This window comes from Mesoplodon bidens, assembly GCF_964165515.1.
Source record: "Mesoplodon bidens genome assembly, chromosome: 3".
In the NCBI taxonomy this organism is placed as follows: Eukaryota; Metazoa; Chordata; class Mammalia; order Artiodactyla; family Ziphiidae; genus Mesoplodon; species Mesoplodon bidens.
In genome coordinates, this window is record NC_138178.1 from 165799966 (window position 1) to 165908197 (window position 108232).

The window sequence follows — 108232 nt, forward strand, 5'->3', positions numbered from 1 at the left end:
CAAAAATTAATTACTAAAAAAATTTAAAACATGCATAAAATAAAGGCCTCAATTATTTATTATTAGATTCAATGGGCATAAACTTGCTCTGTAAAATTGCTATGAAAGCTTCTAAATGTTTACTGTTCACTTCTGTACTGATCGTGGGCCCATGACAAGGAACTCAAAGATGGTAACCAGTGTACAGTCCACATTTGAGTCATACTAATCTGTACTGCTCTACTGATATGTTTGTTTATTCCTGCTGTACTATCACTCAATCTTTTTTTATTGTAGTAAAATATACATAATATAAAATTTACCATCTTAACCATGTTTGGGAATACACTTCAGTGGCATTACCTGCATTCACATTATTATATAACCATCACCACCATCCATCTCCAGAACTTTTTCAGCATCCCAAATGGAAACTCTGTCCCTCTTAAATGATAACACCTCATTCCACCCTCCCTCTAGCCCCTGGTAACCACCGTTCTACTTTTGTCTTTATGAATTTGAGTATTCCAGGTACTTCATATAAGTGGAATCACAAAATATTTGTCCTTTTGTGTCTGGCTTATTGCACTTAGCATAATGTCTTCAAGGTTCATTCATATTGCAGCATATATCAGAATTTCATTCCTTTTTAAAGCTAAATAATATTCCATTATATGAGTATACCACATATTTTTTATCCATTCATCCATTGATAGACATTTGGATTGCTTCCACCTTTTGGCTGTTGTGAATAATGCTGCTGTAAACATAGGTACACAAATATCTGTTTGAGTACCCGCTTTTCATTCTTTTTGGGTATGTATTCAGAAGTGGAACTGTAGTTCGATGTTTAATTTTTTGAGAAACTATTATACTGTTTTCACAGAGGTTGCACCATTTTATATTCCCACCAGCAATGAACATGGTATTCCAGTTTCTCCACATCCTTGTCAACATTTGTTATTTTCTGGTGGGTTTTTTTTCCTTTTTTTTTTTTTTTAAATAATAGCCATCCTTATGGGTACAAAGTGTTGTCTCATTGTGGTTTTATTTGCATTTCTGTAATGATCAGTGATGTTGAGTATCTTTTTATGTACTTGTTGGCCATTTGTATGTCTTCTTTGAAGAAACGTCTATTCAAGTCATTTGCCCATTTGTTAATTGGATTTTTTGATGTTGTTGTTGCTGGGTTGTAGGAGTTCTTTCAATCTTAATTACCATGGCGGTATAATACGTTTTGATATCTGGTAAAGAAAATGCCCCCCCCACACACACTCTTTTTGGTTGTTCTTTAAATATGACTTGGCATTTCTTGGCTCTTTGCTCTTCCAAATAATCAGCTTGTTGAGTTCCTTTTAAAAATCTTGTTAGGATTTTGATTGGAATTGCCTAGAATATATACATCAATTTGGAGAGAAATTATATAGTCACAATATCGTCTTCCTGTCATGAACATTTGTTTATGTCATTTTTTTAAAACTTGCAGTAAAGTTTTTCTCTAGAAAGGGCTTTCACATGTTTTGTTAGATTTACTTCTGGATATTTGATATTTATTCATGATATTATAGGTGGTATCTTTAAAATTGTATTTTTTAGCAGTTACCGGTGAATAGAAATACAATTTACTTTTCACATTGATTTTTTTTTTTTTTTTGCGGTACGTGGGCCTCTCACTGTTGTGGCCTCTCCCCGTTGCGGAGCACAGGCTCTGGATGCGCAGGCTCAGCGGCCATGGCTCATGGGCCCAGCCACTCCGTGGCATGTGGGATCTTCCCAGACCGGGGCACGAACCCGTGTCCCCTGCATCAGCAGGCGGACTCCCAACCACTGCGCCACCAGGGAAGCCCTTCACATTGATTTTGTATCTAGAAACCTTCCTGAACTCTCTTACTAATTTTAATAATTTATTTATAAATAATGTTGGGTTTTCCATGCTGACAATCACAAGACCAGCAAGTTTTTTCCTTTCCTTTCCAATCCTTACACATTTCCATTTTCTTTGCTTTTCTCGTTTTACTACAAAGGCTTGTATAATGTGGTGTTAATGGGACTTCTTAGGCCTTGTTTCAGCTCTTAAAGGGAATGTTTTCAACATTTCACCATTAAGTATGATGTAAGTTTTTTGTCCTTTTTTTTTCTTGCTAGATGTTCTTTATCAAGTTCTAGGTCAAACTGAGTTTTTAAATTTTTAATAGGATGTTAAATGCTATTATTTTTTTTCTGATTTTATTGAGGTGGTAAATTTTTTGCCTTTAATCTGGTAATATGAATTCTGCTAACCACTTTTCTAATATTAAACCAACCTTTCATTCCTGGCATAATCCCAACTTGGTTATGACGTACTAACTTTTTTGATACATCACTGGATTTAGTTTGCTAATATTCTGTTTGGGATTTTTGCATCTATATTCATGAGTTAGATTAGCCTGTCACTTTCCTATCTGTTTTGTTCTTGTCTTCTTTTGGTCCTGAGGGTTTCTTTGATCCAGATAAACTTTGTTTCCTGCCTAAATAAGGATAGTAGATCGGTGGTTTTTGCTGACTTGGTAACACATCAACAGCATATGAGAATTTGTGTTTTGATGGAGCATGATTTTGAATTATATTCAGACCATGTGCTGAACAGTCAGCTCCTGAGTTGGCTTTGATGAGGGCTCAACATACTTTTATGCAAAGGACAATAGTAAATATTTTAGGCTTTGTGCAACACTTACATCTCTGTATTAGTCATGGTTCTCCAGAGGAACAGAACGAATAAGATATGCATAGTTATATAGATATATGGAATTGACTCATGGGACTCTGGAGGCTGAGAGGTAGCATAATCTGCTGTCTGTAAGCTGGAGACCCGGGAAAGCCAGTGGTTTGGTTCCAGCCCAAGTCCGAAGGCCTAAGAACCAGGAACACAGATGGTGTAAGTCCTTGCCAGAGGACAGGAGAAGACCAATGTCCCAGCTCAAATAGTTAGGGAGAGCAAAGTCTCCCTTCCTCTGCCTTTTTGCTCTATTCAGGCCCTCAATGGACTGGGTGATACCCATTCACTTTGGGGAGGGCAATCTGCTTTACTCAGTCTACTGACACTAATCTCATCTGAAAACGCCCTCACAGACACACCCAGAAATAATGTGTAACCCAATATCTGGGTACCCTGTGACCCAGTCAAGCTGATGCATAAAATTAACTACCACTCTGTTATTATTTCTCCTCCCCCCTCCTGCTTTTTAACAACCTTAAAAAATATAAAAACCATTCTTAGCTCACAGGCTATGCCAAGAAATTTGCCAAATCTTGGTTTAGACTCTCTCCCAATATCTACATCACAATTAAGTTTTTTTCTACAATATAGTGATGCTTGTGTGGTTTCCTAAAGTAAATAATCTATGAAAATCAGGAGTCAGATAGACAGCCACCACCCACAGTACTAATGTACACCCACCCAGCACATGATCCACGCTGCCAGACCTGCATCCACCAAACTTAGTATCTTTTGAAATTAGTACCAACCTGGACACACCAAGTAAATGCCCCTAACTTGTAAGCACTGTGATTCTAATAGCTACAGTTAGTCTCTGGCTCTCTCTTGCTGCCCTCTCCTGGCTGGCCCATTGCTGAGGCTCAGAGGAGAGCCCTGGTGGAGTTCATATGGCTCATAATACCTTCAGGTCTGGTTGCTGGTCTGTAGACTTGTCAAAACCTGCTCCAATAGAAAATACAATCAGGGATCTTAACACTGGTTGTGATGGCCAATTTTATTATTTCTCGTAGGGTCCTAAGGCTTTTTGAAGAATTATCACATAGTAAACATTTCGTATATACCAAGCATTGCTAAATATGTGTTATTTCATTTCATCCTTATAACAACCACATGAGCTCCATATCCCTTGACTGTTGAGCGTTCCCTTTGTAACAGGTGATGAAATTGAGACCTAGAGAGGCTAAATACCCTGCCCAAGGTCCTAGAGAGGTTAAATACCCTGTACAGATAGTACGTAATGGAGTTGGAGCTCGGAGTTAGTCCATATATATCTGACTCTAAAACTCATGTTCTTAACTGCTACTTAAGGTTCTCAGTCTTTCATACTGAGTCTAATTCAGTGGGAATCTATGGAGCCAGACATTTGCATGCACTCCAGGATTCTGATGCGGGTGTCCCGGAGATCTACACTTTGAGAACACTGCCTCCCATAAATAGAAACTGAACTGCTTCCAGCAGAAGGATCTAACTATTCAACACCAGAAGCTTCATTCTTGGGTGGAACAAAATGCTGGGCCTACCCACATTCTTTGGGTAAAAGAGATTAGAAGAAGTGATAAAATGTAAAGGAATCTTCTCTCTTCCTGTCCCTCAACTAAGCCCCAGAGAAGTGCTGCTCCATCAAGTTTACCTAAAGAGGTGTAACAGTCACCTTTGCTAACAAGCAGCCCTGAGCAAGTATCAACTGGTTATGTGATAACACTCAACAACTAAGGGAAGCCTGGCTCTTCTGAGGAACGATTGCACATCTTCATTGAAAATGTGTACTGAGCTGCCCAGCAAATCCCCTTTCCTTTCTTTAATAAGTCAGACCTGGTACTCAGCCTGTCAGATCTGGAACTGTTCATGGCTCACTAGGCAGAGACAAAAGGAAGAAGGCTTAGTTATCATCTAAACACAATGAATTTGCAATGAAACGAAGCAGCCTGGGCTACAACCATTCCTGGGCATGCTCTGGCTTTCTAGCAGCAAATCTATGTTTGGCAAGGAATGGGATGGAAACTTCTCCCCACCTTGTGCCCAGTGTTTTCTTGAACTTCTATATCTCTTTGGCTCCTGGGTGGGGTTGGACACCATCCAAAGAGCAGAGGTTGGGGGTACACATGGCTATGAGGGCCAGCCACTAGTTAGTGCCCAGCGAAGAAGAAATATAGTGGGGAAAGAGCAAAACTATGCAAGGAATTTTGCTGGATGTTTGACTCATATGATTTAATCTCCCAACAACCCAGAGAGGTGTTGGGATTATATCAGTATCTTCATTTGACAAATGAGAAAACAGAAGCACAAAACTCAAAGTAAGTTGCCCAACACCACTCAGATAACAAGAAGTAGAACCAGGAATCAAACCCATAGTCCTGTCCTTTCCACCTAGCCACGTGCCACTGTAAGGCACCACTGCCCTCTGTGTTTATCCCTCAAAATAGATCCTCTACTTCCAATCTAAACAGGTTCCACTCACAGGCCTTGGCGAAAGGCCACTCGCCCTTGGGTCCAAGAATAACATTAATACAATGAACCATTTTTTTGAAATGAGATTATGTATGTAAAGCACTTAGCCCAGTGCCTGGTACTTTTTAAAGTACTCAGCAGACCCCCGGGCATCGTCAGGCCTGAGTCAAGTGTGTTCCAGGCTGCAGGAGGTTCCCTTGACCATTTGGTAACGCACACTTCTGAAGTAACTACAATGGATGGTCAAAATAGGAAGAAAAAATAGCCTTGGATTTAAGAACTTTGTAATCTAACTGGGATATTGAAAGAATTGAATATTTAGAAAATAACTCAGAACTTATTAATAGTTTACGTATCATACAGGGTTCTCATTTCTATTTGGGATCTTACTCACTACTGGACGTGTAGCCTTGGAGAAAATGATTTCACATCCTTTTGGATCTCAGTGTCCTCTTTGGAAAAATGGAGACACTACCCATCTCAAAGGATTTTACTGTTAGGGGCACATATATGGTCAATACTTAATAAACAGTACACAGGGTCTGGAGATAAAGGAGGAAATAGAATTAGGTGGACTTCCTTCAAGATCTAACTTTGGAATTGAGCTCTGAATGAGGTGAAGGCCCTGAAACTATAGAGAGGAAGTAATGTTCCAGGTGCTTTTTATCCTCATGTTATAGAAAATCCAACTGAAATTGGTTTAAACACAAGTGGAATTGATTGACTCATAGAACTAAGAAATTCAGAGATAGGGCAAGTTTGAGATGCTCTAGGTGTTGATAATATCATCATGGTTGCAGCTATGGTTCTTGGCAGTGCTTTTGTTGGTACACTTCATGTGCAGTTTTACCTAGAGTCTGACTTTACTTATGATAGTCAAGTGACTGGAGAAACAGTCCAAGCCTCGCATCTATAGTCCCTGAGGACCTTCTGTCCTCCATTCTCAGGAAGAGTCCCAAGAGCCATTCTGATTGGACCAATCTAGACCACATGAACCAATCCCTGCACACAGGAGGTTGGGCTTATGTGATTGGCTCAGCTTAGGTCACAGGTTCCACCCCCAGAGCCTTGGAGTGGGGACCAGTTCCTTGGAAGTACATGGCTCCTCAAATGGAAATTGGTCACTGTTGAGAGGTGGGATTTGGCAGGGAGAGAGACACAATGCCCTCAACAGGGAAATTGCTTTTATAAAGTAAAAAGGATCGAGGGAGCTGTGGATAGAGTGAACCCACAGACTTGTTGGGGGAAGCAGCGCATTCTCCAGAGGGGGTTGTGAGAAATGGAACATTTGAGAGGGAAGTGGGGGCCCTGCAGGAGGCCATGCCAGCCTCTGGGGCCTGGGGCCTTGTGTGAGCCTGGGAGTTTTACTGTAGCGTATACCGGCACCACCAGCAAATTCAGGAAACGAGCCTGTTTCCTTCTATTATAAAGGCTAATCCTTTACTCATGAAACAGAGTATTCACTCCACCTGAAAACGTTCGGTGTTGGGATTAAGGGAGAGGGAGCCCACTACATGCTGACTCTGGGTAGAGGGGTTTCCTGGGTTTTCTCCTTTAATAGTGCTCCCAACCTCCCTCTGGGACAGGAGGCTTTACGGCATTCGCAGATGGGAGAGGGAAGGGAAGAGACCTGTCCCGAGTCACTCAGCTAAGAGATGGCAGTGGGGACCCTGGAGTCCCCAAGGCTGCTTGACTCCCAAGCCCACAGCAGGGCACCAGGCTGGGATTTTCTCCAGTTCCTGAGAATTCCGCTGTCCTGTATCACAGCAGCGCCTGGGCTGATGGCCCTTTTGCGTGGTGACGCCTGCTTCAGAGCACAGCTCATCCTCGGCTACGTTGGTTGTGCCCGAGGACCCTACTGAATGTGGGAGTCTGGAGGCAGGGGGCTATTCATGAACAGGGACCTTCCCTGTTCTGTACCTTCCCCTTCGGACCGAGGACGGGAAGTCAGGCCCAGGAGACCCGGGGGCAGAGGGGGTGCTGAGCATCCTTTCCGGAAGTCATCCCTGTCCTCCTCCTCCTCCTCACACCCTCCCCTCCGGCAGTTATGAGTGCCCTGCTCGCTGCTTTATGTAGAGTGTCTGCTCGAACATCCCACATTTTCCTAGATGAGCAAACCAAGGAACGGCCATGACAGCGGAGGTCACAGCAAGTGGCTTGTGCCTGTGGGTGTGTCTTCTCATCCCCGTTTTACAGATGAGTACGTTAACCTCTGGGAGGTTGCCCACCCGTCTCACATGGCTGGCAGGTGACTGAGTTGGAATTTGAACTCAAGTTCTGTCTGACTCCAGAGTCTGGATTAAGTGCTCTGCTGTGAAGGGTGACCTTGAACTTAGGGAAGACCTTCAGTGAAGCTGTTTGGCCTTATGGATCCCTCCCCAAAGAGAATGTCATGTGCTCCCTGGAGAGCGTCTGATCCACTTTGTTGGAATAAGCACAGATCCTTTCTTGGGTCACCTGTGTACACTGATGTCACCATCCCCCTCCCCTACTCCCCACTTCTTCCCCCCTCCCCCAATACCTGAACAAGCCCCGGAGGAGTCACTTCTTGTGCGGGCTCCCTCCGCCCCAGGAATTTTCTATCTGCAGCAAGTAGAGTGCAGACTTCCCGGAGCCTCGGGACCCATCACCCCCAAGATGATGCTGATGCTGATAGTAAGCCTTTTATTTTTTAAGGCCAACTACAACAAAAACACGGAAACTGGAAATGAGCAAGGTCCACGTGAGCAATCACAAGGTATAACAACAGCTGCGGGAGAAGGTGACTGCAGGGAAGTGGATTGCCCCCCTTTTCCTTGTGTTCTGTTTTTAGCCTGTGTTTTTCAGAGCAAGTAGGTGCCATGGTGATAGGTGCCATAGAAATAGATGGAGCACACCTCCCAGCGTGGGGCTGCCGAGCCAGCCGTTCCCATGGAAATGCACAGAGCCCTGGGAAGAGCCCAGGATTCTGCTGTGTTCTGGCTGCAGCGCACAGCAGGCCCCCTGAAGGGCCTGGCTCCAGTCAACCACGTGACACTGCTTTAGGATGGCCCCTTGAGGCTTCCAACTTTCTCACCAAGTTTGTCCAAGGTCCCTGATAGCACACCCTCCCTCCGAGGGCACCCATGGGAGCTTCTCTCTGAGTCATACCAGAGACTGTCTTATGGAGCTTTGGCTTTGCCCATCTGGGCCAATAGTGGCCTCTAACACTGCTGGCGGTCCTGTCCCCACTGTTGGGAACACGCTGTCCCCATCCTGACTAGATGTGGAACTGTCACTGGTTTTTTGCAATGGTAATAAAGAGCTTTTACCACTGGGATTGAGTCCCAGACATTTGGTAACCAGGAATACTCATAAAATGAAATCTCAGAGGATCTCAACCTGAAAGCAGAGCGGGGAAGGGCATAATCAATCACGTCTGAGGTTGTGCTTTCAGTTAGTGAACCTCGGACAGTGCAGACTCAGGCCCAGCCTCACAACTGTTTCCGGATGCAGCTTTAATGCACTGAAAGACCCTTTGAAACAACTGCTCGAGCTGTCCCATAGCATTTATATAACCATCTTAGCATCGCTGTCTGTAGATGTATGTAAATGATCCTGTTGGAGCTTAGCTTGTTTTTATTTGGATTTAGACCAATTACACGTCTTCTGAAATATAACCCATGTGTACACACGCCCTTTAAACCTAACTGTCTTATATTAGGCCTGGCATAAGAGGGTGAAGTTTAAAGGACATACGTTATAATATCTGTTCCATCATATTTACTTCTGCAATGGGGCTCTATTACATATACTTGTTTCCATACATTTGTACTATCAGATGGCATACATCCTTCAGGGAAGCGGAAGTATGATTCTGGACTAAAGTATAGTCCTGAGACCAGTAATTCTAAGCATTGACCAATTGAAGTTAATTTTACTCTCAATTAAAGAAACACATACACACATACCCTTAACAAAGGAATTTTTTAAAAAAAAATTAATAATCCATATCACCATCAACTCATGAATTATTGCCCAGGTAGTTACAGATTGTGAAAATCATAACATTGGAAGGCGCTAAAAGTAATGTCTATCCTGGCATATCTGGCATTTGACATGAAGACACTGAGCCCCAAAGAGTCGAGGTGCTTTGCTGTTTAGCTCAGCATATCTTCTGTGTATGCAGGCGGTGTGTCAGGTCATTACCACACGGCCAGCCCTTTCCCAGCAGTGGAAATGCATGGAGTCTCCCACCCCTCCAACTAGCGAGTGGTGCTCACAGTGACCTTGAAGTAGGCCTGTAGGTCATGCTATTTGTGGAGCTGTGCAGTAGAAGGGTAGCCAGACATTAAAGCAACTTCCTGGTTTGTCCCTAGGACTCATCCGTGAAACCATGTCACTCCACATTTACTGTTCGTAGCATCATACACGTAACCTGCATCTGGGTTCTGTATATCATGTTTTGTGGTTACAGGAATTTGGTGTGACCAAGCATTGCAGAGCCTCTGAATTAATTAAGCAAACACGTGTGCTCTAGTTTTACAGGCGAAGCAAACTATGAGACAGAAGGGCTTGCCTTTCTTGCCCATAGCGCTCTCATACCTTGGAGTTTTGCCACTTGGTTGGATTGCTTTCTTTGGCCTAGTAACTAAAAGCAGATTTGCTTTGAAGAACAAGGCTCTCAAATCTTCTATAACTCTCTAAGAATGGACATTCACAGTCATGTTTGGCAGACAGAGTTTTCCCAGATTTTCATAGAGCCATAAAGTTAATGTTTGGCCATGTGAAGCATAAACAAAGAAACCTTCCTTTCCTAGATAAGCTCCTTTCCATGGAGTTGGAACAGGAAGCCTGAGTTAGAGAATAGTTGATATTTAATTCAAGAGACACACAAACCCTTGTGTCACTTTTCCCAACAATTTGTAACTAAACATTTAGTGTGACTGCACCTTAACAATCACAGTTTCCTTTTTAAATTTTAATTAAAACTTTTTATCGTGGGAAAATATGTACAACACAAAATTTATACCATGTTAACCAGTTTTAAGTGTACGGTTCAGTGGTATTGAATACACACACATTGTTGTGCAACCGTCACCACCACCCGCCTCCAGATCTTTTTCTTCATCCATATCTTAAAATCTGTCCCCATTAAGCACTAACTCCCCATTCCCCCCACCCCCAGCCCTTGGCAACCATTGTTCTATTAATATTTTCTGTCTCAATGAGTTTGGCTATTCTAGTATCTCATATAAATATAATCATATGGTATTTGTCCTTTTGTGGCTGACTTATTTCACTTAGCATAATGTCCTCAAAGTTCATCCATGTCGTCACATGTGACAGAATTTCCTTCCTTTTAAAGGCTAAATAATATTCCATTGTTTGTATATACCACATTTTGTTTATCTACCATTTCACTTTTCTATAGTTTATTTCTTATCATTTTAAAATTTTGAAAAATCACAAAGTGACAGAAAAATTGCAAGGGCAGTAGCCCCCAAAAAAACCACCTCTTTTTTTCTTGAACACTTTGAGAATAAGATGCCCTGATCCTCATCATTTTCCCATACTTTTCTGTGTTTTTCTATAAACAAAGACACTTTCTTACCTCACCACAATGCAACCACCAACACCAGAAAGCTGACACAGATTCATAACCACCATGGAATCCTCAGACTCCGTCCAAGGTTTGCCAAGCATCGCAATAGTGTCTTTTATCACAAAAGGATCCAGCTCAGAATCACTCTTGCATGTTCGGATGTCTTTTTGTCTCCTGCAGGCTAGAACACCTCCTCAGCCTCTCCTTGACTTTTATGACCTTGACACTTTTGAACATCACAGACTTTGTAGAATGTCTGTCTAAGGTTTCCTCATGGTCAGATTCAGGGGATGCATCTCTGGCAGAAATATCACAGCAGTGACACTGTGCTCTTCTTGCACCCTGCCAAGGGGTTCACCATTGTGATTTGTTTCTATACTAATGATGTGCACTTTGATCCCATGATTAAGGTGGTGTCTACCAGGTTTCACCACTATAAAGTTAGTCTTTTCCTCCTTTCTGATTAATAGGTATTTTATGGGGAGGTACTTTATTTATTTATTTAGGCTGCACTGGGTCCTAGTTGCGGCACACAGGATCTTCATTGCAGCATTCAGGATCTTTTAGTTGCATCATGTAGACTCTTACTTGCGGCATGCATGCAGGATCTAGTTCCCCAGCCAGGGATTGAACCTGGGCCTCCTGCATTGGGAGCAAGGAGTCTTACCCACTGGACCACCAGGGAAGTCCCTGGGGAGGTACTCTGAAACTAGGTAAATATCCCATGCCTCATCAACTTTAATTATTTTTTATATCCGTATAGACTTATGGATTCCTGTATTAGTGAGTTATACTCCATTCCCATCATTATTTAAAGCACACCTTGGCCCCAGTTTGACCAGTGAGAGCCCCTTCAATCTGTGTCCTTTCTGTATGGGCCCATCATTCTTTGAGCACATCCATGTGCTTTCTGGCATGACAAGATGTTCAAGGCTTATCTTCTGTTCTTGCCCCAGTTCTGGAAATCAGCCTCTTCTCCAAGGAGTCTTAATTCATTTTAATGGAAAATGGTATTTAGAATCCAAGATCTGGGCAGTAGATGTGCTCATTCCTATTGAGATGTTGCTGCTCCCAGGCAGGGCTAAGGAATATACGTTTCTCTGCAAACACACACATACACAGATACACTCCTTACTCTCTGATACCATTTGCCAGGCTGCCATTCCCCAACACCCTGAAGAATCCCCCCTTACCCTGATCAGGCTGTGACACCACAGGCCAGGCCACCCTCTGGGGGGATGTCCTCCCCCACCTTAGGCCTTCATGGCTTCCTGCCCTCCATCCCCGCCATGGACTCCTACCTCTCCACTCCGCCTAATGACTTTAGGACCAAATTGTTTAGGAAGAGGAAGTGGAAGGGACCACCACTGACTTTGGTTGAAAGTTGTTGTACTGCTAACAATCCTTTGCATATTGGGAACACTTGTATCTGACCTATTAAATAGACAATTCTAATCGTGACTGCCAGCATTTCCCCGATCTTTTGTCTCTGTTATTGTAATGAAAAAATTTCTATGAAATATTTATACAGCCAGGATGCCTTCTTCCTTACAGCAACATCTACTTTGCAAATTCGCAGTTGTATTTAGGCTGCCACCAGCAACTTTCCTGGCAAACATTGAGCAACTCCCACCCAAAAAATTAATTAGTGAAGACAAGGTCTGTACACCTACTTAATTCCAGGCTTCCATTAGCAAGTTATAGGACTCTGGGGAGGTGACCCAGGGGACAGCTACAGAAACCAGACATGGAGTTTTGGAACACTGTGAACTGCCTTGTAGTGAATAATGAGATCTTCCTGGCTGGACGGTGAACATCAAGGAAATGGACTGTGTCTTCTACTATTTTCTGTACCCCTCAAGGTCAGGTCCTAAGTATGATCTGTGTACGTACATATGTGATGCTTCCCGGGCTTGCTGGCTGACAGAGAGCTGTGACGGCTTCCTCGTGGCAGTGAGGGAGAAAGAGCATGAGTTACAAGATCCGACGGATGCCTGTTGGACTTTATCCGCCTTGACCTCCGTGATCACAAATTGTTCTTTAAGACACTTGCTTCAGGGCTTCCCTGGTGGTGCAGTGGTTGAGAGTCCACCTGCCGATGCAGGGGACACGGGTTTGTGCCCTGGTCCGGGAAGATCCCACATGCCGCGGAGCGGCTGGGCCCGTGAGCCATGGTCACTGAGCCTGCGCGTCTGGAGCCTGTGCTCCGCAATGGGAGAGGCCACAACAGTGAGAGGCCCACGCACAGCAAAAAAAAAAAAAAACCCACAACAACACTTGCTTCTTTGGCTGCTGAGCCACATCTCCTCCCTCCCTGGCTGCCTCATCCTGGTTGCCTTTGTACTGATACATCCCATTTGCTCTGCCCATCCCCTGCCTCCCGGACAGAGGACATTTATTGGGTGCCTTCCATGTGCCAGGCATTGTTACAGGTGCTGGAGATACTGCAAGGAATAAAACAGACCAAAAGGCCTGTCCTGGCAGAACTGAAGGGAAACAGAAAACCTTCTCCCTTGTGTGTGTGTGATCCCATGGTCCCACTTCACAGGAGCAACTTCCGCTGAGCGCTGGCTGGTCCAGCAGGGCACACGAAGGGTTAAGGCAGCCTCTCTCCTGCCAGGTTCTTTTTTGGGAGGGAGGCCTTCTAGACGCTCATGTCTCTGGCCTGGCCTCCTATCTCATCTGCCAGCTTCCTACTTTGCTTGCCCTGCAGTCCGTCTGCTACCTGTAGCCAGAGCCATCTTCATAAAGGGCACATCTTACCAAGTCACTCTATTGCTGAAAACCTTCATGATTTCCCATTGCTCTGGGGACAAATCCAAATTCCTTCGGGAGCTGGCCTCCCAGCCCCTGCTCCGTTCACCTCCTCCCGTGCAGTGTATGATCCAGCGGCACCGGAAGCTCGTTCCCTGCACGCGCTTCCCTGCCTTCGCTCGTGCTGTGCCCTGACCTAGAGCGCCCTTCCTCCCCGCCCTTCTGCTAGTCTGACCCCTACTCTTCGTTCTAGACTCAGCCCCTTTTTCTCCTCCACCTGCAGTCCACGTGGCCCAGGAACGCTCAGCACATGCAGTTATAGTTACCTATTTATTTTTCTGTCTCTCCCTGGGAGATGACACAATGATAATTATGTGTTTACTGTCTGTCTCTGGGGGATGGTAAACCCTCTGTGTGCGTGGGCTGTGTCTGTCTCATTCCCACTGTATCTGCGGCACGCTGAGCTGGGCGAGGAGGAATAAATATACACAATGCTTGCACCTTGCTACCTGTGGGCCCGGCCAGGAATTGTTCTAAGAACCTCACAAGCGTCCTAAAATCCTCACCACAACTCAATGAGGAGCAAACGGTTATTAGCTCCTGTTTACAGGTGAGAAAATACGCACGGAGCAGTTAATGATGCCCTCTTAAGTGTAGAGGCAGGCTTAGAATCCAGACAGTTTGCCCCAAAACTGTGCTCTGGACCACAGTGCCTGTTGCATGGATGTGTGGTGGATGGTGCCTGGACCCTGGGCATTGAGCAAGCACTTGGTGAATGACAGCTATTGTTATTATCACTGTGGTGTTCACACTCCCAGGCATCCACGCCTTTCAAATGGGAATAGGATCTGTTTTACTCACCTCTGTATATTTAGCATACCCCACATGGTTGGGACTAAATAAATATTTCCTGAAAGAGAGAAAACCAAGTGACTCAGATCCTCAGAAGTATAAGGAATAACTTATTTTATCATAATGACCTGATTCTACCTTCCTAATGTGTGTTTAAATTAAATTCCATTTTTTTATTAGGTAATACTTACATGTTGTGCTATTCAAAGTTGCAGAGAGTCCCTCTTCCACCAGGGCCACCCCGTGGCACAACTCCAGAGGGTGCCATTCACATAAAATCGTGTAGCAGCCACTGCTCCTGCTCAAGCCCCCATCTGCTCAGTGTCCCTTTCTACAGCCACCACTGGTACCAAGCTCTTCTCCATCCTTCCAGAGCAGGCCTCTGTGCATTTGAACTGATCGGTTGTGTGTGTGTTATTCAATACAGACTTCTTCACCTTGCCGTGTTCATTTTACATCTTTGGGAGATTTTGCATTTGAGGCATATAGAGTAGGCTTATTCTTTTTTTTTTTTTTGCGGTACATAGGCCTCTCACTGTTGTGGCCTTTCCCATTGCGGAGAACAGGCTCCGGACACACAGGCTCAGCGGCCATGGCTCACGGGCCCAGCCGCTCCACGGCATGTGGGATCTTCCCAGACCAGGGCACGAACCCATGTCCCCTGCATCGGCAGACGGACTCTCAACCACTGTGCCACCAGGGAAGCCCTAGGCTTATTCTTTTAATGGTTACATATTATCTATGTATGGTTTAGATGGATGGCATGGATGTACCATAGCTTAGCTACTCCTCTACTTAACCAGTCCTCCGTGTATTTAAGCAGACTCTATTAGGTTGTTTCTAAATTGTTTCTATTATAAACAGAGCTGCCTCTGTGCTGGTATTATCTCATCCACTTTTGAACACATCTGGAGGTTATATTCCCAGAACTGGATTGCTTGGGTAAAGCAGAGGAATGACTTTCTAATGGTAGAATTTCAGTCATCTCTGACAGGCACAGATAAGATATTTTCACACTGAGGCTTTGGGTGTGTCAGATCCTGCTAAGGAATTGATTGGCCATGGGTCCTCCTCTCTGCCATATTCGATACTGGGGAATGCTATTTGTGGGTTTGATAGTTTGTTATTCTCTAAAGAGAAAAGAGAGACCTCACAGCAGAAAGGTGGCTTCTTGGAGTCTGACCAAGTCTTACTGACTGGATCCCATCTTCCCTGACTTCTAGAGTAAGACCTTGCAGGACAACGCAACACCTGGGCCACTCAGCAGTGAGTTCATGGAGGTCCTGAGAAGCCTGAGTTCAGGGATCAGTCCACAAAGAAACATGTTTGAACTCTGGCCCCAGAATCACCTTGTGGGGAAAGGGACAAGGCCTCTGATGTTCCTGAGGATGTGATTCCTATTAGCACCACAGGATAGATGATGGATGGGTGGGTGGATGGATGGACAGTTGGATGGATACATAGATACATAGAAAATATCCATAGATAAATAGGTATTGATCAAGCAAGCACGAACTTAGACTTGCTTTTGAATCTGGGCTCTGCTACTTCCTATTTATGGAACTTCTTTGATTTCCCTGAGCCCCAGTTTCCTTGTCTATAGTGGGAATGTCTTCTTTGTGGGGCAGTGATGAGGAGCCAGTGGTTATAAACCAATGAGGGTGAAGGGCCTAGCACAGTGCCTGGCCCACCGTGCTCGCCCCTGTGTGGTTGTAGCTGCTATCATTTATTTTATGACTGACTTGCTCTGGTTGGTTTATTGAGGGCATTTCTTTGGCAGGAGCCAATGAACGTGTACTTCACGCTCGGTTTGGCCCCTGCCTTCAAGGGAACGACCCTCTTGAGTGGGGGTCCTCGACCTACTTCCCCTCCCAGCGTGCACGGCCAGTGACATTCAAGTGTCTGGCACACTCGCTGCATGCACTGCACAGGGCAGGATTTCTAGCTACACTCATCTATCTCCAGGCTAGGGAAGTAACATTATTATAGGAATTACCTAGATCCACTTACATTTATATTAAAACAATAAATAAATAAAGGAAAGAAAAGGCAATTACCCTCAGATTTGGGTCTTCTGGCTGCAATTTATTTGCAAAAGAGCATCCAGCTTGCATCTGCTGCCTTATAGAGCAATCATGGGGAGCGAGGGCCCACAGCTACCTGTGGGGTGTCTCATTTCATTGGGTTTGGGGTAAACTCCATTCTCTCCTCCAGATGTGAAGTGAGGTCAGTTATCAGAGGGGTCTGGCCACTGACCCACATGATTATGGAATGGTTCTCTCTTCAAACTTTGCTGAATGCCTGGCTGAGGTGCTAAGCCCTCCACAAACCTCAAGGGACCCACAGACATCCAGGACCTTAGCTGGTACCTTGGATGCTTGGCTAAAAGGTCAGGCCTGCCAGGCCCAGTGGGGGCTTGCTCAGTCCGGCAGGCAAGCACAGGATTGACCTGCCAAATCAGCTGCTTTAAGCCTCAGTATCTTCAACTGGGGTATGGAATCCAATCTCACCTGACCCTCCCGGCACCCCTACCCCAGCCCATGGGGACCGACCGTCCTCTCCTCTGTGCCTCCATGGCCCTTTGTTCCTGCAGCTATGAAAGCACCTGCAGTCAGTTTCAAATATATCTCTACCCCTTCCAGGACAGTATCATTTATACTTTTTGTGTTAGAGATTTTATACAATCTCAAATTCTTCATGAAAATAGCCATGCAGTTTACATGTTCTTCTGTCTGGGAGATGAGAGTTGAAAACACACACTGGGGGCTTCCCTGGTGGCGCAGTGATTGAGAGTCCTCCTGCCGATGCAGGGGACACGGGTTCATGCCCCGGTCTGGGAAGATCCCACATGCCACGGAGCGTCTGGGCCCGTGAGCCATGGCCGCTGAGCCTGCGTGTCCGGAGCCTGTGCTCCACAACGGGAGAGGCCACAGCAGTGAGAGGCCCGTGTACCGCAAAAAAAAAAAAAAGAAAAGAAAAAGAAAACACACATTGGTGATTTGGAATTCCACTGGGCTCGTCTCTGTAGATAGAAAGAACTGTGGAAAATCAGGCTTGTCCAGAACCTTCACTATGGACACTGCCCTTGAATCCTGCTTTCAACCAGCCTGCAGTCAGTCATTCAACAAACACGTATGAACTCCCACTTTTGTGTCAGGCACGTGGTATATTTAGATGAGGAAGACGTGGGCTGTGCCTTGGAGGCCAACACAACATGGCTATCTAGCCCTAGATTTTGCTGACATATTGATGCCTCTCTTTCTAGAGTACAAGAAGTCAATTTATAGGATTACTTTTTGAGCATATTTTCCTAGAGCTTTGAAACTATCTCTATATTTTAAAATTTACAGTTTTTATTCATTCACCAAAAATCTGTGTAAGACACTGTGCCTATAGTAGTGGTGAGAGGAGGGGATATAAAGAAGAAAACATAAAATCTCTACCTTCTATGTCCTAACTCTAAATAACAAGTCATCTGTAGACAGAAAATCTAGCCTATTAATTCCTTTGTGAGTTCCCGTGGTATGCATTCATTTCTTCAGTTACTCATAAGTAGGTTTGGTGTGTGCTACGTGCTTAGGCTGTGATAAGTGCTCTGGGGGCTGAGGAAGAGCCCTAAGTTATGGACTTACCCTCTAGGCACTCGGGGTCTCTCTGGGAGAGAGAAAGGGGGTTCAGGGTCAAGTAGAACATCAGGCTGACTGCAACTCCAGGCCAAAATCAGTGGCTCAAAGAATGCTTTGGGGGCAAGGCAGCTCAGCGCCAGCCAGCACAAGCCTGTTGGGTATATCTTGGAGGTAGAAGATTCTGAACCAGTTCTGAGGAATGGAAAGGCCTTCTGGGAGGGAGGCAGGGAGGACAGTCCAGGCCAGAGAAAGAGCATAAGCAAAGCTCTTGAAGTGTCAGGAATTTCTCATTAGAAACTGAGACATGAAGGGGATAGGGCTGGGGGAGAGCTTGCTCCAAATAACAGCCACCCCAGGACAGGGCCAGGAGCAGCCCTGGGCAGGTCGGGAGGTGGTCCTGATGCTGGATCTGCTGCCTTCCAGGGAGCTGTGCTTTCTCATCTGTCCCTCTCTGTCCCATAACCCAGATCCTCTGTAGCCCATTCAGGGATGACCTTCACACTCCACCTGAAGTCCTGCCCTCCCTCTGCTGTGAGGAGTTTGATTCTACAGAAGAAGCCAAACATCAGAAACATGTCCAGCATGGCTAGGGGTGGGTGGTGCTAAGATGTTAAAAAAATATTCCCCTTGGGCTTCCCTGGTGGCGCAGTGGTTGAGAGTCCGCCTGCCGATGCAGGGGACACGGGTTTGTGCCCCGGTCCGGGAGGATCCCACATGCTGCGGAGCGGCTGGGCCCGTGAGCCATGGCCGCTGAGCCTGCGCGTCCAGAGCCTGTGCTCCGCAACGGGAGAGGCCACAACAGTGAGAGGCCCGCGTACCGCAAAAATATATATATATATATTCCCTGGAAATAGCAGCCATGTAGGACCCAGGAACTCCTGAGACGCTTAGCTTCTGCATGGGAGACGGAAAGTAAGAGCAGAAGGAGATTCTCGCTGGTCACTAATTAACTTTCCAGAAGGAGCGGGCACCTTGGACCAGACTCAGGTGCGAAGTCTATTACCAACCAGCTCTGCTTGGTCCCCACAGCTCCATAGGGAGAACCGCCAACGACCTCTGATGATAGAAAGCTTTTCCCTTCTGGGAAAAGTGCCCCCATATTACACTGCATTTTAATCTGCTTTTGATTCAGACCAAGTCTCCCTCCTTGGACTGGTCTTCTTGGACTGGTGGCACCCATCTCCCTACTACATCTCAGGAGTGACACCCAAGGCTCTAAAAGGTCCTGCAAGAAAAAACAGATATCCAAATTGTCACTGACCTGAATCCCAGCAAAATTTCACAATGAGAAAGACGTTTCTGGTTATGGTGGAGTCACCAGCAACACAGATTAAAGTACTAAAGCAGGACAATTGTCCTTGTTTATGGACACGTCCGGCCTCTGTTGCTATTTGTGGGCCAACAATTATCTAGTCTTGCCTAACAAACCACCCCAAACTTAGTGGTTTAAACCATAATTCTGCCCTGAGGCTGGGCTCCACGGGTGTCCGCTGGGCTAGACCACGAAGGTGGCTTCTTCCTCACATGTCTGGAGTGTCCACTGGGATGGCTGGAACCACTGGGACTAGCCTCTCATTTCTCTCTCTAGGAAGCCCCTCTAGCAGTGGAAGCCAAACTTCTTTACGGAGTAGCTCAGGCCTCCATGGGAAATATTCCACGAGGACAAGCCCTAATGCACAAGCACATATCAAGCCTCTGCTTGCATCACACCTCCTCATGTCCCGTTAACACAGCAAGTCATGTGGCCCAGGCCAGCGTCAAGGGGGAGGGGGCTCCCAATGTTGTGAATACCTGGAAGTGTGCTTTACAGGGTCAGCAAGTAACAGTGGACCACAACCCTTCGTACACATGATGGACCAGTAAACCCTAGCTCAACCAGGTCAACCCTGCTCACTAGAACCTTGGGGGGCCAAGGGCGCAGGTGGCTCCTTACTGGCTGTTGCTGTGGGCAGACTGTGTGACCTCTCTGAGCCTCATCTATTACTGAAAGTAACCACGGAATCTTCCCCACAGAGCTGATGTACATAAGATGCGGGACCCACGTTAGCTGCTGTCTGTCGTGGATTCTCCACAAGGGAAGCAGCTCATTTTGTGGAACAGCTGGAGCTCTCCAGCTTGGGACTACGTCTTCCAGGGCTTTAGATCAGATTAGGAACATTAAAAGGCTTTTGCTTCTTCTTCTTCTTTTTTTTTTTCTCTTGTTATTAAGTTAAAAAAAATGAAAACATTGCTTTTTGGGTAAAAGGACTCAGAGGACTCACTTCATTTCTCGCCACAAAGAAAAAGCTGTCGTGACCTTAGATGGAGCCCGAGAGAGCTGACCATAAAGTAGCCCCACCTCGTGTGTCCACCGCCCCTCCAAAAAGGCACCACGGAGCCTTCTATTCCATGTCCTGTTATAATGGGGATGACGCGGGGACTTTCTATGACCAGCAGCAGAGATGAGCAAAACCAAAACACAGTGCCTTCTGAAGAACATTTAATTAAAAAGGAAACAGAGAAGCTTTGTGCACATAATACCTCGTGATTTATGGTATTAATCCAGTTTGCTCTTGAAACAGGCTTCGGAGGTAAGAAAGGGGTGGGTAGGGGATGGGAGGCCTTTAGGCTGGCTGAATTCCCTTCCCTCACTCCAGATTATTTTTGGAGAATTCTGGGCTTGCTTGAGCCGTGCAGCCAGCTTCCTTGAGCTTTCGGCAGCGGGGGGTGTTCAGTTTGACCTCCTTTGGAAAGTCTGTAGCATTGGCAGGCTCTGTAGGGTTTGAGGTAATGAGTTCCAGGCAGTTAGAGCAGGAGCCAGTCCCAGACTTTCCCTGCAGAGGGTCACATCTGCTTCACTACCCCATGCCCAAGGAGGAAGCTGCTGGAGGTGGTGGTGGACTCATCCTGGGGAGGCCCGTGCCCGCAGCCCAGTGGTGACCTCAGAGGGACACAGGGGTCATCTGTCTGAGGCTTAAATCCTGGCTGTGCCACATACCAGCTGTATAACCCTGGGAAAGTCACTCTATCTCTCTGAGCCTTACTCTCCTCTTGTATAAAATACAGATGATGGGTTACACATGTAAATTACTTAGCACAGAGATCCTGGTACATAATAAGCACTCAGAAAATATTAGCTGACAGATATTATTGCAGAAAAGAAATGTCCACTTGTTGATAGAGCATACCTGGCATTTAGGAGATTTGTCACCAAGGTTATTTCTCCAAAAGAGTATATTTTTCTTTGGGATGATTTTTTTTTTAAGGAAATAGTCCTTTTTTTTGAAACATAACTTTTCTTGTTTATTTTTCCTCCAGTTACAGTTTTCCTCCAGATACCTATTTATTGCATAAATTTTAGAATATTGAGGAAAGCACAAAGAAGGAAATTAAAATCACCCACAATCTTGTCAGTGGAGATAGCCGTGATTAACATGAAGATGTGTTTCCTTCTAGTTCTTTCTCTTATCTCCTTTAAAAAGGAGAATATGCTGAACATAATGTTTTGTTACCTAGTAATGTTCCTTTAACGGTACATCCCAAATATCTTCTAATATCTTTAAATATTTCTTCTGTACCATAATTTTAAATGTCTATACAAGATTCACTGAATGAATGTAACTCCAACCCCTACTTTCCGAATACCTATGTGTTAGGTAATTTACACACAGGAAAGGACTCAAGGAGTTCTCTTTGAGGTCGGTATGATTACTGCCATCTTATCCATGGGAAAACCAAGCCCAGGGTCACAACACCGGCCAGAGGCAGAACCAGGATTCAAACTCAGGTTTGTTTGCCTCCAAAGCCAAAGGATGTCCCGTTCCAGAGGTGCGCTGGTTGCCCCCAGAGGAGATTGTGGCGTGCACATGGGGGTTTTCCTCTAAAACTCCAGTAAGACTATCTCTTTGGAGGAGAGTTGAGGATTCTGAGCCTGCTCAGTTAAGAACCTGTCCAGACAAAAGAAGTGAACAGTCTCTTTCCCAAAAAGGATACCCAAATGGCCAATACAGCATACAAAAAGGCACTCATCTGCATTACTCATCAGGAGGGTGCAAATTAAAACCACAGTTCGATGCCACTGGAAAGGCTGGAATGAAAAAGGCAGGTAATACCAAGTGTTGAAGTGGATATGGAGCAACCACGAACTCACACGCCACTGGTGGGAGTATAAACCGTTACAACTGAGATAGGCTGGGACCTGGGACCCTTTGCTGCAGTGCTGCAATGCTTGCACCTGGACAAATGTCTCCTCGAGCTACAGAATGCAAAGAAACTATAAAGGCTAAAAATAACTGTGTGCATGCGCAGTTGGGGAAAATTCTGGACAAAAGATGCAAAAAGACCGAAAAACCCAACTGCCACTTCTGAAGAGCTGGGAGCAAAAACAGGGTGTCAGAAGCAAAAGCGGGATACTGTGCATGACCCCTGCACTCAACGCCACCAAAAGGGTGGGCAAAACACCTAAGCCACCGCTCCGGCCCAGCCCCTAGACACACCCCTACCCTCACCCCATGTAAGGAACCAGCTTACCCTGCGTCGGGAAGCGAGTAAGAGAACCTGTTACTTATTTTCGTTCCCTCCTGTGGCCGCAGGGGCCCCAATAAAGGGGCCAATCACCAAACACAGAATTTCTTGATTGACCTCTTATCAATTTTATTGATTGGGGAAGGCCAAGAACGCTGGTCAATATCACAACCACTTTGGAACCTGCTTGGCAGTATCTACTAAAGCTGAGCAATTATATTTCCTACAACTGTAGGTATGTGCCAAACAGAACCGTGCACATGTGTGCCCAAAATGCATGTACTAAAATGTTCACGGAGGCACCATTTGTAATAATCTGACACTGGAAGCGATTCAAATATCCATCAGCGGTAGTTTTAGGTAAATGCATTGTAGTAATGAGTATACCACAGAGCAATGAGAATGAACCCACTATTGGTGAGTGAAGGAAGGTAGACTCAAAAGACACATACTGTGTGATTCCGTTCTAGGAAGAACATGTACGGAGAACAGGCAAAAGTAATCTGTGGGGCTTCCCTGGTGGCGCAGTGGTTGAGAGTCCGCCTGCCAATGCAGGGGACACGGGTTCGTGCCCCGGTCCGGGAAGATCCCACATGCCACGGAGCGGCTGGACCCGTGAGCCATGGCTGCTGGGCCTGTGCATCCGGAGCCTGTGCTCCGCAACGGGAGAGGCCACAACGGTGAGAGGCCCGCGTACCGCAAAAAAAAAAAAAAAAAAAAAAGCCTCTACAAGAAGGAACTGACTGCATTCTTCCCTTCTCTCACCAGACCCAGGGCTCCAGCCAGTGTGGTGGTCCTGCCCAGGTCCCTTGCTCCGGCCTCTGAAAAGTTCTGCCAGGTCAACAGTGGCCCTCTGCCGCTGCTGGGCCAAAGTGAGCCAGGCAAGTGGACGTTGCCTGCCCTGGATGCTGTCCCCAGGTACCAGGTAAAAAACCTGAGTTTTCGGGGTTAAAGCTTGGGAGTGGCCAGATGCTGCAGCCAGGTGTGTCTGTCACCAGGGACCTCTTTGACCAGCCTCGGGGACCCCATGGTGCCTGGCATGGAGCCTCACTCATGACTGTTGCTTTGGAAGGGGCTGCTGTCTTTGCATGTCCACTCCTACCCCTGTCCCCTGCCCCTGCCCTGGGAAAAATCTTTGGGACTACCAAGAAAGTCCAGCCCTGGACATATGGCACTGCCATCTGTCCACTTCATCACCCAAGCTAGAAACCTGACTCCATAGGATTAAGAAGGAAATAAAACCACCTGCAATTATGTCCAGAGACAGACATTGTTAATACTGTCATAAATGTTGTCCCAGACTTTTTTTTTTTTTTTTTTGTGGTACGCGGGCCTCTCACTGTTGCGGCCTCTCCTGTTGCGGAGCACAGGCTCCGGAAGTGCAGGCTCAGCGGCCATGGCTCACGGGCCCAGCCGCTCCATGGCATGTGGGATCTTCCTGGACCAGGGCACGAACCCACATCCCCTGCATCGGCAGGCAGACTCCCAACCACTGCGCCATCAGGGAAGCCCTCCCAGACTTTTAAAATACAACATATGGAATAAATGGCCCTACTGATTCTGCTTCCAAGGAGCACTTGGGGAGCCCACATTTCTCCTGCCCTCCTAGCTCAGGCTCACATCTCTCCGAAAATCCTGTGACGTCTTAACTGTTCTCCTTGTCCCACTGTTTTCCTCTCCTCTTCTCCCACCCCATCCCCATCTTCTCTCCCACTGGAGTGACTTTTTCTACATCTGATCATGTGACTCCCTCGTTTAAAGTTCTTCGGTGTAGGGACTTCACTGGTGGCGCAGGGGTTAAGATTTCGCGCACCCAATGCAGGGGGCCCAGGTTCGATCCCTCGTCAGGGAACTAGATCCCACATGCATGCCACAACTAAGGAGCCCACGTGCCATAACTAAGGAGCTCCTAAGACCCAGCACAACCAAATACATACATACGTACATAAATAAAATATTTTTTTTTAAAAAAGTTCTTTGGTGCCTTCCTATGGCTTGTACCTTACTTGATATCAGGCCTGTAGTGACCTGGCTCAGTACCTACCCCCCTCCGACAGTCCAGTCATCCCCAACCGTCTCCTCAGAGAAAAAGTTCCCAGGAGCATTCTTCTCTTATCATTTGTGGACTCCAGGGATGGGAGGGTCCTTCAGAGCCCTACCTGGGTCCGAGGTCAGCTCCTTTACTAGCCCCTCCCATGCTGCCATCTCAGCGGCTTTTAGGGGCTTGATGCCTCCATGCTGTTCACATGCCGCTCCCTCTGCCTAGGATGTGCTTTCTTCCTTGTCCAACTGGTGAACTCCTATTCAGCCTTTAGGACCCAGCTCCAGCACCTCCCCATTTGTGGGAGAGAATGGATTTCTCCCTTCTCTGAGTTACTCCTCTATCTAGGCAGTTAGCACTCACTGCTCTGTATTGCTAGCATCTAATTTCAATGGGGTCTCACCTGCCAATGTAGGATTTCAAGCTTCTTAAAGGCTGGCCCTTATCCTCTCCATCACTATAGCCCATCACCTGGCCTGTGCCTGGCACGGAGGAGCGCCTCAGCAAAATGGTTTTGGAGTGAATGAAGAATAGGCTTATAACTAAAGACTTTCAACCCTGTGGAGGAGTTTCTCTAAGAAAGCAGAGAAAGGCCTTTCCACTGCTAGCACTGAGAGCCTCCTTGTCCCTTTGGTCTGCGGGCCTCGCCTCGATGGCAGAGAGGGCGCCATTGTCTTTTTCTTGCTGGTTTGGCTGGTTTCCGGTTGAGGTTACAGGAAATATAATAGGGTAGAGGCAGGGGCTACAGTATATTCATGCTGATTGGATAGTTTCCAGTCTGGAAAGGATGAAGGATGTTGAAGGATGCCAGCAAGGCCCCCTGCCCAAAACTGTGCTCACCACCTCGGTGCTGGTGTCTGAAATTTCAGCCCCAGATGTCATCTTCTCCCTCCCCAGTCCCTTTTAAAAATGCATTGTCAGGGCTTCCCTGGTGGCGCAGTGGTTGAGAGTCCACCTGCCGATGCAGGGAACATGGGTTCGTGCCCAGGTCCGAGAAGATCCCACGTGCCGCGGAGTGGCTGGGCCCGTGAGCCATGGCCGCTGAGCCTGCGCGTCGGGAACCTGTGCTCCGCAATGGGAGAGGCCACAGCAGGGAGAGGCCCGTGTACCACAAAAAAAAAAAAAGCATTGTCAGAGTCCATACAGAGTCTGGGGGCCTATGAGCTTTCCCTTGTGTCTCCAGGACGGGCTGTCCCCAGTTCTGGAAGTATAAGTTCAGCACCTGCACGGGCAGCCTGACCTCGCTGGAGGAGTCCTTGGAGCAGCTGAAGGACACGGTGGCCTTTCTCCTGGACAGCAGTTTCTCCCTGGAAGGGGCCTGGGAGAAGGGGGGACTCCCCAGAAGGGACTCAGCAGACCACGGCCACATGGGTGCATACAAGGTAGGGACGCAATCCACAAGGGCAGAATGACATGAGAATGTGGGTCATCTTGTATTGTCCTGCAGTGGGGAGAACAAGGGTGCAGGAGGCAAGAGACCTAAGCTCTGGCCACTTTCTAGCTGGGCAGCCCAGGACAAGCAGTTAACCTCTCTGGGCTTTTTTTGCTCATCTGGAAAATGGGACCACACGCCTCTCCCCTGCCCACCTCTGGGACTGCTGTGAGCACCCAGCATGCCCTTGGGAGTGCGAGTCAAGCCCTTCTGGACAGCTCATTGTGCTGTGTAAACCAAATTTGTTTGGATTTGTCTGGCTCCTTTAACTTCGGGCACCTCAGTGAGATTTTTGAAAAAGCTCCCTGGCAGCGGGCAGAGTGCGCCTGGCTGGGTAAATGCCCAGGGATTTGTGGCAGAGCCTTGGCCAGGCTGTTAGCTGCTAGGTCATGTCTCTGTCAGGAAAGCTGGGTCATGTTCTTGGCCAGAGGCGGCCGCTGGTGGTCACTAATGCAGAGTGACTGCCTCTCGGGGGACGTGCCCGCTATGGGGCCGCCTCCCTGCTGTGTTTTTGAGGTTTTCTTCCAGCCACTGCTTGTCACGGGGTGGGGAGATGGGGGGAGTGGAGAACCAGATCCCTCATTCCCCTGACCCCTTCTGGACACTTGTGTGAAGTCTGGGAATGTACTCTGCTGGATGGATGGGCAGCCAGTGTCAACAGCCAGCCCCGGGTTTCTTTACGGAGGACGCAGATTGGAGATTTCATCTTGGGTCTGAGACATTTATTAAAACTTGCCTGGTTTGGTCCGGCCAGAGGGGCCCAGGCTGCCTCTGATGAGAGACAAGGCTGCCCACAGTGCGTGCTGCTTGTCATGTGTGAAATATGTGTCTGAGCGGTTTTCTTGATGGTTGGGAAGGGGGGTGGCGGTGCAGAACCGCAGCTGCTGGCTGGGCCCCTGCAGGGCTGGCCCTGGAACACACCGCAGTCTGTGGCAGGTAGGAGCTGGGAGGGCCTCGCGGCTCATCCTGGCCAGCCTTTCATTTTAGACGCAGAAGCTGAGGCTCGAGAGAGAAAGGGGCTTGCCTAAATCCCAAAGCCAGGCTGGAACCCAGGACTCCTGGCTCCCATCTGTAAGATGCCCCTAGTGGAGGTGTGACAATTACAAGATGCTTTGCACAGAGGTGCCCATTGCTGCCCAGAGTCAGCGCTCTGCAGAGCCACGGTCTAGCCACACCTCACCATCCCAGTGGGTACCAGACAGCTTTCTGTTTAACATCGATGCCTCTGCCCGTTGGCTGCTGGGAGAAATGGCCAGGCTGCCATCATGGATTCAGTTGGTGGCCTTGAGGGGATGCAGGCAGTCCCCCAGAAGGAGGCGCCTTGGCCTTGAGGAGTGCTGCCGGTCTCTTGTGAGTGTCCCTGGCATGTGCTCCCTCCTGCGTGCTGTTCTTCAGACATCAACCTGGCAGGCACACCGAGGTTTCATCCTGCTGCTGACAGGGTGCTAACAGCACGCCCTTCAGGCAGTTGCCAAGACTGTCCCAGTGGTATATCCTCCTGGCCATGGCCTGAAGCTTTCATAAGCCCCACTACAGGGATCAGAAAACATTCGGGGAGCAGTGGGGAGGGGAACCAACATAAGCAGGGAAAGTCACACAGGTCATCCTGGGCAGCTTCTACTGAGGCAGGAGAAGTGAGCAGGGCTCAGTGGGGTCTGTGGACTCATGGGGCAGAGGAGACCCTGGGGCCTCCTTCGAGGCTCCCGCTTCCTGGGGACCCTCTGCCTCTGATTCTCCTAGAGGTCTTCATTTGTGTTCACAGGCCCCTTGAGGTCGGCAGAGAAAATTCAGAGGGTCTATGAAATTGGGTGGGAAAAAATTTGCATTTTTTTTTCATAGCCTCAAACTGAAATTGAGTGTTTCCTTCCGTTATGATTGTAATGAAAAAAAAAAAAAAAAAAAACAGCACCACGTCAGCAGCCTCTGTGATTTGGTGGCTGCCCAGAGAAATCACAGACATGCTGATGTCACACTCAGTCCTTCCTGACATCTCAAAAATATCCTGTATGGGGGCTTCCCTGGTGGCGCAGTGGTTGGGAGTCTGCCTGCCGATGCATGGGACGTGGGTTCGTGCCCCGGTCTGGGAGGATCCTGCGTGCTGCGGAGCGGCTGGACCCATGGGCCGTGGCTGCTGGGCCTGCACGTCTGGAGCCTGTGCTCTGCAACGGGAGAGGCCACGGCAGTGAGAGGCCCACATACCGCAAAAAAAAAAAAAAAAAAAAAAAAAAAAAAAAAAAAATATATATATATATATATATATATATATATATATATCCTGTATGTTGATCACTACTTCAAAATTCCAAGGGTAGGTCTGCCATCTTGTTCCTTGCTTGAATTGCTAATGAAGAAGCATACCTATCACCATATGGTAGTTTTTTCATAATTTGATAACTGCTTTTGCAGCATAATTGGTTTCCTTTGTAATCCTATGCATTTCCTTTTACACTGTTAAAAATACTACTTCTAGGCAGGTCCATAGCTGCACCAGACTTCCAAAGGGGTCCAGGGTGAGTACAAAATTAAGATTCTCTGTTTTAGACCAATAACTACCAGCAATCTTCCTCAACTCTATGTCACATAAAAGTAGAAGCTATATTTTTATGATGGCTACTTGGACCTCCTCCTTCACTGAGCTGCTTTGAACTCTTGGTCCTGAGGGCTTTCATCCGTGCTGCTTCTATTTTTTAACATTTTTTCACCTGATTTCTTGGCAGACAGAGGTGCCTTGTGCCACCATTGCTGGCTTTTGCTGCCCTCTGGTGGTCACAGTGAGGCCAGTTCCCAAGGACAAACTGTAATGGCTGGTGCAGGCCTGTTGCTCCGTGGGGGATGAGCATGGACAACCGGTTCACATTGGCGACCCAGGTCAGTGTCCACTCTCGTTCATGATTCTGACAGCTGCACGTGGACTTCTGCCTGAGAAGACGGGAACTTGCTGTGTTCCTGAGTTCCCCTGACTTGTCCTCATCTTTCCCAGCGGTCCTGGGGGTTAAGGCCCTGGACAAGACCCAGATTCCTGCAGTAGCACCAGGGCTGGGTTTGCAGGTGCCCTTCAGGCCTGAAGGTGGCACCCTTGGCAGAACAGCCAGCCTCATCCATTGGTCCCTGTGAACTTCAAGTGAACCAGGGGTTGGGGAAGCAGGTGGTGGAGGATGTCAGCAGAGCTATTTGTCTTGAAATTTGAAATCATAGTAACTGCTAATCTAGGCAATTGTTCAGTGGCATATCTGGGCAGGGGACAGCTCACTTCCAAATGTTAACTTGAACCGAAAGCCATTGATCCCCAGTGTATTAACTCAGTCTGATGGCAAGTGAGCAGATCCAAGAGTGGAAGCTTCCCAGGCCTCTTGGAGGCTCTCAGAGGGCCTGATGAGAGCTTGGGATTGGGTCTTGGGTGAGAGTCAGAGTTCAGAGTAATTGAACTCACTCAGCTGCTTAACAAACAAAATCAGACAAAGCCCGGCCTTCTGTAAAAATGCAATCAGCACTTGTCACCTCCCTCACAGAAAGACGGTCTCAGGACCACCCAGAGCAGAGTGTCGGCCGTTTTATCACTAGTGGGATGAATCGAACCCAGTACATCCATCTTTGCTGTCTTCGTGAGCACTCTGATATCGGCCAGGGGTAGGGATGCTGTTGGTCGTCAAGCAACAGAGTTTCTGTCTAGGTTATGTGACTCGGTCTGCACCAAGATAAGCTCAAAATCTCAACCTGTATGATGACAGTGTTGGACTAAATGCCCCCTAGTCTCCTCCAGCGACCACACCAAGCATTTAAGATTCCATGCTCTGAAACTATGCACCTCAAAATGGACTAGAGGTCAGCAAGCATTCTGGGTTGGTAAAGTCCTGACTCCTGGCGTCCTCCCTGGGCTTCTCCAGTTTACAGTGGTTCTGTGACTAGAGCTGCTCTTGGAGAAAGAACCATAAACTACTCAACATGTTCAAATCAGATAGTACCAGCCAGTGCAGGACCCAGTGCAATTCACTTTCTTCTTCCATTTTTTAAAATATTTTATTATTTTTTTATTTAGTTTATTTTTTACTTTTTGGCTGTATCGAGTCTTCATTGTGGCATGCAGGCTTCTCTCTACTTGTGGCGTGCGGGTTTTCTCTCTCTAGTTGTGGTGCGCGGGCTCCGGAGTTCTCAGGTTCTGCAGTGTGCAGCATGCGGGCTGTCTTGCTGAGGCATACGAGTTCAGTAATTGTGATGCACGGGCTTAGTTCCCCCGTGGCATGTGGGATCTTAGTTCCTCTACCAGGGATCGAACCCGCGTCCCCTGCATTGGAAGGCAGATTCTTTACCACTGGACCACCAGGGAGGTCCCTTTTTTTTTTTAATATAAGACAATTTTAAAATAATTTTTACTTTTAAGATTAAGCATCCTCATTGACAATCCAGAAACAGTCCGTGCTCTTTGGATGCACACACTTAAAATGGTTGAAAGTGATTCCCCAATTTTCAATGACAAGGTATGAAAAAAGAACATGTTCACAAATGCAGATGAATTCCTTTGTTGGGTATCAAAGATCTTTCCAAACCTGACCACGGGGAGCCTGTGGTGTGTCAGCCAGGGCATGTTCCATTGTTCTGGCCTTCTCAGCTGACCAGTCTCGAAGCTGTCAGCGCCTGCAGTACGTCTGGGCTTAAGGGGGCTGTTACTCTGACCTAGGAGGGAATTGGGTGGGTTTCCAGTTCCTGAATGCACAGGCTTATGGTGCAATGACTTAAGGAATAAAGTCATAAAACACAGGCCTATATCCCACAGCAAAGATCTTTCTGACTGTTTTTCACCCCAGTGCTGGGTCTCTCTCACCAGAGAAGCTTGTCTTTCAGCTCAAATATGTTTTGATTAAATATATTTCTATCAGAGGAAGGCTCACGGTCCAATCTAACAGAAGTGCCAAAGTTTTGTTTGATGTCTTGAGACATCTTGGAGGTTAGTGGGGCTTTGAAAGCAAAGGTGAAGGCAAGCAACTCAATTAAGCAAAGCATTTCACGTGGTATTTGCCAGGTGTTTGAAAGCAATACTGTCGGTCCATTTTTTCAAAGGCCGAGGGTGCTATTACACTGAAGCGACACACGAGGGCCCCCTAACTAGCACACAGTAAGGTAAGGACGTGACAGAGACGTTAAAAATAACTGTTGCAACCCATTGTTGTAGACAGAGGAAGATTCTAGCCAGGTCAGCCCGGCTTGCACTACAAATAATAGAATTTAGTGCTACTTTCAATTTATTTTTAAAGCATTCATGGGCGCTTAGCTATTAGAATGGCCTCATGATAGGGGAAGATTATCTCTAATGTGGCGATAGGGCATAAACACCAAGATCCAGGGGATTCTATTCGTTTATTCACACAAATGCATTGGGAGCCTACTCTGTGCCCAGATCTTAGGAATAAAATGCCGCAGGAGACAAGGTGCAGTTCTCAGGGAGCTTGTGGTCATTTACAAGTGTGTGTGTGCTCACGTGTGTACACACATCCACACACCCACCGTAAACATCCTCCAGCACGATGGTCTCAGCCCTCTCCTGTCCCCTGCCAGGGGGATGCCCTGCAGAAGAGCTCTTACTGCGGCTGGGATCCCAGTGTTCTGGCCTTCTCAGCTGACCAGTCTCGAAGCTGTCAGCGCCTGCAGTATGTCTGGGCTTAAGGGGGCTGTTACTCTAACCTAGGAGGGAATTGGCATCATTGGTCAGGGACCACCTTGAATCTTTCTAGTTTATAAAAATCATGCTCAAACTTCAATATTTCAACTTCTATTAGCAATAGATTAATTGCTGCACATCTCACAACAGATGGGCCAAAACCCCATGTCACACTTCGAGCTGACTGTTCTATCTAGTGTGTGATGGCTTTAGAGTGACCAATTTTAGGTTCTTCCCCAGACACAGAAAAACAATTGCATTCATCGAAATCCTTAGTTCTTCCACTTTTTATCACAGCTGAAAGTTAAGTTAGAATGCTTGACGCATCTGTCAGTAGGTTTTCCTTCTGAAGTGTTGGCTGACTTTGGCTTTCTGTTAGATCTGAGAAATTTTACAGTTTCCTGTGAAATCCAAGACGTTGTTACTTACTCAATTCATGTCTACATTGATTGAGCACTTACTGTGTGCACCTGTGAGATGGATAAGCCATGGTCCCTCTTCTCTGGGACTATACAGCTGAGTGGGGTTGAAGTACTCAAGGATCATAATGACACTGAAGAAAGCAGAAGGTCTAAATTAAGTTATAGTGAGGATTAAGCACCTAACAGGCCAGGCACAAGGACATGAGAATGGATAAGATATAGCACCTGGTTCAATAATGCAAAGCATCACTTATACCGAGGGCTTACACTGGACCAGGCACTTTGCGGAACACTTTTATGTGCATTTTCCAGTTCACTTCTGACAACAACCAGATGAGGGATTATCATTATTTTACAGTTGAAGCAACAGGTTTACAGAGGACAAAGTCACATCTCTTGCTCAAGTGTGTTCACCATGCAAAGTCCTGTCTTAATAACTGTGCTACAGGGCATCCGTTGCCCAGAATCTAGTGGGGGAGAAAAAAATTAGCATAGGGCTTCCCTGGTGGCGCAGTGGTTGAGAGTCCGCCTGCTGATGCAGGGGACATGGGTTCGTGCCCCGGTCCAGGAAGACCCCACATGCCGCAGAGCGGCTGGGCCCGTGAGCCGTGGCCGCTGAGCCTGTGCATCCGGAGCCTGTGCTCTGCAACAGGAGAGGCTGCAGCAGTGAGAGGCCTGCGTACCACAAAAAAATTTTAAAAAATTAGCATAAACCAAAACAAAATATACGGGACATGAGAAAAATAGAAGCTATGTTCAGAGAGAACTATTTGTCAGCAGATCTAACAACGGCTGCAAAGTAAAGCAAGATGGCTTGATGCGTTGTACATGTTTAGTAAGTACTTTCTGATATCCATGGGATTGCATTGGTGGAAACTCCTAGAGCCCCAACTGTAGCTGTGGGTACCTCACTTCTTTGCCCACACTCAACCCATCTTCACTTTCCTAAAAATCTGGGGCCCCCGTTAATGTGGAACTTGATTTAGTCGTAAGCCAGCTTGTTCTGACCTGGTGCCAACAAATGGTTAAGGAGTGTCGTTGGCTAAATCAAGGCATGGGCGCCATCTTTCCCATTAACGGTGGGCTAGATGGGCATGGACAGGGTTTGATGAAGTGGTCTGGGCTCAGCCCCTCCTGTTGTGTGCCTTAGAAATGCCACTGGCTTTCACCAGCTCACTGGGTTGCACAGTTATGACTGACCTGAAGGGTACAGCGGCTCCGGCCAGATGTCTCACCCCTGAGGGAATGCCAGAGATCCATCACATTTCCCAGGATCCTTTGCACTGCAGCATGGTGTCAGCTTCAGTCGCTCAGAAGATCAGAGAACTGGAGATGATAATTGCCATCGACCCAGGTAAGAAACCAAGCAGTCACACCTCAAGGACCTGGAGAAGTTCATCACTGATGAATGTTCAGGGGAAAAAGCAGCATGCCAACTGTATCTACAGTATAATTTTTTTTTAACGCTAATACTGTGCATGAATCTGGAAAAGAAGTAAATGCACCAAAATACTAACAGTGATGATCTCTGGATAACGTGATTGTGGATGATTTTTGTTTTCTTCATTTTTTTCCCCCAAATTTTCAACACTCAACGTATGAGGGAGTTTGGGAGGTGGGCACGTTCCCATCCAGAACTAAATTGGGGTTGAGTAGGGAAGAAAAAGGGAGAGGAATGGTTCCTAGGTAGTCAACTACCACCATTTAACCAATGTCATCCGTCATTCCATAATAATGTCCCTAATCATCTTCTTTTGTGCCATTGCCTGGGGCTGGGCGTAGACCAGATTTTGTACACCGGGCAGCGGAGATAGGAGGTGGGGGGGGGGGTTGGATTGATCCTCCTCGGTGGATCCTTGGTGGGGCAGGACCCTGCAGAGACAACCTCACCACAGTTTGCAGCCGACATATATATTGTATTTGGCGTCTCAGAGGATAGCCCTTCTGTGGTTTGAGAGCTGCTGACTTTCTAGACATGAGACAGGGCTGGTGGGGTCCAGTAGGGGTCTGCTGGTTCCAGTTAGGAGGAGGTTTGCTGGAAGGTGCTTGTCTGTTCGTTCATTCACTCATTCATTCATTCATGCTGCAGAAAACACAGTTTCCTTTACACGCAAACGCACAATAAATTTGGGATATCTGCTCATTACCGATGCACCTTTCAGGACATACACATACATAGAGTCGTGGCTGTGTATACACAGAGTCTCTGACATAGCTGGTCTCCTTGGTGAATAGTTTTAAAACTTCTGCAATACTTTCTGTCTCACAAACATTCTTACCCAGGCTGACGGCTCTCCTGCTCAGTACAAGCGTCATGAGGGAAGATGTATTATTAGCTCTGCCATTAGCTCAGATAAAAAAGTAACTGGGAAGTAAATTTACTGCAGACACGGTGCTCCCGTTGCTTAATCAAAATGATCTGGGAGGTCGTCCACAGCAGTACCCTCAGTGCTTGGGTGAACTGTGTGTCAAGGCTTGAAGCATGAGGCTTGGGGGATAGGCAGATTTATGACTGTCCAGAGGTGCCAATATTGTTTATCAAGGAATGTCTTTAACCCTCAAGAACAGCAGAGGCTTCTGATTCCCGCTGTATTAAATAAGCAGGTATAAGGTTGATGGCCATATATTGAACACCAGTCACTGAGCCTAATAATAGAGCCACTCAGTCATTTTTGAGAGGACCTCAAATGGCTGGCATTTGGGGTGCCTGGAGAAGATGAAGAAATGCAGGTTTATAATGGTAATGTTTTTGCTAATGATAACATCATCATAGATGGATGGACTGCTTTCAAGTTGACAAAGGTCTCTCTCCCCTGTTCTATCGGTGCTCACCACATCCTATTAAATAGGTTACATTCCAATTTTTTTTTCTTTCTTTTTTTTTTTAAAGAAGATGTTGGGGGTAGGAGTTTATTAATTAATTTATTTATTTTGCTGTGTTCGGTCTTCGTTTCTGTGCGAGGGCTTTCTCTAGTTGTGGCAAGCGGGGGCCACTCTTCATCGTGGTGCACGGGCCTCTCACTATCGCGGCCTCTCTTGTTGCGGAGCACAGGCTCCAGATGCGCAGGCTCAGTAGTTGTGGCTCACGGGCCTAGTTGCTCCACGGCATGTGGGATCCTCCCAGACCAGGGCTCGAACCCGTGTCCCCTGCATTAGCAGGCAGATTCTCAACCACTGTGCCACCAGGGAAGCCTCCAATTTTTTTCTTTTAAGATGTTGTTATTCTTCTCCCCACTTATCAACAGTAATTCATTTTTATTGTAGAAACATCAGAAAACATGAAAGAGGCAATAAAAATTACCAGGATCCCATCACAATTAACCATTATTAACAGTTTTATGTTTGCCCTTAAAGTCTTTTTCTTCAGTCTTGAACCTATAAGACTGAATGTATATATATACACACACACACATGTATATATGTATATTCCAATATATATATCGGAATCATACTGTGATACTATTTTAGGACTTGCTTCTTTCCCTTTTAAATATATTGTGAACATCCTTCTATATCATTAAATATCACCACAACATCCTTTATAGTGTTTGCATAGAATTCTATTTTATGAATGTTCTACCATTTTATTAATAGCCTATTATTTGACACCACAAGCAATGCTGCAATGAACATCCTTATGACTACATTTGTGTACATACCCATGATCACTTTATTAGGATAAATTCCTAGAAGTAAATTGCTGGCTCCAGTGGAGTGTACAAATCTAAGGTACAAATCACCCTCCAGACAGATGTTCCTGCTTCCACTCCCACGGGCGGTACGTGAGGGGCCCTCGCCTCACAGCCTTCCTCCACCTGGACCACCCCCAGCTCCATGTAGGAAAACTGATGTTCAGAGCCATCAAAGGACAAGGCCAAGGTCACGCATCTGTGATGTGCCAGTGCCTGGACTTGATTGTACGTTTCCAGATGCTGAATCTGGAGCTGTTCCTCCATAACCAGAATCCACACCCTGTGTCCCTCCACGTTGTACAGGTACCTCGAATGCAAGTTTACGCCCCCCATGTCCCTTAGGCCCCCCCGCTCATTTCAGCCGCAGCTGGGGTGGGGGTTCTAAGTCACATCCCCCCCTTCCACGGCACAGATACGCCCCGAGGTGGCCTGAGCATGGACAAAGGCACAATGGTATGTGATGACAGTCCGGAGGCTGTGCTGCCTTCTGGGACCGGCTTGGCAGCCACGGTGGCATTTGTACGATGCAGCTGGTGCCCGGCCCAACCCACCCCCACCCCGGTTCACTGCAGCTGCAGTGGGCGGTTCCCAGCACATCAGCTTCCCACCTGGGCCTGGGGTCTCTCTGTTTCTCTCCAGGAGAGCAGGCGCAGCCCAAAAGTGCCGGGGAGTCAACGCCCCGACGGGCAGCCTTCACCCAGTAGGGGGCAGAGCTGGTGCGTACTGCTCAGTCTCCCTGTCCTCTGGCAGGACAGTCCCCAGGGGCTACTGCTTGGTTTCTTTCTTTTTTGCGGTACACAGGCCTCTCACTGTTGTGGCCTCTCCCATTGTGGAGCACACGCTCCGGACGCGCAGGCTCAGCGGCCATGGCTCACGGGCCCAGCCGCTCCGCGGCATGTGGGATCTTCCCGGACCGGGGCGCGAACCCGTGTCCCCTGCATCGGCAGGCGGACTCTCAACCACTGCGCCACCAGGGAAGCCCTGCTTGGTTTCTTAGAGGATCTCGAGCAGGATTGAGCCGCCGTTGCCTTCGGAGTTAACCTGCTCATTCACACATCCTTTCATGGCTTTTCACCTCCTCCCTCTTCTGACTTCTTTCCTGGGCTCCCTCTCCACTGAAATACCTGCCCCCAAGCCCTTGTCTTAGGGTCTGCTTTGGGGGAATCCCCAGCTAAGACAGCCCTGTTTCCCTTCCTCCTTCTGTATTCCCTGTATTGGTTAGAGCTTGCTAAACTGCTCTAACAAATGACCCCCAAGAGGCTTTGCTCAAATACAGCAGAAATGTGTGCCTCTCTCACACAATGGTCCAGGGCGGGTCCTCCAGGGTGAGTGTTCCAGCTCTGCAGGAGGGGGATCTGCTCAGGGACCCAGCAGCTCCGCATCCCATCGTGAGACCCCCAGGGGGCGCTGGCTGTCAACAGCCCAGCTCCCAGGAAGGGAAGAGCTTGGAGTAGAGACTGGCGGTGTATGACCAGGCCAGGGGGAGCCCACATCACCACTCCCACTCTCTTTCCACTGCTCTCCGATTGTCACATGGAGAGGACCTGGTCTCGAGGCCACACTTAACTGAAAGAGAGGCTGATGGGTCCCTTACCCAGTGACCCTTCTCAACTGGCCCAGGAGGGGTCTGCCACACCTTCAAATCCACTTCTGAAACAAAAACAAACAAACGAACAAAAAACCAAGCTACTGTCCCCATAAGATGCTACTTGAAACACAGTTATGTGATTTTGCGATTTGATTTTGTTTTTGCGTAATTTTAGGCAGCCGGGGGATCGGGCACCTGCTCTGTCCAGGCGAGCTGCTGCGGGCCTCCCGGTCTCCATCCCACGCCCGCTCCGTGCCCCTCACCACCGGCTTCCCCGCGCATGTCAACCACGAGCCTCCGGAAGAGACAGACGGCCCGCCGGGAGCCGTGGCTCTGGCTGCCTTCCTGCAGGCCTGGGAGAAGGGGGTCTCCATGGTCGTCGACCAGAGAGCCTTGAATTTGCACAAGAAGCTTGTTGACGAGCCTGTACAGCGAGGTGAGCAGCGAGAGGAGGGGAGTCCCTTTACTCAGATGAGGCTTCGTGGGCGGAGGGTGGAGGGAATCAGCGTTTGTGGGACTTCCTCCGGGTGCCCAGGCACAGTGCTATGCACCTGACACGGGGCGTTTTCCTTAACACTCAGAACAACTCTTTGCTATAAACAGCATTATCCCCATTTTACAGATGAAGAGACTGAGGCTCTGAGAGGGCCAGGTGATTTAACCAGGAGGGGATGATGAGCTGGAATTTGAAGCCGGGTCCACCAGGCCCCGTGATCCCACCTGTGCACATGAGAGGCAGGGGTGACCTGCAGAGGACACTGAGCCGCCCGGGACAGGCTTGGACCCCCGAGTTGAGGGTAGAATGGTCGAGAATAGAGTGGTGGAGAGGCTGAGACAGCCGTGTCCCACAAAGCCCAAATGGGCAGGATGCCCCACGCTTCCCAGGTTCCCAGAACACCCAGATGGGCATCAGGGCCGAGAGTGCTGACCATACAAGCCTGGGGCGCTGCTGTCAGTGTGTCAGGACCGGCCTAGGGTGCAGGGTGAACAGCTGCTCCTCATCTCTCGTCGTTCTGTGGGTGTCACTCAGGCATCAGCCAGGAGCCTGGTGACTCTACGGCGCTTCCGACTGCCTGTCTCTCTGTGTCCCTCAAAATGCATTCTTCAGAGAAGTACTTTTGTCTTCTTAGCCTCTAAAAAGGGCTTCCACCTCAGGAAGCCATATCCTAAAGCGCCTGCTACGTTAGAAGTTGTGAAAAGGCTGTGTCTGGACATACAGAATCCATTTCACATGATAAGTGGGTATTGAGTACCTAATATGTGCCAGGCACTCTTTAAGGCTCTTGAGATCCATCGGTGAACCAGACTGACAGCCACCCTGCCCTCATGGAGTCATGGAGACGGTAAACAGCATAGGAAATAATACAGTGCGTGTATAGTGTGTTAGAAGGTGATACGCTATGGAATAGAGTGGCCTGGGACCAGGGGGACGGGGAGTGATAGGCCAGGCGCGAGGGGGGCGTGCAGGTGTGGGCTGCTCTCTTAAACAAGAGGGTCAGGGAAGACCTCCTGGACAGGGTGCCATGTGAGCAAGCCTTGAAGTGGGTGCAAGAGTGAGGCCTGGGCTGGCTGCAGGAAGAGTGTCCCTGGCTGTGACAATGGCCATGAGGTGGAGTGGGGGCCGGCAGGCTTAAGACATAGGGACAGGAGATGGGCCAGGTTACGGCAGGCGGGAGATGAGGCTGGTGCCCTGTGGCGAGTCCCCAGTGATTTCAGCCACAGCTGGGGTGGAAGCTCTGAGTCACACAGACAGCCCAGGCCAGGGCTCTGTGGGGAATTCTCCAAAAACCCCTGCAAAACCACCCAGCCTGGAAGTATGGGGACTAATGCCTCCAGGGCCCCCTCAACCCGTGGAGGGTGGGAGCTGCTGTCCTGCCTCCCGTCTTTTGGAGACACGCAGGTCCTGGAGGAACTGAGACCCCATTGCCTTGAAAAGGCACAGACCCCCCTGTTGGCTTTTCCTCCTTCCCGTCCTCACTGTCCCTGTTCCCTCCTGGGATCATCTCCCAAATAAACCACCTGCACCCAAGTCTTTGTCTCAGACTCTGGTTTCAGGGGACCCCAAAGAGATAAATGATAGAGATGGAGGTTGTGAGAAGCAGCCAGATCTGTCTATGTTTCGAAGGTAGAGTCGTGACTGCTCTCATGTTCGGGGCAGGGGACTGAGAGGATGGAATTGGCGTGGACTGGGACAGGGAAGACCATGGTGGAGCAGGCCTGACCTTGCACCCTGTTGGTGAGGGTGTAAAATGGGGCAGCCGCTGTGGAAAACAGTATGGCAGTTCCTTAAAAAATTAAAAATAGAAAATACCATATGATTCAGCAATGCCACTTCTGGGCATGTACCCAAAAGAACTGAAAGCAGGGACTCAGATATTTCCACACCCGTTTGCACACCCAGCAACATTGTTCACAGTAGGCAAAAGGTGGGAACAACCCAGGCGTCCATTAACGGATGACTGGATAAACACAGTGTGGTCTATACATACAGTGGAATGTTACTCAGCCTTAAAAAGGAAGGACATTCTGACACCTGTTACTACACAGATGAACCCTGAGGACATTATGCTGAGTGAAATAAGCCAGTCACAAAAAGACAAACCTGTATGACTCCACTTATATGAGGTTGGTAGAGTAATTAAAATCATAGGGACAAAGGGTAGAATGGTGGTTGCTGGGGACTGAGGTCGGGGGAAGGGGGAGTAAGTGTTTAATGGGTACAGGGCTTCAGTTTGGGAAGATGTAAAAGTTCTGGGGATGGGGCTTCCCTGGTGGCGCAGTGGATGAGAGTCCGCCTGCCGATGCAGGGGACATGGGTTCGTGCCCCGGTCCGAGAAGATCCCACATGCCGCGGAGCGGCTGGGCCTGTGAGCCATGGCCGCTGAGCCTGTGCGTCCAGGGCCTGTGCTCCACAATGGGAGAGGCCACAACAGTGAGAGGCCCAAAGTTCTGGGGATGGATGGTGGGGATACTTGCACGATGATGTGAATGCGCTTAATGCCAGAGAACGGTACTCTTTTTATTTTATTTTTTATTTTTTTTTATTTTTGGCTGTGTTGGGTCTTCGTTTCTGTGCGAGGGCTTTCTCTAGTTGTGGCGAGCGGGGGCCACTCTTCATCACGGTGCGCGGGCCTCTCACTGTCATGACCTCTCGTTGCAGAGCACAGGCTCAGGACGCGCAGGCTCAGTAGTCGTGGCTCACAGGCCTAGTTGCTCCACGGCATGTGGGATCTTCCCAGACCGGGGCTCGAACCCGTGTCCCCTGCATTGGCAGGCGGACTCTCAGCCACTGCACCACCAGGGAAGCCCAACAGTACTCTTAAAGATGGATAAGATGGTAAATTTTACGTTAGGTGTGTTTTACCACAATTATAATTTGAAAAAGTTTATAAGAGTGCAAGTTTGAGCCTGGGTAACTGAAAGTGTGGGTACCTATTAGACGTACAAGTGGAGAAGAGAGCAGGCAATCAGATCCACGAGTCAAGTTCAGGAGAGCCATCTGGGCTGGAAAGAGAAACTGGAGAACAGTTGGCATATTGATGGCCTCAAAGTCAAGACACTGGATGACATCATGGAGGGAGTAAGTGGAGACAGAGAGAAGGACCCAGATTGCGCCCTGGGACGCTCCACGCCCAGAGGTCAAGGGGAAGAGCAGGGTCCTTCGTCCAAGAAGGATCAGCACTGAGGAAGGAGGAAAACCAAGGACTGTGTTGTCACCAAGGAGAAGGGACAGCCAGCTGTGCCCACTGCTTCACAGGCCGGCAGGCTCTTCCATCTGGCCACCGCCCTGCTGGGTGTTTTTTGCTGCCCACTTTCCCAGAAGTCGCTCTGCCCTGCTGCTCACCTGACCGCCGGCTCCATGCTGGACCTCACCTCAGAACTGGGTCTTGCCCACACAGTGGCTTGGAATTTGGAATTCGCTGTATTCGATTTTGCAGAACTTTCATAACATGTGGACAAAGAAAATAGAAGCAATTTGGCCTTTTAATGACAATGACTTCAGTTCTTTTTTTATGTGAAGCCTGGGAAAGGTTTAAAGAAGAAAATTCAGTCATTGATTCCCTGTCTTGAAGATAAATTGACAAATTGGTTCTTTATAGCTTAGGTGCAGGGTCTCCTCTTGCCCCGACCTTCCTTGCCCGGGCTCCTTTCTCTCTGTGTGCCCCCCTTGGGGATATGCTATGTTCCCCACCCTGTGTAGCTCCCTGCTGCCCCGTCTTACTAGTATCCTGTATCCTCAATCCAATTTCAAAGAAATAAAGAGCCAGGCTTTACACAACACCTGCTTTGTGCCAGGCCCCCAGCTTGGTGCTTGGCAAACATCACACCATTGCGTCCACAGCAATCCTGGGAGAGGGCCTGATTAACCCCATTCTGCAGAGGGGGAAACCAAAGCTCAGAGAGGTCCCGTGGCTTGCCCAAGGTCACACAGCCAGGAATTGTTGTCTCGTTCTATTCAACCCCCTTGCGGGGCCAACAGCCTGCCCCTCATAGCACACAGAGGGGCTGGGTCTTTCGACCTGTCGTGACTGCCCCCCATTCCCCGGGGTGTCACGTCACACATAGACTGTGCCTCATGAGTATCCCTTGATGGACCGACTGCCCTCCACTTGTCTTTCCGCCTAGGCGGGGGGTGGAACTGGAGAAGGGGGGTTGGGAGAGCCCCGGTAGGGGCACTTCAGGATCTCTGACAGTGATCTGGCTCCTTGCCCTCAGCTTGCCCCATCGATCCACTGGGGTGGCCGCGACAGCTCCCAAAGGGCTTGGGGTGACAACGTGGGGCAGCTGGGGTGGGAAGCAGTTGTCTCGAGGCCATATGGTTTTAACATAGACAAGGTGCTTATTTGGGTTGGCTTTATGTGAGGGGGTGAGGGGCTGATGATGGAGCTTATGGGGGTAACCAAAGCTCCCCCAACCGCCCCTTGATACTGCTGCTGGGCCACAGAGCAGTCCAGGAGCTCCTGCAGAGCCAGCGGGACCGTGAGTACTGGGTCCGCCATCCCCATCCCAGGCCCTCTGTTAGCCGCTGGATAAGACTTCGTCCTGGGCCAGCGAATTTGCAAAGATTCTACCTCAAACGGCTCTGAGGGGGTTTAGTTAATGGAAACCAAATCAATTTTATTTTATTATGGGATTTGTGTGTGTGTTCCACATATTCTACAATAATATGTATTATTATTATAATTAGAAAGTGTGCTTTTTTTTTTTAATTTTTTTTTTTTTTGCGGTTCTCGGGCCTCTCACCGTTGCGGCCTCTCCCGTTGCGGAGCACAAGCTCCGGACGTGCAGGCTCAGCGGCCATGGCTCACGGGCCCAGCCGCTCCGCGGCATGTGGGATCCTCCCGGACCGGGGCACGAACCCGTGTCCCCTGCATCGGCAGGCGGACTCTCAACCACTGTGCCACCAGGGAAGGCCGAAAGTGTGCTATTTTTAAGAGTCAAATTCACTTTGGAAATCACTTGATGCCAGTAATTAACTCAAGGCCCAGACTCTGGGATTTTTCCTCTGTTTTCTTGAACTTCCCCGAAGATAGTCAAGGGGGTGGGGTTGGGGAGCAGATGAGAACTTAAGTTGGGAATTAGTCATGACACCAATCTACCTACTTGGCTTTGCCCAAGTCATTTAACATCTCTGAGCCTCAGTTTTCCTCCTCTGTAAAATGGGGAAATAATGGTTCTTATCACACATAATTGTGAAAATTGAGAGTCTGCGTGTCACATGCTTAGCAGAGAGCTGGCTCACTGTCACCACGGGCACCTAACCGTGTCCCCAGCACTCACGATGGCAGTGGGCCAGGATAGGGCTCTGGTCACATGGTACTGTGGGCATCTGTGTGCAGCATATTTGCTCACCTACAAGACTGGTGACACTAGCCCGATTCCACTCCCATGCCGGCCAGCTCTAGGGTTTACTCAGGACTGAAAGTAAACTTCAATATCCTCTGTGTCTAGGTCTTGGCTTACCTAGCGAAGTATTCTACAGGTAGATGTGATTCAATAATGGTAACTAATGGATACTTTCCAAAGAAGCTTTTGAAAAGCCAAAATGAATTCCCCAAACGCAGCACTAGGGCTGATGGCTCCGCCCTCTGCCTTTATTTTCAAGGTGTTCTGAAGAGGCAGGTCCCAATATTAACCTACCAAGGAGGATCGGCGGGAGCTGCTCAGGCGCTTCTATGCAGAGACGGGAACCCCAAGTCACCCAGGTATGTGTGTCCCATCCCAGTTTAAGTGGGTGACGGTGGAGAAGCCCACGTGCTGTTAACTTTGACAACAGCATTTCTGCACACCTCAGTCTCCCAGAAAGGACAGAGCTAGGAGTCCAGTGTCCTGATGGGCCAGACTCACCAATGAGGCTAGGGGGGGTTCAAGGCGTCTGGGGCCTTTGCGGAGGATTGCTGGAAGCAGCAAGTCCCTGAGAGATGGCATGTCTTCCTGACAGAGGGAGAAGATCGGAAAATTATAAAATAAACAAAAACTAGCAGTTTCTCAAACTCGGTTACCACCCATTAAAGAGAAGTGAAATCATTTCAGTGGGGGGTGACCAGCATCTTTGGAAAATGACATAGAAATAGAAATATCATTGTATTTCTTGTGTAGTAATGGTAAGTACTCTCTTGTGAAACTGTGTGTGTATTTTTCACTGTGTGCTGTGGTCAAACATTTGTGAAAAATACTTCTTAATTATATGTAGGGATGTACTTCAGATCTTGTAACTTTTAAGAGTGTTTTGCAAACTTTTTTGACAACAACCCACAGTAATACATTTTGCATTGCAAACCAGTACACACATACACATAACTAAAACAGAAATTTCAAAAAACAATATTTACTCTTGCTATGTTCAATATACCCTGATATTTTCTATTCTATTCTATCCTATCCTATCCTATCCTGTCCTATCCTATTGTATCCTGTTCTAGTCTACTTTTCAGAAAATGCTGACCTGGCCTAATAAGTTTATTTCACATAAGCAGAAAGACACCATTGTAAAGCAATTATACTCCAATAAAGATGTTTAAAAGAAATAATGTTTATTTCACAACCACTAACAAGTATCCACTTCAAATGTTAAAACACTGCTTTAAGAGGCCTGGAGGGCATAGCTGCCCTGCAACTCCCAGCAGAACCTGGCGCTTATAATGAGGACCCTGAGTCAACAAGGAAAAGTTTGATGGGGGATCCAACATGCTATTTAAAGCTGCCAGAACATGTGTGGCACATATTAGAAATGTTTATTTCTCCAAAAGGTTGGCATACAAACAAAGCTCTGGCAAATCAGGGAGAAACTAGAAAATTCTCTCAGGTGGGACCCCTGATGCCAGATAACACAGGTATTGCTCTGCTTGCTGCGTGGAGTGGGGGTGAGCCAGATCTGACTGTGCGGAGAGAGGATTCCGCTGTCTTTGGAGAAGATGCATTAACTCTTCCCAAGGCGTAGGCCTCCCAGGACTGGATTACTTCCCGCCGTATCTCAATGGACCCTTATGGCCTAAAGCAATCAATCCACTGTCACAAGGTATGTAATGAGTTCCCCTGAGGGAAAAGTCCAGAGCAGAGGATGTATTCATCTCAACTGGAGCTCTTGTTCTGAACTGCCTTTTCGTCGCCATTGATATACGTCTAGAGGAAATTCAGCGTCAAAGCTCTTTCCACTTCCTGGTTCTGCTTCTCAGAAAAAGTGATTGCCTTTTCCTGCACTGGGCATGTAGCCTCAGGACCACATTCTAACACCTACTCCATGGCCTGCCATCCAAGCATACAAGGTGCACCACCTTCTAGCACAACCAAAGGACATGGACAGGCACGTAGATTTTGATTTTTAAAACATGTACATCAGGGCTTCCCTGGTGGTGCAGTGGTTAAGAATCCACCTGCCAATGCAGGGGACATGGGTTCGAGCCCTGGTCCAGGAGGATCCCACATGCTGCGGAGCAACTAAGCCCGTGCGCCACAACTACTGAGCCCATGTGCCACAACTACTGAAGCCTGTGCGCCTAGAGCCCATGCTCCGCAACAAGAGAAGCCACTGCGGTGAGAAGCCTGCTCGCCGCAACTAGAGAAAGCCCGCGCGCAGCAATGAAGACCCAACGCGGCCACAGATAAATAAATTAATTAATTAAACAAACCCAAAAAAAACATGTACAGCAAAAGCATTCAGAGTGAAGAGTTCTTTTTTGATATTGTGGTAAAACATGCATAACATAAATTTTACCAGTTTAACCATTTTTTAGTGTGCAGTTCAGTGGTAATAAGGTATATTCACATGGCTGTGCAACTATCACCACCATCCATCTCTCGAAATTTTTCATCTTCCCAAATGGAACTCTGTCCCCATTAAATAATAATTCCCCATCCCCCCGTCTCCCCAGCCCCTGGCAACCACTGTCCTACTTCCTGTCTCTAAGAATTTGACTACTCTAGTATCCCATATAAGTGCAATCGTACAGTGTTGGTCCTTTTGTGACAGGCTTATTTCACTTAGCCAAATACCCTCAAAGTTCACGCATGTTATAAGGTGTCAGAATTTCCCTCCTCTCTAAGGCTGAATAGTATTTCCTGTATGTACAGACCACATTTTGCTTCCTTGTTCATCCGTCAATGGACCGGTTGCTTCCACCTTCTGCCTAATGTGAATAATGCCACTATGAACATGGTTGCATAAAGACCTCTTTGGAACCCAGCTTTCAATTCTTTTGGGTCTATACCCAGAAGCAGAATTGTTGGATCATATGGTAATCCTACTTTAAATTTTTTGAGTAACTACCGTATAGTTTTCCACAGCAGAGTTAAGATTTTAAAGAACTCCATCTTGGGGGGATTTAGAGAGATATAAAAGTGCAATTTTCATGTTCTGAAATTAGATTTTCAAAACAGTGTTCCTCCTAATCATGATAGCAGCCACACCAGTAACTCTTAGCGGGCCCTGAGTAGGTGTGGAGGTCTGTGCGAAGTGTCTCTTGTGCATTTTCTCACTTAAGCCTTTCGACACAGTATGAGACACGGACTGTTGTCAGGCCATCTGACAGATGCAGAAAATGAGGGCTAGAGGGTTTAAGGGACTCGCCCAAGGCCAGCAGCCTCAGGACCTGGAACTGTACACAATCTGATTCCGCAACCCACCTTCTTACCACCATCCCATCCGTGCCCTTTCTCTATCTCCTGCTGTCTAAATAAGTTTATCTTGTGTTAGAGTCATTTGTCTTCTATTTCAATTCCTTTTGAGTCTGTTTTGTGTCTGTAAAGCAAACAAGATCCTGGGAGAGGGCAGCAGTGGGCCAGTAGCAGCCAACACTCAACCGACTGGGCGCTGGTGCCCCTCTGGTTAACGGAGCCCTGGGCGGGGCACCAGCAGCATCTACCATGGTGACCCTGACCGTTGGCCTTCCTGCTCTCACAGCCTCTGTCTCTAATATGCTGCTAAAGATTCTGATACTGTTTCTTAAAATGATCTGAGAGACCAACCCCCAGCACAGGCTCTGGCACACAGTGGATGTTCAACCAAGTTCTGTAGGAAAGAAGGAAACGAAGGCGGAAGGGTCCTTCTCACAAACACAGGAAGGCATGAGCCAGCCAGGCACCTGGCTCTCCGTAAGGACCCTGTGCCCTCACCCCCCGGCAGGTTTGACCATCTGGTGGAGATCGAGCGCACAGGAAGGGCTGCCGATGGCAATTACTACAACGCAAGGAAGAGGAACATCAAGCACTTGGAGGACCCCATTGACGATCATTTCCTTGCAGTGCAGAAGATTCCTGGAATCTCATCAACTGGTAAGCAGGGGGCACTAAGAATGCGACAAGAACATGTCAGCACTAAAACCCTTTTTTATTGACTGTTGAACACATGACAAAAAGGAGTTATATGGGACCATTATTTCCCACTTCAGACATGGTCTTTGTTTATTCTGGTCGGTATAGACAATAACGATGCTGACGTTTAGAAATCCAGTGTTACCACAAGCAGGAAAGGGAAATGACGCTTAACTGAGCATATTCTATTTGTCCAACTCTAAAACATCAAAACTAATAACAAAATAATGGCAATAATAAGATCAAGCCATGGTATATTATTTTGGTCATACAGGGTGAATGTACCATATGTATTTTGTATCATCTTATGAAGTTTATTCATTTTTAACTATATCTTGAATGTATGATCAGTGTGATATTTTGATTGCTAATAATGTGATCATTCATGTTTGTATAGAAATTTATGGTATTCAAAGAGGTTTCACAATCATTGTATTGTTTAAGCCCCTTTTAAAACCTGTAGGTAAGGCAGGTATAGTTTCCAAAGGTGAGGCCTACGGAGGTATCTCGAGGTTGCCTAGTTAATTAGGAGTAAAGTCCAGACTCCCAGGGCCCTACCGACTATGCTTTTCATGGGACCGTGTTGCCTTTATGAATTTCTGAAAGGCTTGATGTGACTGGGACGCCAGCATTCCTCCCCTGGGGTGGGAACCAGAGCGTGGAGAAATGAAGGCACGTTTGTCGTGTTCCATATTTACTTTTTCTGTCCATTCAAACACTTCAGAGTGTTTCCCAGACTCCTTAGTTGTCTTTGGCTTTTGGGGTTTTGATGAGACAATGAAAGCCTTCCCGGCTGAGTAGAAAACGTCCGCAAATCGCCCTGGTCTTTCCCAGAAGAGGCCTTGGGTGTGGTGCCCCCAGTGCGGCTGGCTTCGTGTTTCCTGCCTCTCTGGACTGGGGAGGCCTCCCAGGATAGAGCGGAAGGGCTTTCTGTGTCCACACGGGCCAGCAGGGTCCACAGGAGCTGTAGAGCAAACACTCTTCCCCCATTGAATGGACCCCTGATCTATGCTCTTCCCCCTAACGATGGCCACAAGATCCCAGAGGAAGCAGGTGGAGCTGGCTGTGCTTTCAAGCTGCCCCCTTTGTGGACCCCTGGACCCTTCTCTTGGCCTCAGGAGCCTGAGCCCCTCCTGTGGCTGCCCAGCCCCCTGCTCAGCAGTGTTACCCCCCAAACCCTCCTTTCCCTCCTCTGCCCCATCAACACCCCTATTCCTCAGTTCCACAGGCAACTGCCTTGTCAGGGAATCACACTCAATTGAGAATCAAGACACCCATGTCCCACTCACTACCCGGGTCCTGCCCCTCTCAGAGACTCTGTAAAGTGAGGTCAAGTCCACAGACGGGACACACCTGAGGAGCGAACAAGACGAGCTTCATAAAATGTTAAAGGGCAGAGACAGAAATAGAAAAGATATCAGTGCTAGGTGTTGTTATTTTCTTTCATTCAATGGACTGTCATGGATCTAGAAAACTGTTCTGAGAAAAATCCTCAGGGTGAGGACCTAAGGCATCTGGTCATCCACAATCATCCCATTCTTTTGGCCGAGACCAGGTCTCTGATGCCCAAGGTGAGTCAGCTTCAGGCCCCTCTCCACCATCACGCAATGAATGCTTGCCTCTGGTGGAATTCTTCCACATATTTGTAGAAATAGACACAAAAACAGTCATACAACCATTCTGTAGGCTTGAGGGGCCCAACCCTCTGTCCTTGGGGCACTGGGATAATCCCCTTGGTGAATGGTTATCTTGAGGCAGCTGCAACCATCTTCCAGAGGCACATTCAGCTGACTTCTAGTCTACAGAATGCTCCAGAAACACCTGGGCGCAGGACCAAATGGTGTTCCTAGGGCACCACCTCAAAGGGCACAGGCTGCAGGGCTTGTTAGAGTTTTTTTCATCTTGTTCCTGCAAGGGTGGAGTTACCTGGTAATTACTTCTAGCCAATTCACCTCTCTTGAACACCGTTTATTTCACCAATGAATTAAATAATTTCTGACAGGGCTTCATTGGTGGCGCAGCGGTTAAGAATCCGCCTGCCAATGCAGGGGACACGAGTTCGAGCTCTGCTCTGGGAAGATTCCACATGCCGTGGAGCAACTAAGCCCTTGCGCCACAACTACTGAGCCTGTGCTCTAGAGCCCGCGAGCCACAACTACTGAAGTCCGCATGCCTAGAGCCTGTGCTCCACAAGAGAAGCCACCGCAATGAGAAGCCCACACACCGCAACGGAGAGTAGCCCCCGCTCACTGCAACTAGAGAAAGCCCACGCCCAGCAACGAAGACCCAAGATAGCCAAAAATAAATAAATAAAATTAAATTTAAAAAAAAGAAAACTTCTGACATTTACTTATTCTAACATATTTATTCTAGCATTTATTATGCTAGAATAATTAACAAACCTTCTGGTGCCTAGCAGATTAGCCTTTATTCTGTGGTCGCTTTCAAATGCTAACAGGCCATCCCTGGGGTGTGAATTCCTCATTATGCTGCTTCACATATTAACCAGGCGCCTATCTGGTGTAGATTAAAATTAACTAAAATGACACACATACATTCCACATACTTGAAACAGAAGGCTTTAAATTACAGAATTGACTTTAACAACCTATACCCGTTGCCTTCTGCCAATGGAATGCTGTCTGGTCACAGTAATGAGACTCAGGGCCTTGTGGCCCCTCCCTGAGCAGGAGCTACTGGCAAGGAGAGGAAGTCCTGGGTGTCACCATCTCTCGTGGACCTGGCGCCCCATCTGTGACTGGAGAATGTGACCGAAGAGTGGACACAGCCACACTCTGCTGAGTTCCAAACCTGGACTCATTTTTAACTGGAGAAGTTTCTAGAATACCTGAAGAAGTCCAGCATCTCCTGGTAGAGTGAAAATGTATCCAGAGCCAACCACTTTCCCCACCCTGAGGCACATGTGAAGGGGCTGCTCTGCCCAATAACCACGCCACATTTTGCCTGATCCTCTGCCCTGACTCAGTTCCCTTACCTCCAGGGGTCAGTGACGGAGGCAACGAGCTTGGGATGGGCAAAGTCAAGGAGGCCATGAAGAGGCACATACGAAATGGGGACATCATTGCCTGTGATGTGGAAACTGACTTTGCAGTCATCATCGCTGGTGAGTGCTCAGACGGCCAGCCAGTCAGGCAAGGCTCCCCGGGGGAGGGACCTGGCTTGGAGCCTGTCCAGCCAGAAACTCATCTCCTCCATGAGTGGAGTCTAGAGGGCACCAGGGTAAGAAGGGGACCTGGTTCTTAGCCTCTGGCCTCTCAGTCAGTCATTCAACAAACATTTGCTGTGACCCAGACATGGCTCTGTGTACTGAGGCTGGAGCAGCAAGGGCCCTGCTCCACGGAGTGCCTGCTCTCGTGTTGGGAGATGGACATGAGCCCTAACAAAGAAATATGCCAGATGGTGCTAAACAGTGAGAAGAGCTACAGGTAGATGAGTGAGAGTGACAGGCAGGCCACTTTAGATCAGTGCTCTGAAGAGGGGTCATCTCTGCTTTTATCTGTACCTCCTGTGGGGTGGAAAGGAAGAGAACAATCTGGCAAACTTTGGAGGATGCAGGAGGCTTCACGCTCTCCTTTCACTTACCTCTGCCCCAGGCTGCCCTGCCCCTCCCTGCAGCTGGCCTTCCCATCAGGACCAACCTTTCCTGTATCTGGGTCCTTCCAAGCCCCACCCTTCCTCCCTTGACTTAGTCACAAGTTTCAGGAATTTTGACCGATACCTGAGAAAGGTCCTCTCTCTTTTCATCGTCCAAGTCAAAAACAGCCCCGGAGATAAGTAGAAATCTCTGAGGGTACCAGTGCCTGGGTAAGAAAACCTGAACTGTAATGGACAAGTTGCTGGAAGCTTCGTGTGGACAAGTCTGAGAGTTAGAAGCTCCAGGGGGACCTTGTCATAGGAGGCTCCCACCCTTCTGCAAGCTTTACCTTCACAGGCTCTACCAGGTCCACACTGAATATTAGAGAAAAATCTCCTCATGCTTTAGGTAGGGGAGGGGAAAGTGAGCCATTTTTGAAATACACCAGAGCACCTGTTCTTCTGAGCAAGGCCTGCCCTCAGAAGAAACTATTTAACCAGAACCTAGCCTGCTAGGGTTTTAACAGAGCCTAACTTACCTAGGGGAGAGAAATACCCAAAAGTAGATAACATGCAATAACAGATGGATAATGTAAGCAGAGAAGTGGAAATTCTAATAAAGAATCAAACAGAAATGCTAGAGATAAAATACACTTGTAACAGAATGAAGAATGCCTTTGATGGGCCCATTGGTAGATTAGACATAGCCTAGAAAATAATCTCTGACCTTGATGATATGACAATGGAAACTCCCTAGGCTAAAAAGATAAGAGAAAAAAGACTGAAAGGAACAGAAAAGAATATCCCAAGAATTGTGGGATAACTACAGAGCTGTAACCTATTTGTAATGGGAATCCAGAAGGAGAAAGAGAAAAGAAATATTTGAAGCAATAATGACTGAGAATTTTCTCCCAAATTGATGTCAGACACTGAACAATAGATCCAGGAAACTCAGAGAATACCAAGCAGGATAAGTGCCAAAAAAATTACACCTAGACATATGTTCAAATTTCAGAAAATCAACAATAAAGAAAATATGTGGAAAGAAGCTGGAGGAAAAAAACTCTTTACCAATAGAGGAGCAAAGATAAGAATTATATCCAACTTCTCCTCAGAAACCACACAAAAAAGAAGAAAGTGGAGGGAAATATTTAAAGTGTTGATAGAGAAAAATCACCAACCTAGAATTATGTATCCTGGAAACTTTTCCTTTATAAGTGAAGGAGAAATAAAGAATTACTCAGACAAACAAACATTGGGGGAATTTGTTGCTAGTAGACCTGTCTTGTAGGAAATGTTAAAAGAAATTCCTTGGTGGTGCAATGGATAAGACTCCGTGCTCCCAATGCAGGGGGCCTGGGTTCGATCCCTGGTCAGGGAACTAGATCCCACATGCATGCCGCAACTAAGAGTTTGAGTGCCACAACTAAGGAGCCCGCCTGCTTCAACTAAGACCTGGCACAACCAAATAAATAAATAAATATTTAAAACAACAAAAAAAGAGAGAAATTCTACAGAGAGAAGGAAAATTATATTGGCCAGAAACTTGATCTACACAAGAAGAGCATTGGAGAATGAATAAATGAAGCTAAAATTAAAATTTTTATTTCTCTTATTCTTAATTGATCTAATGGATAACAGTTTTTTCAAAATAATAATGGCAACAATGTGTTCAATAATATGTGCTTATGTGTATATATGGGCATATATATATATATATATATGTGTATATATATATATGAAATGCATGACAGCAATGGTACAAGGGATGAGAGGGAAGAATTAGGAATATTTTGTTATTATAACATGCTTGAGCTACCTGTGAAGTACTTATTTGAAAGTGGACCTGGATTCATTGTAAACATATATTGCAAACTCTAGGGCAACCACTAAAAAAAAAAATTTTTTTAAGAAGTATCATTGATATGCTAAGAAAGGAGAGAAAATAGCATCATGTAAAGTGTTCAATTGAAACCATGAAAGTCAGAAAAAATGTGAAAGACAAAATAGGAAAAAGAACAAGGGCAACAAATAGAAAATAGCAACAAGTATGGTAGATAGTAATCCAACCATATCAATGATCACCTTAAACGTCAATGGTCTAAATATTCCAATTAAAAGACAGAGATTGTCAGAGTGGATCAAAAAACAAGACCCAAATATGGTTGTCTCAAGAAACCCACTTTAAGTATAAAGAAATGTATAGATTAACAGTAAAGGTTTGGAGAAAGATATACCATGTTAACACTAGTCAAAAGAAAGTAGGAGCAGCTATATAAATTTCAGACAGAGCAAACTTCAGAACAGTTCAGGAAAGTTACCAGGGTTAAAGGGGGCATTACATAATGATAAAGGGGTAAATACTCCAAGAGGATGTAACAATTCTTAATGTGCACACTCCTAAAGTGTCAGGCAAAAACTGATAGAACTGCAAGGAAGAATAGATGAATCCACTATTATAATTGGAGACTTTAACACAGCTCTATCAGAAATGAACAAATCCAGCAGGCAGAAAATCCGTAAGGGCATAGTTGAACTCAGCAACACCATCAATCCACTGTATATAATGGACGTCTTATGCCCTACTTCATCCAACAACAGTAGCCTATGCATTCTTCTCAAGCTCACATGGAACATTCACCAAGATAGACTACATTCTGGACCATAAATACCACCTTAACAAAGTTTAAAGACTAGAAATCATAACATGTCTGCAGTCAGATCACAATGGCATCAAACTAGAAATCAGTAACAGAAAGATAGCTGGAAAAATCCCAAAAGACTTGGAGATTAAACAACACCCTTCTAAATAACACATGAGTCAAAGAAGAAATCTGAAGAGAAATTTTAAAATATTTTGAACTCTATGAAAATACAATTTATCAAAATTTGTGGGATGCAGTGAAAGCAAGGAAATTTATTACATCGAGTGTGTATATTAAAATCAGTAATCTAAGTGTTCACCTTAGGAAACTAAGAAATGAAGAGAAAATTAAATCCAAAGAAGGAAATAAGTAATATCAATTAAAGCAGAAATCAATGCAACTGAAAACAGGAAATCAATAGAGAAAATTAAGAAAACCAAAAGCCGGTTCTTTGAAAAGACCAACAAAATTGATAAGCCTCCAGCCAAGCTAACTAAGAAAAAAAGAGAGAAGACACAAGTTACTAAAAATAAATGAGGGCACATCACTACAGATGCCATGGAAATTAAAAGAGTAATAAAAGAATGCCATGAACAACTCTGTGCCCATAAATTTGATTAAAAGTGACATACTTAGGTATAAATCTAACAAAATATGTACAAAATTTAGATGAAGAAAACTGCAGAACTCTGATGAAAGATATCAAAGAAGTAAATTGAAAGATATTCCATGTTCATGGATTGGAAGACTCAACATTGTCAAGATGTCTGTTCTTCCCAACTTGATCTATAGACACAATGTAATCCAAATCAAAACCCCAGGAAGTTATTTTGTGGATATCAACAAAATTATTCTAAAGTGTATATGGAGAGACAAAAGATTCAGAATAGCCAACACAATTTTGAAGCAGAAAAAGTTGGAGGATTAACACTACCTGGCTTCAAGGCTTACTATAAAGCTACAGCAATCATGACAGTGTGGTATTGGCAAAAGAATAGACAAATAGATCAACTGAACAGAATAGAGAGCCCAGAAATAGACCCATACAGATAAAGTCAAATTATCTTTAACAAAGGAGCAAAGGTAGTCTTTTCAACAAATAGTGCTGGAACAACTGGACATCCTTCACAAAATTTCATTCAAAATGGATCACAGACCTAAATGTAAAATTCAAAACTGTAAAACTCCTAGAAGATAACATAGGAGAAAACCTTAGTTTTGGTGATGGCTTTTTAGATAAAACACCAATGCGTTATCTGTGAAAGAAAGAATTGATAAGCTGGACTTTATTAAAATTAAAAACTTCTGGAGAGTGGCCAAGATGGCAGAGTAGGAAGACCTTGAGCTCACCTCCTCCAAAATTACACCTAAATTACACCTAAATTACAACTATTTACAGAGCAACTATCAGTGAGAACGACCTGAAGACTAGCAGAAAAGATCTTCTACAACTATGGATATAAAGAAAGAACCACAATGAGATGGGAAGGGAGGTGAAGATGTGGTATAGTCAAGACCTATACCCAAGTAGACAACCCACAAATGGGAGGATAAGTACAATTACAGAGCTTCTCCCCAAGGATCAAGGGGTCTGAGCCCCACCTCGGGATCCCCAGCCTGGGGGTCCTGCACTGGGAAGACCCTATGAATGTTTGGCTTTGAAGGACAATGGGGCTTTCTTTCGGGAGAGCCAGAGGGCTGTAGGAAACAGAGACTCTGCTCGTAAAGGGAGCACACAAAATACCACACACTCTGAGACCCAGGGCAGAAGCAGCAATTTGAAAGGAGCCTGGATCAGACCCACTTGCTGATCTTGGAGAGCCCTCCAAACTATACTACAAAGCTACAGTAATCAAAAGAGTATGTTACTGGCACAAAATCAGACACATAGATGAATGGAACAGAATAGAGAGCTCAGAAATGAACCCACACTTATATGGTCCATTAACCTATGACAGAGGAGGCAAGAATATACAATAGGAAAAAGACAGCCTCTTCAACAAATGGTGTTGGGAAAACTGGACAAGTACATGCAAAACAATCAAACTGGACTACTTTCTCATACCATATACAAAAATAAACTCAAAATGGATTAAAGACTTAAATGGAAGACTTGAAACCAAAAAATTTCTAGGAGAAAACATAGCCAGTACATTCTTTGACATTAGTTTTAGCAATATTTTTTTTGCATCTCTCTCCTCAGGCAAGGGAAACAAAAGCAAAAATAAATAAATAGGGCTATATCAAACTAAAAATTTTTTACACAGAAAAGAAAACTGTCAGCAAAAGGCCACCTACTGAATGGGAGAAGATATTTGTAAATGATATATTTGATAAGGGGTTCATATCCAAAATATACAAAGAACTCACAAGACTCAACATCAAAAAACCAAACAAACAGCATGATTAAAAAATGGGCAGAGGACCTGAACAGACATTTTTTTTCAAAAGAAGATATACAGATGGCTAACAGGCACATGAAGAATGCTCAACATCACTAATAATCAGGGAAATGAAAATCAAAACCACAATGAGATATCATCTCATACCCGTTAGAGTGGCTGTTATCAAAAGACAACAGACAACAAGTGTTGGCGAGGATGTGGAGAAAAGGGAACCCCGTACACTGTTGGTGGTAATGTAAATTGGTGCAGCCACTATGAAAACAGTATGGAGATTCCTCAAAAACTTAAAAATAGAACTACCATACAATCCAGCAATTCCACTCCTGGGTATTTATCTAAAGAAAATTAAAACACTAATTAGACAAGGTATATGCACCCCCCCACGTTCATTGCAGCATTATTTTCAATAGTCAAGATATGGAAGCAACCTAAATGCCCATCAATAGATGAATGGATAAAGACGATGTGGTATATATATATATATATATATATATATAATGGAATATTACTCAGCCATAAAAAAGAATGGAATCTTTCCATTTGCAACAACACAGATGGACTGAAAGGGGATTACGCTAAGTGAAATAAGTCAGACAGAGAAGGACAAATACTGTATGATTTCACTTATTTGGGGAATCTAAAAAACAAAACAAATGAACACACATATCTGAACAGAAACAGAGTCATAGATACAGAGAACAAATAGGTGATTGCCAGTGGGTTGGGGAGGAAAGAAATAGCTGAGGGAGATTAAGAAGTACAAACTCCCAGTTACAAGATAAATGAGTCATGGGTAGGAAATGTACAGTTTGAGGAATATAGTCAATAATTACATAATATCTTTGTATGGTGACAGATATTAGCCAGACTTCCAGTGGTGATCATTTTGAAATGTATAGAAATACAGAATCTCTATGTTGTATACCAGGAACAACATAGTGTTGTGGGTCAATTACACTTCAAAAACAAACAAACAAACTGACAGAAAAAGAGATCAGGTTTGTAGTTACCAGAGAAAAAGGGTGGGGGGAGGGAGAATTGGATAAAAGTGGTCAAAAGGCACAAAGTCCCAGCTATAAGATAAATAAGTACTAGGGATGTAAGGTACAACATGATAAGTATAATGAACACTGCTGTATAAATGAAGGTTGTTAAGACAGTAAATCCTAAGAGTTCTCATCACGAGGGAAACTTGTTTTCTGTTTCTTTAATTTTGTTTCTATATGAGATGATTTGAGTTGATGGATGCTCACAAAACTTGTGGTCATCATTTCATGATTTTTGTGAGTCAAATCACTGTGCTTTACACCTTAAACTTATACAATGCTGTATATCAATTATATCTCAATAAAACTGAAAGGAGGAAATGTAAAACTTCTGCTCTGCAGAAGACAATGTCAAGAGAATGAGAAGACGAGGCATAGACTTGAAGAAAACATTTACAAAAGACGTTTCTGATAAAAGACTGTTACCCAAAATATACAAAGAACTCTTAAAACTCACTAATAATAAAATAAACAGCCCAGTTTAAAAATGGGCAAAAGACCTGAACAGACACCTCACCAAAGAAGACGTACAGGTGGCAAGTAAGGATATGAAAAGATGTTCGACATCTTATGTCTCAGGTCTCGACCCTGGGTTAGCTTTTCGGCTGGGACACCCAGACAAACCCTACCCCTCAGGTGTGCCGAGCTTGCTTGCTGTCGGCACGTCTATTATTTACCAGTCCCCTTTATCCTGGGGTCTTGGATCTCAGTGGAAGGGAGCCTCTGGAGAATCTCTTTGGAAATCCTCAGATTTCCTCAAGTTTATCTGCCACCCAGAATGTAGGTTCTCTGTATAATTGAACAAATCTCAAGGGCTTGGCCAACTGCGTCACTGATGTGATTTTAGCAGCAGGTGAAGTTCCCCAAAGAGAAAAGGTGATCCCAGTTGGCAGTGGGGAGAGAGGGGCTGTTATCTGGAATGAGAGTTTCAGATGAAATTCTGTGGTTTGGGGCTGAGAGGGTGGAAAGGGGCCCATCCAATTAGGGTTGGGAGCTGCTGGGGCCTGAAAGCAGAGAAGTTTGTCTGCTCCTTCAGCTCAGCAAAGACAAGAAAGATCAAGGGCTCTGGAATCAGTAAGGAGATGGCGGCTCTTATTTCCAAGCTTTGCTGGCCTCACCCAGAAAGTGAGTCTCTTTGAGGATTAGAGAAAGCCTTTCCAAAGTCATCCAGGCTGGCCCTGGGCTGGCTAGTGTTTCTAACAAGTTCCCAGGTACTACAGGTGCCACTGGTCTTGGGACCATTCTTTGAGTTCTGCTGCTTTTAGAGGCAGGGTGATGAACCTGTTGGGGAGCAAAATTTGTGACCCCAAAATCTGTCTCCTTGGGGCTTCCCTGGTGGTGCAGTGGTTAAGAATCCGCCTGCCAGTGCAGGGGACACAGCTTTGAGCCCTGGTCCGGGAAGATCCCACATGCTGCAGAACAACTAAGACCGTGCGCTGCAACTACTGAGCCTGCGCTCTAGAGCCCATGAACCACAACTACTGAAGCCCACACAGCTAGACCCCGTGCTCAGTAACAAAGAGAAGCCACCACAATGAGAAACCCGCGCACCACAACAAAGAGTAGCCCCCGCTCACCGCAACTAGAGAAAGCCCGCGGACAGCAACGAAGAGCCAATGCAGCCAAAAATAAATACATAAATAAAGCTATTAAAAAGAAAAAAAGTTAAAAAAAATCTGTCTCCTTGGCCTGAGGATTAATTTAGGATGATCTTTAAAAATGTTTATTGGCGTATATTTGATTTACAATGTTGTGTTAGTTTCAGGTGTACAGAGGAGGATGATTTTTAAGCAACAGAAGACTCGGGAAGTTTTTCTTTTTAGCTCCCCCTTTGCTACATAAAGAATTTAGTTAAAGGGCCTGTTCCCAGAATAGAGCTATAACCAGAGGTATCTGCAGAGAATACGGGCTAGGTGTAGTGGGGGACACTCAGCATGGCCTAGAGATCAAAGTCCACCCTGTGTCCTGTTGTCTCTACATGACCCAGCAAACATTTATTTGCCAAACATTTGCTTTTCCATCTCCATGTGCATTGCCTTCCTCCCCTTTGAAGTCCCAAACCAGTACCCTCAACATCCTTTTATCTTTAGCTGAGGATGGTATTTAAGATGAGGGCTTCGGCCATTTGGGTGAATTTTTCGGTTCTCCTGGGCCTCTCCCACGTATACATGTTATTAAACTCCTGTTTTATATTCTCCTGTTTATCTAACTCATGTCAATTTAATTCTTATACCAGCCAGAGGAACCTAGAAAGATGGAGGAAAATTCCTTTCTCCCCGACAGTTGTCATAATCAGCAGGATTTCCCTTTACTGGCTGGATACTACTCTCCCTGAAGCTGCTGCGGCTAAGAGATCCTGGGACAACTGACAGAAGCCACAGATGGTAAGAGTTCTTACCTGTCAGTCAGTCTCCCAGATCTCTGCTTGCAGGGTCTATTGGAAGTGAGAGTGGTAAGAGCCCTTTATTGCTTTTCTAAAGTTAGATTAACAGGAGAAATATTTATGGAGTTAGTTCCTTGGACCCAGAGACTCTTGTTCTGAAAACTGGCAGAGTACTCTTGATTTGTTGATCCTTTTCCTCCCAAGATGGTTATCGTTTTTCTTTATCTCTCTATTGTGTTGCTTGTCTTAAGAAGGAAATTCCATAGGGTAGGACGCAGGCGTAGGTCCATTAAGCTTGTTGTCCAGGCTGGCCCCGCAGACTGGTGAGTTTGCTAGTCTCACCAGACCACTATCTATTTAGGCAAACTACACTTGGTGAGTTAATATTCATGAGATAAGAGCTACTGTTAAGGAATGTCTTGGAAGTCACAGCTGCACCACTGGTGGGCAAGGGTTGAGGATTTAAGGGCCCTCAGGGCGCTCACCACCTCAAGTAGGCACTCATGAAAGGGTAAGTCGGTCATGGAATGGGTTAGATCAATACTAGGTCACACACCAACCTCAAGAAAATTTCTGTATCACGAGGTACACTGTAAAATACCTCACAATCCTCAGCCCCACAGTATATCCCTCTTAGGTATTAGTTTGGCTCCAAGAAACCCAAGACTTAGCTTAAAGCTGTTAATGTACATAAAAGAAAAAAAAAAACTGGATGAGTTTTTTCCTTCCATCTTATTATACATCCTGAAGAGCTTGGTTTGCTGACCAGTGAGAAAAATCTCTCTGGTCTCTGCCATCAGAAGGCTATACATACTGGTATGCATTTTGCAGTCAGATAGACTGGTATTTCAAGCAGCTGTAGCCAACCGGTCAGAAGCCCAGGTAACAACCCAGGCTTCTGACTGGCGTCTCTTTGTGTGGCCATGCCAGCTCTCAGGGGAGTTTGTCATAAAGGGTCGAGTCCATAAGGGGCCTTTGTTGTTCAACCTTTGTTGCTTTATTAGTGATACAACAAAAGTCTCCACTTTCGGGGGCTTCCCTGGTGGCACAGTGGTTGAGAGTCCGCCTGCCGATGCAGGGGACACGGATTCGTGCCCTGGTCCGGGAAGATCCCACATGCCGCGGAGCGGCTGGGCCCGTGAGCCATGGCTGCTGAGCCTGCGCGTCCGGAGCCTGTGCTCCGCAACGGGAGAGGCCACAACAGTGAGAGGCCCGCGTACCGCAAAGTCTCCACTTTCTTAGACTGTTCTGGGGAGTGAAATTTCTGGATCTTGTTAGGGCTGTGTCCTTTACATTCTTATGGGATGCCCCTTTCATCCACAGTTAAGGCATAAAAAGACTTATTGGTTTGTGTTGCTATTAAGATACTATTCGTCAATAGCAGATGATGGATCCTTTGAATTGGAAAAACTTCTAAATTGGTAAATTTTTTAGAGAACTCTCATTGTAAACAGCTGTTTTATTGGCACCTGTGGAAAGACCAAATTAAACGGTGGAAACAAAAAAATATAATGGCTAACCCTAAGAACTCCCTTAATTAAAAAACAAAACAAAACAAAAAAGATTTGGGAAACCTTATCAAATTTGGTGTCTCAGCTTCCCCTCATGGGTCTTACAGATGGTAATAAAAGCATTCAGTTAATTAACAAAAGAATGGGAAGAAACCAAGGGGAAAGTTAAGGTACTCTTCCCAAAAAGGTAGAAATTGTTAAAGGGTTATTAAGAAGGTAAATAAAGCAAATATTGAAAGTTGCAGAATAAAGAAGAATCAGAAAGAGAAGACTCACAGGACTTGTCCCAGCAGGATGGAAATCTTCAGATGGCTATAAAGAAATGGGATAAGTAAAATGGACATTGATGGGATTAAAATAAAGGTTTTTAATACAACACTATCTAAGATTAGGTGGGCCAAAGGGACACCTTTTGATCCCCAAAACATTAAAGGGCCCCAAACATGTCCACTCTACTTACTCCAGTTTGGAGAAATTTTTTAAACTGGAAGGCAAAAATTACAATGAGAAACCTAACCAACAATCACTTGGGGCAAGAGTTAGGTCGATTAATTGAGTTAAAGATTGACAAAAGGGCCTGGGTCCCTTGACTCAACCCCTCACTGCAGACCCAAAGCCTTTTACACTAGAGTGGGGAGATGGCAGGGGGATGGAGAGAAGTTTCTGGAACTCCTTGATGCCAGAACCTCACAAGCTGTGGTACCAAAACCCATTAGTGGAACCCTGACTTGGGCTACAACAAGACTGAGAAAAGTAAAAAGTACAAGAGTTGATAAGATTATAAAAGTCTGGAATGTTTGAGTGGGTGTTATATGAAGAGGTTAAACACCATTGCTGGAATGCTTTATGGGAATGGATGTCATGTCTGGCCAGGAACACTTCTCCTACCCAGTATTGCAAGACTGAGACTTATTGATGGGGTCCTAATGGAGGCTATGGTCAAAGGTATAAGAGTTGATGAAACTGAGGTGAAAGCTTGTAAGAAAACTGCAATGTTTGAATGGGCTTTATGTCAGGTGGTTATGTCTCTTTTGCCTGATTGTATTGTCGGGGTAGATATTGCATCTCCCTGGGAAATGTTTCCACTGCTTGGTATTGTAAGACAGGGCACATAAATCCCCCCTTTGGGCAATGTTAATTAGACATGCTGATGAGAGTCAGTAGGGTTGCCTGAGCCCACACAATGTGAGATGAAAACTGGGGACTGATACTGGGGCCTGATAGGAGCAATGGTGGAGGCTTTTTGCCCCTCGGGTGAATTGGTCTGGGGTTGACTTGAGCACTCATAAAGAGGGCCTTTATTGAATACCTTGTGCAGACTTTTTGAAGGCATGATGCATTGATCTCTGAAGTTCTAAAACATAGAAATCTTTTGATTTCCTTTAATTGGAAATCTTCTCCCTGATATAAAGAAGCAAATTAAAGAAAATATAGTTGGATGAGCAGATCAGCCTTCTGATATTATTTAGGCAGTAGCCCAGTTCTTTGTGGAATTGAAAGCAACTGTCTTTGTCTTGTAAACCTCTACAAAATCAGAAATGTAAGCACAGCCCACAGTCACCTGAGACTGAGCCTGGGGAATCAATCAGTAGAACCTGGGGGAAAAAAAGGGAAAAAGACCTTTTCAAAAGTACTAACTGGACTTCCCTGGTGGCACAGTGGTTAAGAATCCGCATGCCAGTGCAGGGCACATGGGTTTGAGCCCTGGTCCGGGAAGATCCCACATGCCGCGAAGCAACTAAGCCTGTGCGCCAAAACTACTGAGCCTCTGCGCCGGAACTACTGAAGCCCGCGCGCTCTAAGTCCCATGCTCCACAACAAGAGAAGCCACCACAATGAGAAGCCTGTGCACCACGACGAAGAGTAGCCCCTGCTTGCCTCAACTAGAGAAAGCCCGCTCACCTCTACTAGGGAAAGCCCGAGCGTAGCAACGAAGACCCAATGCAGCCAAAAAAAAAATAAAATAAAATACTAACTGCTGGAAGTGCTCCCTCACCCAAAATCTAACTCACAGCTTCTTTAATTAATATTATTTGTCAAGGACAGATACAAATCTTAAAAGTCTTTTCCACGTATAGGAAAAAGCCTTTGCCATCAAGTGGATAAACTTAACTTACTGCAACTGATGTTTAAGAACTAGTGAGTTTTATACTGTTATACCTGATTCATGACTAAAGTCTTAAAATGAAAGCTATGAGGTCTCTGGTTGTGTCTTGTCTGTATATCTATGCATTCATGTTATAGATAGGGTATTTTTCTACCTTCTGATGGTATTGCCAAAAGTAACTTGTAGAAGAACTCTAATTGGCTTAAAAGTAAGCACGTTTGAATTAAATATTTCTAAATATAACAGACTAACCCAAATATTTTTCGAGTTCACATGATCTAAGATTAACCTTTAGTAAATAAAAGCAAATTTAAAGTTACTTCTTTAGTGGGTTTCCCTGGTGGCGCAGTGGTTGAGAATCTGCCTGCTAATGCAGGGGACACGGGTTCGAGCCCTGGTCTGGGAGGATCCCACATGCCGCGGAGCAACTAGGCCCGTGAGCCACAACTACTGAGCCTGCGCGTCTGGAGCCTGTGCTCCGCAACAAGAGAGGCCGCGATAGTGAGAGGCCCGCGCACTGCAATGAAGAGTGGCCCCCGCTTGCCACAACTAGAGAAAGCCCTCGCACAGAAACGAAGACCCAACACAGCAAAAATTAATTAATTAATTAATAAACTCCTACCCCCAACAAAAAAAAAAAAAGAAAAATTTACTGCTTTAATTAAAATAAGCATGTCTTTAGAGTTATCAGCATTAAATATAAAACTTTTATTCTACCTGGGTTTACTAGTCAAATAAGTTCACGTTACGTCTGTTACGAAGTTTATCAGCAGGAGGAATAGCTTGGGATGATAGTTGACTTTAATGTCTCATGAAGTTTTCATGAGTACTCTAAACGTAATTTTTGGGAACAAGTGATTTAGATAAATATTGATATAAATGGGATAAGACTTGAAAATAACTTCGAAAATCTTTTGGTAGTTTAAAACTTTAGAGTTTTTCTAAGTTAAGTTAAATGATGGGAATTCATTGAATGTCTAGATCATTTCCAAATAAGATAAAATACTGAAATATTAATTGCTAAACAAGTCTAAGTTTACCTACTTTTGTCTTCTTATTACAAAAAAACCCCCTAAAGATGTTTGGGTCTATTATACATTATACATTATGAAATGTATTAAAAAAATACTGGCATAACAAACAGTTCACAATTGCTTACTTCTTAGTTTTCACTAGAAATTAAGTTTTCTAAGGGTTAAGAATTCTAATTAATATACCATAAAACTACTAAAATAAATAAGGAAAACATCTTCATACGTAAGGAAAATTTTTAAAAGGTATAAGGAATGGGAATGCATTTTGTTAAGGGAAAATAAAGTAAAAAGTTAAAAAAGGGCTTCTCTGGTGGCGCAGTGGTTGAGAGTCCACCTGCCGATGCAGGGGACACGGGTTCATGCCCCGGTCCGGGAAGATCCCACGTGCTGCGGAGTGGCTAGGCCCGTGAGCCATGGCCGCTGAGCCAGTGCGTCCTGAGCCTGTGCTCTGTAACGGGAGAGGCCACGACAGTGAGAGGCCCGCGTACCACACACACACAAAAAGTTGAAAAAAACAGGAAAAGCATAGGACAAAGTTTGAATGTGAAAAAAAAAAAAAAAGGATCTGTGGAAGGTTTATGGAACAGGAACTCTAAGAAAAGAGTTTTGTGTGTGGTCAGGACTGGCAAAGATTAGAATATATTCAATTGAGTGAATGAAGTTTAATATTAAAAGTAAGCTGTTACAAAACTAGAATCTTGTTTTCTCTCTGTGCTAAGAAGACAAAAGTCTGCTCTTGATAATTTATAAAATGTTTTTCTTTACCTTTGATTAGTCTGCCTATAAAGAAGGGATTTTATGTTTTATCAAAATAATTTCCTATGTTGTTTTTATTAGGTCTTTGATTACTGGTTTGGTCCCAAACCAATGCCCCTAAAATCCTTTTTTCTTTAGCTGAAGATGGTATTTAAGGTGAGGGCTTCAGCCATTTTGGTGAGTTTCTCTGTTCTCCTGGGTTTCTCCTGTGTATACGTGTTATTAAACTTTTGTTTGACTTTCTCCTGTTAATCTGTCTCATGTCAATTTAACTGTTAGACCAGCCAGAGGAACCTAGAAGAGCAGAGGAAAATTTCTTCCTCCCAGGCAAATGACATGACTTTTGCGATCCTATGATGGAATCTTATTTTTTGTTGTTCCAGGCGTTTCTAACTGGGGAGGTTATGCCTTGGCCTGTGCGCTGTACATCGTGAACTCATGGGAGGTCCACAGACGTTATCTGAGGAAGGCAGTTGGGCCCTTCAGAGCACCTGGAGAACAGAACTGGACTCAGGCCCTCCCATCCATCACTAAGGTAACATAGCCCAGCAGGCAACTCTCATGGATGCACCTTTTTCCCCAGATGAGGAGCAGACACAGTAGTTCAATCCATAAGCCAGGGTCCAGCACCACTGCGGCCCATCAGAAGCCCGAGGCAGAGCCTGCCTTAAAACAAAGGTCTCCCGGGCTTCCCTGGTGGCGCAGTGGTTGAGAATCTGCCTGCTAATGCAGGGGACACGGGTTCGAGCCCTGGTCTGGGAGGATCCCACATGCCGCGGAGCAACTAGGCCCGTGAGCCACAACTACTGAGCCTGCGCGTCCTGAGCCTGTGCTCCGCAACAAGAGAGGCCGTGATAGTGAGAGGCCCGCGCACCACGATGAAGAGTGGCCCCTGCTTGCCACAACTAGAGAAAGCCCTTGCACAGAAAAGAAGACCCAACACAGCAAAAATAAATAAATTAATTAATAAACTCCTACCCCCAACACCTTCTTAAAAAAAAAACAAAGGTCTCCCATCAGGCAACCACTGGACTGGACTTTGACCTACTAGTGACTCTAAATCATTATGAAGGATCTCATATAAATGACCATTTTCCTTCTAATTTGACTTTAGGCAGGCTGCTTAACCTCTCTGAACCTCGTTTTCTTCCTCTGTGAAATAGGGGCCGTCAGCATTCTTGGAAGAACGGAATACCCGACCCATGGTAGGCACTTCATAGCGGTAGCTGTAGGTGTCCTTAGCATCTCCCTCCAAGGAGTTTACAACCCGGCAAGGGCACTGAAACCTCCGCTGGCACCGTCAGCCATCCTACACGGTGCTAAGGTGTGAGGGCCCAAGGTGGGAAGAGGGCCCTGTGGGCTGAAGGCTGGGAGGGATAAACCCAGTGGAAGGGGAGGCATCTGGGTAGGAGGAACGGCGGGAACAAAAGCTGGGAGATGGGGACCAGCTTAGTGCTGGTTTGGGGAGACTGCTCTTGAGGTTGGCGGCAGCAAGCCAGGGTGTGATAGGCGCAGAGGAGGGCTCCAGACCCCAGCGTCCCCAAAGAGGGGGCCTGCAAGTCCTCTGAAACAGTTTGCAAAATTGTTTCATACATGGGTTTTCCTGGGCAAGAATCCCTAGTTTCGTCAGAGTCTCCAAGTAGTCTGGGGCCATTAAGAACCCCTGGCAGGGCTTCCCTGGTGGCGCAGTGGTTGAGAGTCCGCCTGCCAATGCAGGGGACACAGGTTCGTGTCCCGGTCCGGGAAGATCCCACATGCCGCGGGGCGGCTGGGCCCGTGAGCCATGGCCGCTGAGCCTGCGCGTCCGGAGCCTGTGCTCCGCAACGGGAGAGGCCACAACAGTGAGAGGCCCGCGTACCGCAAAAAAAAAACCCTGGCAGAGGGAGGTCACATTAGCCAGATCCAAGCAAACCATGACTCCCGACTGAGGCTTCTACCTGAGACGTAACAGGGAGCCACGCGAGGGCTTTGAGCCAGGAACCGGGGTCCCACTGGGTGGCTTTTGAGTGAGCTCCTCTGACTGCAGAGCCAACTGTGAAGGGCTGTGTGCAGTTCCAGGCGTTCCCCATAGACAAGTGCAGAGGCAGGACACACACGCACACGTACACACACACACGTGCACACTCATGGCTGACTTACGTGAACTCACATATACGTGCAGGGAAAACAAAGAGAGAGAAGGCCAGCCAGCCCTCTAAGTGGTTCCAGCATCCTGCTCCCGGTCCTGGACCCCGGGCAGCGAGATGGGCCCCTGGAGACTCGGCTGTTCCTACCTCAGGCCTCAGTTCCCACGGCTCTCGTGACACTGATTCCAGCCTCAAGCCCCCTCCCCAGCGGGTGCCCCTCGCAGAGCTGGGACCCGCCCACCCCGGAGAGAAGCTGGTGGCACGTCAGTCTCTACCAGGCACCTTCTAGGGGAATTCTCCAGAGTAACTGGGTCACAGGAAATTGGGGCCAAAGCCCAGACTTTACATCTAAATCCCAGGTCACAGGTGACTTCACCTGTGAGCGGACAGCTTCGCCTGAGGGCAGGCAGGCAGGAGGGTGGGAGGGCTGGGGACACCTGGAGAACAGCAGAGGGAGCTGGGGTGTTTGGCCTGCTGGAGAGAGGATTTGGGGGGGCCTGAGATCTCAACAGCTTCCTGGGGGAGGGGCACAGATACCCTCCTCGGCCACGTGAGAGACAAAAGCAGGCCAGAAGGCAGAGGGTCTGGTTCAAGGTGAGGAAGAGATTGTTCTCCTCAGAGCGACTGCCCAAGCCTGCGAGGAGGGAGCTCTCGGACACAGGGATCGGGTCAGGGTCGGGGGAGAGGTTTCTCGAGTTCCGTCAGGCTGACCACAAGGCCACTCCCAGACAGTCCAAACAGTCTCATGCAACTTAAGGCTGCCCCAGTCTTATTCCCCCCAAAGGCATAGATGGCTAAATGAGGAAAAAACAAAGCAGAAAAAACCTCTTGGAAATCAGGAACCAGGTCTTTCATATCTGCTTTCCCAGCAACTAGTGGAGGGAAACCCAGTGCTTGGTAAATCCTTGTTGAATGAATGATTGTATGAATGAATGAATGCCGTGCTTTATTAAAGCAGTGAGTCTTCCAAGTTTAGAGGCATCTAAAGGACCTTCCAGACAGCAGGAATCACCTCAGGGACATCTTAAAGCACACAGTGGGGCCCACCCCAGGGTTCCTGATTCAGTAGGTCTGAGATGGGTTAGAGAATCTGCATCTCTGACAAGTTCTCAGGCAATATTGCTGCTGCGGCTGCTGCGGGGACCACATCTGAGACCCTGGACTAGAGGCTGGGTTCTCAGCGTCGTGGCAGAGGCTGGTGTGGGGAGATGGGAAGGCGATCCAGGAGACAGGAAGGTTCCTGAGCGTTGAGCCTGGACACAGCAGCTGAGATGGGGCTGGTGCCGTTGCAGGTCCCCCAGCCCGCCAGCAGCTGAGGTCCTGGGGCCCCTCGCTTGTGCGAAGCATCTGCATCCAGAGCCCCTCCCGCCTCCTTCCTGTCCTTCTTTTACATTGTCTTGCACCCTGTCTGCTCCCTTTTTCCTTCTGCCTCTGTGTCTGTCTCCCTCCTGCACCCGCCCCCATTTCTCTCCAACACCTCCCCGGATGGGTTTGTTATCCCCGCTTTACAGAGGAGGGGGCTGAGGCTCTGAGAGGGAAGGCGGCTTGCCCAAAGCCACACAGCTAAGAGCAGAGCTGAGTCTAGGCTCTCTGACTCCATACTCTGAGCTCTTCCTGATGTGGCTCAGTAGTTTCCTAGTTTCTGGCAATGCCAGGGCGCAGGAGAGGAGGGGAAAGGCGGAGTCGCGCAGCTAAAGCAACATTTTCAGGGGAAATGGTCTGCCCTAAAGGGGCCCAGAGAGCCTTCTATGCTTTCTTTACACTTCCTGGATCTGAATTGGAAAAAAACCACTCAGAGGGCCGCCTCACACATGATTCCTGATTCATGCAGACACAAAAGACTGAGCCCAGCCAAACAAGTTCACGCAGCCTCACGCTTACCCTCTGGGGATGGAAATTCTCCTTCCACATCTCCAACCCAATCTTCATAAATATATTAATAATGTACCACCCTTATAAAGAAAATAAAAGGGAACATCATTAAACCAAAATTACAAACACATTTTTGTATAGCCCCTCCTCTGGGCCCGGCCCAGGCTTGTTCTGGGAGATAGTGAGGGGTAAAGAACCCAGGGTCCACGGGGGAGGTAATTTCAGGAGCTGGGATAGAACTGTGCACACTGCTTGTGGGGACACAGAGAACAGGTGCTTGGCTCATTCAGAGAGCTCAAGGAAGGCTGCCTGGAAGAGGTGGCACTGAACTGGGTCTTGGAGGACGAGTAGGATATAAGGAGAAAGGGTGGGAAGGACCTTCCAGACAGCAGGACTCATGGAAGTGAAAGTGCAGAGACATGAGGCAGTGCGTTGTGCAGGGGATAACTAGAGTCGTCCTACTGGAGTTCAGTGGGTCGCTCCATGGAGACCCCTGGGTCATCAAGAGATGCCGGACAGAGCTGTGGCCTGAGTTTTGGTGAAGTTTGGCTGGTTAGGAGCGGAGGAATGTCCCTCATCTCTGTTCTGTGTGTTGCTTATAAGAAGGGCCTCTCATATTCAGGGGATGTGCTCATGACTGTAGCAGGAGTGGGCACCATGCTGAGGAGCCCAGGGAAGGTGGCCACCACCATCCAGGGCACACCCTGCCCTCTCTGGCCCTTGGCTGTGCCCCAGGGGTTTCACTTGAGGGCAAAATAAATTGTTGGAGGACATTTCCCAGAGCTTATCAGGAGGCAAGAGCTGATTGATGACACCTTACAGGAGGGGCTAAGGATGGATGGATGGATGAATGGAGGGATGGACAGACTGCTGGTAGGCTGGCTAGCTGGATGGATGAATGAATAGCCCGATAGATCAATGGATAATGGTTGGATGGATGATACAGAGAGGCAGGAACATGACTTCTGGCCTCATCCTGGCTACCATTCTCTTCCAGCACTTTCACCCCACTCCACTTTCTTTATATTTTTTAAATTGAGGTATAACTAACAGAGTAAAGCACATAATCTTCAGCGTACAGCGGGTGAAGTTTTACACACGTACACATCCATGCAGCCACCACCAAGACCACAATGCAGAACAGTTCCAACTTCCCAGGAGGCCCCTTTCTCCCACCCGACTCTGAACAGCAGCATCACCTGAAAATCAGCCCATTATGCTCCAAGCATGAAGCAATGGTGACCACCCACACACTCAGCCTCGACACCCAGAAGTCATCCTGGGGCCTCTTTCCGCATCCACAATGAACCAGGCCCCAGGCCCTGCCCCCTCTGCCCACTTCAGGCCTCTGTCCCTCTCCTCCTGCCCCACCGTCTCAGCCTGGACTGGTGTGGCAGCCCCCAGGCCCTCTGTCTCCAGCCACTCCCTGGTCAGTTCTCCTCCCCGCCCCACCACCTCCTCTTGGTGGGGCCTCCTTGAAGATGGTCTGGTCGTTTAGGGATTCCTGGGAATTTGCAGGCAGTCACCGTTGGCCCAGCTGGTCCCTGTGGCTCTTGGAGGCTGAGTGCCAGCCAGTTCCTAAGCTGTTGACTGATCTCGTGCACCCTGAGGACCCCCAGGGCTCTGCTGGGACCGAGAAGGATGTGAATGGTGGGGGCAGGCAGTGTGCTAGGGGGAAATGGCCCTGTGGTCCCAGGAGCCTTGCCCCATAAAGAGAGAATATGTCCCAATGGAGGAGAAATGGGAGAATAAAGTCCAGACAATTGACGGAAGATGCCATTCTGGGCTGGGTACCCCTGGGAAGGGGCTCTTGGACAAAGGGCTTGCCTGGAAATGCTCCGGGCCTCCCTCCTACCTTGGGCCCCAGGGAAGAGTGGAAATGCAAGCTCTCAGGCCAGGTGCGAGTAGAGACAGGTCCTAGGTGATATTTGCCAACACTTTCTCCCTTGTTTTGAAGTTTTCCGGGAGTGCTCCCCGTAGCCCCTGGCTTGGTTCACTCCTGCTCTTGTCACCTGTGCTCCTAGTTGCCCCTCCTCCAGAAAGTCTTTCTTGAGCCACTTCAATAAATGGGATTGGGGGCCCCTGCTCTGTGCCGTGATCCCCATGGACTGTGCCTGCCTGATCAGTCATCTAGGATGTGACGCCCCCGGGAGTGTGGGGGGCAGGGACCATGTCACATTCACCACTGTATCCCTGGATCAGGTCCTGGCACAAAGCAGGTGCTCAATAAAACTTTGATGGGTGATGGAATGAATGAGCAAATGCCTGAGCAGGAAGCTGAGAACCTTTCTCTGGTCTGTCGTGATCCTCCTGCTCTAGATCCTTTTGTCCCCTTCCTTTGTTTGTAGAGGAGGAGAAGGAGGTTGTGCTTGACTTCTGCCCCTCGGGCACCATCTTCTCTCCTGTGTCTTCACCTAAGACCCACCTTCCTCAGGGGGACCTGAGCTGCTCAACAAGGGACAGACACATTAGTGGCTTAGACAAGTGGTTCTTTGGCACCTTGTTTTTGGAGGGAGATGGAAGAAAGCAAATCAGATCACTTTTTTAAAAAATCAACAAGTCAAAGGAAGAAAGCTCTGGGCTAAAGACCAGGGGACCCAGCCCTGCCAATAATAAGCGACCTCATTTCATGAGCACCTACTGTGTGCCAAGGACCGTGCTAGGTGCTTTACTTGCATTTTCTCTTTTTTAAAAATAATTAATTAATTAATTTTGCCTGCGCCGTGTCTTAGTTGCGGCATGCGGGATCTTTAGTTGCGTCATGTGGGCTCTTAGTTGCGGCATGTAGTCTTCTTAGTTGCGGCATGTGGACTTCTGAGTTGTGGCATGTGAACTCTTAGTTGCAGCATGCATGCGGGATCAAGTTCTGGGATTGAACCCAGGCCCTCTGCACTGGGAGCGCGGAGCCTTACCCACTGGACCACCAGGGAAGTCCTGCATTTTCTCATTTAATCCTCACAACAACCTTCTAAGGAGGCATTGTTATTCTCATCCACCTCCCCATTATACAGATGGGGACACTGAGGCACAGAGAGGTTAACACACCTGCCAGGAAAGACCCAAGTCAGATCTGTCTGATTCTAAACCACTCTGCCTGCTGGGCCCAGGGTAGGGTTGCATTTTCTCCGTGGCTCTGCTCTCTCCAGATTCTCCCACAACCGCACCAGGTAAAGTCTAGAAGGTGACTGAAGCAGGGCTAACGGAGGCTAATAGCGAGGAGGAGCTCTCAGGAGGAACAGGGACCTTCCTGGCACAAAGGCTATTGGCAGATAATGCAGAGCTGGGCAGGGTGAAGTTGGCAGGAAGTAGCCAAGCTGCCCCTACAGAAGTGAAGCTTTAGCGTCTGTTAAGAAAATGCAGATTTCCATAAAAAACATACTATATAGTTACATGAAGAAACAGCCCAAACTCTTCAAAGTAGCAGCTTCTGGGGAGTGGACTGGGGAGTCCATGAGGTGTGATGTAGGACATTGTTATTTTTCACTATGAGTCTTCCAGTGGCGTTAGTATTTTTAAACAACATTTTATTTTTAAAAAAGAGACTATGTCAAGTCAAACGTTCTTTTTCCACTTATAAATGTATGTATTTCTTTCTTTTTCCTCCCCCTCCACTGCTTCTATCTCTGCCCCATTTCTTTCCAGGAAGAAAAAATGTTGGGCATCCTGGTGCAGCATGGAGTCCGGAGCGGAGTCTCAGGCACCCTAGGCATGGAGGTGGACGGGCCGCCCTTCCATGGCACTCACGCCCAGATGATCCAGAAGCTGGTAGATGTCACCATGGAGCAAGGGTGACCATGCACATTACAGGCATGGGGGGTGCGTACTAGACGGCTCTAGGGAGGAGTTCCCTGAGGGCCCTGGCTTTCTTGTACAACAACCTTGCAAATAAACACTGGCCCTGGGTGAGCAACGTGCTCCACAATGGCCTGGGTCACGGCGTGCCCACCTCCTGGGTTGGGGTTCGGGGCGGCGGGTAATGCAGGTGATGTGGACCGAGGAAAACAGTCCTCTGGGGTCCCTAGTTTTGGCTTTTATTCCTAAATGCCAGGAGGCATTGATTTCAACCTCCTCACCCTGGCTTCTTCAGGCCACCCACGCGGTCTGCTCTGAGAGTCTTCTGACCAATCACTAATGGGGACGCCAGTGAGCAATGAACTTCCAGGCAGACACAGAGGGTCCTGAATAATCCCCCAGGCTAATAAAGAAACAGCAAAATGTACAAGTGTGTAGTGTATATTACGAAGCTCTGGGGCTTCACTAAAGGTTTACTCATCACCACCACCAACAAAATATTTATACCTTTGAAATGCTCTCTTTTTCAAACAACATTCTGTTTATTTAGGCAAAAGATTTACCTCCATCCTTACATTTGTCTCCATCACTTCCCCTGTGCCCCTCCCCCTCCCTTACCCCCTTACATCCTGATCTCCCGCCGCAGAGCCTGACATCTCTCCCACCTCCGTCCCGTCTGCTCACCCCCCACTCCAGAGCCAGACTCTGCGCTCCTTGCATAGAAGGGCAGCCACATTCCCGGAGCCCGGGGGTGGGTCACGACCTTCCAGGGCTTAGATCGCTCACAGAGTCCTCTTGGACAGCTTATCGGTTTGCCCTTATCTCCTTCACAACTTCCCACTGTACATTCCCCGACAAAATCCGAAGCGGAATCACTGACCACGTCCCGTTACATTCACGTACTGAACCAGTACGGTATCTTGTGCTGGATCATCTAGATGGGGTAATGTAAGCAGCTTTTGGCAGGAAAGAGCTTTTGTCTTGCACTTTAGCAAAATTATATTGTAACTAACCTTAAACCAGGCTTAAACCCCCATGCTCTACTCATCTCTGGCCCAAGCACACCTTTCAAATCTTTTGCTCACACAATACCATGCCTAAGATGTTGGTTCTTTCTGTAGATCAAAGAAGTAAAAATGAAGGATAATTAACAGACGACCAGATCTCTTCTCTAGCTTCCCCTTCAGTGATCTCAAGAACAAACTATGTGAACGAGGTAGAATCTAAAGAAAGATCACAAGGAGTCAGCAAGCCTTTCATGCAGTGGGAAATGTCAATGAGTTTGATCCCCTATCTCAATGATTAACTGAGATGACTTTCCCTTTTCCCTTTAAAAACTTTCAAGGGCTTCCCTGGTGGCACAGTGGTTGAGAGTCTGCCTGCCGATGCAGGGGACACGGATTCATGCCCCAGTCCGGGAAGATCCCACATGCTGTGGAGCGGCTGGGCCCGTGAGCCATGGCCGCTGAGCCTGCGCATCCGGAGCCTGTGCTCCGCAACGGGAGAGGCCACAGCAGTGAGAGGCCTGCATACCGCAAAAAAAAAAAACAAAAAAAAAAAAACAAAAAAAACTTTCAAGGCCAAGCAGAATCTTTGGTGCTGGTTTTGGGGACACTAATCCACCTTCTCCCCAGATTGCAGGCTTTCTGATTAAAAGCAACGTTTTCCATTTCTACCAACACTTGTCCCTCGAGTATTGATTTTTGAGCAGCGAGCAGCTGGATCTGAGTTCAGAAATAGTAGTCCTGCTTCCCAGCTATGGCCCCAAATGTTTATTGTGCCTGTTTTATTTCCTTAAGCATGTCAAGTTTGATTCTTTTAGGGGCATACATTTTAAAGCGTGGAACACATACTATAGAAATTAAATTGTACACTCCACAGCAAAACCTAAGTGTGTAGTTCAATGATCTGGGGTTAACTTCCAATGCTCCCTACACCCGGTGTGGTGAAGCCTTTGGCCAGAAGCAGCTGGGGTGGGTGCTGTCCTGACATCCCTTTGTCATTCTGGTGGGGAGTCCCACCTACGTGTCTGTGCTCCTGCTGGTGTGACATCAGGACCACTGTAATGTGCTCACCGTCCTTCTCCATTTGTGATGTCTCACAGATCGGTGAACCCACCTCAGCTCTAAGCCTCACTGACCAGGTCTCCTCCAGTTACAATTTGTGTCCCTGATTTGGGTCTGCAGAGCTCCATGTAATGGGGGCCTCTGATTGAGAGTGCATCCTGGCATTGCTGAAATCTTGATGGCTAGAGAGAGATGAAACATCATCTGCTAAGGCTCCCAGGACTTTTCTGACTCATATTTTTGGGGAATACACATTAATGGGCCTTTGGTTTTGCAGTAGTAATAGCAGAATTCTATTCTGGCATGAAGAAGTTTGAAGCCTGACTGTAATAGGCTTCAGTTACTGAAGATAACTATAATAGGTTATCTTCCCTGTGGACAGAAGTTTATGGGGAGAGATTTAAGTCATTTGGGAAAGAGGCTAAGACCTGGGTGGAGCCCAAAGAAAGCTGAGAGTACAGGTTCCTAGTTCTGGAGCAAAGCATTCAAAGGTCCCCCTGCAGGGAGAGACAGTCCTGTGGCCCTGCGGAAGGGGCTAAGGTGCAAGAAAGGGCCAGGAGAAGATCCCTTAGCAGGATCCAGCCCAGGGACCACTGGAGCTCTGAGTTCTAGGATCCAGTTTTATGCTTTTCTGTCTACAATATGATTCCCACTTAGGCCTTCAGTAAAGTTTTGCTCAAGTTCACTCTAGTCTTGGCTGTCTTTTGGGGAAGGCTTGTGTCCACATCTGAGGCGGCATTGTAGGCATGGCTCTGACCTTGAGAAACTGGTTACAGGGGGACAAGAGGTGACCTACAGGAATAGTGGGGAGGCCCAGGGTGAGAGATGGGCTGGGGTGTCCACCAGGATGGATTCCTGAGGTGTGTGAGCATTCCTGGGCATTTCTAGGAATATTGAGAGAGGATCCTGGTAAGCAGTAACTGGGATGCTCTGTGGGTGTTCAAGGGCAGGCTGGAGACCTTGGGCACATCGAGGTGCACATGCCCCACAGACCCTGCAGGTGGGATTAGAAGTTAAGCGAGCCAGGAAGGGGGTCAGGGCTCCTTAGCCCCCGGATATCCTCTGGCCAAGTGCCCCCCTCGTCGCTCAGCTGGGCAAGGCAATCCTCTGAGGTCATTTCCTGCCTCTCATTGCACAGGCCCTGCTGACCGCCAGCCCCACCTTAGTCCAGCCCTCTGCATTCTACTACTTTCTGCCCATTCCATGTGGGTTCCACTGGCTCCACAGAGTCTAACTCTCAGATTCAAAAGACCACTGCTCTAGGCAGGACAGGGGTGTGGCTTAACAGCAACTCACATAAACTCAGTATATGTCAGTGATGTGATGTGCTTGCCAGGAAGGCCATTACGTTAGTAGAAGCACAGTGTGGTAAATGGTCCCTTTCTCCCCAGCACAGGTTGGACAGACTGTCTCACTTCAGATCCAAGCAACACAATTGAAGAAGTGGGCGTTGTTCAGATGAGGTACAAGAAGGTGAATGCTCAAACCCTAAGTGGAGGTGGCTTGAAGATCTGTATGTCGGAGGCTGGCTGGATGCTCACTAATTCTGCTTCCTCTTCCTGCGTACATAGGAAAGTTACATTTCCCAGCCTCCCTTGTAGTTAGGTTGGGGCCATGTGACTGGGATCTGGCCAATAGAACGTGAGTAGCAGGGATACCAACTACTTCCAGACTTGGCCATAACCCGCCTGTGAGATTCTTTTTGTGCTGCTTCCCCTGACTCTGTGGATGGAAGGGGAAGACCCCGAGATGAGGGAACCTCTTGATGAACAAATCCTGAATCACTGCCATCACTTGGGAAAAAGACTGGCCAGAAAATAGTTGCTCTTTGGACTTTGCATGAACAGGAGATAAACTTTTATTGTTTTAAGGCAATGTGATTTGGGGGTATATTTGTTACTGCAGTATAATCCAGCCCTGTCTAATACAAGCTTGGAGATTTAACACTGAGAAGTAGGATATGAGACTTTTCTTCAAATACCAGCACCTAAAGGGTCATGTCTTTCCAGAGGCCAGAACTAAGGCCAGTGGGAAAAGTGGTTCCACTTTGGCTCATGAGGAGTTAAGATTTTCTGCCCAACCTTGGAATAACTTGTCTTGGGTAGTAGTGAATTGGTGTCATTGGTGGTACTTGCAGAGAAACTGGGCTGTCGTTTTGGGGAGATATACAGGGGATAATTCATAGGGAAGGAATTGGAGATCATGACCTCTGCAGGATTTTCTAACACTGATATCTAATGTCTAATCTACCAACGTCTTTCTGATAGTTGTTGAATTAAAGCAAATGGAATTGACACAGCATTTCCCCAGAGCACTGGGCACCATTGTGACCCCAGGGTTATTGCCATCAAAGACCATCATCTTGCCAGATGAATTCCTGGAGGCTGCAGGATCATGAGCTGCAAGAAGCACATTTTTCAGAAAAGCACTGAACCAAGGAGGTCCAGATTCTGGCTCTTTCTTGGTTGTACCAGCCAGAGAAAAGCAGCAGATGGGGATGTATTCTGTGCTGAAAATTTCTCCCACACTTGTCTGGCCAAACCACAGACCAGTGTGTATAAACAGGAAGATGAGCCCTCGTCTTACTAAGCAACAGTGGTTAATGAGAAAGGAATCTAATTGCTTTTGCCTCCTTCAGTCCAAACCAGATGGACCTTTTCTTCCACCTTTTATCTTAGGAAAGAAAGGAGTCTTAAACCCCAATAATATCCTTATTTAATCTGTTTGGAAGAGGATCGATTCTTCCAGAGCACTCCAGGACTCCAGGAATCTGACTCCAGGGAAGGATTAAGTGACTAAAACCAAATTTACGTTTTAACAGGATGCATTTAATCTTTCATGATAAACATGGAGGTGCCACTGTTGAGAAGATGCTCCAGCTTCAAAAGGCTGATCACTAAATGTGGGGCTCCCCAAACACAACCCAAACAGTAAGAAGAGCCCCCCAAGGGGTGGGTACAACAGGCCTTCCTGCTTTGGCAATCTTCACTAGTGATGAGGGGACTGATCAACCCCTCCCTCACCGTGGGGAGCAGCTATTCAGGGGGTAGAAGGGGTCCTGTGTCCAAGGACAGGGAATGATATTTTCCAAACTGCAGGGCTGAGTTCTGTCTTCAGAGGGGAGGTGGCCAAATTAAGTCCCAGAATGAATTTGCAACAATGTGCTGCAGAGCTCAAGACACTTCCTGAATCTCAAGAGGGAGAAGGCCCTACCTCATTTGAAGGCTTCATCCTTCTTGGCCACTACTGGATAATCAAGGACAAGTCCCCTAATTGCTGTTCAAGTTTTCTCTGAGAATGTCAATCCCTGGACCTTCCTGACTCTGTTGGGTATTTCATGGGCCCTCTAGATCCCCCTGGTGTTAGAAGACCCTCCCTCCCCATAAGAACTGCAGCACACTCCAGCTGTGGCTGGTTACTTTACTTTATTTGAAGACTCAAGTTTGCTACATAAATCCATTGCATGGTCCAACACACGTATACTTGGCATAAAAGAGAGGACAATACAAAAATACAACTCTTGACAGTAAATGGAACTGCCCTCAGCTCATGCCAGTTTATCCCAATGGGAATGTTCATGTTTAAGATCAAAACAGGAGGAAATGTGGAATGAGGAAGCATGGAGGTCTCAACCAGTGTCATTGCCCTTGTAAGATCTGGTCTGGGGCTGGGTGGCCTTTTTTTGCTACCTGCAGACCTGGTCAGTTCCTCCTCTGTGAAGGGGAAGAGAACCTCCCCAGGTTATGGAAGGCCATCCAGAAGGAGCTAGAGCAAGCCCTGGAACCCCACTTCCTTAGGGCACACCCACCCTGGGCTATCAGTCTTTGGACACCTCTGATGGGAGGGTTAAGAAACTCAGGGTGACTCTACCTCTGGGAGAGGGGAGGGGAGACATGAAGAGAGATTGAAAAAAATGTTCTCCCTGGCAGCCCTTTAACAGATTCCAGAAATCTTCTACTGATGCCAGCTTCTATCTCCCCATCCCTGGTCCCTCCCCGGGCTTGAGCCCACCTAGCCTCTTAGCTGTGAGAGCTCAAATCCCAGGTCTTTGGGGGAAGTCAGAACTGGCTCCAGCCCACCGACCAGGAAATCTGAAGGGCTAGCATTTCTAAAAAGGTGGGCAGGTCCCTGGAGGAGCAAGAAGCTCCTCTGGTCCTTGGTATATCCCCCAGGCAGAGGCTTAATATGATTGGGCACAAAGTTGCAGGAGCCCTGTCACCAGCTTTCCAGGGCAGAACAAGAGACGGCGGTCAGTACCCTGGTCTGCATGTGGCCCGTGGGCCCACTGTCACTCTCCAGGTGGGTGGGGTGGGACAGCTGGCAGAGGAGCAGTGCTGAAGGACCAAGGAGGCAAGGCGAGCCCAAGGCCCCCTCCTCTTCTTGTCACAGGGGCTATTTAAACCACAGTGGAGCTTCACCCTGGGGCTTTGGGCTGAGAGATAACAGAGCATGCATCTCCCAGTTGTTTGTTTTGTTCTAAGAACTTGGGGACAATGTCATGCTCCTCTCTGAGACTGCTAGGCACTCCAGGCTGTGTGGCAGGGGACACTGCCAGCAGTCACATGACCCTAGCCTCAGTGGCTTGGGGCAGAGGTGTCATGGAGACCCTGGCATTTTAACCATGGACACACACACACACACACACAGTAGCAGGCTTCCGGGTCTGGTGTTTCAAGGTAGACAGAAACAGAAGATGAATTGAGGTGAATCTGTGTAGGGAACTCAGCTGGACGTACTGCTTTAGGCCTCTGTCCTGACCCTTGAACGTCATTGCTGACTTTAAAGGACCACAGACATCACCCTATGGAGCCCCAGGGAGCCCTAGGATTTGTTTTCCATCAGCCCTGGGGCTTGGGGAATCTGCTCAACTCTCCTCGCCTGTGAAACTGTGACTTGGCTGTATCTGGTGCCTCTCCTCTGCCTGTTACTCCCCCACTGTCCCCCACAAACACACACTCCCAGTGCCCCAAACCCCTCCCTACATTCCTTCTCCCCATCCAACCTCCGGGCCCACTCATCTTCCTTCCCACCCCTTCGTGGAGTGAGGCTCAAGTATGAATGATGACAATACACTTTCGTGTGTCACCTCCCCCGATTACACCAGTGCATTTGGACCGGTGTCATCTGCGACAACGGCATTTGAAGGCCCTGGCAGGTGTGCCCCCAGGTACCCACTCTCATCTCCCAGGCCCCTCTCTCCATGTCCTCACACTCTGCGTCCCCCACCCGAGCTTCTCTTTGAAAACCTCCTGGAGGTGAGCAGGTCTTCCTCCCACCAGCTGCCCAGCTGGCAGCAGACGACCCCCATGCACTGTCGGGGCTTATCCCCACACTCAACAAGCAGCCCCGTGGGACTCGGCAGCCACAGCAGTTTCCCTGGAACCAGAGAGGTTGTGCTGCGGCCCAGACCCAGGGCCCCGTGGCCCAGGTCCATCGTCCCCTCCGACAGCAAGAGGCACCTGCCTTGGCCAAGTGGGCAGCTGTCGAGCAAGCTCAGGCCTTGCTTCGCCCCGCACGTGGGTGATGGGGCGACACAGCTAGGCCAGTCCACCCGCTGGGGACCCTCCCGCTCCGGGTGGTTGAGAGGTCTGGAAGGCCGGGTGGAGCTTCGTCAGCACGTTGGGCTCCTCGCTCTTCCCTGGGGCCTCGGGGGTGCCCAATGGGTAGGCCTCCCGGGCCCGGCCACTGCTGGCGCAGGTGAGGAAGGCCAGGCAGGCCCCGCGGAGGCGGGCCAGGTCCCTGTGCGTGGTCTCGCTGACGAAGCAGTAGAGCACGGGGTCGGCCACGCAGTTGAAGCTGGTGAGGAGTAGGGAGAAGTGGTAGGCGTTGAAGATGCCCTTGGCGAAGTGGCAGCTGGACTCCCAGAGGCTGCGCACGAGCAGCAGCACGTGGTAGGGCAGGAAGCAGGCCAGGAAGATGACCACGGTGCTGAGTACCAGCCGCTGGATCTGGTCCTTGCGGCTCTTCTGGGTGCCATGGCTGCGGCGCACGGCCCGCAGGATGCCCCGGTACGAGGCCAGTAGCAGGCAGATGGGGAAGAGGAAGCCCACCAGAAAGCGGTAGTAGTTGATGCTGCGCTGCCGGGGCTCGAGCGGGTAGTGCTCGAAGCACACGCGGTGCCGGTCCCGGTCCTCCACCACCTCTTCGTGCATGAGAAAGTAGATGCTGGTCAGCAGCTCCTTGGCCCAGATGAGCACGCTGACTCCCACGGCGGCCTTCAGGGTGCGGAACTGATGGAAGCGGAAGGGATGGGCCACGGCCAGGTAGCGGTCGATGGAGATGCAGCAGAGGAAGCCCACGCTGATGTAGATGTTCTCGTACAGGAGGATGCCACACAGCTGGCAGGACAGGTCGCCGTGGGACCAGTTGTCGTGCTGCAGCACGTACTGCAGCCAGAAGGGCAGCGAGCAAATGTAGAAGAGGTCGGCCACTGTCAGGTTGCACAGGTACACGCCCAGCTCATTCCGGGCCTTGATCTGCAGGTAGCCGAAGTAGAGGGACAGGCAGTTGGCTGGGAAGCCCACCACCAGCACCATGACATAGACCACCGGCGCCAGCGTCTGGTGGATGGTGTGGTCGATGGCACAGCTCAGCGAGCCGTTGTCTCCAGTGATGTTCCCCATCTTTGGGCCTGGAGGGGCCTCACCCCTCATGGGCTCAGGAAAGCACCTGTCTCTCTACCGCCATCTTGTTTCTAGGATGTGGTTCAAGCCATAGCAAAGGCTGGGCCTCATTGCTGATGGGTAAGGCCCTGAAAGTCAAAGGTGGAAAGGCTTAGGATAAGAGGAGCTAACATTTATATAGCACCTACTGTATGCCAGGCACTCTTCTAAGTGCCTCACTTAATTTAGAAGATGATCCAGCCAACCAACTCCAACTCAACTGAAATGTGACTTATGTCTCCCCATCCCCCTTCCCTGGCTTCCTGTCCCTTATTTACTTTCCTGGTCCCTTGGTGCAGCAAGCAAGGCCTGGAGCTGGCTCCAGGGAAGCTCAAGGTGGAGAACAATTCCAGCCCACATAACAGTGAGGGCCCCAGCCACTCTCTTCTGCAGCACTCAGCTCCATTCACATTTTTTGTACTTGCTCACAGGAATGTACCAGGTCAGTAAACTCTGAGGCCACAGCCCCTCCTCGGGGCCTCTGCTACCTCACCTCCGTGGAACCGGGAACCTAGCACAGGGGGCCAGGCACCGACAGACACGAGCACCAGAGTACGGTCAGCTGCTCACAGGCTGTGCAAGTCGTTTACACTTTCTTAGCCTCAGTTTCCTCATCCATAAAATAGGGATATGGGAATTCCCTGGCAGTCCAGTGGTTAGGACTCGGCGCTTTCACTGCTGGGGCCTGGGTTCAATCGCTGGTTGGGGAACTAAGATCCTGCAAGCCGTGCCACGAGGGCAATAAATAAATAAATAAATAAATAAATAAATAAATAAATAAAATGAGGATGAAAACACCTGCCCTCAGGGTCTGTATCAGGGCCACATAAAATATGTCAAAATGCATGTCATTATTTTCCCAAAGGCAATGAGGCCGAATAAAAGATGTTAGTCTTACCTGCATTAGTGAAAAGTTCACATTGCTGAGAATTTAACAAAGAAAATGCTATTGCTGTATATACAAATACATTGGAACAAGACAGAATAAAAATTTTTTGTTGTAGACCTACTTTATAAATTAATATATCAGAATGAAAGGACTGAGCTGCTCTATTGATTTAACACTTCTGTCTCAGATGAAATATCACACTGTGTCTAAATGAACTTTTTTGTTGTTGTTGTTTGTAATCATCCTTCCAAGAAGACTTTTCAGGCATTTTTTTTCCTAACCACCTGCTCCCATGAAATTTGAATATCCCAGATGTATTTCATATCTGTTTATGTATCATGGGCTTTTGGAGGATGACAAGTCACTATAATATCTAAGATTTTTTTCACCCCACCTAAGAACCAATTTTCACCCCCCCCCTTGAGAATGCATCGTCTCTCTGGCTGCAAATTCCAAATGAACGGGGTCTGCATTAAGTTGTTTTGTGGTATTGGCAGATCAATCTTGCCCTTTGCTGTCTCCTCACCATAGTCAAGCTGGAACTCACAGACCAGATGGGAAACCCCTTCCACAACCAACAACGTCTCATCACCTGCTGACCAGGGTCCCTCCCTCCGCAGCCTCCCTCCTGCTGGCTCCTGACTGGCCCTGTAGGCACCAGAGCCCGGGCTCAGACTGGAAGTTGGCAGAGCCTTCTGGGAAGGGGCCCAGAGATATTCCAGCCCAGCAGTTCCAGTCCTGGGGCTCATGGAGGATAAACTTGAGGGCTTCCCCCGAAATCACAGGCTCAAACTTGTAAATATGTAAGTATGTGCATTTTCCTGGAAAAGGGTCCTGTGGCTTTCATAAGAGTCTCTAAAATGGGCGAGAGATGGGTCTGGCCCAAAGCTGCCCCCTCTCACCTGGACTCCCTGTGGCTCTCTCCGTGGCCAAGCCTCCCCCTGCCCCAGTGCTCCCACTCACGCCCCTGACCATTATCCCCCGGGCAGCCACAGCAACCTTTCCAAAATACAAACTGGATCTTACTCTTCCTTGTTTAAAACCCACTGAGACGGTTTCACAATGAGTTATCACACCCACAGTAAAACTCCCAGACTCTTACAAGACCCAGCATGATCCGGCCCCAGCTCCCCCTACCTTGTCTGCCGCCAGCCTCACTGGCCAGCTTTCTGGGCCTCGTCACCTGGCCTCGCTCCAGTCTCTCCTGGAGTGCTGCCCCCTGCCCTCTCCCCACCTCCACCTCCACCTCAAGGCTGCTCCTTTGCCGCCAGGTCTCAGCTTAAACACCACCGCCTTGTGGGGCTCTCCCTGACCACCCCACTAAAGCGGCCCCTCCCCCATCACCATCACGCCTTCCTGTTGCATGGCTCTGCAGAGCTCCCATCAGTGTCTGAGATTTTTCTTGTTTATTTACTTGTCTGCTTGCTGATGATCTGTCTCCTTCACGAGGATGTAAATTCCAAGAGGGCCCTGTGCACCTTGAACAGTGCCTGGCACACCACAGGCACTCCTGAGTACTCCTAGAATGAATAAGTGAATGCCACTTCCCCATTTTACAGATGAGGAAAATGAGGTTAAAGGGGAAGTGACTTGCCCAAAGCCAGTCTAAGGAAGGAAGCATGGGCATTAGAATCCAGGTCTCCTTTCTCCAAGTCCCACCTTCCTGCCACGTCTAGTCCCCACCTGAGCCTCCCCGCACCCTCTCAGTCCCTGGAAGACGAGGACTCCTAGGAGGGCTCACCTCCCCATCCTCTCCAGGATACAGGCCCAGATTTCAGTGTTGGTGGTGGAGGGAGGTGCTTCTTGTTGTTGTTTTCAATTGTGGTTTGATATACGTAACATAACATTTACCACGTTAACCATTTTTAAGTGCACAGTTCAGTGGCAGTACGTACATTCACACTGTTGTGCAGCCATCACCACCATCCACCTCCAGAACTTTTTCAGCTTCCGCAGCTGAAAATCTGTACTCATTAAACACCAACTGCCCATCCTCCTCTCCCGAGTCCTTGGCAACCACCAGTCTACTTTGTGTCTCTATGAATTTGACTGCCCTAGGTACCGCATATAAGTGGAGTTGCACGGAATTTCTCTTTTTGTGGCTGGCTTATTTCACTTAGCATAACATCCTCAAGGTTCATCCATGTAGTAGCATATGTCAGAATTCCTTCCTTTTTAAGACCCAATGATATTCCATTATATGTATAGACTGCATTTTGTTTCTCCATTTATTTGTCAGTGGGCACTTGGGTTGCTTCTACCTTCTGGCTATCGTGAATAATGCTGCTGTGAACATGGGTGTACTACTTGAGTCCCTGCTTCCAGTTCTTTTGGGTATATACCCAGAAGTAGAACTGCTGGATCATATGGCAGCTCTATTTTTAATTTTTTGAGGAACTGCATTCTGTTTTCCACAGCGGGCTGCACCATTTTACATTCCCACCAACAGTGCACAGGGGTGTTTTCTTGTCTTTTGTGTTTTTGTTTATATGTTTTGATGGTGAGAGGAAGGGGCGACGGGGCAGCTGAGGCCTGTGACCCCTAAACTCTGCACAGCCCCGCGAGTCACAATTTGGCCCCATTCGTCCTCCTCTTGCCAGCCCTCCTGTCCCTGGATTCCAGGCCCACACCTGAGCGGTCCCCCAGGGACACCCACCCAGGACGTCCGTGTCTCTGAATTTACGTCGGGTTCTCCGCAGTCCACATAAACTCTACCCACAGGAAGATAAAAATTCATTCATCAGCACAGGCTCCCAGGCACCAACAAAATCAGGCAAAGGAAACCAAAGTGAAAACACGTCCTGTCAGGTCTTAGGAATTTGTTGAGAGTCACCTGGCCGAAGCCTATTGTTTGCTAGGGCTGAGTGTACGCCTGTGTGAGGCGGGCTGGTGTGACCGTTTGTGGGTTCCTCTTTTCCGGGCCGACGATAAGCGAATTCCGTCAAGCAAAGTCAGAAATACTCAAGTCTGCAGGGCAAAGAAGCAACACATACGACGTTTAGATGAAAACACCTCCTCCACACACACGGCATCGCCTCTGTGATTTCAATGCCGTCACACTCTGATGACTCCCAGACGCCTCCCCACACCCAGGTGGAAGGCTGACAGAACCAGCTTCCTTCCGCTGCACAGGGCATGCTCTGTGAGGCCCACCCTGCTTTCATCGTTTTCTCCACTAGTCTGTTCTTGGAGGTGGCATCTCCTCCTGCCCAGTCACTCATGTTGGGTGGCTGGCCTGCAGCTTCCTCCCTCATCTTCGTCCACAGCATCCACTTGATTACTCCGTTCTACCATTTTCAACTCCTAAATATTTCCCACATCCGTCTCCTCCTCTTTAGCTGCCTCCCCAGTGTCCCAGATTGGCTTGGTCAAGACTTCCTCCCCAGAATCAGTGCACGGCCTCCTATGGGATTCCCTGTCTCCGCCTCACCACCCTCAAAGCCATCCTCTAAAACAAAAACCTAACCTAATCACTGCCGCTTCAAACCCTTCAATGGCTCTCCAATCATCCATCCATCTGTCCATCCATCCATCCACTCATTGACTTATTCGTTGTTACAGCAAATACTTATTGAGTGTCTATGATTACATGGAAGGCACCGTACTAGACACTGGCTCCTGGCGTAATTCAAGTTGCTTTTAGTCTCATGGGAGAGGGGAGAAGCCAAGAGAGGATTAGCTCCCAGGGAGAGTACAGGACATTAAGGGAGTTCATAGGAGGTGAACTAACCCAGCTAGAAAAGCCTTCCTGAGCAGCACTTTACTCAGAGACCAGAAGAAGGGGGCAGGGCAGCCAGAGAAGAGGGGAGTTTCTGCCTGTGGCAACAGTGCATGCAACAGGCCAAATGCCGGAGAGAGAGAACGGGCACCCGTGTGGAACTGAAAGTAGCTTGGCACAAACAGCTAGGTGTGAGGGGGGCGTGGCCAGAGAGGGGACGACAAACAGCTGTAGAAACTGCCAACTAATTAGAAGGAGCTGGGGACAATCAGGGACACATCTGAGATGTTCTTCAGTGCTTGGTCCTCATAATCTCCCCCAAATTATCTGTTAGATGGATGAATGTGTGAAGAGGTAGGTGGGTGGATGAGTGGACGGATGGATGGGTAGGTGGATAGATGGATGAGTGAACAGGTGGATAGATGGATGAATGGGTGGGCGGATGGGTCAATGGGTGGATAGATGGATGAGGAGATGGATGAATGGATGGATGGGTGGGGGGTTTTGAGGTCAGGTGCTGGGACAATGGAAATATTATTAATAGAAACAGAAAAGTGAGAGGGAGGAATCACTGTGGCCTCCTCTCCAGCCACCTGGCCTCTGTTTAAGCTGCCTGAGCTGGTCGCAGAGGGCCCTGCTTTTTCACCCGGGCCTCATCACAACCAGCTCTCCCTTCTGCCACTCCCTGAGGACAGGCACCCCTCCATGGAAACTACACCTTGCCAGGAATGTCCCTTCTCTACCTGCTGTCCACAGAAAGCTTGCTCCCCCAAATCAAAGGCACAGTGGGTGCAAAGTGTTCTATAAATGGAAAAACGTAGATGGGATGGCAGGACCAAGCCATACCGAATGAGAGCCCTCCACATGCCAGGAACCTGAAAACCTCTCAGGAACGTTTTTGCACATTCATTCTCTCTCTCAACCCTACTTCCCACCAGCGCCCATTTTACAGATGAAGAAACGGAGGCTGCTCAAGATTCTGAAACCAAGTGAGGCCCTGCAGGGTTCCCAGGCATGGAGGCCTTTTTTTGTCCCCTGTTTCTTGTAGGCAAGACTCCAGCCTCCATGACCTTCCCTGAGTTCCAAAGGGCGGATTGGAACAGTTGCTAATCAAGGGAGGAGCAGCCAAGAAACCACCTGAGACAAAATTAAAGGGACCAGAGAAGCTCATCAAGATTAGGAGGCCAATCACCTGAGACAAGATTAAAGGAGTGCAAGCCCTGTGCACACCCTAATCTTGTCGGAGATCCCACCCTTGAACCTTTGCTATAAAACCCTTCATCAGATCCTCTGGGATTGGAACACATAGTTTTTCCGAGGTGGGACCCTCCCCCCCCCCGCCCAGGGTCCCCCTTTGCCTGGCAAAGTAATAAAGCTCTCCTTTTCTACTTCACCCAAAACTCTGTCTCCAAGATTCGATTCAGCTCTGGTGTACGGAGAAGCTGAGCTTTCGGCAACTATTCCACAGCTACGACGTAGGCCAGGTTTTGAACTCAGACTGGTCCACGCTTTCCTTCACACCATGCTATCTTTCTGTTCATCACAGTTGTTACAGAGTGACCGCCCTCACCTCCAGGCTTTGCCAGGCTCCAGTCCATACATATGCCACCACGAGGCCACCAGGCTTGGGCCTGGGCCAGCCCCCTGCACCTGGCAGGTCAACCATTTCCTCACCACCCATGGAGGAAAACCTACTGTGTGTCCGGGGCTGGGATCCCCAAGGTGGAGGGGATTGGGGCAAAGAATCAAAACACAGAGCTGCTGCATCTACCTCATTTTATCATCCAGCTAAGAAACCGAGAGACTACACAGGAAGCAGCACGACACTAAGAGTAAAACTGTTAGACAAATGCCCATCAGCAGAGAGGCCTCCGAGGACTTGTACGTCCAAGAGCAGTTAAGCTCCCAAAGACATGAAGGGCCTCTGACTCAAGCTGGGAGCCGCCTGCACATTCCAAACCAGAAGGCAGAGGTGCCCAGTGCCGTTCAGCTGCCGCATAAACAGTGGTTTAATCTGTCGCCGGTCTCTTCCCAGTGGTGGCACACTGGCACGCACACAGTTAGTCACTGGCCGGGTGGCCCTGCTCAGGGGAGCCCCCAGCACGCCGAGCTGGGGAGTTTCCTCGGCGTGTTTAAACACACTTTAAACAGGGCTGCTTCATTTCCTAAAAGTACCCTTTTCAGAGGCTGTTGATGTTTCCCTCTGGGGTGGGAGTAGAATCAGGCTGCATTTTCCCCTTAGTCCCCGGCTTTCCCTTAAATAGCCTCAGTCCAGCAACAGCAAGGAGACAATCTCATTTCTAAAGCCCTCATAACGGTCTCACAGTTCAATCCCATCTGGGCTCACAAAGTTGCTGTGAGTCGATGGGGCTGACACTGTGAACCCATTTCACAGAATCTGAAGCCCAGAGAGGCTATCCTAGTTGCTCAAGTTCATACAGTAAGTGGGGTGGATCTGAATCCAGAACCCAGGCTTCTAGGCACCAACTCGCTGCCTTTGAGCTCTTTTGACCACAGACCACAGTGAGGAGTGCACTTGTCATTGTAACCAGCACAAAGAGACATCACACACACAGACACACAGAGACCCAGAGCAGTACTTACCCTACCACTTGCCATGCACTCTGATCATTCCATTCTATTTTGTTTTTCTTAAGGGCGTGAGCTGCTGAATTGATTTCCGGAGCTGCTCACGGGTCATGATCCTGTTTGGAAACAGCTGGACTGACCCCCGCCTGCTCAGGGTCCAGACCCCAGGAAGGGGACTGTGTTTGCCGCCAGGTAAGGGAGCAGCAGCCTCAGGGGATCTGGGTCCTCTCTGACTCTGCCCACCAGCTAAAGCCCTGCCCTCAAACCTCAAAGAGCCGGCTTCCTCCCAGTGCTGGCTGGCTGGCAGAGGCCCGGGGAGGAGACTGAACGCCCCTGGCCCAGCCCTGGTGGACCCCCATCGGGTGACCCTGCAGCCGGGACCCAAGCTCCCCTTCCTGCGATCTCCCGCTGGCCACTCCTCCCAGCTCAGCCTAGAAAATCCCAGCTGGAGGCTGCCCATTCCTGAGCTGAGGCAGAATCATGTGAACTCAGATCTGGTGCCAGGCTGGGTGGCTGTGAGGAACGCTCGCCAGCCAGAGGATGAGGGCGGCAGGACAGCTCCCTCCAGGCACCCCGGGCCTGCCTTCCGCACACCCCAGACCTTGCAGGGAATGCTAAAGCCTGAATTAGGGGCAGGGACCCCAGGGACTTGGGGGATGCAGGAGGAGCGGGGTGAGCTGATTCTTCCCATCCAACCACTTGTGAGCACCTACAAGACACCAGGAGACACAGGATGTTGAACCCCTGAGCCAGGGATCTTGACTTGAGCCAGACAGGCTGACACTCAGATAACTAGAAAGTACCATGGACACAAGAGCAAAGGCACATCAGCAAGGGCAGGAGAAGCTGTTTCCACTCCCACCCCCGGGCAGTCACCCTTCAGCCGCTAGCAGCCAACATCTGGGTCAGTGGGTCACAACTACATTAGCAAATACCCGGGGAGCTTATAAAAAATAACACCATTGCTCAGGCCCCACCCCAGATGAATTAAATCACACTCTCTGGAGACAAGGTGCCAGCGCCAGTGTTTTTAAAAGCTCTCTGGGCGATTCCAGAGGGCGGCCAGGAGGAGAAGCACTGATGTGGAGGCGGGTGGATCCTGTTCTGCAGACCAACAGAGCTACGGCATCAGAGGAATTCTCGCATCAGAGGAATTCTCTGGGTTGTTGAGTAAGGCGAGCATCAGTGTCCTTAAACAGCGTGGCCCAGAGCGGGGAGCAAGCACGGGGCTCTGGCCTCATGGGGTCTTCTGGCTCTCAGGGCTCTTTCCTAAACTCCCTCAGCACAACAGGGCCGACGGGACCCCTGGAGGTTACCCGGCTCAGCCTCCTCATTTTACAGATGGGGAAACTCAGGCCCAAAGGGGCAAAGGCTCTAGATAGGGTCTTACAGCTAAATGATAGAGCTGTGATTCTCCAAATCGGCTGCGGTGTTATTTCGGCTTAACCTCCTCCCTCCAAGGTGTCCCCTTGGAAGCTGACCGTAGGAACGTTGCTAGAGCCAGGAAGCCAACGTCCACCATGAGTGGGGGTCACTGAGGATGTGCATTGTCCCTATTTTGTTGGGTGATCTGTGGTTTCATCTTCTCCAGACAGTGAATCACTACAGTCCTGACGGGGGGGCTGTTTTGGTAGGGGGCCCAGGAAAAATCCCCCTCTGCGGGGCCTGGGTCTCCAGGCAAATGGTCCTCTGTCAGCTGCACCAGAAGCCTCTGCCTTGTTCCAATGCAGTGGTGCCTGTAGACATAGAGGCTATTTTTTCTTTTTTTTTTTTTTTTTGGTTGTGCAGCGCGGCATGCGGGAACTTAGTTCCCCAGCCAGGGATCGAACCCGTGCCCCCTGCAGTGGAAGTGTGGAGTCTTAACCACTGAACCGCCAGGGAAGCCCCAGAGGCTGTTTCCGAGTGTAGAAGTCTGTGGGCTCTGCCTGACGCCATATGAAAGGACAGGAGCTGTGCGGGGAAGAGTGCAGGATCGGTTCAGTGGTGAATGCCTGGCTACCCCCAGGACACACCGACCAAAGAGCACACCCCTGGTTCTCTGTACAGGGCGGCCCAGCCTAACAGGACTCGCACACACAGGCTGTCTACACCATCAGCACCTATACCTGTGGGAACCACTGATGGCACTGTGTCCCCCCCTTTCCCCAGGGCCAGGGACCCCCTCCACCTCCCTTCCTATTTGGCCTTTGGAACTGCAGATGGAGAGATGAAGCTGACATTGAATCGGCTAGCCCAGAGCCTCTGTGAAATGCCCACTCAGGAAGAGAAGAGAGCACCCTTACTGTGTTCTACTTTGGTGCTAAGGTGTTCTTCTTTAATCTAAAACAGGAAGGAAGCACTAGAAACTAGCATGAACTAGGATGGTGGTGGCGGTGCTGGTGATGACACCACTCCCTCGGGCTAGAAAGTCCTGCCTCACCCTCTGAGTCTCCCTAGCCAGGGTGAAGGATGGGCAGGCCAACTTGGTAGGACGTTTGTTATGGTGTCCTACAGTATTCCCCACGGGTACTCTACTGATTTGGGGCGAGTTGGGGTAAAGGCCTTGGGGGCTCCCAAAGGGCTCTGACAAATACAAGAAGTGCCTATCATGAGCCGTCTGCTGTTTGACTGCAGGGACCTTCACTGACTTGCGCATTGAACGCTGGTCTTGGCCTTCCCAGGCCTTACACATCAGCACGCACCTCCGTCAGAGGAGCCGATGCAAGGTGCGCACTGTTGCAAGTTCCAAAGTGGCCAGGTGTGAATTAGGATGGCTTTAAAAACCCAGAGGAGGACCAGCAGAGAAGCTCCCAGAGTGCCTGGCACTGCTGCCCTCCCTCGTGGCGTCAGAGAAGAGGTGGGAGCAACTTGGGATCAGGGAGCAAAGTCATTGCCATTTTGGGAGCACGTGCTGAGTGCCTTCCAAATGTTTCCTGTTTTAACCCCCACCTCAACCCTATTTTGTAGGCAAGGCAACGAGACTCAGAGGGCGCCAGCATCTTGCCTAGGGTCACACAGCAGGGAAACTGCAGAGCTGTTGGACTCTAAAGACAGGGCTCTTGACTAGTTTCCTGTTGCTGCTGAAACAAATCACCACAAATTTAGCAGCTTAAGACAACACACATTTCTTATCTTACAGTCTGGCAGTCAAAAGTGGGTCTCGCTGGGCTAAAATCAAAGTGTCAGCAGGCTTCCATTTCTTCTGGAGGGTATGGGGGGAAATCCATTTCCCTCCTTTTCCAGCTTCTAGACGTTTCTGTCATTCCTTGGCTTGCGGCCCCCTTCCATCTTCAAAGCCAGCAGTGGCAGACTGAGTCCATCTCACATTGTACCACTCTGACCTCTGCTTGCATCTTCCCATCTTGGCAGCCACAGTGATCAAACACACAGGCCTCACCGCTCAGAAGTCTCAAGCTGGCCAGGGAGCTGCGACCAGGACTCTTCATACAGACTGAAGGTGGCCCGTGAGATCCAAATGACAAATGGCACTGGACAAGGGCACAGGGGTGGGTGCTTACATGCTGTGAGCTACCGCAACGTACAAGGCACTGTGCTTCCATAAGCTGCCTTGATGGTGCCTAACCGCAATCCTGCAAGGAAATTATTATTATCCCAGCTCTACCACCAAAGAGAACAAGGGTCACCGGGCTGGCAAGTGGCAGCGCTGGGATTCAAGTCAAGGTCTGAATTAACTGTATTTTTTTTTTTTTTTTTTGCGGTACGCGGGCCTTTCACTGTTGCGGCCTCTCCTGCTGCGGAGCACAGGCTCCGGACGTGCAGGCTCAGTGGCCATGGCTCACGGGCCCAGCCGCTCTGCAGCATGTGGGATCCTCCCAGACCGGGGCACGAACCCGTGTCCCCTGCATCGGCAGGCGGACTCCCAACCACTGCGCCACCAGGGAAGCCCAAACTGTATTTTAATAACTCTCAGTGCAGTGCATGGAAATGTGTATGATTGTGTGTCAATGTCCATCTCCCCCTCCGGACAGTAAGCTCCATGAGGAAGAAGGAGCTGGGTCTATTTTGTTCTCTGTTGGAGAGAAGGTGGTTTGGCTCAAAATGCACAACAAAAACGTGTTGAACATTTGAATGAATAAATGAATCTAAACTCCATTGCTTTCTGCAGCCCGCCTGGAAGGCCCGTGTGGTTGAAATTGAAGTTAGGAGCTAACAAACTGGGGGAGGCTGTCAGGATATGGGATGAGGCAACAGGAAGACGGTTGACTCTGAGGGCATGTGGGTGGGCGGCCACGCGTGAAAATGCATTACAGCAGAAGCCTGACAGACTTTGGTATATCTTTGGAGACTCTGTGGTCTGTCTGAGAAGGTCTGAGCTGTCTGGTGCATCCTTCCTGCTCTGAGGCCAGGGCACGAACCACGGGCCACAAGGTCGCCAAGGCAAGCCCCTCCCCACCTGCCACCCCCACCAGCCTCCTGCCTCCAGCCCCAGAGTGCTCCAACCCATCAATTAATAACCGAATAATGTCTGACAGCAATCACTCCAAACACCCGGGGAGCAATCCTCCCTTTTGAGAAACAGACTTCTCCAGTGAGTAAGAGCTATAGAAATGCTCATTACGCTCAGCCTGGGCCACCTGCTAAAATCTAGTTTTCTGAATTCAAATTACTCTCTCTGGCTTCTCCCTCTTGTTTGAAAGGCATGGGGTTGGCAGAGCTGATGACTGAAGCCTCAGAGGTTCCAAGGAAACAGACACTAGAGGAGTTGCCATGTAGCACGCCTGCTCCCTCAGCCCAGAATCAGACCCAGGGAAACTGATCCTGACCAAACAAGCTCTGCGATAAGGCCCTAGTCATGGATATTTGTATCTCTGCTGGTCTTCTCCTAGGAGAAAACCTATGTCCTCTGCCAAGATTAATTAATTTGTTACCAAGGCACCCAGAAAAAAAAAAAAAAAGGAAAAGGAAAGGCTTTTGAGTTGTAGTGGATTCAAGATGGTTGGAAATTTTTGCTAATCTTCTCACGGAGAGGTGGGGTATAAGTCCCCTCCCCTTGAATCTAGGTGGGCTGTGTGACTACCTGACCAATAAAATAAAGTGGAAGCCACACTGTATCAGCTTCTGAGTCCAGGTCTAAAGAGGCTGGCAGCTCCCACTTCCTGTCTCTTGGGATAGTTGCTCTTGAAACCTAGGTGCCATGCCGTGAGGAAGCCCAAGAAGCCTCAGAGAGGCCCACACTGAGAGGAACCTAGACCCTGGGTGACAGCCCCAGCTGCCAGCCAGGGTCAACTGGCTTACCACACGAGTGTGTGATTTTGGAGAAAGACCCTCCAGCCCCAGCTGGGTCATCTCAGCTAATGCTGCAAGTAGAGATAAGCTATCCCCACCAAGCCCTGACCAAATTGCAGATTCATGAGCAAAACAGCTGAGCTATTTTAAGCTACTATCTTCTGCAGTGGTTTGTGATGTAACAAAAGATAACTGGAACAAAAGTTTTTTTTTTTTCTCCAAGATCACATGAGGGCTTATCACACTGTGTGAGATGAGTGTAATAGTCTCCATTTTTCCCATGCGATACTAAGGGTCAGAGAGGTAAGGTATCTTGTTTGAGACCAGCCAGATAGGAAAGATGAAACTCTGTTTTTCACTCTTTGTTTGCTGTTAGACCAGGCTTCTTTCCCTACAGTGTGTCCTGTACCCAGAAGGGTGCAACGTAATAGTAATAACAAGAATACTCAGAACTAATAGTTAGGGGGCACTGCAAGGCTTTTAGGGCAAGATCTTTACCTGCATGATCTCATGCTCTAGGAGGTATACTCTATTATCATGCCCATTTCACAGATGGTGGTACTGAGGCTTAAAAGAGGGTATGTGACTTGCCCAAGGTAATAGCTCTAGGTGTGAGAGTCCAGATTTGAACCCAAGCCATCTAGTTCTGGAACTAGGCTCTCGAGTGCAGATACTCTAATCTATATAGTCTAAAGCAACCACATTGCTCCAGCCGTGCTTCCTCTGTTAGGCTCAGGAATTCTTTTCCCTCATTCCTTCTTTTGGAAGCTTATGTGTGTTGGTGGGCATGGGGGTTGAAGCCAAACCTAACCATATCATCTCAGCTTTGTAGAGTTTCAGACCATTCCCACATCTCTTTTGTCCCACAAGCCCCCTGTGAAGTGGCGTGGTCAGTATTCATCTCCATTTAACAGAGGCCCAGCCACAGCAAGTGACCTGCCCAAAGCCACACAGCCTCTGGCTCCAAGTCAGCGCTTTCTCCTCGGCCCACCGCTAAACCCCAAAGAGCCTTCCCCCTCGGTTCTCTGTTCTCCAGCTCCGGGATTACCTGGGCCCCTTTGATTGCAGGCGGGCCGGGGGCGGGGGCGGGGGGGTGGTGGTGCTGCCAACCAGCCACCCCACCCGCGCTCCTCTGTCCAATCACGGAAGCTTTCCCCTCCCTCGGTGGCAGGGGGTCTTATTCTGGCCCCTGTAATCCCGCCCTGTGCTTGATGAGCTGCGCTTCGTGTGAGAAGGACCGTGCAGATTTGGGGCAAGGAAAGGAAAGCCTGGCCCACACGGCATCTCTGGATCACCTGTGCCTTTGAGCTCTAGGAGGAGAAGAGTTAGCTGTCTGACTTTGGGGGGGGGGCGCGGGGAAGGGAAGTAATTACCAGGTGGCCACGGAGCCAGCCAAGGGGGTGGCTGCTAAACCCGGCGGCAACCGCAGGAGGAGACATCCCGCCCGGCCGCCTCGCCGCTGCCATGCCTGCCCACCGCCCTCACGCACCTGCGGGGCCCGCTCCCGGCGCCCGCCCCGCGCGCACCTGGGGCCGGGTGCCCGCACCCTCACCGCGTGCTGGCGGGGCCGCGCGGGGGAAGGCGCGGAGCTGGATGCTGGGGACCAGGGCCGGCCGCTGCCCGCACCACGGTGGCGAGAGGAAAAGGACTGGCCCTGGGGATGGGGGGACACGTACCTGCGGGGCGAGATGCCGGGGCGCCGGCCGCAGTCACCCCGCGCGTCGCCCGCGTCCCTCCTACGGCCGGCGCGCGGCAAGCGGGGTGGACACCGCGTCCTCGGGCTGCCGGCCGGGGTGGTCTGGGGACGCTGGCGGCCCGCTTCCCGGCCAGACTCCCCTCCTCCTCTTCGGAACACGGAGCCACAATGTGCCCGGATTCCCGCCCCCCTCCCCCCATTCCTCCCGTCCCCGTCGGGCACACCCAGCCCCGCCCGTCAGCGCCCTGCCCTTCGCTGTGACCACAGTCCACAGCCTAGGCGCCGGCCAGGAAGAGCCGCCGAGATTGCGCAGACCCGGCTTGGAGGTCCAGCTCTCCCGGGTCCCGGGGACAGGCTCCGGAGCTGCCAGTGTGGGCTCACTCTGGGCGTGGCTGCAAAAGGACCAGGGTCCTTCTCCAGCCACATCAGAACCTCTAGGTAAGGAGAGTCCATGAAGCGACCTTTCTGTACCGTTCACCTCTGTGTCCCCAGCACCAGCACATCAGTGGCCACTCAGTACATGCAGTGTCCTGTTGCTGTCAGGGCCTCTCTCCGCCTCTCCCCGTTGCTGGACCTCGGTGCCGAGCCCGGGGGTGGGGGGAGGGGGCGATGGGCAGTAAGATGGGTCTGCACTTCGGTTTGCCGTCTCCTGGATCCCTGCTCGGGTGCCTTCCAAGGCCTGAGTGGGCCTGCAGCAGAGGTGGCCAGGGACAGCATAGGGGGCCTCCTAACGGTTTTGCTGAGAATGCAAGGAGGCTCTAGGGTCCTCCGCCCCACAAGCTAAGACAAAATCACTAACGATAGTCACAGCTCTGAGTGTCTGAGTACTTACTGTGTGCCAAGCACTGTTCTAAGCACTTAAATGCATGAACTCATTTGATCCTCAGCATATACTATTATTATCCCCATTTTACAAATGGGGGAAGGAGGCACAGAGAAGTCAGGTAACCTGCCCAAGGTCATACAGGTAATAAGTAGAGGCGACGAGATTCAAACCCAAGCAGGTGAGTCCAGAGCCCTCATCACCACCTGCATCCTATCCCAAGCCACCCTTTGCTCTACCCTCAGCATCTTCTTTCACATCCGCACACCTTACCTCCTGTGTCCCTCTCCACTCAAAAGGCCTCCTGCCCCCATCTCCAGAACTCTTGCCGCAGTTTTAAGACGTGAAAGTCACCTCCCCTATCAAGCCTTCTTGGTTGTCCCAGGCAATTTGTGCTGAGCCCCCTCCCTGGTCCCTTAGCTCCCTTCCCAGCATTCTCTGCACTGCCCACTGGGGTCACTGGCCCACAGCTACCCCTCTACAGGACCCTCATTCCGGGTCTAGTGCTGGGCTCAGAGCCAGGCGCCCTATTCCTGCTTGAGAAGCGAGTGTCTGGGACTGGGTGCTGCAGGAATCTGCAGAAGCTTGCGTGGCTGGTTGTCAGGACAGGCGGTCGGGGGTTAGGGCTGGAGGGCGGCTGGAGTGCACGTAGGAAGGTAAGGAGGCAGATTGATGGCTCACCTTCTGCGGACTCTTCTGGGCACCTCAAAGCTCCACACTTTGTGACGTGGCTGCTAGGTGAGTCTCTGGAAGGAAATGGACAGTGGGCAGGTGGGCAGAAGATACCCTGGAAGGAGAGGCCGAGGGAGCAGGGGGAGGCAGGGCATTTTGCTTTTCCTGCTGGGCACATGCCCAGCAACCTCCCAGCAGGCTCTTCTCACAGGCTGCATCAGCCTCTTCTGCTGGTCCTCATTTTGAAATTCCCCCTTGCAAAATCTTCACAAATGGAGTTTTCTGGATTAACTATACTCATGCCATAAAGATGCACAGATACTTTTTAAAGATTGCCATACTGAAAGCAGTTGTTAGGAGTTTGGCTTGGACCAAATCCAGAGTGCCTGAATTCCGGAGTTTGAATTTCAGCTCTGCTACCTGCCAGTAGGGTGACCTTGGACAAATCCCTTAACTTCTCTGTGCCGGGTTCTTTGTGTGTGAAATGGGGACACGGAAATTATAGCTAGTGGGAAGCAGCCGCATAGCACAGGGAGATCAGTTCGGTGCTTTGTGTCCACCTAGAGGGGTGGGATAGGGAGGGTGGGAGGGAGACACAAGAGGGAGGAGATATGGGGATATATGTATACGTATAGTTGATTCACTTTGTTATACAGCAGAAACTAACACACCATTGTAAAGCAATTATACTCCAATAAAGATGTTAAAAAAAAAAAAGAGGTTGAGATGATTGCATGAGTTAAATCAAGTAAAGCCCTTAGCTCAACACCCAGCACTTATTAGGGCTCAACAGATGTTAGCTGTTATTATTGTACACTCCAAATACACTTTTATATACAGTTCTTATCTTTTGAATGTTTACTGCAGTTTTATTCTCTGCATTTTGCAGATCAGGAAACTGAGGTTCAGTGAATTGCCTAAGGCCACTCAGTTTTGAGTGCCTGAGCCAGGACTTGAATGGAGGCCCAGCCGCGAAGATGCTTCCTGCAGCAATTATGTTCTGCCTCATCCTATCTCTCCCGGAAAGAAGTGGGGTGTTAAAGCCCATCATCAGTTGCTAGATCCAGGATTCGGACTCTCAGGGGTACAGTGCCTGCCGTGTAGAAAGCTTATTACCAAGTGAACCCTTCCAGGGCTGCCACATTGCATAGTTCCAAGGGTGGGCCCATACACATTGTAACCTATCAGGTGGTGGCCTCTGGAGTTGGGGCCGTGTGGCAGTACTTGGTGTTCCTCTCTCCCTGCCTCTCTTTTTCTAGCCCGCAGTCTCTGTTTACAGATGTCCAAACATATCTAGAACCTTCCACAGTCTAAACAGTCTTCAATTAAAACAAACTCTATTTTGACTGACACTTCATTTTTAAGAGACGGAACAGCATGGTACCTATACCACTTCCTTAAAGATCCATAATTGGCCTGTGGAATAGAGGGTTGGCATCTCTGGCTATGTTCTTCCTAAGAAAATGCTAGATTTGGAGAAGCAAAGAGATTCATTGCACTGCCTGCAAAGTCGCCTTTTGGCTAGACTTTGCTGTGTCTCTTGGTGTCAAGATGTCCAGTCCTTGGCAGGGCCAGCAGAATTTGTAACAAAATCTGGCATTGGCCATATAAACAACAAACAGCTTATTCAGTTAACATGAAGCATGTATTGTTTTCCAGAAGCTTTCGGGACCGAGAGAATGGTAAATTATGGCCCATGCTCACAGAATGCTGATTTGAAATGCTGCACTTATAACTGTCTTTCTCGCCCACAGAAATCCTCTCCCACATTGGGCTGGGCTCCGGAGACGTGGTCAGAATTTCTCCATACCCGGCGCAAGTGACAATTATGTCCATTTCTTCTTTTCCAGTCTCTTTTGGGTTTTTGGCCTTGGCATTTGCATTTTACTGGTGTCAAGCCTGAGGAGGCACACAGCAGGGGCTCAGAAATGGCAGCTGATGGAAAGGATGGAAGAGCTTGTTGCCTGAGACTGGAAGTGTGTGGAGGACTTTTTACTGGCCCACCCAGATCCACTCTTCACCCTTCTCCACCTACTCTACTGACTGTATCACAGGGTTCCCTTGCCCTCTGGCTTCTGCTGGGTTTGGCCAAGGGGAAGCACTCACTGGGATCAGAGGATGGCTGGGGAGTGGGGCTGGGGGCGTATTTATCCCCCAGCCAGTGTTGCTTCTGGCTGGCTGCCTCTCTTTACTGAAGTTGTCTGCTCCCGTTGGAATCTCTCTCCTGCTCTTCTCTCCCCGCTTCCTCCTCCAGGCCTGGGGACAGCAACAGCTCCCCAGAGATGCTAATCCTGAGGTGCTGCACCATCCTGCGTTGATTCCCTTAACCCTACCCACACCCTTGAAAACCATCCCTGTGTTAACCTCTCCCCAGTCACCCCGCCTGAGTGGCCTCTGCTTCCTGCAGAGACCCTGACTGATGCAGAAGTGGATGTCACCAGATGCATCTTCATGGCGAACTCACGCTAATGGAAGGATGTGTGCATATTTCACAAGGCATACCAATTATCTACTTTAAAACACTACTGTTTTTCCGGTTCATTCTTCCAATTAGCACAGCTGGCCAGACTCACAGGAAATCTCTCCTTATCCCCCAAACGAAGGAATGAGTGCCTACCTCCTCACTCGGCTCCAGCGCCAGCTCACCTCTGGCACCGCTCAGCCCCAGGCCTCCTCTTGCAGATTCCCCTGTCCTGGACTTCCTGTCACCGAGCGCTTCCTAGTTCCTCATTCAGGTGGACAATTTTCTTTTTGAGAAATACTTGCCACTGCTGAGTCAAGCAACTCCCACGATGGTTTCAGGCAACAAGGAGCTGGCTTTTCTGAAAATTATCTTTTCTGGCATCAACCACACTCCAGCAGGCTCGGGCCTGAGCTGATTAATCAGACGACTGACCTAACACCACAGTGTTTCCGCTCCCACTCAGATAATCTGTGGGCTCTCAGACAGAGTGTGACTAACGTGGACACCCAAAGGCAGGAAACTCTGAGCTCAAGTCCAGGTGAAGCATGAGCACACACACCTGGAGAGCTGGGGAACCCGTGTCGTGTTCCTGGCTAGGCTGCAGACTCCTGGAGGAGGACTTCAGGCTAGGCTTCTCAGGCTGAGGCAGATGGGAGATGCAGTAGCATCTGAATCTCTGGGTTCAAATCCCGTATCTGTTGTGCTCTGGTTGTTAGAGCTCTGGCAAGTTACTCAGCCTCTCGGAGGCTCACTTTCTTCTTGAAAATGGGGTTAATGATGGAGATGGGTGTAAGAATGAAATATAAATCTGGTCGACACAGAAAGCAGGAGCCCAGCCTAGCAGGTACAAAGACAGTAGGTTATGCTGGGGAGGCACAAAAGAGGGCTTGGCTGACTGAAGTCGGGTGCGCCAGGCCAGGCTGGGGTTGACCAGCCTCTTCCTTGGTTCTCTTGCTTATGGAGAATGGATCAAATCGTGGCTCTTCGCACTGGCTGTGTGACCTCAGAAAGTCACATGACCTCTCTGTGCCTCAGTTTCCTGATCTGTGAAATGGGGATAACAACAGTACCTCACAGGGTTGTTGTATTAAACGAGTTAATAAGAAGAAATCTCTTACAACTATGCCTGCCTTTAGCTGGTGCTCACTAAATGTTAGGACACCCTCTTCATCCAGTGCCTGCGGGAGCCTTCTGTGTGCCCCTCCGGCTCAGATTCCCTGAACTCTTCCAGACTTACTTGTCCGGAGCCCCTAAAAGGAACACTTGTAAGCTCCCTTCAGCTTCCCTGGATAAGCTTAGGTGCCTCTGATGGGGTGTGGGTGGTAGGATGGTGAGAAAGGGCTGAAATGAGAGATGACTGGCAAACAATTCGTAGCCTATATGGGGTCTCACCCAGAAAATCTTGACGAAAATTCTCCCTCTGTGTTGGGCTTCAGAACTTGCCTGGTCTTCTCCCGGGCTGTTGGCTAGTGTCCTGGGGGTATAATGGTGCCAGAGAAGCCGTGTAGCCTCAAAATTAGGAGATGTTCCTTGGAGCCAGACGGCCTGGGTTCAAACCCCAGCTCTGCCACTTGCCAAGTTATTTAACCTCTTAGGGCCTCACCTGTGAAGTGAGGCTGATAAGAATGGCACCTACCTCACAGAATGTTGTGTAATGTGCTCCCAGCGGTTCCTGGCCCAGCGTAAGTGCTCGGTAAATGTCAGCTATTGTTAATATACCACCAGCCACAGTGCCCTCAGACTACCACGGGATAGCCGTTGTGGTAGCCAGAATAATGGCCTCTGTCAAGGAGGCCCATGTCCTAATCCTTGGAACCTGTAAACATGTTGCCTTACATGGGAAAAAGGACTTTGCAGATGTGATGAAGTTAAGGATCTGGAGATGGGGAGATTATCCTGGGCTATCCAGGTGGGCCCAACGTCATCACAAGGGTGAAAGATGGAGGCAGATGAAGGAGAGCGTCAGGATGATGTAGGGTGAGAGACACCAGCCATTGCTGGCTTTGAAGATGGAAGTTGGCCCTGAGCCAAGAAATGCAGGCGGCTTCTGGAAGGTGAAAGAGGCAATGAAATGGATTTTCTCCTACAGCCTCCACAGAGGAACTCAGCCAGGAATCCCATTTCTGACCTCCAGAATTGTAAGATAATCAACTTGTGTTGTCTGAAGCCTCTGAGTTTGTGGTAGTTTGTTACAGCGGCAACAGGGAACTCAATACAGCTGCCGAGACCCAACACAGCCGCATCCTTGAAGGAGGCACTATGTTGCCTCACTCCACGGTAGTTATCGAGTACCTGTGGTGCCACCCATACCGCTTTCCTTCTGGACGTGTGGGGACACGCTGGACCCTGGAACCGAATGTCCCCTGGGCATAGGCACAGCCAGGGAGCGACTATTCAGGGGCAAGGGAGCTCAGGGCAGGCTCAGTGGGTTGAACAAGGCCTCCTGGAGAAGCTGAACCCTCCGCAGGGCCTTGAAGGATGGAGGGTGTGGGGTTTGGACAGCGAGGAGGGGGAGGAAGGTGAGGCATTACTGGAAGCAGCCCCGTGGGACCAAAGTCAAGGAGGTCAGCCTAGTTATTCATTCATTATTCATTCATCTGTTCATTCAACACCTGTGCTCCAGGCCCTGCGGGGGGTACCTGGCTAGTGAAGTGAGTGAGACAGACCTGGTGGAAGCCAATATACCATTATAATCAAACATGAAAAGCCTTACAGCAGGAGGTATGGCTTGTACAAAGGGGCGCATCAGGATGGGCTTCCTGGAGGAAGTGACCCTTCATCACAGGATGAACTGAAGTTTTGTTCTTCATTGTTCTGGGCTCTGTGTGGTACTCTGCACTCAGCAGGTGCTGACTGATAGGAGTTTAGCCATATAAAGTTTGTTATTCCCAGTCCAATTCTGTCCTAATCCATTTTATCACACTCTCGAGAAAGTCTCAGGTGGGTGCCATTATGTCTGGAGCACCACTTTAATTCTTGCTAATCTCCCTTTGTAACCTAGAGAGCCAGCCTCAGGCATAGTCTGCAGGCAACAGGTGCTAATTAAAGTTTCATACCATGGCTTGGTTTTCCTTGTTTTTATTTGTTTAATCACCTTCCTTTTGTGGCAGGGGGCACTGATTTTCCACTTCTGAGAGTAGATCACAATTTCTATTAAAATTTTATTAAAAATAAGTGTATTTAAGTATACTAGAACCATGAGTTGGGGGTTCTTCCTCTTGCCCTGGAGTTGACCACTGGGGTCCAGTTGAAGGCAGCGTCCCTCAGCGATGGGTCTGACCACTCCTTCAGGACCTCCCCATTCTAATCCCCACCCCCCAACACACACACACACTCACAGACACACACACATGCTCAGTACTGGGGAGGGGGGAGTGGGAATTGGGATCTGAGGTGAGCACTGATTGGCTATGAGATTCTGCAGGAGAATTCTCCTAGAGCTGGGGGTGGGGGGGCTGCTGCAGGGAGAGGAGCCCAGGGGACAGGGTCTGCTTAGGCAAGGGATGTGCTAATCGGCTCAGTGTGCCTTTTTGGACAGGGAGAAAAGCAACCTGGAGAGAGACAGGAGGCAGCCAGTGGATAGTGAGTGGCCTACACGCCCTGCAACTGTCATACAGGGTTATGTGGCTGAGTGGATGAGGAGGAAAGAGCTGGCAGCTCCCAGGAGGGCTGTCCAGGGGCGGGAGCTGGCCAGCAGGGAACCTCTGAGGAACTCTGCCTTGTGCCCCCGAGGAGCCACACAGGGGGCAGCAGGGCCAGTGCAGGCTGGACAGTGAGAAGAGATGACCCAGGGCAAGAGGACCTCAGGGGTGGCAGGCTGCATCATGGGACACAAACTCCTGTCCCTCTCCCTTCTGTCCCCAACACACTGAGGCCGCCAGGCCCTGGAGGAGTGGAGAAGAAGGAGGGGCCTTGGGCCTTGACCTCTCTTTAGAATGTGGCTTCTTAGACCCTCTTTGTCTTCAGTTGGGGACCCCAGGGGTCATTCTGAGGTAGCAGGGTTTGTATCCAAGGCACCAAAACAAGTGATGGACTCAGCCCAAGAAGCTGTTGAGCACAGGGGAGATCGGAAAATAGTGATGACAAGTTTCAAGTTTCTAGTCCCTGAATAGAAGTTCTGCGGTAACCCAGTCTCCAAAGTAAAACAGTCACAGAAAAACATCATGCATATAATAAAATGGAACTTGAATGGCTGAGTTTTTGAAACTCTGATTTAGAAGGGAAAGCTGGGATTGACACAGCAACTCCAATACTCTGATAACAGCTGTGATTGGAGGATTGTGGCAGGAGGAGCCACACTGTGGGAGTCCAACATACAAAAGCACCTGATCAAGAGCAGGGCAGTCAGGGAAGCCTTCCTGGAAGAGACGACTTCTCAACTGAAACCTGCAAGGGGACTAGCAGGTATCCTGGGAATCCTCCTACCGACTGGTGTGTGTGGATACAGAAGGGGCCCTGTGAGCACTGATGGCGGGGCGGGGGGGTTGCTAACTGGTCCAGGGCTGTACTGCTGGGGGCAGGTGCTCCCTCAGTCAGCTTAGCCTTTTGGCACAAAAAGGAGAAGCAAGGCGGACCTCCCCCCAGTTACTTCTTGAATTACAGTCTGTCTCCCCAGCTATAGTGTGAGTTGTCTGGGCAGAGACAGCTCCCTCCACCTGAGGCGACCGCGGAGCTGAGGGCCCATTTGCTGAAGGTCTAGAATGGATGGAAGGATCATCCGAGACAGTTAAAGGAGAGGAAGCCTGAGAAGCGCCAGGCACCAGCAGGTGTTCAGTAGATAGGAGTCCCCCCATCCTCCTCCCCCTCAGGAAAGCGCCCAGCCTGGGACTGGGTCTTTGGACTTCTCCCCCAGTGCTCTCCCCTGGACCTGCCTGCAGGTACCCAGGGGCAGGGCACGTCCCCAGGGGACCTGGACGGTGTTGGACTTGCAGATCTGCCTCCAGGGACCCTGGGCAGGGCAGGGCAGGGCAGCCCCCTCTGGCCCGCAGCGCCCCAAACGCCACCCTTGCGGCACACCCTCTGCGAGGCGGGACCCCAAAGCACCATCAGTTTGGACCCTGGAATGACAGGGACCTCCCTCCCGGCCCTTCCCCCTCTCCACTCCCCCCAGAGGCCTTTATCCGAGACTGGATTTTGAATCTTCTGTCCCAGGAGGGGGCGGGCCCGGCCTTGCTGAAGGTCGGTGGTCCCCTGCGCCGCCCGACAGCTGTCCAGGCCCCACCCGAGACGCCCGGAGCACTCACCTCTCTCGGGTCCCGGTGCCGGAGGCCAGGCCGCGGCTCCGTCCGGCCCGGCTGAGCCCGATGCCGGCGGACGGGAGGGGAGGACGGCGGAGCGGCGGCGGCGGGGACCAGGGACCGGCGGGGGCGTGGCGCGCTCGGCCTGCGCGCCGGCTCCCGCTCCAGCTCGCCCCCCCGCCGCGCCGCCACCTGGAGACGGAGGAAGGGGCGGAGGCTCGCGGCAGACCCGCCGCGGCGGGAGCAAGGCGGCCCCAGCGGCCTGGGCAGGGTGCGGCTTCCAGAAGGGCTCCTAAGGGCCATTGCTCTCCCGTGGGGAACACGGAGGGGCCCGGAGGCTTCTTCTCCACCTGCTTATTTGGCGTCTCTTGCGGGGAGGGGAGGTGGGGAAGCAGGTGGCCGGTTTGCCACGTGACTCTGTGAACTTGACCTCAGTGGGCTGGGCCCAAAAGGCAAAGCTTGGAAAGGGGAGGACTTTTCTGAGTCCTGCCATGACCCCCACCTCTTCCCGGGCGTGCCAGGACCTCCCTTCCCTCCCCGCCCCCCGCCCGAACCTCCCCTCCCCCGCCCCTCCAGGCTCCTGCCTGACTTCATGTTGTCCACCCTGCCCTGCGGAGACCTCTGCCCCCGTTACAGATGGAGAGGTTCCCCTGGCTCTCGGGTCTATCAGCCGCCCCGGGCCCACTCCTTCTGCTCTACTCGGTGGAGAAGGGCAAACAGGGAAAATGGAAGGAGCGAGAAGCCTGGGGCAGAGTTTCCAGCCTCCAGACTCAGCCCAAGTGGCCTCTGTGTGCCCTGTGCCGAAGGACACGGTTTGCGCACAGCAGCATCCGCTAGGCTGGTCAGCTCTGCAAACCAGCTGCTCTTCTCTTTCACGTTCCTCCTCCTTGGCCCCTTCTCAGTTTTCTGTCTCTTCCTTTTCAGCCCATCCCTAAAAGGTGGCGCTCTCAGCGGTGCGCTGGAGCCAGCCTGCACTGGCATGTGAGAGCAGATTAGTGAATTTCCCGGCATTTTGCAAGTCAGTTGTTAAACACAGCCGTCATTAAAGATGAATTTATGTAAACGTACGAATAATTCATATTAAAAACAATGGTAAACACTCAAAATGTGCCACTTCCTAATTATTTTACTGTTACCTGTGCTCTTGAGGTTATTTACACCTGTTGCATCTGTATGGAAGCAATATTATATAACAGGGTACACTGCACATCTCTTTCCACCTCTGGTTAGGAACACTGTGGCGGCAGCTTAAACTCGACCATGGTGAGAGTGTTTATGCCACAGAAATTGGCAAGTGTTACCAGTTAGGGCTTGATTTATGTCTTCTGTAGTATCTAGAGTCTCTTGACTTTATTAAGAAAGTGATGGGGGCTTCCCTGGGGGCGCAGTGGTTGAGAGTCCGCCTGCCGATGCAGGGGACACGGGTTCATGCCCCGGTCTGTCCAGGAAGATCCGACATGCCGCGGAGCAGCTCGGCCCGTGAGCCATGGCCGCTGAGCCTGCGCGTCCAGAGCCTGTGCTCCACAACGGGAGAGGCCACAGCAGTGAGAGGCCCGCGTACCAAGCAAAAAAAAAAAAAAAAAGGAAAAAAAAAGAAAGTGATGGGGAAAATGTGAATAGTACAGATTAAACTTAAAAGTGTGTCTTCGGTGAATATTCCAGCATGTAAACTATATGTCTAGTTTTGTTTTTTTTTTTTAAAGTGTGCTGTGTCTCTAAGCCATTACAATGTGAATAGCACAAAAAATTGAGGAAATTTGGCCAACAATCAGAAACTGCTACCTGACGGAGCAGTCATCAACAGATGAGTGAAGTTCTGACATACATCTTTGGCTTGTTTCATTTTCATCTTACTTGCTAACATAAAGAAAACATCAACCGACATTCACATTGGAACTACACTCGTTCGTCAGTTGCAAGAATAGGTTGGCTATAAATACAAAGGTTTGGCAAAAATCAGTGAGAGCATTCTAAGAGAATCAATCGGCTGTATGGATTTTACAATAAAAAGTATTATATATTTCATATATCGTATAGCGTATTTGTAAATTCTGTGTCACAATCTTTTACATCCCTAACTGTGTGTGTGTGTGTGTGTGTGTGTGTGTGTGTGTATTCCCTCCCCCAGGTTGGTTGATAAACATTTTGGCTGGATGTTTAATGTTGGCTGGTGCTTCATAAGGTTTGTCCTATGCTTTCTAATTTTCTCACTTTAATGTTCTCTGCAGGGTGAGCCCCTCTTGTCTCACAGATGACCCCAAATCTCCCTCCAGGCAGAACTCACTGCTGAGCTGTAGGCATGAATATCCAGTGGCCAGCTGGATATTTCCCAGACACTGGGTCATGTGTCTCCCAGGCCAGTGCAGAGAAGGTGGGGCCTGGGAGCTCAGGAGGGGCATGATCTGGGCTGCCCCCCTCAGTAACAGGACCCCGGGGTACTGCCCAGGACCATTGCCTGGGGTTGGCTGTGTATGCGAGTGAGGTGTCAGAATTGGAGCCAGCTGATGGAGTGATGGATAGGGCATGGGGAGGAGGGTGGGTGACATCAAACGCTGTCTCGAGGGACGAGAGGGGGGAGGACGGGGAACTGCGTGTTGAGAACCTTGCGTTGGTGGTGTCTCGGGACATCCAAGCTGGAACCAGATCTGGAGGTTCCGGGGAGAGGTTGAGGTTGGAGATACATCTGGAGCCTCTGGGAGCAGATTGTAATGAAAGTTGTGGATGTGTATGAGCTTGTCTGGGGCAGAGAAGGGAGTGAGAAGAGGTCTGGGTGCACCTTGAGGTGAGCCAAAGGACCAAGCCACAAAGGGATGGGTGTGGCAGGTGGGGAGGTCACCTGGGTGAACCTCCCGAGGTGCCATGAGGGCTGAGCTGTCTGAGGCAGGCAAACTGGCTGGCAGGCTGCTACCAAAACCTAGGGTCAAGGGTATGTGTGTGACCTAGGATGAGAACAGCTGGCTAAGACAAGGGGGACCAGATTCCAGACACATTCTCAGGTCCAGGATGTGAAGAGAAAAGGGATGAGGCCCGCATCACAGGCATCTGTGATTGTGCGACAGCTGGTGTCGCTGGAGAAGCCAGGGAGAGGAGTTGAGGAAGCCTGCCGTCCAGGCAGGGGCTCTGAGGGGCACTCGGTACTCCAGGAGCAGGGTGGGACCAGCCCCGGAGGGGTGCAAGGAGGGAGAGGTCTCGAAGGCGCAACCTAGGACTTGGCAAACAGGACGCTTCCAATGACCGTCTGTGCAAGGAAGGAGTGCATGAACGAGGGGCCGGCAAGTCTGAGGGCTGAAGAGCCATCCCACAAGGGGGAGAATCACGAGGCAGAGACTGGGAGTTCCCAGGGGAGACTGGCCAGGGGTCAAATGCTGCAAAGGCCACAGGGAATGAAGCCTGCAAGGTGGCCGCCGTTCATATGCTGGAGGAACTCTGCTGAGTGGTGAGACACCCAGACTGCAGAGGCTCAGGAAAGAACGGGTGAGGAGACAAGAGGAGACCCTCTCGAAAAAGTCTGGTGAGAAAGCCAAGGAGGCGCTGAGGCTGGACAGAAATCTACTAGAAGAAAGATTTTGACGTGTGGATATTTATACGCCTGCCTTCCTTCCTCCTTCCCTCCCTCCATCTGACTTAAGCCTCCGATCTGAGGCCCCCAAGGTCTAAATTCCAGGTCTGGCACTTCCTAGTAGAGTAGCCTTGGGAAAATCCAATGGACTACTTTAAGCTGAGCTCCTGCCACGACACAAATCCCATATCAAAACAGGATCCAGGGCTTCCCTGGTGGCGCAGTGGTTGAGAGTCCGCCTG

At 48.8% G+C, this 108232-nt stretch overlaps 2 protein-coding genes across 2 annotated transcripts; one reads left to right on the plus strand and one right to left on the minus strand.

Annotated features, from left to right (window-relative positions):
* Positions 1 to 18466: 18466 nt before the first annotated feature.
* DGLUCY (D-glutamate cyclase) lies at positions 18467 to 73642 on the plus strand (the record flags this gene model as incomplete). Its single annotated transcript, XM_081228343.1, is given in 14 exon segments — positions 18467 to 18573; positions 23255 to 23398; positions 25705 to 25903; positions 28671 to 28751; positions 28755 to 28825; positions 30472 to 30590; positions 33179 to 33382; positions 37484 to 37744; positions 43415 to 43514; positions 46931 to 47079; positions 50120 to 50242; positions 64983 to 65134; positions 72240 to 72413; positions 73511 to 73642. Coding segments are annotated over 13 exon segments (1860 nt in total). The 3' UTR covers positions 72390 to 72413; positions 73511 to 73642.
* Positions 73643 to 77897: 4255 nt separating this feature from the next.
* On the minus strand, positions 77898 to 95314 carry GPR68 (G protein-coupled receptor 68). The gene is made up of 2 exons (XM_081228346.1): positions 95216 to 95314; positions 77898 to 81206 (listed from the first exon to the last, which is right to left on the minus strand). The coding sequence occupies exon 2, from the start codon at positions 81106 to 81108 to the stop codon at positions 79993 to 79995; it is 1116 nt and encodes a 371-aa protein (XP_081084472.1). The 5' UTR covers positions 81109 to 81206; positions 95216 to 95314; the 3' UTR covers positions 77898 to 79992.
* Between the last annotated feature and the right edge of the window lie 12918 nt (positions 95315 to 108232).

Coding starts and splice junctions, on each gene's coding strand:
- GPR68 (XM_081228346.1), bottom strand. CDS start 81,108: ATGAGGGGTGAGGCCCCTCCAGGCCCAAAGATGGGGAACATCACTGGA.